The sequence below is a fragment of the Arvicola amphibius genome, chromosome 3, assembly GCF_903992535.2.
Source record: "Arvicola amphibius chromosome 3, mArvAmp1.2, whole genome shotgun sequence".
Classification (NCBI taxonomy): Eukaryota; Metazoa; Chordata; class Mammalia; order Rodentia; family Cricetidae; genus Arvicola; species Arvicola amphibius.
The window spans coordinates 21,765,851-21,887,214 of NC_052049.1; the positions used below are offsets into that span (position 1 = coordinate 21,765,851).

The window sequence follows — 121,364 nt, forward strand, 5'->3', positions numbered from 1 at the left end:
AAATTTAGGTTAGAGCTGAGAAAGGGGAGTATCGTGAAAGAGGGTGATTGAAAATAATTACGTGACGGGAATGTCTGAATTTGTACCCTTTGATTTATGATCTGACAGACATAATATTTAAGGAAAACCTCGGATTTCACAGCCTCAGTTGTGGGCTTGTGGGATGCTGATCTCAGCATAGAGAGCAAACTCTAAAGACTCAGACAACCACAAGGGCGGGGAAGTGATGCGGCTGATGCTTCTTAATGAGAAAAGCCTTCCTTTACAGAAACCTGAATTGACGAGCGGTGGTTCGTGGTATATATTCATAGCCACCGTTGTTTGAAATTGGTGAATGGACTCTGTAGACATTCTTTTTAAAAACATAATTTAGTTTATTATTCTCTTTCTCCCTCTGCACACGAGTGTGTGTGTGCGCGCGCGCAGGTGCATGTGCCACAGCATGCATGCAGGGTCAGAGGACGACAACTTTCAGGAATTAGCCCTTTCTTATCATTGTCGATCCTGGGGATCAATACCACACTATCAGGTTTGCAAAGCAAAGCTTTAACCCACTGAGACATCTCACTGGCTCCATAGTCTTCTCAGAATACCAGATTTTATTATATTCCTTTGTTACTCAGAAATACAGTTTCATCAAAATATTTTATTTTATTTTTTTAAATTCACAACAAAAAAATCTGAAAATAATTATTTTGGGACTTAAATGAGCTAAAATTCCTCTGGAAGGGAGGAAAGTGAGCAAATCACTAAGAAATGTTTAAAAAACTAAAAAGTGAGGAAGGATGCGTTCTCATCGGTCTGTGAATTGGACGTTAAAGCTCTAGTAATTAGGACAGTATGGCACACGCCTCAACAAACACCCGTGGAGCAGAGTGGTGAGTCGAGACCGTCCCGTGTGTATTAGGGAATTCACACATGGACGTGTCATAGCTCGACGCAAGCACCAGCGACAGAACCATGAGTAGGCGTTACCGAAATAATTAGCCCTAAAACTTTGTGGGGTGGGCGTACCCAGTTCAATACCATCTGAAAGCCTACAGAGAAAAAAAAATTCCAGAGGGAGGCTAAACATGAGGCAGTCTGTAGAAGTAGTCGCAGGAGATAGGCGTGTATTTTATTTTCTAGGGCTGGGCAGTCTTCTAAAGTGAGCCTGTAAAGGCAGGGAGCATGAAGGAAGCAAAATCACACTCAGCTGTAAATGCAGGGTAGTGCACATGTCAAATGGGGATGCCTGGGGGTGGTGGGAGGGACGGCTCCTGTTGGACTCGGTATACTCACCTCACACGAACGTTTTTAAAGAGTGGTTCTCAGGCTGTGTGGTTTTCCAGTGTGCTCGCCACCATGTGTTGGCTCTGGCAAACACACACGTAAGTTACAGCAGCGACAGCTCTTTTAAAATATGTGTCTTAAAAAAAAAAAAAAGGATTTCCATTCGCAAACTGCAAAAGCCCCATAGCAAAATGCTTCTGTGAAATTCTCTTTAAGTTTTAGAATGAGTTGCTTCTTTATTGCGGATACTCTGAATTTGTTTGTCATTTCTAATGACCGCCCAGTGTAAAAGGTAAAAGGATTCCATTCTGTTTTAAAATGAGCAGTAGCCGCTGGCTTACAGAATGCTTCAAAGTTTTCTGTATTCCAGGGAGAATGTGGGACGCAGCACAGACCAGGGGACCAAGAACTCCCCTTGAGGCATTCATGGCCTTGATTAGCATGGCGCAGGAATAAAACCCACTGGCAGCTAATCATCAGGGCTGGGCACCAGGTATGCAGCAGAGGCACTGGCTCCACTGGAGTCAGGTAGCGTTAGCACAGGAGCCCAACCGTGGTGCAGAAGCTTGTGGAACTCCCACGGAGCCCGTGCTTCAGCATGGGTTGGCTCATGTGGGGTCAGTCCTGCAGGAGGCCACCTCACAAAGGTGGTTTGCTTGGCGGGTGCCTGGCTTTTCCTGGCACTACCATGGAGTTGCCGCTCTCTGCCATGTGGTCCAGGGCCCTCCACCGGTTCTCAGCTGCCCAGCGTTTCATCCACTCCATGTGGGCTCTCATTCCTCCCTTTCCCCATGAGGATGTTTATTGATGTTTGCCTCCATATGTGCGTCCATAGGCTGGGATGAAGTCCCATCAACTGTTCTTAGGTGATGCTACTTTCTGCCCTCTGCTTTCTGTCTAACATCTCACCGTCTCTGTCACCCATTTCAGATGGAGCAGCCAAGGCAGAGAGAAACCTAACCTGTTTCCATGGGTTCTGTTGTTTTCCTACTCGGTGTTTACGTATTTCTGCTTGGTGGTGGTGGTGATTTTCTTCCTTCCTTTGGCCGATGTTGAACAGTTTATTCTTTTCATAGTTCCTTAAAGTTTTGTTATTTGAGATCTTTCTTTTTCTGAACTGGCATTATCACAGGAATCTCACTGCTAAAACGTGTGTGTGTGTGTGTGTGTGTGTGTGTGTGTGTGTGTGTGTGGATAAGTTGAGGTCCACACTTAATTTCTCTTAAGATATTTTCTGATTGTCCTTTTGAATTTTTTGTCTTTTTTTTTTTTTTAATGTCCACGCACTTGTGAATTTTCCAGTTTTCTTCTTTGTCAACATCTGGTCTCACCCCAGATGTTGGAAATGTGGTTGGAAAAGATACTTGATATGATTTTAATCTTCACAAATGTGTCAGTACTTGTTCTGTAGCCTGACACTTGTTTCTGGAGAATGGTCCCCGTGTTCTCGGGGAATGGGCATGCTGGAGAAGGGGGTGTTTGTGTAGCTCACTTGGTTCGTTTGGCCCATAGTGGTGGTCAGCTCTGACTGTTGTTGGAACAGCACGTGAAGCACTCTGCTGCAAAGCTGTTGGTATCCCCCTTCAGATCTGTTAATATGTATACAGTAGGTGTTCCAGTATTGGGGGAAACATAAGAGAAAAGAGCAATGAAACTTGGAATTGTTTTTAATAGTGAATATTTAACAAGACTAGAAAAAGACAGAAAAGAAAGCCACCAGATGGTGTGGTGGCTCATGCATTTAACCCCAGCACTCAGGAGGCAGAGGCAGGTGAATCTCTGAGTTCAAGGCCAGCTTGGTCTCCGAAGTGAGTTCCAGGTCAGTCAGGGGTACATAGTTAAGCCCTATCTCAGGGGTGGGAGTAGGAAGAGAGGGAGATTCAGGAAAAAAAGAGAGAGAGATAAAAGATTCTACCAAAAAAGACTGAATGAAAGAGGAGCCATGGTCATTATCCCATATAAATAGAAATAATACAGAAATAAAGAAGGTATCAAGAGTCTATGAACAAGGCCAGGCTGGAGAGCTGGTTTAGCAGTTAAGAGGACTGGCTGCTTTACCAGGAATCAGGGTTCAATTCCCAGCACCTGTATTGTGACTTACACCCATCCTTAACTCCACTTCCAGGGGATCCAGGGCCCTTTTCTGGCCTCATCTGGTACCAGGCACACAAACAGTCTGCATACATACATGCAGGCAAAACACTCAAAAATAAATGTGTTTTTTAAGAGTTTAAGAACAATTCTGTTAACAAATAGGAAATTAAGTCGGTGTGGAAAGTGATGTCCATGTTCTTCTATTCATGATAGCTTGACTCCTTACAGCCAAGATAAGGAATCACACCCAGGTGTCTAACAGCGGATAAAGTCAATGTGGTATGTTTGTATACAATGGAATACTACTCAGCCTTTAAAAAGTAGTTAAACATGTCATTTATGACATGGATGAACTTGGAGGACACTATTATAAATTAAACCAGACACAGAAAAACAAATAGCTCATGACCTTAATTTTATGTGGAATTAAAAAAAATAAAAAAGTTGAATTCAAAGCTGCAGAGAGTAAAATGGGATTGCAAGGACTGGTAGAGAAAAAGTTGGAAAGACATTGATGGAAAAAAAATTTCTGTTGGACAGAAATAATAAATTCTAGAGACCTATTTTACGCCACCACGAGTACCACTGATGTATTTATAGGTGGAAATTGCCCAGGTAATAGATCTTAAACGTCTACTGCTACAAAGGTTCTGACTCAGTGGACTACTTCATCGGCATGGTTTTTCTCACATCACAGAATCACAGTGTTTATATAATTTCAATAGTTTTTACTTATCATGCCTTAATAAATTTGAACTAACAAATGGAAATCACACAAGCAAAGGAAGGCAAAAGCAATTAACTTTCCCATGACTCAATGAGTAAACAAGAGGACACACAGTCAAACCCCAGCCTGCCAGTTTCACAACCTGCCTTCTGTCCATTTGGCTAGCTGGATCTCACCTGCCCACTCTCCAGGAAATATGGCAATACTTCCCATCATACAGAGAAAATTCTCCAAACTCCTTCTGTCAAGGTTCAGCAAGTTCCTGAAGCTGCAGCTTTCTCATCTTCTAGTATCCCCTCCATGAGTGTCTCTCTGGACCAGGTACACAGACAGACTCCCCAGAGTCTCTTCCTCTTTCAGTGTTCCACCCATAGACACAGCTATCTGGTCTACCTCACAGATTTCAGGGGCTGGATAATGATATTGTTAATAGTGACACTTCCACGGCCAAGAGGTAGGCTTTCCCAACTTCGCTGCTCCTCAGCCACCTCCCCTGTGTGCTTGGCGGTGGGGAGGAGGCGGGGGAATCCTTGATGCCTCCTGACTCTGATCCAGAAGCAATCAGGAATCACTTAGTGAGCCTGACTCTAGGCAGCTGGCACCACCTCAGACTCCCACCCTTGGGTAAGCAGTGCTGGGAAGTAACCAGGGGTTGACAAAGACCTTCCAGACATTTGTGATCTTATTCAAGGTGATAATGTGTCACATCTTTATTGTGTGAATGAAAACCAGAAACTAAAATTATGGCTTAAAGAAAGATTTTCTTTTGACACAGAGTGGTTTGGGAAGCAAGGACTGAATGAGTGAGAGCCGATGGTCTAAGATACTGACCCCCCCCCATCAGATGGTCAGCTCTGTCCTCCATGGGGGTTTCTCTCAATGTGTGATCTTAAATGACCCCATCCACTGAGAAACATTTTTATCTCATGAGCACATGGGGGATCACTGGTTAGACAGGAAGCAGAAGAAATGCCCATGATTGAAGTTATTGAGGAGCATAATAATGATGTCCCTCTGTCTCTCTCAAGATTCCCCACACCATCCTACACCAAGGCAGACAAGGGAGTGTGCATGCCTAATACTATTGTGTAGGAAATAGAGACGGGAAAATCAGAAGTTCAGAAACTCAAGGCTAGCCTAGGCTAGCTCGTGAGTGGGTGAGCAACCTGGGCTACATGAGACCCTGTCTCAAACAGTGCCTCTAAAGATTTAAGTTAGACTCGCCTGATTAAAATTTTGCACTGCAGGCCATTGAGAGGGCTCAGCGGATAAAGGCACTGGCTGCCAAGTCTGACAATCTTAGTACACTTGCTGGGACCCGTAGGGGAAGGAGAGAACTGTTGCCCGTAGGTTGTCTGCTGACCTGTGCATATGCCCACACAGTCATGCACATACACTAAATCCAGAAAAGGAAATGTAAGTTAAATAGTCTATATCACAGCCATCTCTTCTTCTGTTCAGTGCTGCTGGTTGTCAAAATGGAGACGGCACCCCTGTGCAATACTGAGATTCCCCCTTCCCTGATGAGGAAATGCTTGGGCACTGCCAGGGGGTGCCTGAACCCACAGGCGGCACCAAAGCCTGGCCATGCAATGGGCACATACACATGTAATACTTTTTCTGTCACACACACTTCTGCTCTTCCAGTGCGGGGGAATGACAGCAGAAGTAACACAGCTGTCTCATTCTGTCTTTGTAGTTACGGGGACAAAAGATTCCCTCTTAGTTAGGATCTTAATCATATTTTTCTTTCTTTGAAGTGAGAATATTTTTTGTTTGTTTTGTTTTCGAGACAGGGTTTCTCTGTGTAGCCTTAGCTGTCCTGGAACTCACTCTGTAGACCAGGCTGGCCTTGAACTCAGAGATCCACCTCCCTCTGCCTCCCAAGTTCTGGGATTAAAGTCATGTGCCACCACCATCCAGCTGAGAATGTTCACTTTTTAAATCTAAGAATGCATGCTGCAGCTTTTGTTTGGAACTGCTGAATTTTCAGCCACTCCTTGGACACTTTGGAGACGTCATGTTTAAATTAAGTGCCGTTCAGACAAAGCCCTGCAGTAACTGAGGTGGCTAAGCAACCACTGGGTGGGGAGCATATATTGGGTAGGTACACCAGACAAAGGAGGGATCTGAATCCTGAGCAGGACAGAGCAGGGTGCCTAGAGATTGTGTTACTCGGAACAGTGGACAGGTAAAAACAAGCTGTTTGTTTCCAAGAATTTTCCATTGAGAATTTTCAGACTGCAGCTGAATGTGAGTAGCTGAACCTGTGGAAAGAGAAATCTCAGCTAAGGGAGGACTGCTATGTTGTCTGAGCCGGGGCTACACATCACAGCTGGGAACCTTCTCTCTCATCTTGTCATTTAGACATTAAACATGATCATTTTCAAAACAAACCCCCAAATCTTACATAATTAAAATTCAAAAATTCCTAACATGGAAGAAGTAAGACAACAGGCTTTGGATCCTCTGCCAGTCTTAGTGTTAACACCTAAATAATCTTTTTTTCTTTTATAAAATGCACACATCTAATATGTTCGAATGATGTATATTAAAGTTCCAGTCTATGCATTGTCTTTGCCCTCGTGGAATAATCCCAACTACCTGAAGCAGTGTGCATCATTCAGGAAAGGGGGGAATTGTCTTGATGTTTTAAAAGGGTTAAATCCAAGTTGAAAACATCTTCATAGAGTAATATATTTAAAATGGTTTTGTTTCCATATAAAATGTGATGGAATTGTCTTAAGCAGGTCCTAGAAGGTGTACACCTTGTTGCACAAGCCCCAGATCACAAAGTTTGGAAGACTAAAGAGGAGACCTTGTTCACATCTGGAGAAGTCATGCATTGAATGAAAGCTTCTCTCTGGGTACAGGATCTGGTTCTTCTAGAAGTTCTGAGGGAGCATCCTCCTCCTGCCCCTATGCCTACTGGTTGGAGGCAGTCTCTGTGCTGGGGTAACAAATGCTCATTCCAATCTCCCCTTCTTTTCCCTCTCTGTGGCTCCTTTAAGGGCACTCTTTGCATTGAGCGAGAGTCCACCCTAATCTCATATGATCTCATGTCGATCCTTAACTACAACTCCAGGAACTCGGTTTCCAAGTCATATTCTTTTTTAAAAATGATAGTTATTAGAAATAATGGGTTTTATCATGACACTTTCATACATGCATACCAGGTATACCCTTCAGTCATGTTTACTCCATTCATATTTCCTTGTCTTGTTCCCCATTCCTGCTGGCCCCACCCTGCCCTCTAGTAATGCTCCATTCTATTTTCACTCCCCCCATACACAAAAAGGTCGACATATGATATATTTTTCTCTCTGGGTCTGGCTTATTTTTGTTTAACACAGTAACATCCACTTCCATCCATTTTCCTGTAAAGTATTCGTTTCATTCTTGTTTATGGCTAAAATCATACTCCACTGTAGACTACACCACACTCTCTTTACCTGTTTACTGATGGACACCTGGGGCTGATTCCATAAGTTGGCTCTAGTGGGTAGTGGTGTGATGGGGCTCACAAGCCTGCACCTGCTTGTGCCCGTGAAGCCGTGCCTTCCGCAAGCAGATGTGCTCGCTATCCATGCCAGCATGGTTTTCTTCCGGAGCTGGATTGTCACATGTCTGCAGCTGTGGTCTCTGAACACGTAGTGTACTGTCTGTCCATTGTAGTACACTGAAGCATTTAATACGAAAACAACTGAGTTTTGGAAAACCCTGGGAAAGGCCCTTTTGGGAGACAGGTGAATCACTCGAGGCAGGGTTATCATTCAAGTGTTTGTAACAAGGGAAATAGCAGAACAGTTGTTCTGCCTATAGGTCAGAGGTAGACAGACACCAGCAGAGTCCCCACTGCTACACACACATAGGATAAATTCACATCTGACTAGTTTGTGGCCGTTGCCACTGCCACTGTTAGTGTAAGCTGCTCCCATGTTATAAAACACAAAGAGGCCAGTTCATCTAGTGTCCTGCCCGCGAAAGCTGACCTCCCAGACTCCACCTTGAGTTCTGGGTCAATTCTAAAACATCTAGGACCAACCTCAGAGTTCAAGTGAGGCCAGAACACTTGTGGTTGCTCTGAAAGTTAGGGAACCAACCTCTGGCCAGATGGACATGGAAGCAAAACCAAAGGCCACTGTTAGTCGCTCTCATCTCTCTCTGGCAAAGAGCAAAGCCTGGGACTAGCTATCCTCTGTGCTGTTGTCTGCACTGACCACCCACTGATGTGTGCGCACACCACCCTGTCATTCTGAGCACAGTGACCAGGATTCATGAGGCCTTACGACTTCTGGACTTTAAGCATATTGTCAAGGTTGCATTTGCCTCTTTAAGACTCTAGGCTTGCAACCCACTTGACACTATCTGCCCGGGTGAGCTTTATTTCTCCAGACACCCCTTTCCTGAGACGTAGTTAATCTCCTTTGCCCAGTTCTTACTATCAAATCTTCTGGAAGGTTCCCACCTGTACAGAAATAGCAGACAACTTGTTGACTTGTAATTATCTAGCACATTTCTAAGGGGAAGGGTTGTTTATTGGCATTTAATGTGCTAGGCTAGAATGCAGCCATCCTGTTCATCGTCCAGTTTAGTAGTCTAACGTCCCCATTGCTAAACACTATGAAGTTGGTCTCTAGGTTAAGGTCTTGCTCAAGGACCCAAGTGACATTGCTGAGAACCGAGCCAAGGGCCATCTTGCTCCAGATGTTTTATTTAAACGAATTCTCATAACGTCAACATTTTCTGTGGTTCTGGGGATCGAATCTGGGGTTTCATATATGCTGGGTAAGCTATTTACCATGTGGTTGTAGTCCCAGCTTCTCCAGCTCTGTCGGAGTATAGTCCAGTCACAAGCAGCCCTTTGCTCTTGGTTTTTTCTGGCTACGAAGCAGTGAAGGAAATTTTTGTGAATGGCATTGATCCAACTTCTCAAAAACGCCTCTGCTAACTGCTGAGGTTGCAGGGGGAAGGAACCTTTATACAGTGTTGGAAACCAGGAGGCAGGGGGTTCTCTTCATGCCCAGCTATCCTACTCCTGGGAATCTACCCGCGGGAGGAAACTGTACATGCACATTCTTTGCAGCACCATTGACAATAGGCTGATGCAGCAGCCTGTGCAGAGAGCATGGTGCATATTCACAGTGGAATATCAGACATAACGAAAAATGGATTGTGACATTTTCAGGAAAATGGATAGAACTGAAGACCGTCATAGCACACAAAGTACACCAAACACGAGTGTTGTCTGTTTTCACTGAAACATGGCATCTGTTTGTTTTTTTTTTTATTTTAAACAAATCAGAAAGTAGTAGTTGGGATATTAAAACAGGATTAGGGTATATGAGGGTGGGATGTAAGATAGGGTAGTTGGAAGGGGAAATACAGTCAAACACAATAATGCATGTATATATAGAAATGTCACTGTGAGACCCATCCATATATAAATCATATATACACTAATTTTGTTAAGTAATAGACTAGTTTTACTTTCTGAATTTTTACATTTTCCAAACTTTTCTTTTTTATTCTTTGCAGTTACTGTACATGTGTACAGTTTATCTTAACTTTATCTACTACCCCCAACTCCTTCCCACCCAGCAGTTAAGAGGACTTGCTGCTCTCCCAGAGGACCTGAGTTAAATTCCCATCACCCATATAGTGACTCACAGCCATCTGTAAGTTCCAGAGGCTCCAATACCCTCTTTCAGCCTACATGGGCCTTAGGTACACATGTGGTATAGACATACATACAAGCAAATTATCCATGCACATAAAATAAGTCTTTAAAATACAACCCACTGAGTCCAGTCCATTCCGGGCTACTCATAAGTCTCTGAGTGTGGGATATGGGCAGCCAGCAGTAGCCACCCTCTGAAGATACGTGACTCTTCCTCCCACAGAATCCGTCTGCTGCCAACAGCTCCTGGGTTAAGAGTGGACTCGTTATAAGTTTTAGAAAGCCACCTTACTGGCTGCTTCTGTGCTCAGATTAGCTGAGTCCTTCTCTCATACTCTTGCTTTCCAATTCCTGCTTTGGGGAAGCTGCCCTGTGATTCTGATTACAACACGCGGGTTCTCCAGGAAGCTGGTGCTGATTGGCTGGAGGTAAGGGTGTGAACTGTTAGTGAGAACAAACCCTGAGAAGAAAGAAGCAGGGCAGATGGAGGAGGGGAGCCAGTATGCCTGATCTGACCTGAGGTCTCTCAGCCCAGTGAGAGACAAAGATGGCACGGGCCAGGAGGTGGCACAGGACTGACAAAAGACCCATGCCCCACTTTACCCAGTCATTGGCCAAGAATTACCAGAGTAATGTCGACCTGAGGAGTTCACCGCCAGAGGTCGTGGCCCATGCTGGTCATCAGCATGCTCCCACCTGAAAGAGACCTACGTGGTGCAGCTCTATGAGTCACATAGCCTGGGAATTTGCCTGTCCCTTCTTAGCCCATCTTTTGTGACAACATGCTATCATCCATGTGAATCCACAAGAGGCAGTAGCTATGGAGTAAAAGACCACATTCCCTCACTAGAGGGGAGAATTCCTGACAGCAATGTGTCCCTGGCAGAGGCCAGCATTCCAGAGGTGTCTTGAATTCGCCATTTTGCTCCACCTCTGCTGACCAGAATGGCTCCTTAGTGCTTTGATTTTTTTAAATAAGTTGAACAAACATCACCTCCATTTTTCCTGCATCCTTAGAGACTAATGCAAGCTCATTACTCAGAGATGAAATGAAGAAGTTGGCCACTTCCGCCCACACCCTAAGGAACTACTTTATCTCCTCCCTGCCAAGCGGGCCTGCCTGAAAATGCCCCTTGCTTCCCCTCCAGCCCTTGTTTATGGGTGTGAGACATAGTTGGGGTGTTTACTTACCACTGAAATGGAATTCCTGGTGATGCGTCGAGGCCTCTGCCTGTTAGAAGTTGGCAGCCCTCTTCCTGTTTTCAAACCTGATATGTACATATTTCAAACAAGCGTCGCCATGAATCCCAAGTTTGTTTCCAGTTTCTTTGGAATACCACCTAGGATTTGAATCCTGGCTCAATGGCCCTGTTAATCTTACCAAGCTTTGGCTTTCTTGCGTTGGAAAAGTGAGTCATGGTTTTTACCTGATGTGTCATCTTAGGATGACCTGAGGTTCTGTGTTCATAGATGGAACATGGCATGCAGTTTGCTGCTAACCAGTACTGGTCCCTGCCCCCTGTTTCTATGGAATGTACTATGGAGCACTTCTAATGCCAACAGTTAAAAACAAGCTTTGCATCTTTAACATTTGTCCCCGCACATCCTGCCATTTTCTTTCTTCTTTGTGTTTCACATGCACTTACTTTAAAAATCCTGATAAAGAGGGAAAATGCAAAGGCATTTATCTGAACCGGAGGCCTCCAGGAGCGCACACTGTCAGAACTCAGTTCCAGCTCCTCGGTGGATGCCCAGAGTTTACCATCGCTCTCCCCACAGCTGGAAAGGCGTGTTTTGTCTATTTTTCTAGGCCAGAGTTCTGTTGACTTGGCTTTCTTGTCATCAGAGGCCCCTAAACCAGCAAGAGTCCTAATGGATTGCAAAGATGGATGGCCCACAGGGAAAGGATCCTGCATTTCTTCCAGCTTCATAGTAGCACCCTTTACCCCAGGGAGGAGGATTACAAGCTGGCAGTCCATCTGCATGAGCCTTAGTAGATTATGGGTCCTGTCAGCCTAGTTGTGCCTGCCAGAGAAGAAATAAAAAAGGAAAAGGAAGGTTCTATATGTGTAGAAAGGATTTAGAATTAGGCGGGACATCGGCCAGAACATGTAGGTGGGGAGAGTGGCCTTGCTCTTTCTTTTAGTATCTTTTCTGACTTCAAAACAGTGAAAGCTATTCTAGAAAGGAGCCCACAGTTTTGATGGAAGCTGTTTTGACATAAGTGAAAGCAGGCTTGGCACACACAGAGGGCAGACTCAGGCCAAACCCATGGAACGGACCCTGGAAGGATAGAGGCAAGCTGGAGAAATTGTTTCAAGATGGGTCTGGATCCACTTGAAAGTCGGGGAGCCAGAGGGTGCAGACATTTCGTCAATGTCTGAATTAGCATGTGAGAAGCCTCGTATGGCCCCTGAGACACACGGGCTTGTGCAGTTGCATCTTCTCTCAGTTAGCCCTGAGGAAGGGAGAGGGACACTGTGGACATCTGCTGGTTGTGCATCGTCGGCTGTGGCTGGTTTGGGGACAGCAGAGAAGAGAGGGGAAGTATGTATGGCCTTCCATCCCAGGGCTTCCAGAAGCTTTACTGTAGGAGGGATTTGGGAGATGCGGCAGGGGAGTATGGGACTCGTCCTCACCATTGGGGGATGGGATGGGAGGTGGCTCTATGCCAGAATATAAATTAGATGTTCTCTCTTAAAAATTTAGTTATCCGGGGATTGATAGAAGGGAAGATAGGGGCAACATCCTTTGTGGAAGGAAAGCTTAGGAACTAGCATAGGATGTAACCCCTCAGGACTGCAGGCTGCATGAGACCCTTTGAGGAAAGCAGTCTTCATGGGAGCTCACGAATGTGCTAGAATGTACTAGAATGGGCCAGGCTTCCATTTCTCTCTTGAGAAGTTGACTGGAGTCACGGATACACCCGGTTTCTGAGTTAGAATTAGCTGGAGAGGTCGGGAAATCAACCCCATTTCTTTGAGATGTAAACGACCGAGACAAAGGCCAGTGAAGACCTTGACGCATGGAAATCAAGATGATTTTCTCATCTGCCTCATCAAAGGACTTGCCCACTTTCTTCTAGTTGTTTCTCGGCAGTGCCCCCACCCCACCCCTTTATTTCTAGAAGATCTTCCAAGGGAATATAAAGAGCACATAGTCCGCTTCAGTGTGGAAGGGATGGCAGAATTGTCTCAGAGGTTGTTGCAGGAGACAGAGCTGACACAGTAAAGATGATTACATTCAGTGCTGAGAGACAGAAATGTCTCAAGACTGTCCGCAAGACTGACACCCCGGGTTTAATCAGGATGCTGTAAACATTGCATATTGCCTAGACTCTGGATACACATTGGTTTGCATTTCTAGTCACTGGTGCCCTTAAGATGTTGCACTTTTATAAGCCTGGTGTTAGGAACAAAACCAATTATCAACCAGCTATTCTGTGCCGCCTTCTGCTGTCAGTGAAGAACTATGGTTTTGCCCAACTGGTGGGACACTGGTGAGCCTGCAGGAGGCTCATGAATGACGACAAAAGAGAGGAGGCTTCCGGGTCAAGGATGACAGACAGTTCACTGTCCACGGGAATAATAGTACACAAATTCTTAGTCTATTGGTAGCCAGTCTCGTTTATTGATGTTTGTGGTACTCGTGGTCTCTCGCCAGTTTCAGAAATGACTCACAATTTTTAATTGTGCACCGTTTTCAGCAGCATGAGGGACTCTTGAGCAATCCCGCTCTGCTTCACCCAGGATGGGTACCATCCCTTCGTCCAGGGTGACCATGCTGTCTCTACTGCCAACTTGCTAGTCATTTAGCTGACTTGGTTAGTAGGTCAACTGTCATGCTAACCAATTGAGTGTGCTCAGATAACCCCTGTTTTCCTTAATTGTAACCGAAAAGCACCAGACCAGAATTAATGACAATTCAGAGGTGCCAAAGAGAAGCCTTATGTGAAAGCCTGAAAATATGTACGTAGAGAAAACAACAGTCTGTAGAGTGGGTACTGTCTCTTCATCGAGCATCCCTGGGGAGGTCTTGGAATACATTCTCCATAGATAAATCTAGATCACCGTAGCCAGAGTATTGGCGCATCTCCACCATCTCCCCAAGCCCTAGTTCCCCATGGGTAGCACACACCCCCACCCATAGCTAACACATAATTTTTACTTATTAAATGTGTGATGCTGACAGATTTTCTTAGAGAAAGTTGTGGAATTGGTGAGTCTTGTCCCTCAAACTCAAGCTGTCTGGGAGACAGCACCTAAGGCAGGCTCCCACAGCCAACTGGGTCCTGTCCCCTCTGTGGATCCGTCTGAACTTGCCTCCCTCTGTTTCCCAGCCAAATCTTCCCTGGGACATTAATCTCCATGTATTTAACATTTCCTTCCAACCCACATTTCTTCAAAACGCCTAAACAACCTCGGAGTCCAAATACCCATAAGATGACAGACCAACCTCCATTACTTCTCAGGAGAAAGACAACCATGGACAAAAACAGTTGATCTCCATTTGTCCAAGGTTAGAGTAGCTGTTAGAGCCTAATCTGGTGAGTGTGTGCCTGTTTGTGTGTGTGCGTGCGTGTGTTTGTGTGTGTGTGTACGCGCATATGTGTGCACGCATATGTGTAAGCTCATAGTCACCAAATATCTAACATGATTTTCGAAGGCACCTGGAGATTGTTCCTTTTGATAGTACAATCATCAAAATGTCCCGATTATATCACTATCTCCAGGCTCTTGGACAGGAGATGGTTGGACAATGTGTGACTTTGGACTTCCAGTTTCTACCTGAATTTGCCCTTTTCTTACCCTGTACTTCCTTATATTTATTGTTGAAACTTCAGGCACCTTTATTAAAGTGTCTGCTCTCCGACCTGACCCCTCATTCCACAGTCCCAGCCACCAGAGAGCGTAGACTCCAGAAGAGAACAGGGTGTCGGGGACAGAGATCTTCCAAACTTCAGTCTGGGTAAGACACCTGTGTGGGACAGGGAATGAGCAGAGGACTACAGAAAAAGAATAAAAATGGAAAGTTCTAGAATCAGAACCTTGGTCCAAGGGGAACAGAGATGTGCTGCTCTTAAAGCACCCATGTCAAGAGGGCCCAACTGCCCATAACTCCATCTCCAGGGGGTGTCTGGTGCCCTCTTCTGCCCTCCACTGGCACCTGCAGCCACACACCTGCACAGACACGCTCACATACAGATACACACCTGCACAGACACGCTCACATACAGATGCACACCTGCACAGACACGCTCACACACAGATGCACACATACACACCTGCACGGACATGCTCACATACAGATGCACACGTACACACATACACAGACACGCTCACATACAGATGCACACGTACACACATGCACAGACATGCTCACATACAGATGCACACGTACACACCTGCACAGACACACACACACAGATGCACACGTACACACCTGCACAGACACACTCACACACAGATACACACATACACACCTGCACAGACACGCTCACGTACAGATGCACACGTACACACATGCATAGACACGCTCACGTACAGATGCACATGTACACACATGCATAGACATGCTCACATACAGATGCATACGTACACACTCACTTTCTTTGTTGTTTTTGTTTTTTAAGACAGGGTTTCTTTATGTAACACTCTCTGTCCTGAACTATCTCTGTAGACCAGGCTGGACTCAAACTCACAGAGATCTGCCTGCCTCTGCCTCCTAAGTGCTGAGATTAAAGGTGTGCACCAGCACCAACCAGCTACACACAATAAAATCAAATAAAATATAATAAATCCTCATTATCAGATATGTTAGCCTTCATTTTAAAGTCATCCTAGGAAAGTTAAAGTAGAATTTTAATTGAATTCATAATTTTGTTTGCCAAAGGAAAAATCTAAATTTGGGGAGTAGAGAATCAAGACACTATCATAGAGAAGTGCCTGGAAAACCGTAGGCCTTTTTGTGGAGAGGAAATCTATTTCAGACACCACTCATTGTGTCCAGTTCATCCTTTCTCAGCTCCAGCACCACAGTGTGTTCCTCGCAAAGCTCGGGCCGAGGCTGGTCGCCCCTCCCGGCCCTGCTTGATGTCTGGTAGAAGGGGCTTGAATTGTGAGTGTATTCAGGCCTCTGTCGCTGACTGTTTATTCTCATGGGACTGGACAGGTTACCTCCAGAGCTGACTGCTATAAACTGCCCCGTCCCTTGCTGTCCCCCCAACCCTGCTTCCTGGATGCAATCACTTGCCCTTCTTCCTTCTGCCCTGAGTTAAAGCAGCTCAAGGCCCCTGTGAGACGTGCCCACCCAAACTAACTCCCCAGCCTTTAGTGTCCTAAGCCAAGATAAACCCCTTTCTTTGAGGAATAGCCAGGGCTCAGAGTTCTGTTCAAACAGCCCAAAGCCAAGACCCGCTGATTTGGAAGTTCAGTGTAAGGTTTCTAAGGCTGGAGGTGGAAAGATAGCTAGGTCGGTAAAGGACTGCTGCACAGCCAGGAGGACATCAGTACAAGGCAAAGAAAATTGTCAGGCATGGTGACACACACTGTGTAATCCCAGGGCCGGGCAGAGAGGCCTCACTGCCCACCCAGCCTTCACGGTAAGGACCAAGCTGGTGAGACATCTTGTGTTGGGGGGGAGAAGGCTGGACAGCACCTGAGGAAGGACACCCAAGGTTGTCTGTCCTTGGTCCTTCATGTCCTTCACATGCACACAAACACATGCGTACACAACTCCACATGCACACACATGCACACCTACGCAGGCACACAACACCTCTAATGCTAGTTAAGAATTCTACTAAACATACAAGGGGCTTAAGTGCATGAATTACGGGAAAGTGTTGGAGAGACTAGGTAAGTCGTTTGGATGCATAGACCAAGAATACGGGTCTGATAGATGCAGAGTGACTTAAGAATTCTAAGGAAATGACTCCCGAGCAAAAGTGTCTTTCTCACTGGCTTATTATGGGGGCCATAATTAAATTAATTACTCATTGTCTTTGATATGACCTTGTGAGATCCAGAGTCCAGGAAGGGATAAAACAAACCGTCTCATAGTTCCTGTACAGTGTCAAAGTGCTATTTATTGCCAGGAAGCCAGAAGAAAGCAGAGATGGGGCAAAACTGGAGATAAACTATTTTTGGCTTTGTAGTTTTGCCCAGCGTGGACCCTGTAGACAAGTCAAATGTCGTCTCCGTAAGGGGCACCTTCCAAGGTTCTTGGAGCACCCACGAGATCCATTAGAACACGTATGGAGAACAATACTATAGGCCTTGTACTTCAAAACAATGGGGCGGCCTTTTTGGTGCTAGAGAAAATATCTGTGTATAGAGCATCTATCCCACATACACACACGAGAAGAGTGAGTGTGTGTGTGTGTGTGTGTGAGAGAGAGAGAGAGAGAGGGGGGGGGGGAGGGAGGGAGAGAGAGGGAGGGAGAGAGAGAGAGAGTCTATGGGAAAGAGAGAGTGCATATCCCCAGTCCCATGGCACTGATCTGACTATTTGGTGTGGAGATCCTTCCGACTGGACTAGAGCATATTCCTAGCAATCCAGTCACTACGTCTTCCCTTTCTGTCACCAGCATGTTGCTGACATGGAAGCTCACGGTGAGATGACAGGGAAGATGGCCCGCCCTCCTTTCCACATGCTGACTGCTCAGCTTTCCCATCTGATTTTTCCTGGTGACAAAAATCACAGAAGGGCATCTTAATGTCTGCTTACCCACAATCCTCTTCTTAGGAGTCAGCACTGCCTGGGGAGAAAAGCAGGTGGCTTTGTGCGCTTCTGAAGCCTCTTTCTCTTCTCGCTTACTGAGGATGGAGGCCACATAGCCTCCGGACCTTCTTTTTTTGTTTTGTCTGTCTTGTTTTTGTATGCGTAGGAAGGCCAGAAGCAGGTTGGGTGTATGAAGTTGCTGACACTCTGTTTGGGAACCGGTGATGTGTAGGAGGTTCCCAGCGATATAGGCATTTCCCCAGGATCTTTGGGGAGTCTGTACATATCTATCTTCTTGGGGAGTGGCGGGTCCAGCGTGTCTTCACTTCCTGACTTTGAGGAAGTCTTTACTGTAGCTCTAATGATCTGAGATCCTGAATACCAACAGTCCCTTACTTCCTTTCTCCGTAGTCTTGAAGCTCTGGGGTAGATACTGCATTGCACTTTGCATGCATTCTCTCAGTTCTATTGCCTTCATGTCTTCTTATGTGCCGAAAGAAAGGTGACTAGCTATGACCCTCCTTCTCTCTTTCGGGGGTCCCTACTCCTCCAACTGTCCTGGTTGGTGGTTTCCGATATCTTTTTTTGTCCTTGTCCGATGTCTTTTTCTCCTCTAAATGTGATGCCCTGGAAAGGCAGTCCATGGATGCTATGAGAAGCCCAAACTAGAGCCAATATCAAGAAAAACCCACACGTGGCTGCCAGTGCTTCCTTAGCAAGCAACACGTGAATGCCACGTCCATGTTCAGCGTTGGGCCTGTTCTTAGCGCATCTGCTGCTGGCAGTTCTTACCGAACTGAAGAGTTCCTTCTCAGTCTAAAATCAGAACTCATACTCTCTCCAGCCTGTTTTATATCTTTTTTTCAATCTATTTTATTTTTGATGTGTATCAGTGTTCTTTCCATCTGTATGTATGTGGGCCCTATACATGCCTTGTGCCTTGAGAAGTCAGAACATCATTGGCTTCCCTGGAACTGGAGCTGCAGATGGTTGTGGGCACCAGCTGGTGCTGGGAACTGAACCCAGTCCTTCTGCACAACCAACAAGTGCTCTTGACCACCGAGCTATCTCTCCAGCCAGCCCCCCCTTATCTGTTCTTTTCTTTGGGGATTGTATCCCCATCAGCTGCACACAGATGGGAGTGCTGTGTAACTCCAGTGCAAGAGATTGTTACATAGTGGAGGATATCTTTTGGTTCAGTCTCTTTGCCTGCTTAAATATGCATAATCATGTATATCTGCAGGATATAAAGTGGGATTTTCAAATACACATCATAATGATCGGATCAAGGTAACTGGCACCCGTCACCTCCAGGATTGGTCTTTTCTTTTGGAACGCTCAAAACCCTCTCCTGGCTACTTTGGAAACATACAACTAAATGTTGTCAACTATGGTTGCCCTGTTATGCTAAGGAATAGTAGACTTTACTTCTCCTACAAGAATTTTCTTTTTATTGACTTTTTATTTTTATGTGCACCGGTGCTTTGCCTGCATGTGTGTGTGTGTGAGGGTGTCAGATCCCCATAATGGGAGTTAGAGTTGTGAGCTGCCGTGTAGGTCCTAGATTGAACCTGGGTCCTCCGAGAGCAGCCAGTGCTCTTAACTGCAGAGCCATCTCTCCAGCCTCCAAGAATATTTTTTTCTTTTTTTAGGGACTGGAGGTAGAGCCCAGAGGTAGAGTGCTTGCCTAGCACACACGAGGCACTGGATTCATTCATCAGCACTGCAAAACAAACAACATAAAAAGAATCTTAGTTTTTAAATACTATGTTGGGATTTACTCTGTTGTAGAAAAACCCAGCTTAGGCTCTTGATTCTAGGAGAGATAAATTAGAAGTTTCTAGTCTGTGAGATCTTCTGTTTGCTTGAGTTATTGGGGATAATTTCCGTATCAGCAATGGGATATGGTAAGGTATAGTGCCTCAGTCCCCTGGCCAGGAGTTCGGTCACCAGGTCCTAGCTGGATGCTGGCACTGTGTCCAGGAAGGGCTGGCATCTAACTGCGCGTGTCTGTGTGTTACAGTTACCTGGCTGAACAGTGCTGGAATGGCGGCTTCATCTACCTGATCATGCTGCGGCGCTTCAAGCACAAAGCCCACCTGACTTACAATGGCAATGGCGGCAATAGCTCGGAACCCGGAGAGACACCTACCTTGGAGCTGGGTGACCAAACTTCCAAAAAGGGGAAAAGAACAAGAAAGTTTGGGGTCATTTCCAGACCCCCTATCAACAAGGCCCCTGAAGAACCCAAGAGCAGCAGCAGCTGTGATGTGACCGATGACCCCAATTCTGAGTTAGAGAACAGCACAGACCCCGAACTCGGAAACGGCCATGCCTTTGAGCTAGAGAGTGGCCCGCATTCTCTCAAGGATGCGGCTGGACCCCATCTGGAGAGCTCAGAAGGGGACAGAGGGGCAGAACTCAAAATTCCAAATACAGAAGCTCCTCTGGACACCAGCAATGACAAACGCCGTTCCTCAAAGACTGGCAAGACAGACTTCCAGTCAAGTGACTGCCTGGCTCGGGTAAGGTGCAGTTGGAGCCTTGAATCTGATCTCTTTTGTTTTTTTCTCCTTTTTTTCTGAACATACATGCATGCGTGCATGCATACATGCCTGCCTGTCTGTCTGTCCATCTTTTGGTATGTGGTTACATGTGCACATATGAGTACGTGTGAGGAGGCTACACGAACATACACATACATGTACACATAGAACACATGTGGAGGCCACATGTACACATATGAACACATGTGGAGGCTGCGTGTACACACATGTACACATATGAACAAGTGTGTGGGGCTACATGTACATATATGTGCACATATGAACGCGTGTGTGGAGGCTAGAGGACAATGAAAGGTATCAGTCCTCAGGTGCCCTCCACCTTGTGACTTTCAGCAGCCTGAATCTCACCAGACAGGTTAAGCTGAGTGGACGACAAGCCCTGGAATCCACCTAACTCCCATTCTCCAACATGCTACCATGTCCCGATTTTTATATGGATTTCGGGCATTGAAATTGTGTCCTCATGCTTGTAAGGCAAGCGTTTACTGTTATTATATTATATATACTATATAATGTAGTATATGTTATAACAAGCAGTTATTTCCTTGGTCCTAGAATCTGAAGTTTAACATAAATATTGTTGAAATTGCTTTTCAACTTTTTTTAAAAAAAAAAATAGACCTAAGATAGCCTTGTACTTAGAAGGCAACAAACTCATCGAGATAAATGATCAGAGCCTTACCAACAACAGAAGTTCAAGTTGTCTTATCCCACTTAAGGAGCCGGTGAAGTGATCCTAAGTGGAAAATTGAAGCCTTGTGTGCTAACATCTGAGCCTGAGGCCCGGATAAAGCATTGCGCTTCCTGGTTATCCATCACGACTGTCACAGAGAAATTGCTACTTCAAGGCCAAAGATTCCTGGTGGCAGATGATAATGCGAGTGTCCCAGGCTCAGCGTGATACAGGAAGGGCGGCCGGCATGGGGAAGCATCTGCATTTATTTTTAACAGTTCAAAGCCGGCGCTATTTTTATGAGATCATGTTATTACACTGGTAAATTCCAGGGACACACAAGCATCTTACCGAAATCTCATCTGAGTGCATTCTCTGTCACTGCTGAGATCAGTCCTTACAGAAGCGAGAACGGGACTGGGGTGGGTGAACTTCCATCTCAGGTTGTCTCCACGGGGGTCCTTTCTTAGGAGTTACATTTCTGTGGGGCGGACATGCCTGTGACATGAACCCTCTTGGCAGAGGGTGCTATGGAAGCGATAGTTTCCTGAGTAGGTGCTGACTGGCTGCTCTGACTGGGAAAACACCTGGGGGGGGGGTGAAAGACGTGGAAAAGAGGTGTGGAAGAGTTGTGTTTAGGTGCTGAGGAAACGAGCCCTGGGAGCAAATGGGATTCATATGGCTGTTTGGTGCAGTTACTTCTATAGTTTTGTTATGATTCTGCACGAGATTAGACCTTAGCAGGTGGGTCCAAACCACCAAACACGCCATGCACACAGTTTACGTAGGGAATTTTATTGGGGGAAGGGAAGGAAATGAGGAAAGAGAAAGGGAAGGGGGAGAGAGAGACAGAAAAATGCAGAGAAAGAGAGGAAGAGAAGGAACAGAGAAAAGTAGGCAGAGTTCTGCCTTTTAAAGGGACAGGGTACTGCCTGCCCTGCATGTGGGGTGACTGCCAGGTCCCCCAGGGGGCGGGGCCAGGCGTGCCTGGATGCTAAGGCAGGATTCAGAACAAATGACCACTCTCTCATCCACAGAAAGCCTTGGACAGAGGCAGCATTCCCTGTGGCCGGATGGAGGAACAGATGAGAAAAAACCGTCAATGCTTCTGTTCATTTTATGGGGCTCCCCTAAGAGGTCTAGAGATTAAACAAGAATATAAAATATGCCACCCCAGCACTAAGAGCACTAGTGTTCTGGATGCTCTCACTCAATGGTCTTTTCCCCCATGGGGATTAGACTGTGTCTCCACAGAGTGCCAATGATGAAAACTTCCAGGTGGATCGTGTTGGCTTCCTGGATCGTTTCAAGGGTCTGGGTGCCAAAGGAGGTTGAATTTCAGTCTTTTAAAAAAAATGGTTTTAATGTCCTGGACAGGATGGGAATAATTGGGGATGATTTGTAAAGAAGAAAAATGAAAAAAAAAAAACACCAAACTTATAGAAAATCTCCCATCCCCACTCACTTTAATTGAGAGAGAGAGAGAGAGAGAGAGAGAGAGAGATTAAATTGAATTTCTGGATTAGACTGTGAAGACTCCGTATGCCACAGTCTCTCTTGCCTGCTTTTGGAGCTCAAGGTAAAATGACCCAGAAGGTTTAAAGACTTAAAAAAAAAAAATCTTTTCAAAATGCAAATTCTAGCCGGGCGATGGTGGCGCACGCCTTTAATCCCAGCACTCAGGAGGCAGAGGAAGGTGGATCTCTGTGAGTTCGAGACCAGCCTGGTCTACAAGAGCTAGCTCCAGGACAGGCTCTAAAACTGCAGAGAAACCCTGTCTCGAAAAACCTAAATAAATAAATAAATAAATAAATAAACAAACAAACAAACACGCAAACTCAAAATGCAAATTCTAATCTATTACTATTAGGAACATTTTTTAAAATTACATTTTGCACATTTTTATTTGCGGTGGGAGCTATGCCTGCCACTACGCACGGTCAAGGACAGAGGGCAGTTTCAAGGAGATAGTTCGTTCCTCCCACCATGTCGTGGTCCAGGCCTGAACTCAGGTTGTCAGTGCCTTTACCCACTGCACCATCATCCCCTCAGCCATATGGGACAATTGTTCAAAGCCACATTTTTTTTCTAGAAGGAAAGATCTGTCATCTGCAATTGGGGATTTTTCTACGGTTTCATAATGCACAGACTGACAGTTGACTCCGGTCAGACTGTGGACGTTGGAAAGTGAGAATGGGCTTCAGGGATTTTGCTACCACCCACCAACCCAGAAGTTTCTTTGCTGGAGCATTTGCTGATGAGTTCTTTACTCAAAGCTCCCCGAATCCACATCAGCAACCCTTGGCACATAGCCCTTCGTGAAGACTGACTGGGTTCTTGGGCTGCAGCGAGTGGGTTTTTTATTTTTCCTCCAGCACAGTTGAGACCAAGGTCATGCTAAAATGGAATTTCCAGAAAATAGCTACTTACCTCTTAAGTCTTTGGGGAGGGGAATTCCATTCCGTCTTGAATAATAGGAGCGTTGACATGTCAGTGTAATTCCGTTTCTGCTTTACTAATGATTTAATACATCCATGGAGACTTAATAAGTTACAGGAAAGGCCTACAGTGCCCGGTCAGACCATTTTGTTTGGCAGGTTCTTCTTTTTTATAGACTTATTTATTCTAAGAAAATACTACATTAAAATAAATCCCAAGTCATTGCTTTCCCACTCTGTGCTCTCTTAGCAGAGCAATAGGAAATTCATTTCCTTTTAACAATTTTGTTTTGCTTTTGGAAACAGGACTTGTTACCCACCTCTGGGTAGCCTGGTACTACATAGCTCAGGCTGGCCATGAACTCCTAAGACCTGCCTCAGCATCTCCAGTGCTGAGGTGACAGGGACCCACCATGCCCTGCTGCAAATACTTTCCTTTTAAAACAAAAGATATTTTCATGTGTATCTGTGTGAGCCTGTGTGAGTTGTATATCACGTGCATGCAGGAGCCCTCAGAGGCCGGAAGAGGGTGTTGAGATCCCCTGTAGCTATGTGGGTGCCAGGAACCAAACCCAGTTTCTTTGTAAGAGCACTAAGCATCCTTAACTGCTCAGTCACTTCTCCAGCAACCAAATATTTTATTTTAAAAATTGATATGATTATACCGGGCAGTGGTGGCTCACTCCTTTAATCCCAGCATTCGGGAGGCAGAGGTGGGTGGATCTTCGAGTTTGAGGCCAGCCTGATCTACAGAGCAAGTTGCAGGACAGTCAAGGCTACACAACAAAACTGTCTCAAAAAAAAAAAACAAACAAATACATAAATACTAAAATTGGTATGTTTATATAAAATTGTAACTCAAATAATACATATATAAACAGATTATTCTTTTTAAAATGAAAACCTTGGGCCTGTCTTCTAAAATACAAGAATACCCAAGTACAAATAAGTTCAGGATAACTTTACAGAGCCACGCCATTCAAGAAGATAGTTGCCTATGTCTGTTTACCTAGAATGGGTCTTTGTAAAATGCAAAAATGCATACATCCAGAGGCAGGGAGATGGAAATTCTCCCAGGCCAGCCAGTTTGCCCATGACTATTGTGAGTGTCTGTGGGCACAGTGAGTTATAATGTGTGACCCCAGTAATCATTATTTACTCTATACAGTGTCAGCCCTTCTCCTTTAATGTGGGAGCTCAGGCAGGTGCCCCAGAGTTGCATCTGCAGGAAAGGGTGGGCCATCACCCATATGGCCACTGATGTGCACTGACCAAGGACAGCCTAAAGAAGATCCTCTTAGGGAGCCCCCAGTATCACTGGGGAGCCTGTTATCCTTTTGTAGTCCTCTCTCAAAAGCCCCGGTCTGAATCTTCTCCTTTCTCCTCCTCCTACTTTACACCAACTGCCTGCAGTATGACCCCAGAGCAGATATTTCAGCTTCTGCCTGAGATTCAATGCAAGCCTTTCCTGAACCATGAGATCCACCCCAGCGTTCCAGTCTGGCTTGGTCTGAACCAAGCTCAGGTGACGGCTTGTTCTGATTTGTTTGGGACGTCCCTGTTGGTCACTGAACAGACTAGGGAAGCCCTCTTGGTAAAGTCTACTGAGATGCTGCCCTCCCTCCCTTCCACCATGTCCACCCCGTTGCCAAGTCCTGTCAGCACTGGTTTCCTTGACGTCCTCACAGCCCAGCTACTTTATATCCCCACTGCCAGGGCTCATGAGTTCTGGAGGTGTCAAATGTCGTCTCCTACATACGACCCCTCGGCCACTCTCCTCCCAGTCACCCACTGTATGCTTGAGAGACCTTTCTGAAGAGAAAACCAAGTTGCTCATTATCACACGTGTGCATGTATACACCTACACATGAGATATATAGTTAAGCCCTTTGGGTGAGTTCATAGCAATGTCCAAATATATACATATATCATTCAAGGCTCTTATTCTCTGATTCCATACTTAACTTTATGCCTCAGACTCGTTGTTTTTGTGAGCATGTATGTATATGTATATATATAACTAGATTTTATAATATAATTATATATTATATTACATATACTATAACATACATTATAATAGCTCATGTGTTATAATATATTAATTATATTTATATATTATAAAATATATGATACAATATAACATTGCATTATTAACATTGTGTTATATGGATACATAAAATATAATGTATAAATATATATGACATATATTTACTGGATTTTAAAAAATATGATAAAGGATTTACATATATATAGCCAACTGAAGAAGTGAGGTCCAATGTTCCACCCCCCAACACAAGAGTTTCTGTTCCGGTGGGAGCAGGCGCACCTAGTCCTAGGGCATGGACGCAAGCATTCCCCAAGCCAGAGACACTTCAAGGCCCACACACAAGATCTTCACCTTGCACAGAGGCTTCACCTTGAAAGTGTGCATCTTTGTCGACTCAAGCTTCCAACCCTCCCTAGAGGATGGGTGTGACTGGAAATTCCAAGCTCCTGGCCCCGCAGTTTTCCTAGGGCCAGGCCTGTGCCAGAACTATCCAGGGCTTCTTAGTGCGCCTTGCCACCACCAGTCTGGCTAGGATTTTCAATGGAGGTGTTGGCTTTCAAGCCATTATAGATGCTGTACTCTGCCAGATGTCTCTTCCTCCTTCCTCTGGCTCTTAGTTTCCACCTTCCTGGGACATCAAGCATCCACATGCATCCCTGCAAGAGACCTCTGTGGCCTTCTGGCAACCTGCTTTTCATCAGACCACTTCACCCTGGGCTCCTGCATTGTCCCACCGCCTGCCCATTGGCACATGACAATTCACCATATCCCAGTGACTGTTTAGGTTGTGGTATCCCCATGTTTCTATTTACTTCTGAAGGATGGAGAGTTATATGTCTTCCTGTCTCCAGTTCTAGCTCAGGGCCTTGTACACAAAGTGCTCTGTATATCCTGATGTAAGGGGAGGCCGCTCGTTCATTCCTGGCCATCCAGACCCAAATAATCACACAGAAGCTATATAAATTACAACACTATTTGGCCCATGTCTCAGGCATATTTCTAGCTAGCTCTTACATCTTAAATTAACCCATTTATATTTTATATTTTACCACAAAGGTCATGGTTTGTTGTTATCTCTTACTTCTTGGGCAGCTACATGGCATTTGCCTCCTTTGGCAACTACATTGCATCTTCTTGACTCTGCCTACTCTCTATATATAACTCTGTTCAGATTTCCTGCCTGGCTTTGCTCTGCTAAGTCATTGGCTGAAACCAATGGTAATAAAACATATTCATAGCATACAGAGGGGAATCCCACATCATTCTTGTTAAAGAAGATGCCCAGGGACACCAAGATAAGATGGAACCATGGTTTCTAGCCCCAGTTCCACATCTCTGTGACCTCCAAAGCTTCCTTGGCTTTTCTCTGGGCTGTTTTCTTGCCTTTACGCTGAACACTGTGGTCTGATGACTAAGGGACTTTAAGCCCTGACACTGTGATCACACATTTTTTATTTCTTACTGATCATCCTAAATAAGAAGGGGATAAACAAATGGTCTCAGAATAGGTTTGCAGTGCGGGCCAAGACATTAACTGCAGTGAAATTCTGTTTCGATGATGTGTCTTCTCACATTTGGGGCAAAGATGCTGTTGTAAAAGGCTATTTTGGCTTCCAGTAGAAATGAGGCCATTTAAATGCTGCATGGGAGCTCTCTAATGTGTCGCCCTGTTTTAGTAAATAATCCCCATGCTGGCTTCAGCGAAAGCACGGCATGTGTGAACTCACACAGTAGTCGTGGGTCACAGGAAAGGCTAGCGCTCTGACATTAGGACAGAAGTCCACAGCAGCCTGTTTTTCATTGTTTGGCTTTTTTCTCCATGAACTCAGAGCATCATTGCCCTTTAAGTCATTGTAATAGAAAACTAATAGCCAAGCCATCTGTCTAGACAGGGCCTGTCTTGGAATTCAGTTGTCTCTACAGCTAGGTCTGTGTCCACGTGCTGATTATTGGCAAACACACAGGTCTCCCTTCTGGAAGAACCTCTTAATGTTTATCTTGGTGGTGCCCAGAGAACCATAGGATTGTGGATAAGCACTCTAGATGGTTAATTCCTCTACACTTATGGAATATTCTGTTCTAGTTGCTAGCAATTCCATTTGGTAAGTAAGCTAAACCAGATTTCCGTCTCAGTGGCATTTATAGTGTAGAAGGAGCTATAAGCAATAAAGATATGTATAGAATACCAGATAATGACAAGTACCATTAGTCAACTAAACCAAGGGGAAGAGGGAGATGGTAGGGCCTGTCACCCACTGGGATAGTTGATATCAGGTGTCGCAAAGACAAGCTCCCTGAAGACAAGCTCCCTGAAGAGGTGGTATGTGAGCTGAGGTGTATCATGGAAAAACAGCCTACAAGAAGGTCTCAGAAGAATCAGCAAAAGCAGCTGCCAACAGCAGGGGCAATAGGATATTCCAGGAATGCGAAAGGGCCCTAGGAGAGGACCCAGGTTAGACCGGGCTAGCTTATAAAGGTGTTCTGTACAATCCAGAGGATGATCTATGATGACCACAGTCCTTTTCACTGAGCAAGCTGATAAAGCATATAGCCAGCCCGAGTCAAAGAGCACATAGCAAATTAGATAGAGAGCTAACAAAACATCATTAAACTGTGAACTCGGAACATCCAGCAAAAATCAGATGGAGAAGCCCCTTTAAAGCAGCCAGCTGGAGTTCCCAATAGAGAGAATGCCAAGGAGATTATTGGCCCCTCCAGTGAGACTTCCAAGAACAAGAATAAATGGCAACATATAGAGATAACGCCATCAAATCTGGAGTTCACAGTGTCCAGCAGAAACTGACTAGGGACATTGAGACCCTTGGCTGGGGTCTTGACTGAACTTTCTCTTCATGATGGAGCTTCTAATGGCTGACCTTCCAGCTTCCCCTTCCTACTGTAGGCAATTATACCCCATGGGTAGACAACATAAATGTTTTCTTTGGAATTGGTTCATCTTCTAGCTATCCTCAAGGACACAGTTTTCACCCTTGTGCTGTTTTGCCTTCCCGGTTATGGCGTTAGGGTAGTCATCCCATCCCCAGACAAGGTACCATAGAAGACACTCTGAGACGAACTTGGCTCTGAAATAGGGTGGTACAAGCCCCCTTCAAGAACAAGCTCCTCAACAGGCTCAAACAACCCATGACAGTTTACCAATGTAAAGTGCCCTATGGAAGGTGGGTGCCCAACACAGTGTTGTTCCCACAACAGGGACTTGTTCCCAGGCCATGGCTAGGTTAAGCCCTGGAGGAGTATGAGCAGGGAGTATCATGACCTGGATCCCTGCAGAACAGATTGGTAAATGAAGAGACTTGAGGCAGGCTTGTCACTCCAACCAGAGACACTGGTGGCTTTGGGAAGAGGTGGGGGATGTGAGAAGGTAGGTATGGGATCTATTTTGGAAGTAGGGCCCTACAGATCTCTCATGCGGTTCGGATGTGGGAAATGATGAAGATCACACATGGAGTTGGTGCTGACATGTCCTCTGCATCTCAGGCAGATGGATGGCCCTTTCCTCCTGAGCCAGGAAATCTAGGCGTAGGAGGGGAGGAGTCTGGCTTTGACCCTGCTGAGGTCTGAATTGGATACCAGAGTGCAGCTGTAAGCAAGGAGTTGGAAATAGTGTGATGTTTGTTTAAGGGAGCCTGTCCTGGAACTAGATCTGTAGACCAGGATGACCTCGAACTCACAGAGATCCACCTGCCCTCTGCCTCCTGAGTGCTGGGATTAAAGGCATGCACCACCACCACCTGGCAAAGAAGTCTGGTTTTATCTAGACTAGTTGAAGTGGTTTATAACTTGTGAAGCATTTATGTATGTGTGTGTGTGTGTGTGTGTGTGTGTAGGCAGGCACTTGTGCCACACTATGCATGTGGAGGTCAGATGACCACTTCTGGGGAGGGAGTCCTTGCCTCCTCGTTGCTTTGAGGCGGGGTTTCTCTTGTCTCTGCACTGACTACTTCAGGTTGACTGGCACATGAGCCTCCAGCTGAGTCTCCTACTTCTGCCTCTCACCTCACCCCAAGAGTCCTGGAATTGCACATGCATGCCTCCATGTCTGGTTTCTTAAACATGGGTTCCAGGGATCCAACACTGGGCTTACGTAGCAAGCCCTTTCACCTGCTGGGCCACCCCTGACCCTCTGGTGTGTTTTCATCTAGCTGTGTGTGTTGGGTTCAGGAGCTTATAGAGCACATGAGTGTTCTTCATAAAACTGTCAGAGAACATATTTAGGCCCCTATTCAATCTCTGTGGACACAGATTCATATGCTTGTTTTTTTTTAAAACATGGGTCCTACCTTTTAAAGCATTTTAAAATGAGGAACAAGTCTAGTATCATCCGTTCTGTGAACCATACCTACATAATTCTCCTAATGCAAGGACAAGATAGGAAAAAGATGTGAACTAATAATGGGTAGATACATATTTTTACTACTCTGGGCTAAAGCCAAATGCGTTTTCTTCTGAGTTCATTACTCCAGTAATGGGCCCCATTGCTTTGAAAGGAGAGCCACAGATTGCCTTGGCTGGGGGAGAAGGAACAGTGTCTGCTAGAACTTGAGGGTGGGGAGTGGGGGAAGGAAAGCCACTGTTTACTCTAGAGCCCAGGGAGGCCACCAAGAGGGCTGTTTGGATGTTGGCCTGGGAGACACAGCTGACCAGCATAGAAGCTGACCAGCGCCTCCTGAATCAGTTCTTCCCAACGATGTGTGCTAGGACATGGGGCCTCCTGTGTTGGAGCTATTGCAAGCTGCTACCTTGGCAGTTGCTCTGGTTCCCCAGGATGACTTTTGGAAACAGTGGGGCTGTGAGAGAGGTGGAGGCCAAAGAGAGTGTTTCTGAATGGAGAAGAGGAAGGTGTTCCAGAGGTCAGAGGCAGCAAACCAAAACTGTGACATTCAGAGCAAGGCGATTGGATGGGACGGGGCCCGTTGACAAGTTCATGAACTACGGTGGTAAGCCGGTGACTTCTGAAGTTGCATTTGGCCAGACAGGCTGCATTTGCCTGTGGTCAGCGGATGGAGGACACAGCTGGCACCACCGCACTGCTGGAATGGCGGCGCCCCACCGAGCAGCACCGTACACAAGTGCAGGGCCCACCAGGTCTCTGCCCTGCTGCACATCAGTGGGTGTTCAACGTCTGGGTCTTTTACTATTCATGCAGTCTCTTTTCAGTTTCTGACAGTGTGTATTTCAGGTTTTCTGAATGCTTCACATTCTTTCTGTTTTGTAAGCAGCTCTCGTGGGCAGGTTGCCTGCTTCCTGGGGGGAGAGGGGGGTGAGAGCTTTGTTTGTACAGGATCCTAGTGGTTCCACGGAACTCCTTCGTGATGGATTACAAAGGCAGATGCTGGGGAGTGTGCTGTGACTCATGACATAACACTAGTGCTGGTGATGATGATGATGATAGTAATGATGATGATAATAATAATAATAATAATAAAAATACAGAGCTGAGCCTAAACTTTAAGAAATGCTTTTAAAGGTGTTAATAGTCTAGAGAGATTGTGCAGTGGTTAAGAGGACCATAGTTCAGTTTCCAGAACCCACATCAGGCAGTTTACAACAGCCTGGCACTCAGTCCAGGGGGGTTGATGCCTTCTTCTGGTCTCTGTGGGCACTCACATACATGTACACACAGACACACACACACAGACTTTGAACCTTTTTTAAGATTTTATGATTTAATTTCTCTGAACATTGCAGTCTCTCAAAGAATGTAAACATTTTGTAGGAAGCATGTTCACACCTTTAGCATGAAGCAGGAATTCCAGCGGAGAATAAACCAAAGCTAAAAAGCTCCAAGCAACAAGAGGGCTTAAGGTATCAGCCTTGGATAAAGGACAGATTTTGATACGGGTTCAAGCACGCTGTCATGATTAAGTAGCATGCAAATCAATGCTGTCAACTGCCCTGTTGACGAACATTCAGTATTAAATTCATGAATTTTCTGCCTGGGTTTCTCATGTATGTGTTTTAAAGAAGTGTAAGCTTCAGTTTTATTTGTTCTTACAGGGTTGGTTGTTTTTACATGATTGGTTAAGTGATTCTGATCTGAACATCAAAAATCCAAAATACTCTTAAAATCCAAAAGCTACTGCGACACCATAAGTGAGCAGTTTCACCTTGTGATCTTTGTGTGATGGGTCACACAGTCAAGATGACAAGTCTTACCAAAAATATGAAATGATATTACCTTTAGTCTACACAAGGTATTTATGAAGCAAAGGAATTTCGTGTTTAACTTTGGACTCCAACCCCAAATGTCTCATTATGCATGTGTAAATATTCCAAAATGCAAAGCAGTCTGAAGGCCTTTTGGTCCCACGCATCTCTGATGAGGGATGGACACCAAGGAGTTTAGGGTTCCCTGCCAACATCTGTCATGCATCTGTCTGCTCAGTCTTACCAGTTTCCATGGATGTTTCATTGAACACCGAATGACAAACCTTGAAAAATTAATAATGACTCTCACCTTAGAGGCAAGGAAAGTTATTTACGTATTGGGTGGCAGGGAATCCTGCAAACTACTTGAGGTTTCCTGGTACCCAAGTCTGAGCTGAGCTCTTGCCCTCCCACCTTCCTGCACATCTTGGCAGCTGTACAGAAGTAAAAGGACCGCAGAGTAAACCATTGTTTGTAGACACGGTGGCACCTGCGTCCTAAGTGGAAGATGTGTTACCCACAGGACACCTGATGGGGGATGTATAATGTCAGAGCCAGTAAGTGGGATGGCTACTTAACCAGTTCACTGAAATTAAAGATTCGATACGTGGCTGCCACCACACATTTTCAAACACTCCATGGTCACATATGGACCATGACTCCCTACAGAAAGACACGGACAGAACATTTTTATTATTCTAGAAAGTTCTATGGGACAGCACTGACAGCCAGACTTTTTGGGTGAGCCAGCGGAGGCCTTTTCTTCTGAGCTGACTTGTGCTGTCTGGTGGCAAGCGATAGGTGCTTGGCCCGATGTGACAGGGCCACTTCCCATGTCAGGGCTGTGTGTCTGTCAACGTCCTTCACACATGCTCCCTTTTTCTTCCAAGGAGGAAGTTGGCCGGATATGGAAGATGGAGCTGCTCAAAGAATCAGATGGGCTGGGAATTCAGGTTAGTGGAGGCCGAGGATCAAAGCGCTCACCTCACGCTATCGTTGTCACCCAAGTGAAGGAAGGAGGTGCCGCTCACAGGTGACTAGATAACTCTCCCCCATCCCTCTGCCTCTCTCCTCCCTCCTCCCCCTTCCCTCCGGTGCCCGGTGCTTGTGCCTTTCGCTTGATCGCTTGATCAAAGCTCTGGTAATTACAGTTCGCAAACATACGTGGGAGCTCAGGAGGGAAACAGACAAGAGCGGCTCTAACAGAACACATCTCTGAGCATAGGAAGCGGCTCGTTAGGGAGGGTGCTTCAGGATATTTTAAACCGTGGAGCAGATTTGGTTTCTCTGCACTCCCTTTTAGATTACTTGCTCAGCCTAACCCTTGGAACGCTGGCAGTCACTGTGGTAACATGTGGTGATTTATCAAGAAAATGCCACTGAAGTCCCATGAGTCTATGACTGATGACTCAGGAAAGTGGTACTGGCTCAAAATGTGGCCACCATGCAAATGTTCCAGATCTGTCAGAGTTTCTCTCTCTCTCTCTCTCTCCTCTCCTCTCCTCTCTCCTCTCTCTCTCTCCTCCTCTCTCCTCTCTCTCTCTCTCTCTCTCTCTCTCTCTCACACACACACACACACACACACGTCTTGCACTCACATGTCTCTATTGCACACGAGGAAGGGGAAAGAGAAATGTGAATCTTCCACATGTAACTTAAAAGGTCCTTAAAAGTGTGTTTTTTTTTTTTAATCTGAACAAATTGTGTGCCGTATGAGAGGAACGATATTTAGCTGGAGCGCATATGAAAACCGTTATCTGAGTGTGAGGACCATAGTCATCCTCAAATGTCAAGCATGGTCTTTGCCCTGCTATGGCTTCCATTCGTGTGGGGGATCTACTGTTTACAAGGCATGGTAGGGTCTGGACATAGGTTGCCATGCCTACGCGGGTATACGGTAAGAAAACAAAAAGAATTGTGCTAATAGGAAGGTGATTACTGTCTTTTATCTAGTCTGGGATTTCTTCAGGCAAGCTAGCCGGATTCTAAGAGGGACATGACAGGTCAGAGCCGTATCAGCGTTCCCAAGACTGAGAGGGGAACTCTGTCTCGAGGTATAGTTGAAGGACCTAGAGTTATACAGACTGAATCACAGAAAACCAGCAGGCTGCTTCTTGCTCTTCAGCCTCACATAGCAGGATGCTAAAAACTCCTCTAGCTGCCGATTCGCTACCACTGTCAGTTATCCAAGTGACAGTGTTATTAAGAGATTAGGACCTCGGATGGTCTTAACCCAGATGAGCATCATTAAACTCCCTGAACGGCGTTCCTGATATACCATAAGGAACTCTTAGCAGCTCGCTGTTTTCCCATTAATGCTATGTCTGGTTGATCTGGCAGGTTGACAATTGGGAAATTCCTGTGCTCAGAGAGAAGCTTTCTGTGGGAGACGCTCTTGTCGCTTTCCCCTCCGGGCTATGGCTAAATCAGTCCCATTGCTTCCTTTTCCCTCTTAGCCTGGAGTGGTGTGTGTCTCTTCTCTGCTGTATTTGACGCATTAGTGGGGCTTTCTAATTAGTAACAGGAGAGGAGAGAAATGGAATTAAAGGGCAGGATAAGGAGAGGAATGGGCTGGGACGTTTTGGTGATGGTGTGAATAAGTAAACCAGGACCGTTGTTGTATTGTCTTTGCCAGGACCTCCTCCCCCCATAGGATCAGTCCCCTACCCATGCACCTCCTTGAGATTTCGAAGTGTCTCTCTCCCTCGTGACTTTCCCATTCCCTCTCTTTCACTGTGCTGAATAACCAGTGGGGTCCTAAGCATTGCTCCACTTTATGGATTTTTGAAGACAGAAGCCAGAGGCTGTTGGAAGTCCCTTGTGCCTTCTGTCTTTTATTAAAGCCTACACTCATAAAAAAGGATTATTATGTGTGCTGTAGAGGAAGGAGACAGCAAGAGAGGTGCTGTTGAAGGCAGAAAGCGGGAGGTAAAGATGAGAGGGGAAACGTTGTTGGATTCATTGGGAGAAAGCACAAAAGAGCTGGGTGGACCTGGGAAGGTTCAAGGCGTGTGCAGGTTTCCCAGCAGCACCTGGGTGGTGGTGGTGGTGGTGGTGAACCTTGAGGGGAAGGTGGACCCCTAAGCCATGGTCTCTTCCTCAATGGACCTTCTGTCTGAGTGTCAGGCTCCTTTTCGGTCACGGAAACCAGACTATCACCAACTCAGTGGAATCCACTGTAGAAGTCTGCCCGTTATTCTAGAGCTGTGTGCACTAAGGGTCATGGCCTACCCTGAGGAGACATTCCGGTGACAGCAGAGTCTCCTGTCAGCCAGTGAGGAGGAAGCCCCCAGAGTGAGCCCCAATTTAAGTGAAAACAGTTTTTACAACCACAGGAATGGGCCAAGTCTCAAACCTGTAACAAGAGCAAACTCAACAGTTTATTGTTGTGATCAGTCCTCCTACTTATGTAGTTTCTCTGTGGAGTCCCGGGGGGTGGGGAATAAGCCTTGAAAAACTTGATCTTCAAGCTTCTGTAGCTCTACTGGTGGGGTAGGGAGGTACTGACATTCACCATGTAGCATCAGCCTCCGGTTTCCCAGAAGGATTCCTGCCTCGGTCTGATGGGGGGGCCATAGACCTGTGAAGGGCTTCAGGTAGGCTTAGCGTGTCTTGGCACAGTCTACACTCAGCTTAGCAATAGCCCCGAGCTGATGACAGAAAGGATTAGGGAAGGAATGACTTGACTCTCCTAAAACCCAAGGGTCTTAGTTGCTTTATCGCCATAATCATCCAAATGAGGTGTCGTTGACGGCGATGTCAGATAGGCTGAGCCTAAGTGAGTGGATTACTAAGCGACCATCAAGAATGCTGGAGATTTTCACTTCTTTCCCCGGGAGTCTGGATGCTAAAGTTAAAGCATTCCCACCCCAAACCATCTTCCTCCTTCCACCCCGTCTCAATTGTCCCTGCTCATGACTCTGCCTAGCTCCTAGAACATGACCCTTCTCCAGCCCAGAATGTCTTGACAAGGGGTTTTCTCCCCTCTCCATTTTCTCAGGGATGGCAGGCTGTCCTTAGGAGACGAGCTACTGGTGATCAATGGTCACTTACTGGTCGGGCTCTCCCACGAGGAAGCTGTGGCCATTCTGCGCTCAGCCACTGGGATGGTCCAGCTGGTGGTGGCCAGCAAGGTAGGTAGCTTTTGTCGTTCTTAGTTATTTACAATGGTGGTATGAAGTTGGGTGTGAGCTTTTCCCATGAGACACACTTGTGTGCATGCTTACAGCTTACCTTGGGCTACACAGTAGCCTTGATTCCCAGAATAAGCACATGTGAAGGCTCTTAACTGAAGTATGCTCTATTATTCAAGTTATAAAAGACGGCTGTTGTTAGAAAAGCCATAACAGAACCAAGGAGAAGGTATGGAATAGGAGGTGTGGAAGCATGGGGAGTAGGGAAGGAGGAGACTGGATGTCACTGTAATGAAATGGCTGAAATAAATAATTCAAAGAAGAAGATGAATGATTTGGGCCCATGGCTTTAGTCTAGGGTCAGCTGGATCCACTGCTGGGCCTATGACCAGGTAGGAATATCCTGGCAGAAAAGTGTGGTGGGCAGAGGAAAGCTGCCCACCCCACAGCAGTCAGGAAGCAAAGACACTGAGACGTGAAGAGACCTCCCAAGGCGCGCGCGCGCGCGCGCGCACACACACACACACACACACACACACACACACACACACTCACACTCACACCAGTGACCCACTTAGTCCAACCGGCCCCATCCTTCAGTTTCCTGGTACTCCAATTACAAATTCATCAGTGGGCTTGTCCATTGTTCAAGTGAGAATCCTAACATCTGACACGTCCCTAAGCCCCACTCTGATCATTGGGCCAAGGACCACGCCTTCAGCACAACTGGGGCTGGGGTGGGGGATAGGGAATGGTGAACACTTCACATCCAAACCAGAGCAGAAAGGAATGCATCTTCTAAAGCTGGAATGACGGACACATCAGGGCTGTTCATAGGCAGCACAGGGGGCCCTGGTTCAGTCACCCTTCCAGAGTTAGAGCTGGAGGAAGCAATGGGCCTCATTTATCCGGCCCCGTCCATCTTTTCTTCTTCCCCACTGTATGGATAAGACAGTGACATAGATCATCCACGGTGGCGGCCATCTTGCAGAGGTCATATTGCCGTCAGTCGTGCCAAGCACATAGCCCGCTGTCTACCCCATTCTGCTGCCGCCTCTCCCTCCTGGGTTTCACTGTCTTCATGGGATCATGAAACCCCCTGGTTGGAGCCTCATTCACCTGTGTTTGCTAATGTGTTGGCTATGTCATGGGCTCCCAGCATCTGCATTCAGCCCCGGAGAAAGGCTGCTGATGCTACAAGATTGCGGAGGACAGGAGACAGTACCTGCTCTCATTTCTGCTGTGTCCTCTGGTCGTCCTCTTGAGACCATTAAAGACCATTAAAGCCGTATGACTCAGGAGTGAGTATGGTGGAGCCACACGGCTGCTTCTGCCACTGATTGGCTGACCAGGAGACTCTGTGTGAGGTCATACACATCTTGCCTCTGTACAGATGCTGTTGCCAATACTTCTAATTCCTTTTCCAGCTTCCCCATTTTTACTTGGGGCTTGGAATCTGTAGGTTTCCATATATTTTTCCTTCTTAGATTACAAGATCTTTTGCCAGTTTGAGGAGGGAAATTGGTTCTCCATGTCCATGAATCTCCATCCATAGGTTCAACCAACCTTGCGTGGAGAGTACTTCCAATAACAATTGCATCTTTACCAAACAGACTCCCCCTCCCATCATTGTTCCTTAAACAATACAGTAGCTATTTAAAGAGTATTTATATTGTCTTGACAACCTGAGAATGATTTAAAGTGTACCAAAAAAATGTATACAGGTTTTATACAAATACTATACCATTTTGTCAGAGGGATTTGTGTACCCTTGGACCTGGTGTCTGCGGGAAGTCTCTCACAGGTAACAAAGGACAAATATATAGATGAAATAAATAGCTTGGGGTTTCATTTTGAGCTATCTGAAAAAAACTGCCTTCCTTTCTATCCCAGACCTCCGACTAGAACTTTAGGTTTGCAAGGATTGAAGAAGGCTGTAAGCCCCAGAGACAGAGCTGACCCATTCTTCCCTATAGGCCTTTCCTCCCTCCAGAGGTGCCATGAGCCCTGGGAACTTCTCTTGAATCTTTGACACCCAGCGGGCTATAGGTGTCCCTTGCTAAGGGCAAGGAAGCACAGCAGTCCTGAGGGTTTCCTGTCCCCCTGCTGACCACTCCTCACTGGGAGAGGAAGTTCTTCAGGGGAAGCAGAGACCACCTCCTCTCTTTGCCGAGCAGATCAGGAGTTTGAAAGCAGCGCTGGGTCTTGTTCACACTCCTGTGTTCACAGTAAACCTGTTTCATTGGCACAGCCACCCCTGGCTAGGGAGCAGCTCAAGTGTGGGTTTCTGCCCAGGACTGTGCCTTGTACCGTCTGTCTTAGTAGGAGTTTCTTTTGCTGTGAAGAGACACCATGGCCACAGCAACTCTTATAAAGGAACAGCATTTAATTGGGGTGGCTTACGTTTTTAGAGGTTCAGTCCATTATCATCATAGTGGGAACATGGTAGCATGCAAGCAAGCGTGGTGCTGGCGAAGGAGCTGAGAGTCCTACATCTCGACCCACAGGAAGTGGTCTGAGTGTCACACTGACGAAGCTTGTGAAAAGGGGACCTCAGAACCCATCCACACAGGGACACACTTCCTTCAGCAAAGCCAAACCTAAGAGTGCCACGCTCTATGAGCTTCTGAGGACCGATTCAAGATACCACATCACAGAACCTCATTCCTGTGCTGTCTGCTTTCACCTGTTAAGTTTGAAAGGGGATGGGGCGGGGTGTCTTTCCTATGCTAAACAGTAATCCACAAACAGAGAAAACGGGAGACAAAGATAAAAATGGCCCACCGCTGGCTGGCCGGGAGCGTCCACACATCTTAGCTCTGCCCAGAGCTATGCTGTTGCCGTGTGAGGAACAGCCCCAGGATCTCAGAGATGGCTCCCAGTGATGCCATACTCTCCACCCTATCCTGTACCTTAAAATAAGAAAGACAGCGCATATAATGGTTGCCAGATACTAAAATCATCTCACTAGACTCTAAGCCAGTCCCTTGAGGCAGATGTGTGTTCTTTCTATTCAAAGGTTTCCATTTAATTCCCAGTAGCCATTTAACTTCCCCGAGGCCCCACGGCAGTAGACAAAAGCCGGTTTTCTGCCAAGTCCAGTGCACTGTGAAATGTCTGCTGCTTCTATATGCACAGCTGCCCCAGAGGTAAAGACTATATAAAAATAACAGCACAGTGTCAGAAGAAGATTGCATGCTCCTCGCAGAGGCTATGCTTCCCAGGACATGTGCTGGGGTCCTTGGAGGACTGGGCAACCTTCAGAAACCCATTCTCAGTCTGTGGGCTCCTGGGTACCTGACCCGGACCTCAGAGGGAACTCCTTTCAGTCAGTACCACGTGTCCTGTTTACCCTCAGGCCGGCAGCTGTCCAGCCTGCTGCTGCTTCTTAACCTTGCCCCCAGCTGTCTGGAAGGAAGGAAGAGGAGCATCCCACTTCAGTCTCCTTCCCACCCCCTACCCTCGCATCCAACCGTTCTTCCTCTTTATCCGGCCAGAAGAGGACAGCCAGGGCCTTTGTTTTGTCTTCATACCTGGGGTATGAAAGATCAGGGGGTTTCCAATTTCTGACTATAAACAATAAAAAAAATGTAAAATATTATTCTTTGAGAGCTAAGGAGCTTGTCACAAAACTTGAAGGTATGTCTACACTGCAAAGTCAGATTCGCTCATGCCCTGGCTAGTATTTTGTCAACTTGATGTAAGTCAGGTCCTCTGGGAAAAAGGCAGATTCAGGCAGGGAAATAGAAATGCCTCCTTAAGGTTGACCCATAGGCAAGTCTGTGCAGACATTTCCTGGTTGATGGTTGACATCCTGGGGCCCAGCACACTGTGGGGAGGTCACCGCTGAGCAGGCACCCTTGAGCATGCCCTGGAAGTGGCATTCTGCTACGGCCTTTGCTTCAGGTCCTGAGACCTCTAAGTCCTTGCCTGGAGCTCTAACTTCCCTTTGTGATAGACACTGATGAGGACGGCGAAGCCAAATAAACCCTTTCTTCCCCAATTTGTTTAGTCCTTTTTGTTTTTGCCTTTTTTTAAAGAAAAGAAAAACAGATTCTCTATACATAGCCCTGACTGCCCAAAACTCACTCTGTAGATCAGGCTGACCTCACACTCACAGAGATCTCTGTCTCTGCCTCCCTGGTGCTGGGATTAAAGGCATGCACCACCACACCAGGCTTTTAGTCCATTTTCCTTATTACAGCAATAAAAAGGTAAAACCAAGACAGGCAGGGTGATTTTGATACTTTTTATTTATTTACCCCCCCCCCCCCGTGTGTGTGTGTGTGTGTGTGTGTGTGTGTGTGAGAGAGAGAGAGAGAGAGAGAGAGAGAGAGAGAGAGAGAGAGAGAGAAAGAAAGATAGAGAGAGAGACATGTGGAGGTCAAGGACAACTTGTGGGAATCGGTTCTCTCCTTCCACCACATGAGCTCCTGGGACTTGAACTTTGGTCGTCAAAGCTTCAACAAGTGCCCTTACTGAGCCATCTCACCAGCCCAGTTTTGATATTATTCCTTTTAAGATTTATTGTATTATAAAGTGTGTGCACATGTATTCAGGTACCCAAAGAGGCCAGAGGCATCACATCTGGAATTACAGACAGTAGTAAGCCACCTATGTGGGTGCTGGAACCAGACGTGGATACCCTGAAAGAGCAGTATGTCTTCTAAGTCACTGAGCTCGCTCTCCAGCCCGGATTTGACATTCTTAGTGGCGTCATGCAGCCAGAAAGTTCTTTCGTGCTCTTTTATTTTTACTCATGGTTTTAATGGGCAATAAACTGCTTATTAAATCTTACATAGAAAGCACAGAGATGATCATGCTTTGCCCATGCTGCCAGTAGTACCGTCCACTGTTGTCCTTCGAGCTAGAAACGTGTGTGTGTGTGTGTGTGCGCGCGCATCCATATTTTCTTTTCAGAGACAGAGCGCATCTTGGAGGCCATCTCACTGGGGCTTACATGCCAGCTCCACCCTGAGAAAAGCTGCGTGTTCAGGGCAAGTCATTACATGTTTAAATCCCGGTTTTCCTCCTGCACAGCGAGAATCGGGAGCTGCTTCTGAGGATAATCTCAAAGGAGGCTGGGAAGCCCTGGGCAGTGCAGCTCCTCGGGAGCAGTGGAGAAGCAGAAGCGACTGCCTTCCTCTTTGTCATATAAAAGCACATGTAGTCTGTAGTTACACATGCGGCCATGTTCCACATGCTTTTAATCAGTCTGTTCACTGGGTAGCATCCTGTGAGAACCTTTACCAGAAGTGCATCTTGGCAACATGAGGCCATGACATAGTCTGTCACGTGGCTGCTCTGTGATTTACTGGTTAGAACCTTCTTTTTTTTTTAATTCTTTCTCGTGGGTGGTCCAACAGAGCAGACAACATGGAAGAGAAATGGATTCAAGTTTCGCCCGGTAACTTCACTTCCTCAGATACAGACAGTGCAGGGTTCACAATTACTGGTGTAAAATGATGATTGTGGATGTCCTTCCCATGGCTCAGGGTTGGAAATGACATCGAGCTGGTGATGCCAGATTACTAAAAATGTGTAGTGTCTATCACAACTTGTTTGAGCTCCTGTTCTCCAGTCTGTAGAGAGGCAAGCAATTTGATGGTTCAAACTCTGGTATGTTCTCCTTCCTGTAGAAGTGACTAAGATAAAGAGATGAGGAAAGAATAGTATCATCTTTCCGTGGCCTGGCTCTTCCGCCCTGCCATCCCTGGCCTTGCTGTCTGGTAACCTTGCTAGGAAGTATGCCAGGCTCTTGGTTGCTCCTGGGTGTCGCGACCATCCCACCAGCATCCCACGCCTGCTCTGCCACCTCTGTGCAGGAGCAGAGGGCACCTCTTGGAGTCTAAACATAATGGAGACTGACTCCATGTACTAGTATTGGTCTTGACAATTTCTTCAGGGGCTGCTTTCATTGAAAAAGCATCATTGTGTCTCAGGTTGGCATTTTGAGTCTGTAACAGGATGTCTTTACTGAGCATGTGCGAGTAAGATAGACAGTAGGTCAGGGGAAAGGATCTTGTTGGCATTGGAGCTTTGGGTTAGGCCTGAGGGCTCAGCGATGCGTAGAAATGGTACTTGGAAGCAGGAGGCATACAGGGGAGAAAGACAAGTGGAATTAGATAGATGTTTGCAGAGGCTGAAAAGAAACAGCCAAAGATGCTGGAGAAGACAGGGTGGATTAGTGGTATCTGTCAATCAAAACCAGGGCCTCAACCATCAGGCTGCATCACCAGCCCTCAGCCCTCCAGTCTTAGCAGGGGCTAACAGATTGCCTCCGGAGATGGCCTGATGGTGCAAATCAATGCCCCCACTCTTCCGAGTAGGCCACCGTCATGAGTGGTCCGGAGAGAGGGTGGCAGGCAATACCAGGAGGATTTGAGATGATCTGAGTGGAATATGAGACTAGAGGAAGGGAAGGAGGAGGCCTGGAGCACTAGGCGGAGACCGCGGACCTGCTCGCGAGAGGACTTCACTCGTCTAAAGAGCAGCAAGGGAGGCTCGTGGGAGCACTGACCTTAGAAACCCGGAGTCTTTAGGAACAGCGAAGCTGTTTTGGCTTTCAATCATGTCACCACCCCGACATGGATGGTGACCCCCCCCCCACATGCTCTCTGGGTCGGAGCTTGTGGCTGGCCTCGGTCATGTTGACTTCCCTCAGCAGCTGGTACCCGGGGGTAATTCCTGGGCCTTTCGTGTGTCCTCTTAGGAGAGCTCAGCGGAGGATCTCCTGAGGCTAACGTCGAAGAGCCTGCCTGACCTGACTAGCTCAGTGGAGGACGTGTCCTCCTGGACTGACAACGAAGACCAGGAGGCAGACGGGGAAGATGAAGAGGGGACAGGCTCGGCTACTGTCCGAGGCACGGTAAGTGAGCCTCTGGCTGTTCCCAGCGCTAGGATGACGCTTTGCTGAAGACTGCGTGCGTGACGGAATCGGAGAAAAACGCGGCGCCTTCCTTTTCTGTTCTTCTCAGAATGTTCTGGAAATGTCTGGAAGGGAGATGCGTTTCATTTAAGAAAATTGAAACCGGAAACCACAGGCTGTTGAGTTGTGTGTGTCTATCGGCCTCTAGAAAGCGGTCTCATGCGTAAGGAAACACCCTTGCTACTTCTCAAGGGTGCTTCGAAACAACCAAAGGCTTAAATACAAACTTCCAGATTTCTTCTTGAAAGTGACAGAAACCACGCAGACAAATTAGTGTAGAATACATCTTTGAATTTTAAGCTGGCCAGGTCACCCACATAGCTTACAATGCTTCCGTACACGCAGGAACTGCTCGGTTACCACGGAGCACGCACAGGAAGGCATCCTGCGACAAGGAAGCAATGTGGATTCCTGATCTCTCTCTCTCAAATGTGAAGAGTGCGCCTTTAGTCTAAGTCCTTACTGCTCTTGAGACAGGCTTCTTTCTGCCATTTAGACCCCGGGACTTCTCTCTCTGGGCCCTGAACTTAGGTAGCATGAGCATTGGGTGAGCATTGGAAAATGAGCTCTGTTGATCGTGAGGCCTTCAGAAGAAAAACAAATAAACAAAGCCTACATTTTTTTTTGCATTGTTACTAGAAAAATGCCGTTCCTTTTGAGGGGAGAAAAAAAAAAGTTGCATTTTCCTCAAGAAGAACTTTCTCAGAAAGCCCACCCATGCAAGCGGGCAAACCTATCCTAAAGGACCGGGGTTGAGGGGGCAGGTTAAATGACGCTGTGGCTGTTCCTTCCTCTACATCGCATGGTGTCATTCAGTGGCCTTCCTTGGCTTTCAGCAAGAGTGGAAAATGAACTAATTTCCACAGCCTCCGCATCCCTCTGCCTGCCTGTCTGACCGCTCTTTGCCCCAGACTCATCATTAATTCTAAGCAACTGCGCTCTGCCTTACTGTAGCTCCTCATGGTGGCTCCCTGTGTTCCTGCCCCAGGACCTTTGCTGGTGCTCTTCCATCCGTGGAAGCCTCCGTGTATAGCTGAGTCAGGCTCCTCTCCTAGACCTCGTGATCTGAATTCCTCAGAGGGACTGAGAGCACATCTGTCGTCTCTATTGACCGCGGCTTCTATACCCTCCCCCTTCCCCCTTTCCCCTATCCCCATACCCGGCTTACACTGGTCGTGCATGCGAGCATCCCCATGAGCTGCTGGCCCCAGACTGTTTGGCAAAGATCTGTTGTGATGTGTTTCTTCTGAGCAGTTATCAGCTGCATGAGGCAAGGGATCGTGACTGGCCGGGCGTATCAGTAGACCCTGCATCTGGTTTTTGAGCTCTAAAACATTGAAGTCTTAGAAGGGAAGCTGGGGTGTGGCTCTTGTTGGTAGAGTGCTTGCCTGTCATGTGTGAAGCCCTGGATTGGATCACCATCAGCGTATTAACCAGGCATAGTGGTAAACACCTCTAATCTCAGCACTTGGGTCAGAAGTTCAAGGTCATCCTTGGCTATATAGTGAGTCTGAGGCTAGCCTGGGCTACACGAGACCTTTCTCAAAAACAAAGTAAGTTGCAATGCAGTACAAGGGGAAGTCCTAACACCACTGGCTGCTCCATGGCATAGCACCCCAGGAGGCTGAGTTTTCCAGAACACACCAGAACACACATTCATAGAAATCCTGCCATTTGCTACTCTGTGTAGGAAAGAAAAGGAAAACGGGATCTACCTAGATTTATCCACCGTCAGTTGTGTGTTTGACCCCAGCACAGCAGTCTCAGCACAATTGGTGTCATTGGCTGTGGGCTTGGGGGATAAGTCTGGAGCCTGAGCAGCCCACACCTCGTCTCTGATCAGTGCACCCTACCCTTCAAGGCCAGACTTCTCCTGTCTGTGCCCCCCTTCTTAAGTCTTCTTCAGCTGTACACGGACAGCAGTCTCCCCAATTTCTTGTCTCCATAGTGTATGAGGAACAGCATGTGTGACTGTCCAGCTGGCACACTTCCCAACCCTAGCCCTCCCTGGCCCACAGCCTAGACAGGAGCCCCTGCTCAGCAGATACCTAGGGGTCAGATTCATTGGGGTCCAGTGGACTCACAGTCTAGGGACCAAGAGGGCTGGTAACTCAGCACACACCACCTTCGGATACAGTCCCAGCCTCAGCGCTCATAGTAGTTCAGATGGGGGGAGAGGGGGTCACAGTCATTTTGATTCCCTAAAATTTCCTAGCTTGTATTCCCTTGCAAAAATCTCCAAGTAATTATTTGTGAATTTTTTATACTAAATAGTGCCATGCTAAATGACCCATTACTTATATTCAATATATTGTTACATGTTTTTGAATTTATATGTAACATCACAATATTCATAAAAGTAATTTTCTAAATGTATTATGATTTAAATCATTGCATGTCATTTATATGGGTTTTTCTGATTATCAAAATAGCATTTCATTTGACCCAAAAACAAAAGAGGGCATAGCCATGTTGATCAAAGAGTGCGCCCTTTACATTCTGCTAAAATCTATATTGATTTTCATTGACGATATACAAACATGTTTATGAAATGACTGTGGTCTCACATATCTAGTAGTGGGCACCCCGTGTCACTAAAGGGTCTGCTAAAGCATTGCAGATGGCAAATATTTAAAAAACATGAGCACGTCATACCCAATTCATATTTCTCCTATGCATATTTAATTTAGTTTTAAAGATAGGGTCTCACTCTGTAAATTCTCCCTGTAGACCTCCAGGCTGCCCTGAAACTCACAGGGATCCTCCTGCCTCCACCTCTGAGTGCTGGGATTAAGGCATGTGCCCCCATACCCAGCTCTATGTTTGGTTTTTAAGACAGTGAAGAAAGCTGTATATTTACTACTCTATTTCTGTATATGTATGATTCCTCCTTAAGTAGCTTATAGCAGATATGCTAAATCACAGGGTGTTATAAGGAGGCCACTTGTTTGTTTCTGGGCTGCCCGACAGCTCAGACCTGAAATAATCACACAAAAACTGTATTATTTAAATCAGTGCTTGGCCTATTACTTAAGCATATTACTAGCTAGCTCTTACATGAACCCATCTCCATTATTTTATATTTTACCATGAGGTTCGTGGCCTACTGTCAAGGTTTCAGCACGTCTGTCTCTGGCAGCTCCATGGCTTCTCCTTGACTCTGCCTCCTTTCTCCCAGCATTCATTTTAGTTTTCCCTGCCTACCTAAGTTCTGCCGTATCAACAGGCCAAGGCAGTTTCTTTATTAACCAGTGGTATTCACAGCATAGAGGGGAATCCCACAACAATAGGGTTTTCCAAGGAGGTTACACAACTAAACACACACATATAATAATAATATATTAATAAAAATTACTAAGCCTTCATGGAGAGCGGAACTCTTGGGTATACTGCGATTTGGGGGAGGAAAGCAGGCACTAAAGAGAATCAGGAAGACTTGGCCTTGAGGTGCTGCACCTCTGCCCTCCTTGTGAGTTATCTAAGCTCCATTGTTCGTCAAAGACCAAAGTCATCCAGGACTCCCACCCCATTAGGAGCATCCCCAGTCATCTCTCTATCTGTGTGCTGAGCCCAACTCCCCTCGTACTTGTTACCTTGTTGTTTAGTTTATCTACTTCTGACTCTGGGGAAGGAAAGAAATTTAACTTTTGATTTTTTTTTTTTTTTTTTTATTTTTAAGCCACAAGGAGAGATCCTGGAGCTTCCTCTGTTCAGTGAGGTACCTTGTAGTCAACACTTCCTTAGTACTTATTTTTTTGGTTATCAAGCTGTCTGCTCTCAAGATATCTGTGATGGTTCTCAGTGGGGTCCCCACACCAGCAGCATGAGCATGCACTGGGAACCTTCTAGAAATACCCATCCCAGGGGTCCATTGCTAAACACGCATTCCACCACTAAGCCACACCCAGCCTCCCAGGGATCTGTTTAAAATCCCATTGATTGTGCCGGGCGGTGGTGGCGCACGCCTTTAATCCCAGCACTCGGGAGGCAGAGGCAGGCGGATCTCTGTGAGTTCGAGACCAGCCTGGTCTACAAGAGCTAGTTCCAGGACAGGCTCCAAAGCTACAGAGAAACCCTGTCTCGAAAAACCAAAAAAAAAAAAAAAAAAAAAAAATCCCATTGACTAAGGTTTCAGACATGATGACACACCCTTGTTGCCATGACTACTATTACACTCTGCCCAAGTGTAAATAATTGCAGCTCACCTGGAAAAAGAGGTCATCTTGAAGTGAGGTCCAGGCTTAAGCCCTCCCATAGAGTGACTCTTTCTGGAAACAAGAGAGAAAGAAGAGAATCGTCAGCGTGACAGGCTGTGACAGATGGCGACTCAAGCAATGGAGAGTTTGTCTCCGTTTTTATATTTTTTAATTTAAAAAAATTTAATGGAAGTAACCTCTGTCATGTGCAGTTGTCTCAAGCTCAGCTGGGATGGTTCAGTCTTTCAGTCAGAAAACCTGGATCTGGCTTCCCTTGGCATCACGGGAGTCAGTTCTGGGATGACAAGTTTGGAAGCTCTTAGAGATCGCTGGGGAGATCAGAGCTTGGGGAGAATAAAGGATCTCACCTAGAATAAAGAGCGAAGAGCAAGGCTGGACCTTACCACCCTGTGAGTCAGGCTCAGGCATCTGATTCTTTTCATTAGGGGAGCAGCTGTAAAGGTGAGACCCTAAAATTCTGTGCTCTCTGTAGCTGTTTCTCTGCCAAGAAAGAAGTGGGTGTCTTGTATTCATTTGGACATCTGGTGAGGTGTCTGCTCTAAGTGTCCTAGATATGTCTGGACATTAGGAACTCAATGGAGCATCTAAAAGTGTTGTTCCTGATTGACTTAGGTTGCCCTAGCTAGGAAACTATTTTATCTTTGGGACCTGAGTTATAGTTGTTTTTGGTTTTTTATTTGTTTGTTTTTGGTGAATCTGGAATCTCAAAAGCATGATGAGTACCATGAGGATGAGACTGAGCTTAAATAGGCATGTTATCGTACTAGAAATCAGATCTTCACAAAGTCTGGGAATGCAGAAAAGCCCACTCCAGGCTCCCTGGGTTCCATAAGAGATTGTTCTCTCCCTACAGCCTCAAGGTCATGCTAGGACTGGGTTCTCCTATGGGCAGCAGCAGGAGGTGTTCTGGTCCCAGAATCCCCCTTAAACACATGACCTCTGCAGTCAATGCTTAGCAGCTCCCTTTCTGATCTTCCTGGGCAACAACTTCCTACTTCTATTGCTTTGGGACTCACTTCTTCCAGGAAGTCTTCCAAGACATAACACCTGCCTGGGACCCTGGCGTGTTGTGTGTCTGTGTTATCCTTCATGACCCGTAATGCGGTTTATCATGACACGCTTACTCATGCATGGGACAGTTGTCTTAATGTCATTGTCCCTCTTTCGTGGCCGACCCAGGAAGGAACTGTGCCAGGTTTGCCACTTGTCCATCCTTGTGTAGAGAGGACCTAGACAGGTAGAGAGATGGCAGACAGGAGGCCAGTTCCACTTGGTAGCTGGAGTTCCCCCAATACCCTCTAGAGACCTCTAACCAAAGGACTGGTCAGCTCCACTGACTTTGCCATCTTCTCCACCCTCCTATGAATTTAGAATGGGCATGGTTCAATGAACATTTGTTTGGGTCCTGAGACTGGAAGCCCATCTGCTTCCCTATTCTGGGAATTTCTGCTTGGACGAAGCATGTAGGGGGGGGGGGGAAATGGGAATTGTGTAAGCATCCCTTCATTTAAAAGAGTTGGTGTCTTCATAACAAATAAGTAGACCCCATTTCTCCTGCTTCTTTAAGAGTAGAGGAAAAGCAGGTGGGCAAGTTAGGACTTGATGCTTAACACGCTAACGGTAGTGACATAGCATTGAGCAGCCCAACAGAAATGGGTGGCGTCCAAGCAAGGTGTGGATGAAGAGGCTAGTCAAAGGTCGCAGGGGCCTAAGCCCCCAGCTGCAGAGGACACAGGTTCTGGGAAAGAGAACGGTAACATGGTGCACCTCTGAGGAACTTGGAGATACGCTGGGCTCATGTAGGTTAGAAATCCTTGATGAGAGAGGCCGGCCGCTGTGCACCCACAGATATCCAGCTTGCCGCCCTCTGCCCCACCCTCATTCACCTCTTCTCACCTCCACCTCCCCACAGCTAAGGCAGCCAATCGGGAACACAGAGAAGCCAGGAGAAAAGGTTAGCAATTGCTCACACACTCTACCAATGGAGGACGAACTGACGGACGTGCAAGGGCCACACAGAGCACCGCTGCCCTTGTGGGGAGAGAGGGTGTGGATTGCGGGAGGGAGGGTGGATTTGAAAGGTCTGAGAGTTCCAGGGCCTAGGAGTCTGGGCTTCCTAAAGCTCCCATGTGACTGACACGCAGCAGAATTGTAGAAAGCAGAAGGAACAGGGATCTACTGAACACCCAGTAGAGTGGCAGGAGACTCCCTCCCTACCACACCCTCACCCCCACCCCTCCCTGTGCAGGACACAGCCTCGAGGAAAGATTTTAGACCCCTCTCCTTCCTGCAGTGTAGGAGTTAGGGCGTAGAGGTGTTTGCCGTGCACGTGGGAAAGTTGGAAGTCTCAAGTCCTTTGGGACACACACTTACACATCATGTTCTTGCTGCCTTTACATATACCTGTTCCTCAGATAGACTGGCAGTGTGCTTGTGGGAAGTGTTGAGCCAGCTCCAACATGGGTGGATGCACACCTACCTGGATTGCATGTTTTTCTCTATGAACTATACCACCTTTCCTCTCTATCCTGGACTTTCCTAGGCAGGCCTCCGCTTAGTTCATACTTTAAGTAGCTCTTTCTCTGGTACAGGGCAAAGATAAAAGGCTGGGTGGAACTCAGTGCACTGTGCAGAACTGCCAAAGCCAGAGAAATGAAAGAAGGCTACCATTAACACTGGCCTAAGAAAATAAGATTTAAATTTGGGGGTGGTTTTGGTTTGGGTTGGTTTCGTACTTAAGGAGATGAAGTGATTAGCGGAGGAGAACAGAGATAAGAATAATTATTTGCCCAGGATGAATTGCTCAGAAAGCTGCTGATGTTTGGATTAGGCTTATTCTTGTAGCAACATTTGCAGGGGCTTGCTGCAACTCGCTACCTGGCTCCGTGCCTCCTTCTCGTCTATGTACTTTGCAGTTCTCAGGGAAGTAAACAGCCGGTGCTATTTGTATAGAAGAAGTGAGTGCTGTACCCTATATATAGGGGCTTATAATGCAGGAGTCTCCAAAGGGAAGTAGATGCACCTGAAGTGAGGCCCCCCCTCTTTCTAGGGTGCATGGGGGAAATGTTAGGGTGTTTAGATATGTGGACTGCATTTCACTTAGTATATTTTTATTTTTGTGGGGTTTTTTTGAGTTTTGTTTTGATGTTTTTGTCTTTTGAGACAGGCCTTACAACATAGCCCTGCCTGACCTGGAACTGTAGATCAGGCTAGACTTGAATTCATTCCTACCCTGCTTCCCAAGTCCTAGAATTAAAGGCATGCACGACTACACCCAACCCTCATTTTATATCTTGAAAATTTTTATTACATTCTATTTGGTGTGTGTATGTGTGTGTGTATACACATTTTGGGGGGAAATACTGTTAAAGAAAATTCCATCTGTATGCAGTCAGCTTTAGGACTTGAAAGAGTCCTTCAAATTTCAGTAAAGACAATATAATGGGCCACTAGAACGTGTAATATAGATATCTCATATAATAATCTATAATGTAACATAATGGGACACTAGAGCATTAATAAAGTATCCTTGCCCTTCTGTTAATTTCTTTGTGAAAATTATATTGTAAAAGTCATATGATTTTTATCACTTTAGATAAATGGCTTTCTGCCTTTGCATGGTCTAATACATTGTTAAAGACACCTTCACGCTCATCATTTATTACACACCTTTGCAGCCTCAGCACCACTCCCTGCTCTCTGAGTTTGGATCTGCTGAATTTAAGCCCTCTGGAAACTGAAGTCTTTGGTCCATACATAGTAGAGTAAAGGGGGTACAGGGAGTACAAGAAAGAGGACAGCTCTGAAATAGAAGACGTAGGTGAAAGAAAGGGATAGCAAGCCTCATTTGAGCTTTAAGAACCCCTTGGAATGTATTTGTTTTTTCAAACTGCTCATGGATGTAATACTGGCATAATCTAACCTCAGCCCAGGCAGGCAGTCCCTTCCCAGCCTCCCTTCCAGTTACTGTGATGGTTTTTAAGAAAGTGGGTATCTTGGGCCAGCAAGATGGCTCAGTGAGTAAAGGCCCTTGGTGCCAAGCTTGAGGGCTGGCGTTCAGTCCTGGCACCCCCACAGTGGACAGGAAGAAGTGACTCCGTGCAAGCTGCCCTCCAATCCGCACACATGTGCTGTGGCCCAAGCATCGCACACACAGGCTTACATGTAATAAAAATATTCGTGAAGTGTCAGCATCGCCTTTGATGGCTCTTAGATGTGTTTGATACATGAGATGCGGATGCTGGAAACACACGTCTACCCAAAAGCTTCCCTGTGCACCGGAAGGCAGAATTTCTTGATTTTTTTTTTTCCCATTCTGGCTGCATCTTATGCAACATGGTAGCACAGAGCCTGGGGAATCCAAACAAAGCAAAATAGAAAAGGTCAGAAGTTCTGCTGTGGAATTCAGGGCAGAGATTTCTCAAAGGAACAAAGATGCTCAGGACCAATAGAGTTCCCCCACCCTACGCCCTGGTGGACTGTGTGCTTGTCTTTTGTCTGCTGCTCATTGGCTTGTTTTTCTTGCCTTGCTGTTTACATAAGTGGTACTTTAGCTCCCTGGGTGACATTTGCAGAGAAAGACCGTGATTCTTGTTCCTTACTTTACTAAGTGCTCCTCCTCCCGTGTCTTGCCTGCCAAGACTCTACGTTCTTCATTCTTTGGAGATCTTTTTTGTCACTCTTGCCTCCATTACCTCTGTTTTCTCTGGTTGCTGATTTTGAGTGTTTCTTGGCTGTTAGCAGTCTGAGTCAGAAAGTCAGCTGATCCACGACTTGTCAGTAAGCCTCTCTCTCTCTCTCTCTCTCTCTCTCTCTCTCTCTCTCTCTCTCTCTCTCTCTCTCTCTCTCTCTCTCTCTCCCTCGTGTGTGTGCGTGTGTGTGATATTTGAAATTATTTCCCCTTGAAATATATGTCTACTTAATATTTGCCTCCCTGGGCCGACATCTCTAATTCTTTGTAACATTCCTCCCACCCCGACTGTGCCCAGCCACAGTTTATCACGTGGCTTCACAGGTGCCCACAGCCAAGCCATCGTATGAGTCACCCTGCTCTGCAGCCAGCTCTGCATCTCCATCCACACAGTGAGCGTTTTCTGGTGTGCTTCTCTCCTCTTACAGCATTTTTTATATTCCAGCATGAATTACTGTTGTTATTTATGTACATTTTGCATTCCCACTTCTGCACAATAAATATTGACCTCAGGGAGATGACAACTTCTTTCTTCTTCTTTCTTCCTCCTTCTTCTTCCTCCTCCTCCTTCTTCCTTCTTCTTCTTCTTCTTCTTCTTCTTCTTCTTCTTCTTCTTCTTCTTCTTCTTCTTCTTCTTCCTTCTTCTCCTTCTTCTCCTTCTTCTCCTTCTTCTCCTTCTTCTCCTTCTTCTCCTTCTCCTTCTCCTCCTTCTCCTCCTCCTTCTCCTCCTTCTCCTTCTCCTTCTCCTCCTTCTCCTTCTTCGCTTTCCTCTTCCTCCTCCTTCTCCTCCTCCCTCTTCCTTTTCTTCTTCCTCCTTTGCTTTCCTCTTCCTCTTCCCCCTCCCCCTCCTCCTTCAAGACAGATTCTCCCTATGAAGCTCTGACTGTCCTGGAACTCACTCTGTAGACCAGGCTGCCTCAGACTCACAGAGATCCACCTGCCTCTGCCTCCTGAGTGCTGGGATTAAAGGCACGTGCCACTACTCCCAGCATGACAGCTATAACTTTTTCAAGGTGGATGGAATAGTATTTGATTATTTCATGGGATTCCCACAAAATCACCCACAGAAATGGGTGGCATTCTAGTGTAAAAAACATAACCCACACTGTTCAAAGACCAACAAGAAGTTGACGGAGCCAAATACTCAGACTGGGCCTTTAGTCCAGTCTAAGAATAGGACTCCTTTTGTAACAGTTGTACTCATAGGTGGCTTTGCAGTTGAGTGGCAGGTGTAGTTTCTGTAGCAGAATTCTTGGGCAGTGAGAGAGAGGGAAGGCTTGGAGGCAGACAGGTAGATGTGGAGGCCTTTGCTGGTCTTGCTGAGAAGGAGCTAGAGCCTGTGCAGAAGAAGGGGCGAAGAAACGGGAAAGAAACTGGCAAGGAGTAGAAGGGGTCAGTGAAGCAGAGCCAGCCTGTCATGTGAGTGGCTGGGTTCTTGCAGCAGGGGCCCCTGGTGGTGGGGCAGGGTTGGTGAGGATGACGTTTCCTGCCTTTGGGTGAAGCTGTTTCTGAAGGCCGGGCTCCTCCTGAGTTGGATTATAATGGGGTTCTGTTCACCTTTGACTGCTGTCAAGGCCTCTTTCTCATCGGCTGTCCCCTGTCCTAGAGTCACTGCTCTCAACTGCTCTATACTCACAGCCTGGGACCCCAGAGAATCCTCTGCCCACCCACACACCTGAGAAATCCAGGCCCACAAGCTGCCTCTCCTTCCTCTGTCCCCAAGCCATTTTCTCCCCTTTCGTCACCACCAGAGCCCACACAAGAGACCACAGACAGAGCTTTCTGTTCCTTCCAGGCAGCCTGCTTGTTCCTAAAGCCCTGATCTGGAACCAACGCTAATGACACTGACCAGCCCCTTATGTGTAGCAAGTGGTCCCTTTCAACTCGCAAAGACTTTGCTAGTTCACATGAGTCTCTTATTGATGCCACTTTAAAATGGTATTTTAGATAAAAAGCGTGCAGTGTAGGTAAGTCTGTGACCTTCTCAGCCATCTCTACATGTCGGCTCCTTCCTCTGCATGCTGTGAGCAGGTTTCCTGCAAATGGCCACCTTTCTTCCCAGCTTTAAGTGGAGAGATGGGGGAGGAGAGGGGAGGGGAGTGTGACTGTGTAGATGTAGAGTCAACAGCTAGGAAGGCCACGGGCCTGAAGTTTCCAGCTTTGACCACAAGTCTCTATTCCCCAGCTTTGACTTTGTATTGTCAAAGCAGCCACAGGCAGTAAGTCCAATGGACATGTCAGTGCTCCCCGTACTGAGGAATCCGGTGTTGAGTATGTAAACCTCCGGCAGGAGTTTGTGGAACCCTGCTGTGGGTGATAGGTGGTAGGCCAGGTCCCAGTTTCTCCTGTTTCCTCACAGGCTCCACACAACACATCTACAATTTCTTCTCGGATTCTTAAAGACATGCCCTTAGGACAACAGGTCAAGTCGTGTAAACTCAGGGACTCCCAGAAACAAAGAATCCAAAGTGTAACTCCCCACAGGTCAGTAAGGCCCTAAAGGTATTATGCGGGCCCCTAACAGTGAGCCAGAGTCGGACCACAATGAAGCCCTTCTCTCTGCCTAAGCCTCCTGGATTGCGTGCCCACTCAGAATAGGCTTTGTATAGTATCACAGTCCACGGGAGACTGTGAGGTTTGTATAAGTGTGTTCAGGTGAGGTGTGTATAGGAGTGTGTTCAGATGGGGTGTGAATAGGGGTGTGTTCAGGTGGGGTGTGTATAGGAGTGTGTTCAGGTGGGTGTGTATAGTAGTGTGTATAGGAGTGTGTTCAGGAGGGTGTGTATAGGAGTGTGTATAGGAGTGTGTTCAGGTGGGGTGTGTATAGGAGTGTGTTCAGGTGGGGTGTGTATAGGGGTGTGTATAGGAGTGTGCTTCTGTAAATGGACACTGCTCCGCTAGAGACCTTGCACATCTCATCTGCGACATTTCTACCAGGCCTGCTGCCTGTCCCGCTCACATGTCATTTGCTAATATATTCATTTTTTATTTATTTACTTACTTTTGCTGGGTTGTGGGTTGAATCCAGAGCCCATGTTCTGCCTAGCTTATGTCTTTTTTCTTTTCTTTTTAAATCATGCTTTTGACTCTCTTGAATTTTACCTGTATGCGTTCACACACACACACACACACACACACACACACACACACACGTTCTCACTGCTCTGTCGCTCTGGGTTTAGGGTGAAGCTATCATGGTTGTGCTGCCACTATGGGAGCTGTCCACCAGCTCCTGCTGAGGAGTCACCCTTAGGACCCCCTTTCACCTCCCACACCATAAACCTAGAAAAGAGTTCCAGACCCCCAGGCTTTTCACCCACAAGGCTACAGGAACACGGCAAGCCACCAGCAAAGCTTCTTGACCGAGAATGCCAGTGTGCTTGTGTGCCACCGTTGGAGGAAACGTGCCAGTCCCTCTGCCATCAACACACTCAGATTTGTGCTTAAAAATTGTGAAAGTCTGTGAGGGTACTGTCCACCTTAAGGGGATCACCCAGGGGCTAATGACTGTTGGCATTCCCAGGGTTTCAAAGGTGACGTCTTTACCAAAGCTTTCTATGTGACCAAGAAACTTACTGAATTTGTATGCATAAAACCATGTAAATAACCCCCAACACAGTCCTTTCAGCCCATTCAGATTTGCTGGGGGCAGGGTGATGAATGGGCAGAAACTGGAAACAGGCCCCTACAGAACAAGGGCAATATTATCTCCCTTGCAGAGCCCCAGCTTGGATGTCCCCGTGGACCTCAGCTATAGCCCTTCCCCCGCTGCATCTGAGGGCCTCTGAGCTGTGCACACACTCTCTGCTCCGAATGGACTAGAGCACACAGGGATGACAAATTGGTCTCTCCACATTTGCTGTTTTTCTCCTCAGTCCCCAGCTATTCTCTCAGATGGAAAGTGATGGTCTAGCAGAGGGGTAGAGTCATTTATAATTTCTGCAGGCAAGTCACAGGCTCCTTGCCACTCAGTCCTGATTAAATTGTGTGCGGGAGCACACACTGTTGCTCTGATTTCCTCTGTATGAATGCTTATTCATCTTCAGCGCTGGCCTCTCTGATGGCCATCTGGTTCTCTTTTGGTCACTCACACATCTGCCCCAGAGATTTGGAAAATGGGCTTCATTTAGAAGCCTTAACCCATCTTCCTGTGACTGAAGCATGAAAGGGAAATCACGTTGTTCTATCCCGTGGATCCTGACCAGTGGGTGAACCAACCCAGCTTCCCCTGGGATCTAAAGCTGAGATGTCTTCTGTCACATCTGTAGATTCCCCCCTCCCCTTTTTTTTTCAAGTGATAGGAACAGTGAAAACCCTAGTGTGAACTAGGAGTGACCATTTCTCCCGAGGTTTTCCTTGGGACCAGATATGCTTGTGCAATGGAAAAGCTGGAGATAAAAGCCATGCTGTTTGTTTGTGAGGCCTCTGGAGCCAGCTGAGGAAAACAGACAATGTTTAGGCGCCAAACGCTGGATGAGTCACAGTGTGTTTGAGGCGACCTCATCAGGGCTGCAAGCAGCATCTCCAGAACATGGCTAAGTAATAGACTTTAGCTTGGGCCCAAGGGGCCGATTCCTGGGGAACACTGAGCTTCCTCTGCTCCCACAGATGAAACCTTGGTGCCATGGTTTGTCTTGTTCAAAGTGACGCTTTTTTTGGCAGTTCCACCACAAGAGAAAATGTCCGTGGAATAATGATGCTCACGTGGATGCTGACAAACCTAAATCCCCTTTGCAGACTGTGATCCAGAGGCTAAGAATCCGCTGAAAGTGGTTGTCATCTAAATTTAAATTTCCTTGACCTCTGAGTTATGAAACAAAAAAAAAATAAAACATAAAGATGCTTAATGGCTTTCTTTGGTCCCTCCTACATCTTATTTTTTTCCATCCTAGCTGATGAGATTCTTGATGTTGCATACAGAAGATTGGTTTTCCAACATCTGTAGATTAGACTGCTTCTCACTGAAACACTCAAACAGGGTTCTTCCGTTCCAACAAGATTGGATTTGTAGTCTCACGTGTTCTTTACTTTTCATTTGCGAAAAATGTAAATGAGCCAGAGTGTCATGGACCTATAACTGCATCACGTTATTAACCCACTACCCTTGACATTAAAAAAGGAGGGGGGCAAAGTCTAACCTATAGATAGTGTTTGTTCCAGATAAAAATCTTTTTTTAATTTTTCTTTATTTTTTTAAAAAAAAAAAAAAAGAAAACACAGCCTGGTCTACAAGAGCTAGTTCCAGGACAGGCTCTAAAGCCGCAGAGAAACCCTGTCTCGAAAAAACAAAACAAAAAAAAAGAAAACAAACTTTTTTCATTATACATACCAATCCAAGTTCCCACTCCCTCCCCTCCTCCTATTCCCTCCACACATCCTCCCACCCCACCCCCATCCAATCCTCAGAGGGTAAGGCACATTGCTTTGGGGAAGGTTCAAGGCCCTCGCTACTATATCTAGGCTGAGCAAGGTTTCCATCCAAAGAGAATTAGGTTCCCAAAAAGCCAGTACAAGCAGTAAGGATAAATCCTGGTGCCACTACCAGTGGCCCCTCAGTCTGCCCCAGCCAGGCAACTGTCAGCCACATTCAGAGGGACTAGTTTGGTCCTATGCTTGTCCCTTCCCAGTCCCGCAGGAGTTTGTGAGCTCCCATTAGCTCAGGTAGAATGTGTCAGTGGGTGAACCCATCATGGTCTTGACCTCTTTGCTCATATTCTCACTCTTCCCACTCTTCAACTGGACTTTGGGAGCTTAGTCCAGTTCTCTGATGCAGATTTCTGTCTCTGTTTCCATCAGTAGCTAGATGCAGGTTCTATAGTGATATTTAAGATATTCATCAGTCTGACTACAGGGCAAAGTCAGTTCGGGCACCCTCTCCTCTATTGCTTAGGGTCTTAGCTGGGGTCATCTTTGTGGATTCCTGGGAATTTCTCTTGAGCCAGGTTTCTTGTTAACCCCATAATGGCTCCCTCAATCAAAATATCTCTCCCTTGCTCTCAACTCTGTTTTTCCTCCATCTCAACTATCCCGTTCCCTCAAGTTCTCCTTACCCCTCCCCTTCTCACCTCCTCTTCCCCTCCAGAAAAAAAAAATCATGTTCCTGGGACTTTAATTTTTTTTTTTTTCAGGAGAGTTTCAAGGAGTTAAAAAAAAATCAGTTTGAAAGTGTCTTCTGCAGAAAACATGCAGTTTCAGGTCAGAAGCAATTTTGACTGTCACTGAAGCTACCACAGCTAGGCTTTGGCTTTCTCTGGTCTCAGGTGTAGGATTCAGTCCCAGGTCAGGGCTGTCTGGTTGGGTCACTTCTCTCCCCTCTTTAAGTCCCGTGGTGCAGGAATGGATACACCGCAGACTTGCACCACAGCTGAGAAACCCTGACCACAGGCAACTACAGTCTTTCATGATGGGCTTTGAAGCAAGCCTGACTAGCCTTGGCTCAAGAGAGCGACATTGTATTTCTTTTACTTCATAGTAAACAAGCCTACATCTCTCTCCTGGGACACTATCTCCCATGTCAAGTCTGTTCACCCAGGATAAAACCCAATCTATGTTTCTCTTGCAAGAATGCAAAAGACCAGTGGAGAATTATGTTCCAATTGGTTATAACCGAAGCTTGGTAACAGCATTAAAGAAAATTCGAGGATGAAAGTATATCAGGGGTGAAGGGAGGGGTGGCAAGATGGCTCAGCAGTTAAGTGCACCCACTACTCCTTCAGAGGACCTGGGTTCAGTTCCCAGCTCCCACAGCGGGGCTAACAGCCATCTGTAACTCCAGTTTCAAGGGATCCATTGCCCTCTTCCTGCCTTGGAGGGTACCAGGCATGCATGTGGTACTCATCCTATTTGCAGACAAAACATTCACCCATAAGATCAAAATAAATACTCTTTAAATGACAATGTTCTTGGCTTCTCTGAAGTTTGCCAGCTGTCTGGAGCTTGTAGCCCTGGGGAATCTTCCTCCCAAGGGAGGCTGGCTGGAATCAACCTGGTCCTGCATGAGAGGCTTTTAGTATGAATCGGAAAGCTCCTGTATTTGCCTTTTACCCTTTGAAACCAAATCATCCGTTTCCTGGTGTCCTGAATCAAGTGTGGATTGTGCCTCTGACAAATCCTCCATGTTCCAAGAAGCAGGGACTTTTAGTTTGGGGCCACATTTTTCAAGTTCACTGCCACTTGGCCTAGAATTCATGAGGCTGAAGATGGAAGTGTCTCCTCTCCACCCCACCCACGTTTGCTCAACTGGGGGATGTGTTCTGCATAGTCCTGAGCCAGACCTGCTCTGATGGTCCCTGGGTGCCTGCCCTCGGGCCTCTGTCACCTGCTTCTTGAGATTCATCTTGCCTCGGATTTAAATGTTGCAGGGTTAAACAGAATCGCTTCCCGCTGTACATTTTTGGTCAGTAATTGGCGACCTCTGGCGTTTCATATCCTTCCCCTTTGAATTTCTTACCTCCGGCTCCACTCAACTTCTTCGCAGTTCTACTGTGCCCAAGTGCAGATGTCTTCTCAAATATTCCTTCTGTCCCTTTGACTTTTGGCGCCAATGTTTTGTTGCCAAAATACTAGTCTAGATTCTATCCTGTAGGACCTACTGCTATGGTAAAGTGGCCGTTGTTCAAATGCATTTTGTACATTGCTATCAGTTGAGAGTCTGCCACTGCCCAGGAAATCATCCCTGTTCACCAACATTGAGTTCTTTGACTTCTTCCTTTCCAGTTTAGATCCCCTTACTCTCTAGTTGTCTTATTGCTCTAGCTAGAACCTCAAATACTCTATTGAATAGGTATAGACAGCCTTGTCTGTTCCTGATTTTAGTAGAATTGCTTTGAGTTTCTCTCTATTTGGGTTCAGGTTGGGCTGCCCAGATCTCCTTGGGAAGGGGAAATAGAAGAGATTTCGTGAATGGGGCAGGTGGGGATGGGAGCATGAGTGATCCAGTTGGGGGGGGGGGGCAGGACGGAAGGGAAGAAGACTACTGAAGATGGGGGATGGGCATTTGGGGGTCAGGTGAAAACTAGACTACAGGGAATCTCCCAGGAATCTATCAGGATGACCCCAGCTAAGACTCCTAGAAATAATGAATGCATAGCCTGAACTGGCCATCCCCTGTGACCGAATTGGTGCCTAGCACAATTGTCCTGAGAGAGGCTATATCCAGCCAATGATGGAAACAGATGCAGACCCACAGCCAAACATTAGATGGAGTTCGTGGACTCCTGCAGAAGAGGGGGAGAAAAGATTGTAGGAGCCAGAGGGGTCAAGGACACCACAAGAAATTCCACAGAACCAACTAACCTGGGCTAGAGACTGAACCAACAACCAGGGAACCTGCATTGGACTGACCTAGGCCCCTCTGCATGTATGTTACAGTTGTGTGAGCTTGGTCCTTTTGTGGGACTCCTAACAGTGGGAGCAGGGGCTATCTCTGACCCTTTACTGGCTCTGTGACCCTACTCCTCATATTGGGTCACCTTGCCCAGCCTTAATACATGGGAGGTGCTTAGTCTTACCGCAACTTGATATGCTGTTTTGTTAATACTCATGGGAGTCCTGCTATAAACGGAGGGGGAGCTTTTCTTTTGTTCTGACTGCCCAGTCCCAAATAATCACACAAAAGCATTAATTACAGCATGCTTGGCCTATAGCTCAGGCTTATTACTAACTAGCTCTTACAACTTAAGTTTCTATTAATCTACATTCTGCCGCGTGACTTCCTGACTTTACCTGTTCTCTAGTACCTCTTGCTTCTCTGGTGACTGGTGACACCTGAGAAGCTTCTATGTTCCTCCTCTCTGTCTCACAGTGAACTGGGAGGGGGCATAGGAGAACGGAGGACCCTGCAACCTGGTCCAGCTTCCTTCCATGCTGCTGCCATTTGATGTTGGGCAGTGGGATATTCCAGGGGCCCTGCATTGCTTCCTTAAGCCTGGATCTTTCGGGACTGTGGGAGCTATCCTGTGACTTTGATGGTCACAAAGTGTATCTTACTCACTCCTTGTCCTTAGGAATCTCCCTCAGAATCGACTCAAGGTGGATACCTGCAACCATCATTCCGCCCTCCACACCTGGACCTGGCTGAGCCTTCCCTTCATGGTCATTGCCAGGGATCCTTTGTGAGCAACTTGAGCTGTGGGGGTTTTCTGTGCAAAATGGGTTTGCTGCTCAGCTTTCTCTAGTTCTTATTTAGGATTCAGCATAGATCAGATCGTTTCCATCCCATCTGATTGCTTATTGGCTTCCAGAATATTCCTATTCATTCATATTCCTTCTCTTTCCCTCCCCCTCATTACCCTTTTCTCGACTGGTTAGTGTGGTTTTAGGAGGGAAGCCTGCCTCCGCAAAGCAGAAATCCACATAGTAGATTTAATCCTCCCCTGCAGCCCCATATTTCAGATGGGGACGCTGCCTGGAGCTCAGGACATGAATTACGAATAAAGACACAAGCAGGATGGGTGTCTTACAGCTGGGGCCTCTGCCCACCTCCCTGCCTGCAAAACCCAAAGCTAAAGCTCCTTCTTCACCGAGAGAGGATTTCACAGGCTGTAGGCACATGAGGCTCTGCCACGGGGTCTACAGAGGTCTGTTAGATTCCGAGAGTGTAACAGCCTGGCCTTGTGCTAACTGGAACTGCCGGACTGAATGGAGAACTTCCAGAAGAACTTCCTGCCAATTTTACTTCCAGCACAGCTACAAATGTCATTTCCAGAGTGGGCTCCTTTGTTCTGCGAATTTGGAGCAGGGAATACGCCCAGCCAAAGGATTCTCATAAACGTGGGCATTTCCACACAATAGCACAGGACTAAGGGAGGGCCCATTGTAGTCAAAATGATACTTTGTACACCGCTTCCTGCTAGAACATGGAGCTAATGTGTCTCCAAAGCCCACTTCCTGTTCTTTGAGTTCCAAGCCCAATGTGACAAACAAATTTTCTGTTAAGGGAGGAAGTGGTCCTATTCCAATTCAGAATCCTTTTGCTTTGGTTTAAATAAAGCCTGTGTTGGAAACTTATCCAGCTGTGTGGTGTTGGCTATTTACCATGAACCAGGCCTTCAGAAGGGCAAGTTTGGCCCTTTGGTCTTTTGCCATGGGCGTACACAAAGCACCTCAACCAGGTATTGGTTCCTCAACATTGGATTCCCCAGCATCCAAAATAACAAGAAATGGAACTCTATAACTGAGGAGGACATTGAATTCGTAATCCCCCTGCCTCCACCTGGGAAGTGCTGGAGTTGCAGGTGTGTACCACCATGCCCAGCTAGGTTTTCCTTATACAGTCCTGTAGTGTACTGTTATGGCAACACGAAATGGAGTAACATTCCTATGCTAACACTTCTGACTTAAGTCTTCATTCCTGCCTTGATCTCAGCCGCGTGTCCTTTAAAGTGCTTTGCGGTGTATCTAGATCATTCACGTTTTATCCACTGTTGACTGAAAGACTTCTTTGGCATCGGCAATCTCACAACTTGTAAGTCACAGAAACTAGATATCATTTCATTCTTTGTTGCATTGGGAGATTGAAGGGGGAAGCACTGTTCTTGAAGGCTTTGGTTGACTGTCTCTACTTTGAAATCTCGCCCTCAGCTCCTGCAAATGCATCCTTGATTCTGTTGCTGTGTTGGATTGATGGAGACCAGAAGAAAGGCATTCCTCACTCCAGAAACAGGGCCTCGGTGGGGAGGTGGAGGGTCCTTTCTTGATCTAAGCATCTCTGGCCAGTTTGGTCCTGGCCCCCACCCATTCAATAGCCCCAAAGCCACATTGACTTGCAAGCAGAGTTCACCTTTTTCTTTAGGCAAGCCACAAGCATCACCCTGCTCTGAGAATGGTTGTTCACAATGGAGATTCTGCCTCTTTCCGTGCCATTGTTCATCTCTCTGAATGATTCCTGTTTGCATGGTTCTTTTTACTGGGTTTACATCGAGGTCAAGGTTTGAGGTTGGCAAAGGCATCCATTCCTCTGGAAAACCTATAAAGCAACCCTCAGGATTCCCTCCATAATCTAACCCTGGACACCAGCCAGGCCCTGACATTGTAAACTCTGTGTTTATTATGACAGGATTCGTTTCCTTCCCAGTGCCCCTTCCAAACTTCTGCTCATCTCTTTGTCCTCTCATCCTATGCTCCTCATTCTTATCTGAAAAGATACTTGAACCTTAAGAAGGGAATTTTCAAACATATATATATATATATATATATATATATATATATATTTGATATACATAACCACCTCATAAAAGACAAGTAGCTTTAATTTTTTGTAATTTATATACCCAATTAGATAGACATATGCCCCTTGCAACTCTGTGTGCATAAATAGCATGAGCTCATCTATTTTAATATGAGGCTTTTCCCCCCTCTAGAACCTCACAGGAAAATAAAATTCTAAGGGGGAGAGTATTATTTGATATAGTTAATACGTTTTCAATTTATCCCTTGAATGTGATGGGGGCTGTAAATGTTCATGTGCATGTGTGTACATGTACATACAGGCAGGCGTGCACATGTGTGCATGCTTGCAGAGGCCAGAGATTGACACTGGCTGTCTTCCTCAACAGGGCAAAAGAGCTCCACCTTCTTTTTAGGATTTTATTTACAAGTCTGCTGAGTAGTTTCTTGAGCCCATTCAACTTATTTCTTAAGACACACCAGAAGCTCCAGAGACCTGCTTCTCTCAGCACAAACCCATCCCCACCCCCACCCTCATCATTCCCAGCCCCTCCTGCCCTTTCTGCTGGAGTTCAACTTAGGCCACCACTCTCTGCTCTTTCCTTGGGTTCTGGGGATCTAAACATAAGGCCTCAGACTTTCATGAAGGGCACTTTATTGACTGAGCCATCTCCTCAGTACCCCTGGCCCACCAAATTTTAACAAATGCTTCCAAACACCCAAGTCTCCTGCTTCAATCTACTAGTGTACTTTTGAGCATGGTTAGCTTCACTGGAATGCCTGACAGCCTGACCTTTGGGGTGATCTTTTCTGAATCGCTTTCTGGAAGCTGATGTGAAACGTGACCTACAGACATTTGGCCTGACTGACACTTCCACGGAACCTGGACAGTTCAGGATGAGGAGTGTGGCTCATGAAGCGTGGGGCGGGTTGAAGGAAATACACTCATGACATGTTAGCCCCTGGTGTGGGTTACATATGCAGTGGCGAGCCCCCAGAAGATTTACAGAGTGACATGGTACTGCCGCAAATGCTGATGCCAACATTAGCCTGTGCCACTAGATGTGAGCCCCCTCTCGGCATAGCCTATGCAGTTCAATCTGGTACATAGTACCTGATAATAAAGGACTGTATTCCTCATTGTCGTATTTTCTATACTACACATTTTTATCCTCAACAGTTGCTTATCTTACAAGGTGAATATAAAATGTTGTGCCTGGCACTGGGCTCATTGACTGTCAGGAGCACCCCACCCCCACCCCTAGTGGTGGGCCTAGGTCATCTAGGTCTCACACTATACTGTTCGTTATTTCCCTACGGCCAAATTGTCTTAAACCACATTTCCAGAACATATCCCTGACTGTCACTGATACAAGTTGAAGTCTAAAAACAGGTTTGGATTTCTGGTTTGATGTCTCTCTGTGGCAACCTGCCTCCTACGAAAAGCTCAGAGTTACAAGCCAGGAGACCTAGACTCTCAATCTAGCCTTGCCTCTAGCTAGCCTGGGGTGATCTTGACCAGGGTAAAATGGGAGTGGAAACAGCCCCAGAGGTCCTTTCCTTCAGGTTTGAAACCTTGCCGCCTCTGAGGGGGAACTTGCCAGCTTGTGGCACTCTGGTTATCTGAAGGGTGGGGTTGTCACTGTGAGCCATTTCTCTCACGTGACATCGGTATTGCTGCTTCTCCAGCCTGACTGAGATAACTCCTTGGAGGCCCGGCCTCTCCCTTCAGCTCTGTGCTCTGCCTTCTAGATGCCCGACTCAGAAGAATCCCAGGATGTAGGCAGCTCTGAGGAATCCAAGGGGAGCTTGGAAAGTCCCAAACAAGGCAACAATAAGATGAAGCTTAAGAGCCGTCTTTCAGGTAAGTGGCAACACCCTCCACACCCTGCCTGTGGAGAATGAGAGAAGCTTGCAGTCTCGGGAACAGGGAAGCGAACCCATTTAACAGGATGAACACTTTGGGGAGAGCCCTCAGCTTGTCACGTATCCCAGACTGGCCTGGACTCCAGTCCTCCTGCCTCATCCTCCTACGTGGAACGTTAACAGGTTTACACCTGGGGAGATGAGCCCTTCATCTCCTTTAAATCTCAGAACTGTCTCCTCCAGTGAGGCATGCCCTGTCAGAGCAGCCCCGTTAAGCCTAGCTGCCCACATGATGGTTTCGTCTTAGCCCTTACGAAGTGCGTGTCAGCATGTGTGTGTTGTCTGTTGAAACTTCAATTTCCTGAATGTTTAGCTCATTTACCTTAATGAGGTTTCAGATGACCCTCTCTGCGCCAATGCTCAGGAGCCCCATAGTCTCAGCATGCACCTGCCCCGCCCCCCGCCCCCGCCCCGCAGAAACAACTCTCAGCCCACTTGAACAAGGGGCAGAAGGATTTTATCTCACATCCCATTTGCATCTCAGCTAAGCAGGAGAAATGACGGAAGAGAATTGCAACTTTACGAACTGATGGCTTCCATATTCGACGTGTACTGTGTACTTCCCTACATGGCCTGGGGGAGACAGCAGAAGATACATATGACTTTCATGGGTCCTAGGCACTTTTGCCTTGTTGGATATTTTTTTTCCATCAAAAAATAAATTTCATGACTGTGTTCCCATGCAGATATATGCTGGGGACTGGGGAGATGGCTCAGTGGGTCAAGTATTTGTTAACCAAGCTGCAAGACCTGAGTTCAGATCCTCAGTACCCACGTAAAAGCCAGGTTTGGCCCATGTCTGTAATCCCAGCACTGGGACTAGGGTAGGGCCGAGACAGGTGAATCTCTGGGGGGCTCACTGGCTGGCCGCAAGCTGTGGGTTTAGTGGGGGACCCTAGCTCAAAACACAGACGTAAGGAGTAAAAAGGAAGAAACCTGCCATCAGCCTCCAGTCTTCACAAGCCAACGCAGACCCAAGAGCAGCTGCAGGCACACATGAAACACCACACACAAACATAAGGGTGTAGACAGCAGACCCCCTGCCTGGCTCCATATGCACACGCATACGCCATATTCATGTGCATTCTGTCACACACAGGAATGTAATAAGTAAAGGTAACAATGATAGAGGAAGGGACCTCATGCCACCTCTGGGCTCGAGACACACTGCATGGACTTGCAGAGTTCCATACACATGTGCATATAACACACACTAACATACAAGATATGTAATGAATTCATTACTGTCGACTAATTACCATCGCTCTCAACTTTTCCTACATTTAACAATGCACTAGAGCATTTTTAGGGTCTCCAAATGTGACATGGGCTCCTGGCACAGTGCTTACTGGCGTAGTAGGTGACTTGGCTCCAGCCACCCACCCACAGACATTGGGAAAGGGAGGTAGAACTTAGCTTTGGGCCCTTAGCAGTTGGTAGCCTGACATCCTTAGGCTGTTTTTTGTTTGTTTGTGTTTGGTTTTTTTTTTTTGGATTTTCAAGACAGGGTTTCTCTGTGGCTTTGGAGCCTGTCCTGGAACTAGCTCTTCTTGCCCATGCTGGCCTTGAACTCACAGAGGTCCAGCCTGCCTGCCAGTCACATGGTCCCTGAGTGCTGGGATTAAAGGCGTGAGCCACCACCACCTGGCCCCTTAGGCTGTTTTTAAACCTCCTTCAACTTCCTTTCCAACAGCTGTCCAAAAGAGCTGATACCCTGACTTTGAAAGATTAGGTTGTTTTGCCATGTATTTATTTATTGCTGCAGGGGTGTGTGTGTGTGTGTGTGTGTGTAGACTTGTGCATGCTGTGGCCATCAGGATTGCACAATCAGTACCCCCAGGTCTTATTTTTAAGTCTCACGAAATCACCCAGCCCAACGCATAGTGTGTTAATATCCCCTGTCCCATCATTTTCTTCTGCACCCAGATCCCTGGCACAGAAAGGGACAATGCTGCCAGCCCAGACAATGCCCCCCCCATCATCTCTCTGCTGCATTTATTCTCAGGGAAGATAAATAGCGTGGGACCATAAAGTACATCCTGCTAAAAGTTCTAGTCACCAAAATTAGTTATTTTATTGATAATTGGGAATAACTATGCAGCATCATGTTAGGTTGACTTTTGGCAGAAAGATATGGCATTGGGTAGAAGGCTGTCACCTAGAGGCAACAAGCAGCCCTTGCCCCCACAGCTGAGAGAGACCCCTTTAAATCCTGTGTGTACAAGGGCGGAGAGGAGGCAGTGGTCAGCTTGGCAGAGTTTATCACCACTGTAATCAATCCCCAGGGAGGCTCTCTGAGTTCTCAGGAGACACAAGGATCTTTGAAACCGCTGCAGTTACATTCCTTATTTTATAGATGAGATCAGAGCAACTAAGGAAGTCCCAAAGGTCATTGGATTGAAGCCAGGAAAAAGGACCTACATTCCAGTCAGTTCTTCCCACCACTGGCTTCCTGGGGACAGTGAAAAGAATTCTGTCCCCTACCATGTCGAAGGGTTTCTAGATTCGGATGGGAGTGGGGGTGTAGCTTGAAGACCTTCCAGATGTGCCCATATTGTCAGTTTGGAGCTAGCCTTGCCTTTAGCTGATAGCCGGTCCAGGGCTGTTCACTGTTTGCCGCAGGGAGTTTCACCTTCTTCTCAAGCCATCCAAACCTATAGGGAAATGTGGAATAGGGGAGGAAGCTTGTGTACGCATCATTTGGAACTGGGTTCAGTTTCTAACTCTGCACCCAAGACAAGTGACCTGGGCCCAGTGACTTCTTCATCTGGGAAAGGAGGATTACACTGTGAACTGGTTCTCTCAGTAGATGTGAGAGCCTTCCATGCGCCCCCCCCCCCTTTTGGAAGACTGATGAGAGAATGTGGTTGGTACTGCCACTCCAAGGTGTGACAGCCATGGTCCCTTCCCTCAGAAGCACCCGTTCATTGATTTCATTGTTGGGGTCATGAGTATAATGATCATTTTCATTTTCATTCTTATTGTTCTTGCCTCTTTCCTTCTCAAGAGGGAAACAAGAGTTTGAATGGCCTCAGACAGGAAGGCCTTCGTGAGAACTCTTAGTCCCCCGGGAAGGCAACCCACATGTACACATAGCGGTGGCCTGGATAAGACACACATACGCGCGGCAGAGTGGCTGAGAGTCCCTCTGGATTGTGGTGTTCGTGGAGGCCTTCGGAATCAGCAGGATAAAGGAAGGCTGAGACCTGGGTAAAAGACTGGAGACCAGGAGGAGAGGAATGGGAGATTATCCAGGCAATGGGGGGGGGGGGAATGAAAGACAATTTGGGCAACTGTTTTTAGTCCTCTTCTCATTTGAAAGGCCCAATATCGTCTGGTGCAATGATGAATCAGTCCGGTGAAGCTTGGCAAGAGTGCATAGGGGAAGAACGGCAGGCTGTGAGGTGGGAAGTGATGGTGTTGTGTAAAGTTGTATAAACTCGTGACACTTCTATCCTGGTTCCAGAAATGAGAGAGGAGCACATCCCTGACAGCCATCAGGAGAGAGCATATTCACGGGGGAGGTGGGATCTGTAAGCCTGGCAGCTTCATCTGGGGACGTGCTAAAGAAACTGGGGACCTGGGCTCTGACGGTACTGTGGACTGCTTCCCTTGAAACACATTTGCATGTGGGAGTTTGTTTATTTTTAATATGAATGTTTGTGTGCCTGTGTCTGGGCCTAAGGAGGTGAGAAAGGCATGGGCTCTCTGAAGCTGGAGTTCAGGCATCTGTGAGCTGCTTGATGTGGGTGCTGGGAACGGAGCTCTGGTTCTCTGTGAGGACAGTAGGTGCTCTTGGCCATGGAGCCATTTCTCCAGCCCCACACAGGAGGTTTTAATGCCATGGGATCCTCACTTGTCTGTCTTCCAGATCTGGGTGTTTGTTTCGTATTCTCGAATGAGTCACTGCGGTGTTCATACATCAGGGTATTATCAGTGGAAGCTACCGTGTGTGGTTTCTCTCCTGTCAATGACAAGCGCCTCCCTGTCAACCCAGAAGGAATTTGCTTCTACTAAATCTTTTTCAGATGAGTAAGCATGCCAAGAAAGATTAATCTGGCCCATGAATTATAAAGTTATGAATTATTTAAGTATGTGTATGAGGTTCTAGCCATTTCCATGAAGGCTTTGCCTAGTCTGGCTCCAAAATGACTAAAGCAACATTATCCGTCATCCCACAGAACGTTTTTCTAATATGCTAGCCCAAGTTTTCCTTCCTGCCTACCTCTTTTCTTGCCAGCAGGGGTCTCCTTTAACTTCAGTACTTTTGATTTATCCATGTTAACCTCTTAAGTTTGCGATCTTTTTAAATGCAAAATTTTCCTTGGTTGCAAAAGGATTTCAGATGTTTGAAAACCTCCTTCACAAAGTTAATACTTAGCTTTTGAAAAGCTAAGCCCTAAGTGACATCCATTAGCTGTTATCACCACCATATCATTATTCAAAACTCAACATGAGGTGCGCGCGCGCGCACACACACACACACATACACACACACACAAAATTATTGCAAAGGTTTCCTAAATAGGATCTGAAAGCATCAATTATAAAAGTAAAAGCTGGTTTGTATCCCTGCTTGCAAAATTACAGTTTGGTCCACAATGGGCAACACACATGACTGTGGTCCCATATAATTATACCGCATAGTGCTATTATGGCCACCCATGATGGCTAGTTTTAATTGTCATCTTGACACAATCGGGGAATCAACTGGAGGGATTCCAAATGAATGATTGTCTAGATAAGGTTGCTCTGTGGGTATGCCTGTGAGAGATTTGCTTTATTGGGTTAACTCAGGTGGGATGACCCATCCAGAATGGGGTGGGTACCATTGTATGAGTGGGCCCTGGACTGGAATGGGCGAGCTGAGTGCTAGCAATCATGTAGTTGTTGCTCTCTGCTTCCTCACGGGATGTGATATGACGAAACTCCTCCCTGTGTTTTCCCCGCCATGATCAACTACAACCCGGAGCTGTGAGCTAAAACAGACCTTTTCCCTCTATACTCTCAGGGTATTTTATAAAGCAACTAAATTTAGACTCTGTGATATCTAAAATGATATAAAAGAAACTATGACCCATCTTATTTTGTGTAAACACACTACACTCCTCAAAACACCCTGTCATTAAGCCATAAATGGCTACATCATACTGTTAAAATTATGACTTTTTATTTGCCAGAAAATACCATTAAGACAATGTAAGGCACAGATGTGGAGAAAATATTTATAACTCATAGATCCCACAAAGGATTCATCATCTCACACATTATAATAAAAAAAAACTTACTAAGAAATCAGTAAGGAAATCTAAACAAATGGACAGAAGATATAAACACTTTACAAAAAGGATCAGCAGATGCTGTATACACAGAAGTGTGAGCCTGTCAGTCATCAGTGGAATGAAGATTGAAAGCCCTAGTAAGATCCCATTGTGCACCCAGGGGAACAACTGACATTAAAGACAGATAGGGAGCAGGATGGCATGAGGAAGACAGAGTTCATCCTGCAGGAAAGAATACTTGAGGAAGGAAGAATGCCAGGAGCCAGCACCTCCACATTGACACGGCACTGGGAAGACCTTACCTTCACAATAGCTGTAGTCTTGATTCTTAATCAGGAGTCCCACAGATACATACCTTTCTATGCTTTCTGCATTTCTAATGGGCTGTTTAAGAAACAGTAATGTGTGGGCAGCAATGTACTGTGTGTACAACACACACACACACACACACACGTTACTACTGTTTCACATCTCAAGCTGGAAACAGGCCAGCGTCCCTCAACAACAGGACGCATAAAGTATAGTGTGTTTGTGCAATGAAATGTTACACAGAGCGGAAATGAACAAACTGTTGGCACATAAACAGCACGGTTGTGTCTCACTAAGTCTGTGAGTAAAGGTTCCTACCCATAATGCTAATGACCTGAGTTCCAGTCCTAGGAGCCGCATAGTAGAGGGAGAGAATGGACTCCTGCAAGTTGTCCTCTGATGGCACATGTACCCCTACATGCATACATACACAAAATAAAAAATAGAATAAATGTTAAGAGCAAGGAGCTCTATACACAGACGTGCATATTCTTTCATATAGAGTTCAAAAACAGACAGAGGTGATCAGGGATGCTTAGATCACTGGTCTAAAGATCACATTACCAATGGATGAGGAGCAACCAGTAACCTGAGGGGGCTTCTCAGATTCTGGATTGTGTCTCTTGATCAGTGTGTTAGAGGTCGTGTGAAATTTCATTCATGTACATTTGTGTACATTTAAGTTATGCTTAATAAGCATGAATAAAAACAGAAAGCCGTTGCTAAGCCAGGCATAGTTGTACGTGCCAGTTATTTCAGCGCTCAGAGGTTAGAAGTCACATAGCACTAGAGAATTCTGAATTCCAAGCCAGCTTGGCCACATAGCAAGACCTACATCAACTGTATATCTCAAAAAAAAAAAAAATCAGTATCGTATGTGGAGTAAAAGCACCCACCTAGCAGTGAAGCCAGGGCATCTGTGAAGAGATTCTCCGCCATTGCTAGGAGACCACCTGCCAATGGTCCCCTCACCAGTTTCTTGCTGTTGCCGCCACCCCTGCATCTGACTTGGTGCACACATTGCTCCTTAGGCTGATGCAGAACCTGGGTATAGGCCTGGGCAGACTTGGTCCTTCATGCATCTTCAACCCCAGACCTTCAGAAGCCACACGGTGATTGCAAACGCCGTGTTCCGGCCTATTGGTTCCGCTAACGCTCTTCTCAAGCCTTACCAAGCCCCGCCTCCAATTTGTTGTTGTTGTTGCAGGAGGTGTCCACCGCCTAGAGTCTGTTGAAGAATATAATGAACTGATGGTACGCAATGGGGACCCCCGGATCAGGATGCTGGAGGTCTCTCGAGATGGCCGGAAGCACTCTCTTCCCCAGCTGCTGGATTCTACTGGGACATCACAGGTTAATCCCAGGCTTTGGGGCCTCTGGGTCACTCATAGTCACCATTACTTGGTTAGAGATGAAAACATAGATTTGGAAACCCTGTGTCTCCGTGATTGTGTGTGTGTGTGTCAGTGTGTGAGTGAATACATTTTATTTCTTTCCAAAGATCTCTATGGACCCCTGTTCAGAAGAGTTGCCTACTGATACGGGCCTAGAGAGACAGAGCGAGAGCCACGGAGAGAATATGAGGTCTACCCAGAAAGATTAGAAGGAAGCCAGCTCCAGGGTTGAAGAAAGTGGGGAAATATCTCTTAATAGATCTCAGCATCTTGGTTCTCTTCATGCTGTGTGTTTTGGAACTAAGAGTTGCTCTCGACTGCCAGGAGACAATGGCGTCTCAGAGTCTGTGGCAAACCACCATTGCTTATTTAATAGGAACCTCCTATGTCAGAATAACAACTCTGTTGGTGGCGTGAGCACATGCGCCTATACCTTGCCTGGGGTCCCACCTGCTGCAGAGGACTAGAGTAGGCGGTTAGCATGACAGAAGCCTGTTCCCGTCAAGAACTCTGACTCTCCAGCCCTGACTAAAAATTCCTCCTCAGTTATCTTGTCCCTGGCCCGCTGGACGCTAGATGACAGGCTCACAACCAACTTGGAAAGAGGTTCAGTCTCCGGGAAACTTGGGGGTTCTTTGGGTTCTAGTACTATGAGTCAAACAGAAAATCACTAGCATTTTTCCCCTGGATCTATCAGAAAAACAGGACTGGAAGAGGAGGTTCCAGCAGTGAAGTCTCTGATATCACACTTGGGGACTCCTAGGTGATAGGAGTCTAAGGGTCTTGGACCCTGACTTCTAGTGTGTTAGGACCACTCTGCAGTGGAACAACTGAACCTCAAAATGGCTCACAAACACCCATCTAGCCAGGCCCTGGGAGTCAGGAAGCTCGTGCTTGGGTAGACAGTCTTACCAGAGAGCTTTCCCTTCTTCAGTTTGTCCTTTCTCTTATCTTCGGCCCTCTTCTCTTTCTCCCAGGTTTCACACACACACACACACACACACACACACACACACACACACACCATTATTTCCTCCGCCAAAAGGTGCTGCCCAGTATAGCGTTATCCAGTAAAACTTTGGGCATAGGTATAAGTGGTTTGCGCCTGTAGTATCCAAGATGGCAGCTACGTGTGTCTCAGCCTAGGAATGCACTGGTGGAGTTGAGGAGTGCATTTTAATCTTAGTGAGCCTTAATTCAAACCTATAGCCACTGGTGGCCGGTGGGCAGTGCATTATGAGACAGCACAGGTGCACACAGGGCAGAGCGACTCCTTGAGCTCTCAAATGGCCACATGAAGCACACAGGCCTCTGGCTTCTGCTTGTTTCCAAGAGAGGGAGCATGAAGCAGGGCTGAAGACTGGTGATCAGAGAAAGGGGTCCCCAAGGGGCTCCTGCGTGAACCCCTGTGTTCAAAGGTTGGCCAGCTTTAGGCTGTGTCTGGCATGCTCTGCAGTGGTTTCAGTAAATGGGTGGTAACACTGCCAAGCCCACATCATTTATTTAATGAGACCAAGTCTGGGCGGCCCATGTTACTGGCAGATACTCTGTCAAAGATCACAGTATAAACTCTTCCAAGCCACCAGGGAATGCAAACTACCCCTGGCAGGAGGGAACATCTCATTCCTCCATATGAATGAAGCAGATACAAATCAAGTATAAAAACTATTTTGCGGTGGCTCTCCTCTCAATGATATTTTTCTACCTGTGCTATGATAGCTGCCCCCACAGAAGACATTATTCTAAGAGTGAGTAGCTCGCTGTAGCAGGAGCTACTTAATCTCCTGATCATGTTATCAGAATGCACTCTGCTGATACATGTGGTTAGCATGGCTGAGGGCACGAAAGGGGGATTGAGGTTGGAGCTGCTGGCCAGAAGGGGAAAGTGTGGCTTATGGGAAAGTATTTGATTTTTCCAAATACGAGGGATTAGGGCCGAAAGGCTGCCGTTTCTCAGCAGGGCATTTTATGTGGAAAAACAGTTGTCTGGGTCTGTGGTTGGCAGTTTATAAGAAACATGGGCTTGCTGAGTTTCTGAATGAGTAAATTAAGCTTACGATGGTGAGATACATTTTAAACTTGGGGCTGGGGAGGGAGAGATTTTCAAAAAGAGCCCAACCCCAGGATGGTCATCTTTGTTCTCCTGACTCCATTCCAGGAGGATCTGTGGCATACGGTTAAAGTATGTGACACAGGTGCTTGGGGTCACTAAGCATCCCTTTGTGATGGGTAGGTATGGCAGGGCACGGCAAAGGGAGGTCCTGCTCCAGTAGTATTTAAACTTGCCTTAAGCCAGTGGACCACAGACTGACCAGTGGGAATCGCTAACTCGAAAGACAGCTGAGATTTTCAAAGTCTCTTTGTATGCCCGAGCCCGCAGCAGGGTAAGTGAAAATATCTGGTGTTGCCTTGCACTGGCTTTCAGGAATACCACATCGTGAAGAAGTCTACCCGCTCTCTGAGCACCACCCACGTGGAATCTCCGTGGAGGCTCATTCGGCCGTCCGTTATCTCCATCATCGGGCTGTACAAAGAAAAAGGCAAGGTGAGCTCTTTTCTGCCAACTCTTACCCTCCAGGTGAGGGGTAGCGTGCTCCTTAAGTAGCCTGTTTGCATGTTTAGTTTGGTTTTTTTTAAAAAAAACATTAAAAAAATTAACATTTGTAAAGGGATGGCATAACTTCCCTGTCATTCCTTCCTGTGACCCTCACAGTGAGAGGCGGGCACACCCTCCTTGCCCAGTTGATGCAGGGAGTTGCCAGCCCCTCAAGAGACACTAGGGTGGAAAGCAAGGACGGAAAGAATGATCTTCCAATCTTTTTGGTTCTGTTCCCAAATCTTTTCCCCATTGTAAGAAATATACCCCCAGTACCCTTAGAGAATGCCCCCTGAGAATATCATTTTGAGTGATATTCATGGCTTTGCCATTAGGTAAATGTACAAACAACTTGATACTATATAAATGTTGAAACACCTACTTTGACAGCATACAAAATGGAAAGACTGAAACAGATATGACGACTGCAAGGTATGGAAGGGCTTGAAGAGCCGTTTGCTCATCAGTGGGAAACTCTGATCCTTGGAGTCAAAGACTATCAAGTATTAGAAACTTCAGATGGTCAACGTAGATCCCTCCCTTTATACGACTGGCCTAGTATACTACAACTAAAGCTGAGGAGGGAAATAGTGAAGGAAAACTTGAAATTGGTCTCCTACCTAAACCCCAAACCTGAGTAGAGACGATACCTCGGTCAAATACTATACAGAGGGAAAGGTTTTTGCGGTTAAATTCTGTAGAGTCATCCCAGACTCTTGTCCACTTTGAACTGTCCACTTTGAACACAGGGCCTTGGCTTTAGCATTGCTGGAGGCCGAGACTGCATTCGAGGCCAGATGGGGATTTTTGTCAAGACCATTTTCCCAAACGGATCAGCCGCGGAGGATGGCAGACTCAAAGAAGGTAAGCGAGAGTCTCTTGGTGATCTGTAGTGATAGCCTGAGCCCTTGAGAGTCTGTCCCCTTGCAAGGTGTGACTGGATGTCATGGCAGCTGAGGTCATGGTCTTGAGAGTAGGACCTGACCTGAATCCAGCACCTCCTCATCAGGGTCTTGGGCAGACCACGTAACCCAAGCTTCACTCTCCTGGGCTACTTGGAGCAAACTTGGAACATTAATATCTACCTTGAAGTGTTTTTTGTGGGGGGGTGAAAACAGATTGAATATGGGAAGTAGCTTGATGTTTCTGTTGCAGACCGAAGGTTTTAACCATGGTTACACCGTTAAATACTGGTCCTTGCTCGGGTTTTCTGCCTTAAATATTCCTGAGAATTTGACAGTCCAGTCTTACCTTAGCACTGATGGGAACACAGACTTTAGTAGCTTTTTAATGTCTTGCTATTGGAATCGATACTTTGTAGCTGGCTCCTAATTGAACACCTTCTGGTTCTCCACGGCATCTACCGTGTTATCAGACATAAATACAACAGGCAAGAGACTTTGGGTGTAGATTAAAGTATCACCAAGATTTTCAGTTACACCTTCCAAATAAGGTTTCCAAACCTTTAATTATACCTTGTAATTTTTTTTTTGGTCCTTTAAGCATTTACAAAGTGTATCTATGTATTTAAGTTCATTCACTAACTGTATTACAAACCCGTAGAGCAGGTATTTTGGAGTGAGTCTTTTGTAGGCGAGGAAACTGGCTCTCAGAAATGTTCAGTAACTAGAAACCTGCTCCTCTCACCGTGGCTGTGTAGACCACACTGGCCTCTAACTTGCAAAGATCTGCCAGCCTCGGCCTTGTGTGTGCTAGAATTAAATGCATGCATCCCCACACCCAGTCATAGTGTTTCTTATATATAGTAAAGAGATTCTTCTCATTGTGTATGTTTGCATAACTTACAAAATATTTATCTGGATTAAGATGCTTATGTAATTTCATGAAGCCAGTAAAATGTGAACATAACTGTGTAGCACTGACCAAGGCAAGAAGCCTCTTTTCCCCTCCCTTCTAATATGCATCTATTTTATCTTTAAGTTACATGTATTTATTTTAGTGTATATATGTGTATGTACAGTTGGGCCACAGTTCATATGCGGATGTCAGAGTTAGGGGTCAGTTCTCCATTCCCACAATGTGTGTGTTCCAGGACTCGAACTCGTGTCGTTAGGCTTGGCCGCAAGCCCCCTTTAACCATGGAGCCATCTCACTGGCCCAGTATATGCCTTTCCTGGGGTGATTATGTCAGGATATTTCTAGTTATCTTTAGAAATGATTTGACTGTCCAATTCTGTTGACTCGAAGTAGAGTGGCCGCAAGTTTACTTCTGTTTTAAAAACGGGAAGAGGGAATCAGTGTGTCCTGGTTTTAGGCAGAGCTTGTAGGAGACTTCATGTAACAGTATGATTTGACCAGGCATAATACTTCTTGGGCAACATATTTATCTCTTTCTCTCTGAGGAAAAGTTAGCCCCCAGGTGCTCTTGGGATCTGGTTTCAGAGCAGTGTAAAAGTCTAGCCGAGGTGGCTTAGAATGGATGTGCCATGTGTTCATTTGGTTGAAATTCATCCTGTGAGGTTGGTCAAATGAAGCAAAATGGGGCGGAGTGGGGGGGGGGAATCAATCATTATGAAAGGTTAATAGTGGATGATTCTTCTACATATTATGTTTTCATATGTGTTCATTTCTTTCTCTTTTTTTTGTTTTTTTTTTTTTTGTTTTGTTTTTTCGAGACAGGGTTTCCCTGTAGTTTCTAGAGCCTGTCCTGGATCTAGCTCTTGTAGACCAGGCTGGCCTCGAACTCAGAGATCCTCCTGCCTCTGCCTCCCGAGTGCTGGGATTAAAGGCGTGCGCCACCACCACCCAGCTCATGTGTTAATTTATGAGAAATGTTAAGTCACTTGGGCTGGACTTCCAGCCGTTGAGTGATATGCCTTAAAAGCTCTCCTGTAAATTCTATGTGCATGAGTAACCATTTCGGTGTTCCTGTCCTGCGCCCCGTGTAGGTACACACTCCAGTCATAACTGAACAGTTGGTGAGGCCAGGCTGTTCTTAAAGGGGGAGCATTTCACTTATTGTGTGGCTTGTGCAGTTGTGTTGAAGAGACCGCATGGGATGCTGCTGCATTTCTATGCCTCATCCAGCGGCTTCCCATGCGCACGGCGTGCTCTGAGATTGGCTGTCTGCAGCGAACATGTGTGGTTTTCTGCTGTTTGAAACTGTCTTGTCATACAGAGCCTCTCTCCCCTCCTGCACTGCCAGGCAGAGTCTGTCTGCTTTTTCTGAGGCATCTTTATGTTTGATGAGCTGTTATTCCAAAACCCAGCCCATGTCACAGGAGCGCAAATGAGAACCAAGTTCTCAGAAGCCAATAGGATGTCCGTGTCCCCTGACATTCCCAGAAGGCACTGTGAGCAGCGTGGAACATGACCTGACTACAGGTTGTCACAGTGTTGGAGATGATAAGTTACTGGCATCAGGGAGAAGCACGTGGACATTGCACACACACACTGCTCACAACCTAGCACACCCCTGCAGTCATTGGCATCAGCCTGCAGTGATCTCTGAGGCAGAAACCTCTTCTAGTCTTGCCAGCCTGAAGATGGAGCCTGGGACCTGCCCCGATAAGGCCAGATATCCAGACTATTTCTGGAAGTGGGGCTATCAATTCTCAGTCATATCTAAGCGAGATTTTCTCTCTACTGTTAATTGAAACCCTATTCTTGGTCATGTTGAGTCTCTGCACTTTGACAGCTTGTCTTTCTGCAGACAGGAGCGTGGCTTCCCAAGCATGCCTGTGTTCAGGCTTCCTTCAGTAGGCTTATGTTTTTTAAATAAGACTGTTCAAAACCTGAAACTGCAGCTCAGTCTCTGAGAATAAGATATATCTTGTCAGAGTTGCCAATGGTTAACAATCAGGTCTTTCCACAGTGGGTTTTGCTTTTGGTGGTGGTGGTTGGTTACTTTGTTGGTTGCTTGATATTTTATTCTTGCTTTGTGTTTGCATGTGTTCTTTTTGTTGATTGATTGGTTAGCTTGCTTTGGGATTTTAGTTTGTTCTGTTTTTGGTGATGGTAGTGGGTGTTGGTTGGTTGGTTGGTTGTCAGGCATTTTTGGTCATGTTTTAGTTCAGACAGTCTTATTTGGTAACCCAGGCTGACTTTGAATTCACTTTGTTACCCCAGCTAGCCTTGATCCTCCTGCCTCAGCCTATCCAAATCTAGGAATCCAAGTGTGCCCTACCAAATCCAGCCCCAAAGTTGTTTAAGTATTGATTATAGAATTATTGCTGATTAATATGAGTATATTTAAATTTGTATTTATTTTTCCATTTAGGGGACATCCCTAGGAGCTAAAGTTAGTTAAAATGGATCAGAACCGTAAGAGTTATGTTTGTAGGGTATGCCACTGTTGGTCAAGCCAAGCAGAGTCCAGTAAATTAGAGCTTAATGTATTTCCTCATGTTTGGTCACCAGGAGATGAAATCCTAGATGTCAATGGCATACCAATAAAGGGCTTGACGTTTCAAGAGGCCATTCACACCTTCAAGGTAAGGTGTCCCCTTAGGTCTCCTTTGTTGTCTTCCTTTCCTCCCTTCTTCCCCTATGGGTTTTGCCATCTGACGGTTCCCTACCCGCCTGCTTGTTTTGCAGCAAATCCGAAGTGGGTTGTTCGTCCTCACGGTGCGCACGAAGTTGCTCAGCCCCAGTCTCACCCCATGCTCCACTCCCACACACATGAGCAGGTCGAGCTCCCCAAGCTTCAACAACAGCGGGGGACCCCCAGCGGGAGGAGGCCCTGAGGAAGGTGGTTCTTCATCCTTGGGGCGGAAGGCTCCTGGGCCCAAAGACAGGATTGTCATGGAGGTCACACTCAACAAAGGTACCACAGTGGCACCTTACGCCCTGGCTTTCTCCTCCACAGCAATCTGGGATCTGCTTTTACTTTCATTCTTTAAATCAGGCCTTTGGAACCGCCTGCTGTAGGGTGTCTAAGTGGCCCCGGGTCATCACAAGGAGAGACGTTGAATCATTTTACAAAAGAGAGGCGAAATTGCTGGCCGCGGTCTTTAAAGTTCTCCCCAGATGAATGAATCTCCATTTGTCAAGGACTTGTGCTAAAATGAGTAGTCCAGCCTTCTAAAATCGTAAAGAAAGACAAGAATAAGTCAACACCAGTAACTCCAAGTCCCAGGTTCTCAGCAGATCCGAATGCTTTTTCTCATTTCTTCCCTCCTTGACTAGGACTTACTGTAGAAGGATAATCAACAATTATAACCAAGAAATTAGCTGACAGTCAAAAAAGTCTAAAAGGTTTCATATTCAGGCTTAAAAATATTAGTCATTCTCCAGCTATTTCCAGACGGATTTGAGGAAGTCCCTTAGACTAAGCAGAGAGTAGAGCCTGAGATAACACGAGAAGCAGGATTTATATTCTCCGTCTAGACCAAACCAAGAGCGTATTGGTCTGGATACCTCTTAACTCTGTAAACTATTTGCACGTTTTCTGGTGACTGTGTAACATTCGCTCCTGTTGTCTTTGCCTCTCCCAGAGCCGAGAGTTGGATTGGGCATTGGAGCCTGCTGCTTGGCCTTGGAAAACAGCCCCCCGGGCATCTACATCCACAGCCTTGCCCCTGGGTCTGTGGCCAAGATGGAAAGCAACCTGAGGTTCGTGACATCCCTGGCATATAAGACCCCATATACAGTCCTGGTATGGTCTTGAGCTGTGAAGACACACGTTATTTGCTTCAACACAGACAGGGACAGAGAGAGACAGATAGCCCGGGCTGGCTTTGAACTTACTATATAGCCAAGGACGACCTTAAACTTCTGATTTCCCGCCTCTACCTCCCTAATGCTAAGATTATAGGTGCCCATCTGTTCTACTTAATTTTTTCTGTGAAATTCAACATCTTTGACTTTCTAATAATCTAGCCAAGACTAATGTTAACATCTCCAAAGATGAAAACCTCATATAAATCAAATTTGGTTGAATCATAGGACTTTGAATCTTGGTTTCTGCGATTGTTTTAATTGTTAATTTGACACAATCCAGAATCACCTGAGAGTCTCCAAGAGGGATTGTCTAGACCAGCGTGGCCTGCGGGCATGTCTTCAGGAGATAGAATTACCTGAAAGTCTCAATGAGGGTTTGTCTAGACCAGCGTGGCCTGCGGGCATGTCTTCAGGGGAAGTCTGCCCACGGAGGGTGGCGCACCATTTTCTCGGAAAGGGATTCTAAATTGTAGAAGTGTGTGCCTTTGACTGTAGATATGACTAGCGGCTTCAGGTTCCTATGACTCGACGTCCACACAGTGATGGAGCACATCCTAGGGCTACGAGCTCCGCGAGCTCTTTGTCATGGGCTGCTTCTGTCCTGGTATTTTATCACAGCCATGAACTACAAAATGAAGACAGCTTTCCTACCCGCTCTGTGGTGTTTGGGCTAAAAGTTCAGTGTTAGAATTTTGCCGAAATAGAACTCTCGGCAGATCATCTGTGGCTATTTCAGTATACTCTCTCTCTCTCATTCATTTGTGCAAACGTCACTCTACAACCTGAAACTGCTAATATTGGTTCAAGTGACCGGATGCAGAAGAGCCCTGGAGTCATGTGTATGTGGGAGGTCTCCTTATAAAGGTTGGACTTTCTCAGTAGCTTTCCTCGCCATTTGAGTGAGGACGGCTACAGTCTGTCGTCTAAAGTGATGGACATCAAATTTCTTAACTCAGCTGAATGGTGCAGTCAGCATTCTATGCACACAAGAAATCGCAGTACTCTTTCCTACAGTAATTGCAGTGGTTGGTGCCCACTTAAATATCACAAAAATGTGCACACGTTATACAAAGCTCTCTGTGCAAACAGTATCACCTTTCTCTCCTCCCACCCAGCCCTCATAAGCATCTAAGTCCTTTGGCAGTAGAAGAATCATCAAAACAGCATTTGTTGATTGCCATTTTGGAGGCTGTGTTAATGGATTTTATTACATATTTCGTTAATCATCAGAGTGAATTTCCATATTGAAAAAACTTAGCAAATCATCCAAAGTACATTAAAGAAAATATACTTTTAGAACTCAAAGAAAAAAAACCCTTTAATGACATCCCAAGTTGATGTTTCTTTCTTGAATAGTTCCATATGCCTGGGGCGAGCCAAATGAACATTCCTCAACCCCCATGTAAAGAGTCTTTGTTCTCTCTTGCTGAGCACTCTCCCCATAATTCCAAGTCAAAATAGGCAACTTGTCGTAAATTTCTCATTTGTTCAAGTTTGAAATATTTTTACAAATTCTTAGGTAACCTTGGCGCTTCAGATATTTCTTCCTTTGACTATATTACAATAATCATTTCAAGATGGTAGGAAGAAAGACGAAACTGCTGGCGGTCAAGAGGCTATCATGTGATAACCACACAGACCTGAGCTGAGGGTGCCATGTCTGAGTGCTCTCTGGGAGCCTCCTTTTCAAAAGGAATACTTAAACCTCTATAAGCGTTATATAAACCACTTCGTGTGGGACCTCACATACAGTAGGTGCTCAGCCAGTGGTACCCTTCATCGTTGCCTTTTTATCAGTTTTATTCAAGTTTACTATTTCTGAGAGTGGCCTTGGCCAACTTAAAATGTGATGTTTATATGAACGTATTGCTTTTTTTTTTATAAAGATGAAAGAAGGCCATTTGCTTCTTTGAAGTATTTAGAAAAGATTTTATATTCTAAACCCCATCCTGAAAGAAAGCTGTGTTAGCTTTTAAAAATCTGACTGTTGCCACAATGTGTTGTTATGTCTCCCTCTCTAGCCGGGGTGACCAAATCCTGGAGGTGAACTCCGTGAATGTGCGCCATGCAGCCTTAAGCAAAGTGCACGCCATCTTGAGTAAATGCCCTCCAGGACCCGTTCGCCTGGTCATTGGCCGACACCCTAATCCAAAGGTGAGCTATCTGACCCTGCTTCGAGTATGCGGCGATGGTTTGGCTGCTTGTGCAGTCAATGACAGTGTTCATACCCGAGTCTCTCCGCTCCAGGGAGCGAGTTCACTCAGCCGGGGCTGGGGGTCAGCCTGTGACTGATGTACATGGGAAGGGAATCTTGGTTCTGGACATCATGGTCACTCTAGAAAGTTTTATTGGAAAATGTTGTTGAGGTTATTTGATGAATTTAAAATCTGAGCTCCTGAAAAGTAGCACTCTGGTAACCCCCATGGCTGGGTAGCTGCTGGTAAGATACTTCTTACCTACATCAGGAAAAACCTGAACATGCCAGACTAGGTCAGCTCTGTAACCCTGTGAGATTTGAGATATCTCAGGGGTGGAGAACCTGGGAAGATGCATCAGCGAATAAAGCAATTGTCATAATGTGAAATTCATCACCTAATGGTTCCTTGAGCTTCCTCTGGAGATCATAGTCTCCTGAAAAGGGGCTCTTAGCCTGACGTCCATGGCGTCTTATGAAGACTTCACAAATTATGGGAACCTTATCTGTGTTTGTGAGTGACAGTCAATCGCTTTTGTCAAACTTTGAGTCACCCATGCCCCCAAAGTCAACCGTTGTGTCAAGGTTCAAAGAACATTATATGAGATAACTGAACTATTTTAAAGGGATGTCCCCTCCTGACCTCCACAGTTGCTTCTGTCATTAAGATCTAAGAGCTCACTAACTTAAAAAAAGAACCGAAATAAGTTTTTTCAACTGTTTACCCATAGAGACTATTTGGTCATCTCCCCTCTGTTCAGTTGCTTTTGAATGTTTTAGGTAAACCATAGCTACCTCAGCAAGTTCAATTCAGCCCACCGTATAAAAATTACTTTTGCAGAATAGATTACTCAGTGTAAAAAATTAGTTTCCAAAGTTATGACCAGATTGTATTTAAACACAAAAGGCTCAAAACATTAGCTCTACCATGAGATGTGGTATCATTTTTATTATTATCCTGAGTGGTCCCAGGATAAGATGCTCCCGTGTGTCTTAGACATTTATGCCATTTTATGCCAATAAAGGCCACAGCTGCTGCTGCTGCTGCTGCTGCTCCTCCTCCTCCTCCTCTTCCTCCTCTTCCTCCTCCTCCTTCTGTTGTTGTTATTCTTGTGTTCTTGTTTTGTGTGTTTTCATGACACGATTTCTCTGTGTAGCTCTGGCTATCCTGGAACTCTCTCTGTGTAAACCAGGCTGGCCTTAAGCTCAGAGATCCACCTGTCTCTGCTTCCCAAATGCTGGGATTAAAGGCAGGCACCACCACCACTCCGCATCTGCATCTTCATGATGACGTCATTTTAAACACCAAATGACATTCGTTTGTAGTATTGGTCCTGCCCTGTGCAGGCAAGTGCTGACAAGCATGTCTTGGTTTGGGAGTGTGGTGGCAGTGATGATGTTGGGACAGAGATTCCTTTAGAATGATTCAATGCCCTGGTTTTTGCTGTTGTAGATTTGCTTGTTTTCTTCTTTCAGCTTGTTTTATCTACATGCATTTTCAGAAATGTCTTCCCTAATATATATTTTAAGGATTTTGGTTTAGAATCTGTTCTACTGGGTAAAACTCTTTCTGCTGCTGCCCTTGTGGCTCTCTGGGTTCATCTGGCACCATTTTGCTTTGTGAGCCCAGCAAGCGAGAGTGGCTGCCAGCTCGCTCCCCCACGTAGAGCCCAGCGCTCCCATCCTCTCTTCCCATGAGGTACACTGTCCATCATGTAGCTGACCTTAATGCCCAGCACCCCGGTGACATTAGAAATGTAAGCCGCTGGCCTCAAGGCAGAGCTGACTTCCAGCATTGCGTGGGTGGTGATTTGTTCAGAGTCTGCTTCATCTCAGCCCAAAAGCCATTTTGCCACCACGACCCATATGAAAACACTATATTTCAGGGAAAAACCTAATCGTCCATATGGACGGGTGGTCTGAGACCCCCATTGAACACACAAATGGATTCCTTTTCCCAGTCACAATGAAATGGCCTGGGATAGACTGGCGATGTGTCCAGCAAAACCACAGTTGAGTGTTGGACCGGTTTTCATGTTTCTTCCTTGGTAAACATGATGTTCTTTGTTGTCACATGATACTGTATTTTTCTTCTGGTCGAGATTCTATCTTCGATTTAATGTATTTTCATACCACTAATTCAGCACTCCGTGCCAGGAGGACATTTTAATACAGAATATATGCGCTGCCATAGTTTTCGTGTGGTTCCAAAAGAAACACCGCAGCATTTTCTCCTCTCCTGTTTCTCATGATGTGTGGAGCAGTGGCTGCCCAGCTGGGATATTCAAACCTTCCAGGTCTAGACAGCTGAGATTTGGATTTGTTCCCATAGCAGCTTCCCGCTTACGCTGAGTAGAAAAAAGATGGGGCCAGGCAGGTAACAGAAATAAACCGGCTCTTCTCCCTCTCGGAGAAACAGTTGCAAATACTGAAAGTCTGTTTTCAAGACAAACACCGTCATTGATGCTGACATTTTCCCTGGCTCGTTTGTGCTGGTACATTATTTGTATGGTTATATTTTGCTTTGTGGCGGGGTGCATGTGTGGGCCAGCCCACATGCAGAAGTGTATTATTTTATTTCCTGTGAGCTTCACTCTATAAAGTATCACACAAAGGCTATGGTGTCATTATGATTCCTCTATTAGGGTAAGCCTGTATTTATTTACAAAGACAAATCCACATTCTTATCCAAATAGGATTTATGGTAAATATTATTTTAGTTTATAAAATTACCATCCAAAATTTAAAATATCCTTACCTTTGAAACAGAAACTAAGTTTTCTAGTTATCTTTTGAGATGGGATCGTAGTCCGGTATATCTCAAGCTTTATAAAGAAATTTCCCATGAGTGGTGACAGTTAAGGATAATGATTAGGGACCCAGGAAATGACTCAGTGGGTAAGATGCCTGGTACACAATCCCAAGGACCTGGCTTCAGAGTCCCACCATCCATGTAAAAAGCCAGGTAGCACACTGCGCCTCTGTGAACCCATTGCTGAGTGGGGGTGGGGCCAGATGGGCCCCTGGAATGAGGTCATTCAGCCTAGCCAATCATTGGGCCAACCTTTGATTGGACCTAGCCAATCATTGAGGTCCAGTGAAGAGATCTTATCTCAGATGAAGATGAAGTGATAGAGGGAGACGTGGTGTCAGCATCTGGTGTCAGCATCTGGCCTCCACATGTACACACATGTGCACACTCACAGGAAGTTTTTTCTTTTCTTTTTTTCTTTTCTTTCTTTTTTTGTGGTTTTCTGAGTCAAGGTTTCTCTGTGTAGCTCACTCTGTAGACAAGACTGGCCTCGAACTCAGATCTGCCTGTCTCTGCCTCCCATGTGCTGGGATTAAAAGCATGCACCACCACCGCCCAGCCCACAGAAATATTTTTAAATCAGAATAAACTGAAACTTTTCTAAAACTAAACTTTTCTAAAGAACAGGGTAGCAATGGAGAAAGATTCTCTGGAATCTGGAATGTATCACTGCATTAATAAATACAGAAAGAACAGAAAAAATACAAATATCATTTTTAAAAAAACTTCATAGTAATGATTATTTCAGCAAAAAAAAAAATAGTAAGTAATACTAAAGTCAAAAATGCCAAGATAAGATCTGGTACTTTGTACGCTAATTAAAACATTAATACTGTACATACAGATACTACCACATACATATGGGTTCAGGAACCTTCCATAGTCTCAAACTATTTCCATACAGATTACTCACTGATGACAAAACTTTCAGCAGAGAAGTCTGGCTCATCCCAGCATGGCTAAGATATAAGAGTCATCATATCCATTTGTGGGGTGCATGGCCCCTGAGTGACTGGAGAGGAAGCCATTTCTTAGCCTTTCTGAATAAACAAGCAGAATCTGAAGCTAAGAGAGAGGCAACTATCAGACAGATCCTAAGAGAATCTTCAGATTGCCCTAGACTCCTCTTGAACACCTGTGTCTTGAAAGACAAAAGACTCCATACAGGTTCAGATTTCAGAAGGCAGAATAACTTGGGAAGCAAAGCAGGCAGATCTCTGTGAGTTCAGGGCCAGCCTGGTCTATGTAGTAAGCTCCAGAACAGCCAGAGCTACATAGTGAGACCTGGTCTGGGGGCGGAGGAGGGGGGGAATGGCTGGAGACACAGGGCAGCTGGGTCCTGGATGGCCAGAACCAATCTCCCTACAAAGCAAAGGAACCTGGACACAAGGATTCATAGCAGTTCTGAGACAAGTTGAGTGACATGGTGCCAGAGTGCCAATCCTGGTCAATACTGTACACACTGAATGCAGGAGGAAGTTGGGAGGGAAGTCCTGGCCTCTGCACAGGCTGGTGTCACACACAGCTAGTTGCAGCCTATAGAGACTTTGGAGCAGGACTTCAGAAGAATGAGGTTAGAGCAACCACCAAAGCTAGAATACGAAATGTATGCTATACTACACTCAATAGCACCATCATTTCCACGTTGGTCAGAGCCTCGTGGTGATTGGATGGAGCCTCTTCGCTATCAGGAGATTCACAATTATGTACTTACGAGCAAAAGTTCATCATGTCTGCAACTTGCAGGTGACTTAGCAGCAGGAGAAGGAATACTTCAATGTGATGAGGTTAAAAGTTAATGGATTGAGGGGACTGGGGAGATGGTTCAGTGGTTTAAAGCACTGGTCACTCTCACAGAGAACCTGGGTTTGGTTCCAGCACATGCACAGCAGCTCACAGCTGTCTGTAACTCCAGTTCTAGGGGACCTGACGCCCTCTTCTGATTTGAGGGCACTAGGCACGCACATGGTGTACATGCACACATGCAGGCAAAACATCCATATGCACAAAATAAGTAAATTTTTAAAAAGAATAGTGATTTGGGCAAACAGTACAATCATCTTAGACTGTTCTTGGATATTGCATAGATTTTTGTTAGGTTTCTTAATTTACAGTTTTACTTTTGTGTAGGTGTATATGTATACATGCCAGGGTGCACATGTGGAAATCACAGGCCAGCTTTGTGACAGTTGATTGTTTCCTTCCACCATGCTGGTCCCAAGACTTGACCCCATGTCCTTAGGTTTGTGGAAGCCACCTTTGTCTGCTAAGCCATCTTGCCACCCCAAGGTTTTTTATTTTATATCTAGTCTTAATTTTTTCATTGCACTTATTTTTTTCATATGTGTGTGTGGACATGTGCACACCATGGTACTATGGAGGAGTCAGAACAACATCTGGAGTCGGTCATCTTCTGTCACAAGGGTCTTGGGGATTTGACTCAGGTCATCCTGACAACAAGCACCTGTATCTGCTGGCCTTACGTTCCTTCAGAAGGATGAGAACTAAGTGTTCTAGAGAGGGGTGGATATAGTAAATCTGGTAATCGTAGCATCCAGTGCAACTTGGGACAAGTCAGTGGATTTGTTGTGTATACACTGTTTGAAGCAACCCACCAACCAGCTGGACTTCCATGCTCCGAGTTACTGCTGCTAAGGCATTCCCAATCTCTGACCCTTTGGTCCCAACCACTGTTACTGGGGGGAGAATAATACAGCAAACATCTAACTTGTGTTTTCTGCTGAAAATCAGGTTTCCGAGCAGGAAATGGACAACGTGATAGCACGTAGTACTTACCAGGACAGCAAAGAAGCCAATTCCGCGCCTGCCTTAGGTATGCTCATGGCACATTTGCGATCACCATTGAGAAAAGGTTGCATAAATTCACCCACAGGCATTCCGCACACAGTAGCATAGGATTGTCTGTGATAACCAGGGCTGGCCACAGTTGCTGTCAGAGTCTACACTCTCTCTAGGTTCCTTCTTTTGATTTCTGCAGTTATTTAATGTATTTCATTAAAGACCTAATCATGCATGCTGCTTACATGACTTCCAAATAATCTGAAAAAGTAAGTTAACAGCTATTCATGAATCTTGTTTGAAATACACAGAGGAGATTGAACACCAAAATATGAGTACTTTGATAATACAGAGTTGTTATCCATTCAAATGCTGAGGTTTCTTTATACAGATTTAAGTTTCAATACAAACTGCCTCCAGTTTGCTGTTGGAGGCAGCAAAAATTCTCAAGTTTTTCTCCTTCTGTGGAAATTTTCAGGTAGGGAAGGAGGGCAATCCTCCTTGGCATGTCTTACTAACTTAAAGCATTTCTTATTAACACTTAAACCTGTATCGAATTTTAAAACAGTTTCCTTAGTGTGGAGACCTAGGAGGATTGTACAGACGTTGCCTGATTGACTAGAGACGGCTCTGACATTTAGATTGATGCCCTGGAGGAAAAGCAACTCAGAGATATGAGTTACTGGATGTTAAAAAAAAAAAAAAAAAAAAAAGGAATGGGATTTGGGACAACCGTGAAATCCCCAATGATTTGCATCCATAATTAATATATTTAAAGTAGACTAAGTCATAATAGGCTCTTTATCCAGCCCGCACACTGGGTTCTCTTATCCCAACACTTCTACTTGATCACTTAGCAAAGGTCTTTTTTTTTTTTTTTTGAAGCCAGAATTCTCATGCCCTAAATCTCTTTTGCCTGTGACATGTCATTTAAAGTCTACAGGCTGAGCTCTTCGCCCTTCAGCTAAAACGTTAAGATGGACATCCAACCATGTCTCTAGTCCTTTCTGGAGTTTCCTGGGTGGGGTTCATTGGTTCATTCACCCTGCTGGCCATGCGCCAAGTGTCGCTGAATACTGAGCAGACACCAGGAGCGGTGTGCAGGCAATACCACTGCCCAGTGGGCTTGCTGAGTAGTGGGAAAGAGGAGCTGCAAAGATCCACTCCCCATTAAACTGTCCGGTATGCACAGACATTGAGGTGTGAGCCAAATGAGACCCTCGGTGATGTCACAGAGCAGGAGGAATCATAGCCAGGGTCCTGCAGCGTGAGCAGAGTCTTGAGTGATGGAGGGAGGTGGGGTGGAAGGAGGTAGACAGGTACCCAGGTAGACTAGATGTGGGGGAGGCTACCCAGGTAGGCTATGCGTGCATTTACCTATGCATGGAACTCATTAGTGACACTCAGGCAAAGGATAGTTTTAAGTATAATTGCCCCCACCTCTGCTTTTTGGTGAAATGTCTGAGCCTGCTTGTAACTTAAGATTGATCAGATTAATGATTTTCCAAATCCCTCCCATACAGGTACCCCCTTGAAGAGTCCATCTCTTGCCAAAAAGGTGAGTCAAAATGCACTTGGGGACCACAAACTGTTTTTTTTTTTTTTTTAAAGAGGCTTCCCAGTCAAGTCCCAGACCCCAGCACTTATTTCTGCAAATGAATCTTTTGGCCACTTTGTACAAGAAAGTGGCAACCGCACCACTTTGAAAACCAGAGCCCCAAGGTGTGGTTCTCTTGTTAAGTATTCACCCAAGAAAGGGCAGAGTCAAAGTCCCCTAACATTTCTAAATCTGCTGGGATTTGGGAGAGCCTGAAGCTTTTGGGACACTGGGGCGTTCCTCGGTCCCACTAGATCAGGATTCACACTGGGAAATCACCCGTCCTGCCCCGCCCCGCCCCACCCCACCTCACCACCGGGTGTTCCATCAGTTGGCTGGGTCATATGGCTTAGTTTTTTCATTCTCCTTTCCTATCCCTTCTTGCACTGGTTTGGTTTTGGTTTTGCTAAGAGGATTAATAAACTACTGTTGTGGGATGCGGGAGAGATGGCTCAGCGGTTGAGATCCCTGACTGCTTTGCCAGAGGACCTGGGTTCAGTTCCCATGGACCCACATAGCAGCCCACAGCTTTCTCTAACTCCAGTTCCGAGACCCTCACACAGACATACGTGCAAGCAAAATACCAATGCACATAAAATAAAAATAAATACATAAATCAGTTTTTTAAAAAAACAAAAAAAAAAACCTTTTGTGGTTTTTCTGGTCATTGCTAAAAAGTGCCCCTCTCCATCAAAAAGCATTATCGGCCCACGCATTGATGTATTGATTGTCGCTTTAGTCACCCTACAGTAAATGGAGATTGGCCATTGCTATCACAGCTAGTCCCAGTGATCAGAGATTGGCTCTGGTGTATCTCCCTAGACTCCAGCATGTTCTTTTCCCAACAGGACTCACTCCTCTCTGAAGCCGAACTCTCCCAGTACTTTGTCCACGACGGGCAGGGCTCCTTGTCAGACTTCGTGGTGGCTGGCTCTGAGGACGAGGACCACCCTGGAAGTGGCTGTGGCACCTCAGATGATGGCAGCCTGCTTCTTGGACCCTCTGGTGAGCAGGGAAGCTTGAGGGAACCAGGGACTCAGTAGTGCAGTAAGCAGCTGCCAGTTCCCCCAGCTCTACTAGGGGTCTTGCCCAGGACAGCAAGGAGAGAGAGCTGGAAACAGTGCATGCACCTGGCTGAGCAGAGGCTGCCTCTGCTCTCAGCAGTGGTGACCAGCTGTCCAAGGCACAGTGAGTGGCTCGACGCATTCTAGCGCCAGGGGTGAAGGTGACTTATCCAGGTCCCCTTCACGTGCTATTTACAGCGTGTCGTCTTGAGTTTCATGGCACACACACACACGAAGATATGCATGTGTGTATAGGTATCGATATGTGTATCTATGTGTATAAAAATGAGGCTGGCAGAATTTTTAAAAAAAAGCAGTAGACTGGCTGCCCTTGCTGTTTGAACCACAAGAAGCCATGTTGTTTACATGGAATTCCAGGGGCCGGAGGCTGTGCCTGGCACGTGTAAATTCAGAAGTGCTTAGGGACAGCAAGAGGACTGAGTTTGTTTGTGACTGGACAAAGCAGTCTTTACTCTTGATCAACAGGGTGCGCTTAGAAGAGCAAACACTGGGTTTTATTTCTTTAAGGTGATAAAGTCAGGCCTAATCGGAAACCTGTTTTTGTCTGACTCTTCTCTCTCCTTCCACTGCAGTTCACAAGGAGACAGGGAAAGCCAGGGCCAACAGCCTTGTGACACTTGGAAGCCAGAGGACTTCTGGGCTCTTACACAAGCAGGTAACCGTCGCCAGGCAAGCCAGTCTCCCTGGAAGCCCACAGGTCCTCAGGAATCCCCTCCTCCGCCAGAGAAGGATACGCGGCTATGACGGCAATGACGCCAGCGACGAAGAAGACTTTGATGGTGAAGGGGACTGCGTTTCACTCCCAGGAGTCCTCCCAGACCCCAGCAGGCCTCTGGTAGATGACGACACTAGGCCCACCTTGACAACCTCTTCCAAAAGCATTGATACAAGTAAGCAAGAGGACCGACCCCAGAAACCACTGGTCAGCAAGGCCTGCTCCGTGCCTCTCCTTGGCAGTGTATTGGACCTAGAGCACAGCATCCCTGATGGAATGGTGGGTAGTCCACCTAAGGCATCCAGCCTGCCAGGCTCTGTGGAAGCCACCAAGGGTGGGCCTGGAGGCTCTGGGAGAAAGGAACTCTCAGGGTCAAAAAGCTCCCCGAAGCTGGAATACAGAGTCCCCGTAGACACCCAGAGCTCAAGGAGCCCAGAAAATGCCACATCCCCACCACAGAAGAACGGAAATCTGGTGTCCAGACACAAGCCTGTGGCTAGGATCAGCCCGCACTACAAGAGGTCTGATCACCTTGAGGCCCCCAGTGGAACAGCCAATGGACCATGTGGTCAAGACCCGAAAGTCCAGGCTCCAACCAGGAAAGATGCTGTCGCTGGCCATCAGCCAAGCGGAGCCGCAGAGAAGGTAAATGAATGGCTTTTCTGTTAAGTCTGAATGTTGCGCGAATGACTGCCGAGGGCCTTGTAAGGCGCAGGGCACGCCGGGTGAGTGTGGTGATAGCCGGACTATCTTTCGACAGTCATGAAATGGGTGCCCATTACTAAGGTGGCAGGCTGTCAGTCATGAGATGACTCAGCCAAAGATCTGTGCTCCCTGCCGCGCAGGGCACAGGGCCAGCAGTGACGATGGGAAGGTATTGCAGAGCGGGGCGGGGCGGGGGGTGTATTAAAGCTGTGAGCCTGGGGCCAACTCCACTGACCAATTGACACGAGTTGAATGATAGCATGGGCAAGGCTTTGGGCCTTCTCGGGCCTTGATTCTCTGGGCCGGGAGACAGGGGGTTGCTTTCTGCCTTGGTTGGCTGATGGGAATGGCCAGCAGATGTTAACTGTCATTGTGTCCAGCTGATGAGGTCAGGAGGGACCCTCGATTGCTTTCAAGACCCCTACGAGGGAGTGAGTGTGACCAGAGCCACAGAGCCCTTTCACGTCATGTGAAGCCAGGCATGGCAGCACGAGCCTGCAATGCTAGCACTCAGGAGGTGGAAGCAGGTGGATTGGCGAGCTGGAGGCTAGCTCTGGATACATAACTAACTAAGCCCTGTCTCAGAACAAAAGAAAGAAAGAAACTAAGAAACTGTCTCACAAAATAGTAGTGTCTATCTACCACAATGACGGAGATTAATTAGCATAACTAATTGCTCGTATGTTCATTATCATTTCATTGTTCACTTAATTTTTGCAGTATATCTCTTTGCTAGCAAAGAGGAAAAAAGAAATTGTTCAGTCTCTGAGCGAAGACTGAGATGATTTTTTTTTTTTTTTTTTTTTTTTTTTGGTTTTTCGAGACAGGGTTTCCCTGTAGTTACTAGAGCCTGTCCTGGAACTAGCTCTTGTAGACCAGGCTGGCCTCGAACTCAGAGATCCGCCTGCCTCTGCCTCCCGAGTGCTGGGATTAAAGGCGTGCGCCACCACCGCCCGGCTTCTGAGATGATTTTTAAGGCCTTATTAACGAATATAGTTTGTGATTTAAAGTGGATGTGTAAATAAACCGAGAAAATACAAAGTCATAAAATTTGTATGCAGTAGAAGTCTTTTTTTTTCCCTTAACCTTATGCATTCATAATTTCTCCTCTCCTCAAAAATTCTATTTATTGAGCCTGGAGAGAGAGCTCAGCAGTTAAGAGCACTGGCTGCTCTTCTAGAGGGGTTGAGTTCAATTCCCAGCAACCACATGGTAGCTCACAACCATCTATAATAGGTTCTGGTGCCCTCTTCTGGCCTGCAGGTGTATATGCGAGGCACTCAGATATTATATATATATATATATGTATATGTATTTACCGCTAAGCAGCACATGTTTTATGATACATGCCGTTAGTGGGTGTGTTCTTTCCTTTTATAAAATACCATCTAGATGGGAGGTGTAGCTCAGGGGCACAGTGCTGGCCCCGTACGTATGCACATGCACAGCCCTGGATTTGATCACCAGTACCCTATCCATCCCCACACGCCGCTCACCATTAAGACCACCGTAGAAGGCCAGATCAGGATTTTTATTCATAATTACTGATATCTACTAAAAACAGTTCTTACCAAATATAGTGTCACATGTCTGTCAGGTTAGCAGTTCTGACTAGACAGGGCTACAGATGAGGTCGTTAGTTAACACGAGCACACAGTTATACACCAAGGTGGGGGCTTATATATATTCTTAATTGTATTTAATGTGTGCAAATTCCGCCTCTGTCTCTCTCTCTCTTTCTCTCTCTCTCTCTCTCTCTCTCTCTCTCTCTCTCTCTCTCTCTCTCACACATGTGCCATGCTGCTAGTGTAGCAATCAGAGGCCAACTCGAAGGACTCCTCTTCTTTATGTAGACCCCGGGGATCAAACTGAGTTGGTCAGGCTTAGAGGCAAGTGCTCTTACCCACTGAGCCATCCCAGCCCACGATTTTCTAATTTTGAAATAGTTACAGTAAGAACTTTTGAGTGGTTGGAGAGATGGCTCGGTGGTTAAACACACTGGGTACTCTTCCAGAGAAGCCAGGTTCAATCCCTAGCATCCGCTCACAACCTTATATAACTTCAGTTTCAGAGGATCCGATGCCCTCCAAGGGCATGAGGTGCACAGTCGTACATTCTGGCAAACACTCATACACACAGAATAAAAATAAATAAAACCTTTAAATGGGGAGGGAGGTGGCGGTGGTGGCAAACACCTTTAATCCCAACACCCAGGAGGGAGAGGCAGGCAGATCTCTTGAGTTCAAAGCTAGCCTAATCTACAGAGCAAGTTCCAGGACATCCAGAGCTACAGGGAGAAACCCTGTCTCGAAAAACCAAAAATAAATAAATAATGTTTTTAAAATTGGAATGGGGGGTGGCTTTTGAGCGATATTTTTATGTTACTTTTCTCATAAAAATTTTGATTCTAAAATATGACTTTACGAAAAAGGAAGGAGAATGTCTCACTCACCGTAAGACATCCTCAGATATGAAGCCGGTGTCTTCTCTTTCAGTGTTCCCATTGTTTCTATTCAGCACCTTTTAAAAGATTTTGTGATGTGATGGTTGTTGGTATGTATGCGTGCGTGTGTGTGTGTGTGTGTGTGTGTGTGTGTGTGTGTGTGTGTGTGTAGGTACGCACTCCCATGGGTTTATACATAGGTCAGGGAGAGCATCAGGTTTCCTCTCTATCACTGCCTCTTATTCCCTTGAGACTGAGTCTTTCACTAAACTGGTGCATGCTGATTTCCAGCTAAGGAGACAGCTAATGAGTGCCAGTGACCCAACCCGCAACGCTGGGGCTACCGGCAGGCACGCCTCACCTTCCAGCACGCACGCTGGGATCTGAACTTAGACCCTCATGTGTGTGCAGCAAGCGCTCTTAGTGAGCCTTCTCCCTGGTCCTAGTGAGAACTCTTTTATGTAACAGAAAATGAGCTGTTTTAAGATACGCAGTTGCGGGACCCTTTCCACACCATCTTCTGTCCAGCTACCACTCTTCTGCTTCCGTGTCTCCGTTCTCCCTCACCAGTAACCAGAAACTTAGCTAAGTTAAACACTGCGCTTCCCTCAGCCAATGACTGACACCTTACAGAATGAGTTTTAACAGGAGTTATACCTTCGGACTGACATCCCTCCCTTTCTGCTACCACTTTTGGGCCATTTTATAATGCACCAACTCAGTGGGTTAATTTCGAATAAATATGATTGGGCTTGTTTGGAGTTTTAAATTTGTTTTTGTGTTGAGCATTCCACAGAAGAAAGGAAGATAAAGTAATTGACACTTGGCCTAAGGGAAGTCTTGAAATATCTCATACCGGTTTCATTTCTCCCAATTTGTCCTCTCTACCTCGCTATCAAACTTAGGAATTGATTTCACAGTCTTGGCTATCCTTACAAAATGTTAGAAGGTACCTCCCACCTATAGAAACCTTACCTGCTGTTCTTATAGCTATTCTCATCTTTTCTTTAAAACTTTTGAGATTTGGCAAGACTTTTCATCCCCTCTTGAAAGATGAAAAATTCGAGGCTTAGGGACGAGACTCCAGAGCCTGGATCTACCAGCTCCCAGCCCCGTCTTCCGGCTCCCAAACCGATTCTCCTCTACTGTCTTTGGATGCAGAAACCCTGAAAAGCTATTAACGTGGCTTCTGCTTCTCATTGTGCCAGGAACTTCGGGGAAATCCCACCCCGGGGGACAGATATGTCCCCACCAACTGTGGAGCAGCCAGTAGCCCATGCCACCCAAACACTGGACCCCCCACAGAGAGCCTGCAGGGCGGTGCACCAGAGTGCGAACCACACCCTGAGACTGGTAAGACTGTTAATGTTGGTTCCATTGAGGGACAGGGACGCATCCTGAGAAAAGGGTTGCAAGGAGATAATTTTGAGGAGGGAAGCAAAACCGCTGAGGGAAATCAATATTTAGGTGTCGACTTCATGGGATCGCCGTCCTTGATCACTGTGCTCACCCACTCCGTGTGCGTCCCACGTCGAGCGCTTCCGTGTTCGGTCTTCGTTTTGTGACAAGGATGAGACAAAAGAAAAGGGATTCACCCCCCTTCCCGAATCTCTCTAGTCTGCTTGTATGAAATCAAGGGCACTGAGAAACGGCAGTAAAAGCCTCCACGAAGAAAAGTAAGACGTAAATAAATAATAATGCAGGAAAACTGCCTAAGCATCATGGGAGATGGACTGACTGCATGAAAGTGGAAATCATGACCAATTACATCTTCAGGGTTTTTTTGTTTTGTTTTGTTTTGTTTTTTTGTCAAGCTCAATTAAGTGACTTCCTTAAAGGGGAATCTTTCTAGTGGCTGGTAATTACCGTAATGACCGGATAGCCACTGAAGTGTTGGTGGTCTGTAGTAATAGAAAAATTAGGTAGCTCCCTTGCCAATCAAGGCAGTCCCATAAAATTTTGATTATGTTTTATTTAGTGTGTATATTTGTGTGTGTGTACGTGTGTGTGTGTGTGTGTGTGTGTGCTCGTACGTCAAGGTCACAGGTCTGAAGGTTGACATCAAGTGCCTTTACCCGCTGAGCCATCACCGGCTCAGGGATGTCCTACAAATTTCAAATTTGGAACTTGTGGGCTCCCTGCTTCAGTCAGTCCTGGGTGCTCGAATCACAGGCTTATGCTACCGTACCTATTGTCTACCTACACACTGCTGACTACTCACAGAAAACACGCAGACCCACACGTGTGCGCACATGCACTGCACACATGCATGCACACACATACACACACGTGCACACACACGTGCAAACACGTGCACACATGCGCACACACTCATACACAGCACATACACACACACACACACACACACACACACACATGCACGTGCACTCAGTCGCTCCTCCTTCCTCAGTGATAATTTGGTTACCATGGTTTCTGCTCCACCTTTCAGGTCTAGTTCACAATCACCCACTATTGAATGAATGCTGAATGGCCAATTTTCATTAGCAATCTGACTCTACTGCTAAGCGTGTTAACTTAAATGGGGTTCCATTTGCAGAAGATGAAGTTACACGGAGGCAGTTCAGGATGTCACCTTTCAAAATAGCCTTCATTTGAGACCAGTGCCCGTGTACATCCTAAGGGTGCACGTTCTGTAGAACGATTGCCTGAATGTTCTCCTGGGAAGCCTACATTGCCCTCCGAATTGAAGAAGCAAGAGACCACTTTTCTTTTATGGCCAAAACCAATCTCCTCCTAATTTGAGGCAGTGCAGAAAATCTATCCACCCAAGGAATTATTCTAGACAGGCTAATTTTCCTGGTCCTCAGGGGTTTGTGCCTTGAGGAGGTGTGTATACAGGCAAGCTCTTTGGGCCAGAGAGGCATTTAGTCTCCCAGCCCCAGAGTCAAAGAAAAGACATCTGCTCTGTGTTCCCTAGCACTGTCCCACCTGTTCGGCTGTGCTTCCAACCCTCTGCAGGTGTCTGTCTGTCCTCTCTGGAGTTTACACCAGTTATAAGCCTTAGAGAAAGGAGGAGCCAGTAAATACAAGTGTCAGGAACTGATGATGTTTAATATGTAACGATACACGTGCAAGGTTTAATTAACAAATAAACCGTGAATCTTACCAAGCTGCTTATCATTGAAGTCTCACGTGCAAGGAGCCTGAGAGGGTTGGTGCATGATGCTCTGGCGCCCTCTAGGGCTCTGGCGGTATACCTGAAATGTTTGATGCTCTGGCGCCCTCTAGGGTTCTGGAGGTATACCTGAAATGTTTGCCCTGCATATTAAGTTACCTGACTCCTACGATTTTTAAGTGTTCTGTCTTTTTTAGTTATTTTCATTCTCAAAGGGACCTTGACTATTGAGCATGGCCCTTCTTTCTTCTAATTTTATCAAAAAAATAAATGCTTTCCAATGTACAGAAAAAATATTCTTCAAAATGTAACTTTTTTTTGAAGGGAAAGATCCTAAAACACATAATTGATAAAAAAAAAAAAAAAAGAACGAACGCTTTACCTTAAAAAAAAAAAAACCTAGTTTTTGAGACCATGAAATGGCTCGTCAGGTGAAGATGCTTGCTGGCAATCCTGAAGACTTGAATTCAACCATGGGGACCCATATGGTAGGAGAGGACTACTGATCTCTACAGGGTGTAGGATGTCCTCTGACCTCCACACATGTGCCATAGCACCAAGTGCCCGCACTTATACACATAATAAATAGATAAATAGTCCTGATTCTTAGGACATGTTTAAAAAATGATACAAGGCAAGAAACATACGACATCATACACAGGCCAGGTCCGAATCCAAGCACTGATAGAAGCAGGGACTCCTAACAAGTCACACAAATCCTCCGTTGCCTGCCTCGTGCGCTGGATCCTGGGGCATCTGTGAGGTTTCTCCGTGTACCCTGTACTAAGAAAGCTCTGTCTAGTAAAGCAGTATGCATTATGTGTATGCGCGTATGTGATTTTCCTAAGGGAAAAAAAATCACATCTGAATGTATGTGCCGAGCATGTGTTAGGCATTTGGTAAGGTGTGTACAGGCACACGCGGTTTTCCTGAGATGGCTTTCAAAAAGGAAGCAAGACTGATTTGTCCTTGTACGTAGGAACACGCCACCTGACAATAGCTATGCTGGTCCTGAGGGCTGACCTACAGCCCAGGCAGCCATGACTGGTTCTCTTTGTTGGCCTCTCTTAAAACAGGAGCAGGGCCCAAAACTTCCAAGGACTCAGCAGAGCTGCTGAGAGAAAAATCTCCGAGAGGTGTGGGGATCATAGACGCCCTATTTGTTGCTAGCTCTATAATGAAATGCAGGTCTCTTTCTTGTATAAATTAGGAAGTTGTTTACCCAACTGAGAAGATGGAGACACCCCAGAGGAGATCTCCATCGCTCTTCCTCTGTGTGTCCAGTTGGTCCTGTTGGTCCTATTGTGTGTACAACAGGTACAGGATCAATCACAGTCCTGTGGCACAGCTTTTCTCGGTGTGGTACCTAACAGTTCTTAGCCTCAGGCGCCTAGGGAAAGCAATGATCAAGCAGCTACCGTGGTGACAGAGTTCCTGCATGGAAGGGGAGGCATGGCAGGTTACGCTGAGCCCTGGTGACACAACAGCACTGTAGTCTGCTCTAGGAGGCAGCTGTACCTGCATCCCAGAAGGCTTCCACCCTGGGGATGTGCCCATCGGGGGATATCTGGTGGGGGTTCCAAATGAAGCATTGAAAGGCAGTCCAAGGGTTACCTGCAGATAACGTCACCTCCCGCAGAGGAGCTGGGGCTAAGGCTCCATTAATACAGTGCTCTCACAGATGCATGAAGCCCTGGGCTGGATCCCAGCATCACAATTAGTTGTGGTGGCTTTTACTTCTATAATCTGAGAGGAGGGTCGGGAACTCAAGGTCGTCCTCTGATAGTGAGTTCAAGGTTAGCCTGGGGTACACGAGAACCTGTCTCAAAGTAAAAAATAAATATGCAAACCTCTGAAGAAACACACTTTGCAGCAACTCAGCTCACTAACAAAAACTGTGCAGCCATGTGCCTCTTAGTGAATGTTTAGTCAGCGAATCTGAAACTGTTAAGTGTCCTTTGACAGCCAGAGACTTGGCTCATGGGTTAGACCCCTGAGCCTACATACGAAACGAGAAAGCATTCCCTTTACACGCTGTCCTCTGACCTACACACACACACACACACACACACACACCACGATAAATGTTCTTTTCAAAATGGCCTGAGTCCCTTCCTCTTGTCACACTGCCATTCCTTCCCCCACCCACCCACCCACCCCTGTGTTTGGTGTCAGCAGAAGTAAAGATGTTACACTTGAGAGTTCACAAGCACAGGAATGGTGCTTGGCCACCTGAGTTCAAATCCCCAGTACTTACGTGGTAGAAGGGAGAGAAGCAACTCCTACAAGCCGTTCCTCTGACTTCCACATGTAATGCAGTATGGTCTACACACACACACACACACACACACACACAATAAATGTAATTTTGAAAAGAAAATTTTAAATTGAGACTGGGCTACATCAGTGCTACCCACCTTAATCCCAGTGCTCAGGAGACAAACAGATGGATCTCTCTGAGTGTGAAGCCAGCCTGGCTAGCCATGGCCTCACAGTGAAACCCTGTCTTAAAGAAAATCCAGAGCTGGGAATAGAGTTCAGTGGGGGAGTGATTGCTTGGCATGTTCAAGCCTCTAGGTTCAAATGCTCAGTACCACCAAACAGGGAAAGAAACATTGTAGTTAAAATTCTATCATTCGGTATGTAGCAGAACTAGTTGGGAAAGTACCTACCTAGCCTGTGTGTATCCAAGGCCCTGGATTTGATCCCCAGTGCCCCGTAATCTGAGCACAGAGGTGCAAACCTGTAATCAACATTCGGTGGGGTCAGTAACAAGACCAGAAGTTCAAGGCCAACCTGAGCCTGTCTTTGTCTCAAAAACAAACAAAACCAACCAATAGCAGGGCGTTGTTGGCACACACCTTTAATTCTTGTACTCTAGAAGCAGAAACTGGCAGATCTCTGAGTCTATACAGCCTGGTCTATACAGACAAACCCTTTCTCAAAAAAACCACCTGATGATTTCATAGACAAGACGTGAGAGGAACTTAACATTTGGGAGGACACTTCTCAAATCAAGACTTTGCGTGGCTCTGAGCCTGTTTCCCCACTGCGAGATGATACATGCCAAAGTGAGATTCGCCCAAGAGAGTGCCCACTGCAGGGCTTTCCAAGGGGACACCTCCAGGACAGGGCAGCTCTCAGAACTGCTCTGGGACTTGACTTCCGGCTGTCCCCTATCCCCACACCTCAGAGCTCCGTGTTTTGTACCTGTCTGCTTTCAACCTGTTTTCCTCCTCACCATTTGGGTCAAACTATCCCTCATGACCCCTCTTCAAGCTCCCCCACTGCTGAGGTTTCCTGGACAAGCTGGCTTTCAGGTCTCCTGCTTCTCCAAGCCATGGCAAAGGCAGAACTAGAGCCCTGTGTCAATGGGAACCCTAGCTGGAGCATTCTGTCATTCCCATTAGCTCCATTTCCTTGCTAAAAAGCAAGCCCTCTGAGTGTGCAGGCACAGGCCTGTCATGGAGGCTGAGTCAGAAGGGTCCACAGGGCTCCACAGAGAGACCATCTCAAAAGGCAAAAAGAAAAGGTAAGTCTCTTGAGTTTGGAGGTTTAACTGTTGGTGCGATCTGAGGCTCATGATCAGACAGGTGCGGGAATGGGACGAGACTTGAAGCCTCTGCCCAGTCTAGGCCAAAGCTAAGGAATAAGACCAACTGCCTCTATCTCCCCAAAGCTGCTGCCGGCAGAGGTGCTTGGGTCAAGAAATCTAAGCAGGGGATTTCTGGTGTCTCCTGTCTGAAAGCAAACAAAGAGAAACGGGCAAGTTTAAATGTCCGTCCTGCCTGTTTGAGTTATTTTAAGGCCATTAGAGCAGGGTGATGGTTGTTGGCTGTGAGAACTCTGCAATTTGAGAGACGAAAAGACCAGAAGGTTTACAGGTAGGCCGTGGAATGTCTGAGAAACAATACTGAAATTATTTATACTTTTTAAAAACCTCTAGAAGGTTTCTGTTTGCTTACACTTTCCCTTTCGCCCTATACAGGACGGGATGGTTCCTCAGTCCCCCCACCCCCAGGGAAGAGAAGGGAAGTTCATCCTGTCTCCAGCGAGACCTCCACCATCACCGAGCAAGTTGGCCAGCCTTTGTCTCCCAGGACCACGGAGCCTGAGTCCCAGGACGTATCTAAAGTGAAACCAGACAGCGAGCAGAACGCGTCTCCCAGAGAGAAGGCCTTGGCTCCTCCTGACTTCAGCAGGACCTGGGCTGCACCTGGGGACAGCTCTCCCAGCACCAGGAGAGCAGCTGTCCCCATGAGCGCAGGAACAACACTAGCCACTACCATCCCCCATCTCTCCCTTGTGTCCCAAGAAAGGAGTCGAGGTCCCAGCAAGGCCTTGGACACAACGGGACTCTGCATACCTAGAAGCTGGAAGGATGGTCCTCAACTCGAAGATACAGCTTGTATGTCTGGGAAGACGTCACATGCCAGCCCCTCTCTGCCACTGACTCCTGACAGGACCCTGTCAGGGAACAGAGAAAGCCCTGTGACAGACAACTTCATCAGGGAGGCCTCTGAGGCAAGGTCACAGTTCTCCCAGAAAGCAGACTTCGGGGCTCACCTGGGCATTTTTGAGGACCAGTCACAAGAAGGAGCTGGGGATAGCACTTCCCACCATGCCCAGGCAGTCAGAAGTGACCAGACATCCTCCCCAAGGAAGACTGAGGGCGCAGGCCCTCCCCCGCCCCCACAGTGGGTGTCCCAGCCTTCTGTTTTGGATTCCATCCATCCTGACAAACATTTTGCTGTGAACAAGAACTTTTTAAACAACTACTCTAGAAATTTTAGCAGCTTCCATGAAGACAGTATCTCCATCTCGGGCCCGGGGAACAGTACGGAGCCATCACTCTCGTCCATGTACGGCGATGCTGAAGACTCCTCTTCTGACCCTGAGTCTCTTGCCGAAGTGTCACAAGCAGCCGCCAGGAACAGCTGGTCACCTCCCCATTCTCGTGGGTCCTCTCATCAGGAAGGAACTAGTGAGTCTGAGGAAGAGCAGGTAGAAATTTGCTCCACAAATGGCTGCCCCGAGAACCCGGGGACTGCCCATCCCCCCGCCCAGGCTGCACTCTGCCGAATTCTGCCACTCCAGCACAGCACTCTGAGTGAGCAGGCAGCGGGGGACGCCTGTGCGAGAGTCTGCTCCTTGCCAGGGACTCCACACACCTCCATCTCAAGCTCTTCCCAGCCGTTTTCCTTCCTGGATGTAAGCTCTCAGGAGCATGAGACGCGGGCGGGCATCAATGCCCCACAGAGCCGCAGGCCCTCACGCACAGACGAAATCGCGGGAGACAGCCAGCCTTCAGAAATGGCCAGCCATGGTCACAACCTGCCATTTGCACTTAGGAACTCGAATGTGGAAAATGGCTTGGAATGTGACCTGCTGGGTGAAGGAACCCCAGACGAAGAAGCCACGGCCGCTAGCGTGGTGCACGGTGTCTACGCCCTGGGTGCCGGGGGCCCAAAGAATGGAGAGACTGTTTTGGAAGACCTACACACTGCCAAGTGTCACAACCCGGACGACTTACTACAGAAACCAAAAACGATCTCCAGGAAGCCCATCATGGCCTGGTTTAAGGAAATAAATAAAAATAGCCAGGGTACACATTCGCAAAGCAAATCTGAGACGGAACAGTCCTCGACGCAGGCTACAAGTCCTGGCTCCAAAGCCCAGACAGTGAGCACCAGCCACAGCAAGGGGGTGGCTGTGCCTAAGGGTTTTCCTCCAGTGCACAAGAGCGAGGAAAATACGGACCTCCCCAGGAAAAGTCCAGTGGAAACACTAAATAACTGTCAGAAACCCAAGTACGGCCCTAAGCTGAGGAGACTGAGTGGCAAAGGGAAAGGTGGTTCTGAGGCCCCCGTGGCCAGTTCTGTCAAGGCCAGCGGAACTGACCACAGGAAGACCTTGGTTTCACCCCAGGCCTCCCATGCAATGTTTTCTAAGGCGGTGTCACACCGGCTCCACATAGCTGACCAAGAGCCTAACGACACCGCCAAGCCTCCCCAGTGCATGCCTGAGGGCAAGCCACCCCTGGCTCCCTCTGGGCCACCAAGGACCTCAGCTTCAGACACGGGCATCAGAACCTTTGCTTTACCCCTGACCTCCCCCAAGACTCTCCCTGAGCAAAGTGCAAGCAGTCGGCTCCACATGGCTATCTACTCAGAATCTGCCACAAGTTGTCCTGCCGCCTCCAGGTTCCCAGGGTGCGGAGCAGAGGGCAAAGTGTCCCATGGTGACTCCGAGTCAGTGAGTCCCACAGCACCAAGGATCAGACAGAGCAGGCTGCTCACACCCAGCCCAGTGGACTTGGTGGTGTCAGAAGCAGCCCAGCCCGGGGGGATCATTGAGAACGGAAGTGAAAATATCACTAGGGATCCTGTAGAAGGAACAAACCAGCTGAAAATAGTTGATATTTCTTCTGAAAGAACGCCAAAGAATGCGTGTGGTGACAAGCCACCCGATGGTGACAGACAGGGAGGGCTCTTGACCCAGAGCAGCTGTAGGGAGAAGAGTGGACTCAGTCCCCGGCAGTCAGCAGGGTCAGCCCCAAAGTATCCGCCCTCACCTCCCTCTCAGGCCTCCCAGGTGGAGCGGGAAATGTGCTGGCCCTTCGGCATGACCAAACCAGCCTCCTCCCCGCAGCTACCTGCTAAGATGTCAGATTCCTCCCACAGCAGAGCAAGCCAGATACCAGCCTCCCTAGGGGTGCCCAAGAATGGTATTCTCATGGGCCCCGTGGGAGAGGAGCACCCCTACTTCACACCGAGGCCAGCCACCAGGACTTACTCCATGCCAGCCCAGTTCTCAAGCCACTTTGGACGAGAAGGTCCTTCCCCACATAGCCCAAGCCGCTCGCCTCAGGATCCCCAGGTCCCTGTGATGAGTATGGGTCTCTCTGAGACAAAGGCAGCCAAAGGCGCGACTAATGGACAGGGTACATACAGTGTGAAGCCTCTGCTGGGAACATCAAAGAACCTGCCACCTATGGATGGAGGGGACGCCAGCACAGTCCCTGAGGTGAGCTGTCTGGTCCAAGACAAGGTCAAAGCCACCAGGAGGCATTACTACTATGAGCAGAACTGGCCCCATGAATCTACCTCGTTTTTCTCTGTGAAGCAGAGGATCAAGTCTTTTGAGAACCTGGCCAATTCTGACCGGCCCGCAGCCAAATCTACCACATCCCCGTTCTTATCTGTGAGCTCCAAGCCTCCCATCAGCAGGCGGTCATCTGGCAGCATCACTTCAGGGAGCCTCAGCCAGCCCAGCGACGTGACAGCAAGGTCACTGAGGCGAAGCCTGAGTTCCTGCAGTGAGAGCCAGAGCGAAGCCAGCAGCCTTCTTCCGCAGATGACCAAGTCCCCGTCCAGCATGACGCTGACTATCTCCAGGCAGAATCCACCAGAGACTTGCAGCAAGGGCCTCAGTTCAGACCCAAAGAAATCACTCGTCCCTGTGGGAATTCCCACCTCAACAGGGACCCCAGCCTCCTCACCCACGAAGAGGAACAAGTCCTCAGTACGTCACACCCAGCCTTCCCCTGTCTCCCGATCCAAGCTCCAGGAGCTGAGAGCCTTGAGCATGCCAGACCTGGACAAGCTGTGCGGTGGCGAGGACTACTCCGCCGCCCCGAGTGCCGGGCTCTTCAGAACCCAGCTGGAAATCATCCCCAGAAGGTCCCTCGGTTCCCCCGCTACTTCTCCAGCTGGCTCCCCAGCTAGAGGTCATCCAGGCCTCGACAGAGCAGCCTCCCTTGCATGTCCTGTGAATGGCAGGACCAGAATCTTCCCAGGAGGAAGCCTTCCAGTCAGTGACCCCGCGGTACCCACTGGAGTCAGGGAAGGAAATGAACCTGCGCGGATCCTACCTTCTGGGAGAAGCTGGTCAATGACGTGAGTATCTAACCTCCCCTCTTTCTTAAGCCAGCCTATTTCCATTGAGAATGCTTGTAGATTAATTTAGACAGTTTGCAAAGGTGCTAAGGGGAGCCCCATGCCACCTCTCCCCACTCTTCCTAATCAACACTTTACACAACTCTAGTTCATTAGTGGGAAGTAAAGACTTAACCCCAAACAACCAGCCATATGCACAAAGCCTTACAGGCTTCAGATTTGGCTGAATCGATTCCACAATGTTCTTTTCTATTCCAGAATCCAATCCAGGCCATGTTGCATTTTCTTTTTCTTTTTCTTTTTTTTTTTTTTTTTTTGTTTTGTTTTTGTTTTTTTGAAATGAAGTTTTTCTGTGTGACAGCTCTGACTGTCCTGACTTGCTCTGTAGACCAGGCTAGCCTCTACCTCACAGAAATCCATCTGCCTCTGCCTCCCAAGTGGCGATTAAAGGCGTGCGCCACCACCACCCAACTACAGAGCATTTATCAGTCCTAGAAGCACAAAAAGCCCCAGAAGCCACCTGTGCCCGCCAATGTGTGGTGACTTCAAGGACATGAGTAACAAGAGAGGAGGTAGGGGGGAAGCAGGCTATGCCTCAGGGAATTCTGGGCCTCTAGAAGCATCTGGAAACTGCTATGTGGAAACTCTGGCCATTTTAAAATGTTTCACTAGGGCTTCTGATTTCTAAACATGTCAGAACTGTCTGCTAGACTCCTGCTCTGGTCCCTTCACATCCTAGAGGGGTCCCCAAACTCACTTGTTACACTGTCCGGGAAGGATATTCAAGCTGGCTTTGCAGGAGGATTCTGTGGTTACTCTGGGGCGGGAGGCCACAGCATAGCAGGAAGTCCTCAGGAAATGGACAGGTTGTTTTCCTTTTTAACCTTCAAATGTGTTTTTCACTTAGTTTGGATCAACTCCTTGCCTCAGCGGGGGACCAGCAGAAATTACAGGCTGTTTTATCATCAGTGGGGTCAAAATCCACCATTTTCACTCTCATTCAGGAAGCGAAGGCACAATCAGAGGTGAGTGGACACCGCAACAGCAGGGCAGTGCTGCTGGGGCCATGGGGGGCGGATGCTGGGCTCAGTCTGTTTGCCGCGCTGGAGGGGCCGGCCCTTGCTGCGATGGAGGTGTCCCCTGCAGCACTGTTCGGCAGCCTTTCCACCCCATGGACGAGTTTGCAGGGGAGATGCTGAACCACTGTGTATTTCTGGGTACCTCCGTCCTTTCCAGTGTGGCCATAAACTAGGAAAGGGAGCCACCTGCTGGCAAAAGGCTCACACTGCTACAGCCTCACTTGGGCCCCGTGTGACAGTGAGGAGTAATGAAAGACAGCCTGAGTTCCCACCTAGAGCTCCTCTTGCGGTAGTAAGAAATTGAACCCGGATGGGTGAATATGTGTAGAGAAAAAAGGCAAATAGAAATAACTGATAACATACTGGGTTACTAATGGCATCTGCAAACACGAAGGCAATTACCCACCCTGCCACCTGGCACCATCTGGGGTTTCTCAGTTAAGGGGCAGGCAGCCGTACCATCTAATGGGCCAGGATGGGGAGGAGATGGGAAAGGGAAGGGGGGTAACCGGAAACAAATACCTGTTAGTTCCCTCTCCATTCAGATTCTCAGCCAATTGGTTCAGGTACATACAGTCGAGACCCTTGGTGGGATGGGACAGCTTTAGCCATCATCTTCCTACCTCCCTCACTGGCAGGCATGTGTCACCCTCCAGTCTTACTCTGAGACATTGTCTCATTCCTGCCAGGGTGTCTTTGTTCCACAGGTGTTGTAACAGATACAGTGCACAAGGACACAAGAAAGCCTCAACCAGACAGGGACATAAGATGCATTCTCAGAAGGCAGAGGCAAAGCGGTGCTTTGGGTGCAGACCCAACGCCAGGCCCCACTATTGGTCTGACACCCTGAACAAGAGTGCAGTGTGGTGTAGAGGACCATTGCTGGCTCATCAAAATGTTCCTGTCCCTCTTTCCCTTCCCATCTCTGCCAGTGGCACTTCTCTGCTTTTCCAACAGAGCATGGCACGCAGGGGCTAACACCAGAAATGTCCAAACCAATATCCTGGGGCCTTCTGGTGGTCCGTGAACAATTAGAGAGGCCAAAATTCCAGGTTGCTTTCCTGGCTACCACACACTCAAGCTTTGGTGGGAGGACGCTGTTTATCTGGCTTCCCAATGCTGTCCCAAGTTTCTCAGGCAAAATCTGCCCTGACCAGCAGTTACTAGTAGAGTTGTTTCTCCAAATACCCCTGCAAAAAATACTTTAAATAAACAAAAGTTTTGATGACAGCATGCCCATTTTAAGGTGCACTGTCCCTGCTCTAGGAAGAGTGTCTGTGTCCCAGCATCAGACTACCATCCAGAAACTGTGCAAAGACCAGTCACTAAGCCACGTGTGTGCAGCTTTGTTTGCTGAGAAAGCCTAGAGGTCAAGGTCACCTTCCTATGCACTGGTCTAGGTTGGCTGAAGGTGCCCAAGTCTTCAGGACTTACCAATAGAACTAAACACTCATCCATCAGATTTCCTAATCAACTGAACCCACGAGTGGTTTTCGGCTCCCTTTTTGCCCAGTCCTCAAAGTTCGTTAGCTTGAGACTATCTTAAAGCGTTGGTGATTACGTCATGAAAAACCAAGCACTGTAGAGCTTTAAAATGTTAATGGATCATGTCTAAAATGGGGGTGAAGTCAAATTTCAAAATACTTAGTCCACTTATATGTAATCTATCTCAAGATAATCTTTTGATTGATGTTTGAAGCAAGGCAATCTAATGTTATTTAACCCTAGAGCACTAAGATGTTATAATCTCGTGTAGTTGACAATTCTCACCTACTTTGTCATACGACTACTGGCTTATCAATTGCACCTGCAATTCAATAACCAAATATGGGAACACTAGGGTATAAAGCACGGCTACAGTGGACCTTTTTCCTGCCTCTTGGTACTTATCTTGAAGCCCAGGTTTGCTAATAATTGTGGACTTGGGGAGTGTGGCTCCCGTGGTAGGGTGCCTGTACAGCTGGGTACAAGGAACACACAGTAAACTGTCTTGTTTCTCCTCACCAGAACAATGAAGACACTTGCTTCATAGTCTTGAATAAAAAAGAAGGCTCAGGTCTTGGATTCAGTGTGGCAGGAGGGGCAGACGTGGAGCCAAAATCGGTCATGGTAAGCAGTCATGTTACAAGGCTCTTGGAATATTCCCCAGTAAGCAGCAGAATTTGATTAGAACACAAGTTCCCGTCAGAGATCTCCGAGTTTTGGTCCCTTCTACCATCATGAAAACGGGAGCATGGGAATGTGGGGCCCAGGGCAACCTGGCCACACATAATGGGGCCCAGGCTCACTACTGCCCTGGCAGGCAACACCAGGTTCCAGGAGAAGCAATAAACTGACACCACCCAGGGAGGGCCAGCATCTAAAGGGTAGGACCTGACATTCCAACCATTGGCCAAGATTAGATAAGACTGCCAGATGTCCCTGAGCCCAGGACTCACCTATTCCCCTTCTGCCAAGACCCCAGACCAATGTCAGCCAATCAGGGTCCTGAACCCTAGAAATCCCCTCACCCCATCCTCTACTATGATAAACGGCTTGGCACTCTCTGCTCTCAACCGCTGAGTCTGACGGATGGAGAGTCCAAGCTTAAGCTTAAATAAAGGCTCTTTGCTTTTACGTATGAGTACAGACTCCGTGGTGGTTTCGGGGGACCCCGAGGTCTGGGCTCAACAGGAGAAAATAGTGCGTAGTGTTTCCAGTGTTTTTACCCAAAGCTAACTTGATATGTAGGTCAAATGCAATATATGTCAGCGTAATGCTGCTATATTGTAGCAATTTATGGTTACGCAATAGAAAGGAGTCAAGTGCCCCATACTAGCAAATTGTAACCTTCTGTAGCACTTGGTGACCTTGAGGCCATTTTTACTGGACAAGCCCAGGTCTTATCCCTGTGAACACCTTGGTCTCGCTGCTACAAAGATTTGTAATTCCACCCTGCTCACTGATAAAGTGAGGACTTTTTGAATAGAAAGCCTGGCGCGAGAAAGCTCCTCGACTGGATTTGCAGCTACCCTCTCTCACTATCAGTTTTGTCTTTTCCCTTCTGTCCTAGGTCCACAGGGTGTTTTCTCAGGGCGTGGCTTCTCAGGAAGGGACCCTGAGCCGGGGTGATTTCCTTCTCTCCATCAATGGCACTTCCTTGGCTGGCTTAGCCCACAGTGAGGTCGCGAAGGTTCTACACCAGGCCCAGCTACACAAACACACCCTCATGATCATCAAGAAAGGGAATGAGCAACCTACGCCCTCTCTCAGGCAGGAGCCTCCCTCTGGTGGAAAGGGTCCACTCCCCAGAAAGACCTTGCCACTGGAGCCGGGAGCTGGTAAGTCTCTGATAGTGAGCTGGGTGTGTACTGCTGGCTGATAGAGCAGACTGTTCCAGGACTAGACTGTACTAGAAGATAAAATAGCGGCCCTCATAACAGGGAATTCAGTGTGGCTTCAGGACAGATTTCTGAACACGGTGAATCCTCGAGAAACAGCAGTTGGCACTGTCTCCTGTTTTTAGCGGACTATAAGGAGATGAAGGGGTAAGCATGTTTCTGTGTTTGAAAATAGGGACTGTTGCCTTTATGTGCCCAGAGCTTAGGAGAGGCTCAGAACAAGCCTCCCTGGCACCATCCACACTACTAGCTGTTTCAAGCCCAGGTTCCCCAGCCGTCAGAGAAGCCCCACTGACTCCCTCAGCATCCTCTCCCACTGTCAGTCTAGAGGGCAGGTAGCCCCCAGTTCAAGGCAGGCAGGCCTTTGTTTCTTCTTAGCATCCATCCTGAGAGAGAGGTTGACCAAATTTCTCTGCTCAATTTGGCCTTGATGTGGCATGAGCTATTCGTAAAGCCTTTTTGGAAATGCTCTAAGTTTGATTCTGTTAAATACATAAACAATCCTGTCCAGATGCTTCTGCAGAACATGCTGTCCTCAGTATTCCAGTCCTGCGTGGTCACCTATACTCAGAGCTGCGATCCTACCCAGTCCAGGGAGACACCAGTCACGGCCGTGCTCACCCCTGTCCAGGCAGGCACCATCTAAATCGCTTGGCGCATTCAGTGGGAATTCCGTTTATCCAAGGAAACACTGAGCACTCCATCCCGATGGCTTCCAGAATGTGAGCCATGTTGAGTTCAGTTACAGATGACTGTCCCGCTGTCACTGAAATCCAAGATTCCTGGGGCATGTCTGTGCATCTAGCCTGAACCAGACTGCAGTGTTCCGAAGCTGAAGCACCTTGGGGGTTTCCACTTATTGCTATTTCTGTATTGAATTGCAACCTTCCTCCACTCTGCAGTTAGCCCGTGCCAGACTGATAGGCCCATATCAGAGAGATGCCTATCTGGACAGGGGAGGCACCCGACAGCTGCTGAAAACCCTGATGACCAGAAACTCCCCTGCTCTACTGAACCATGAATTCTGGGGAGCAGGGACCAGGCATGAGTACATCTACAATGCTGTAGGTGATTCCAGAGATTCATTGGGTGATTCCAGGAGACAGCCCAAGGTGGTACCCATTCTGAAAGCCTCCTTTCCTCCTTTTAACAGCAAGTCACCCATTATAAAATTATACCACTCGCAGTGGTGCATGCCTTTAATCTCAGTACTTGGAAGGCAGAGGTAGGCAGATCTCTGAGTTCAAGGCCAGCCTGGTCTGCAGAGGAAGTTTCAGGGAAATCATGACTATAGAGAGAGACCCTGTCTCAAAAACAAGCAAAAAACAAACATAAATACCACTCCCAGTATTGGCAAATTAGGTCATGCAGATTGGTTTTACACTGCAATAAGAAACTGACAGGTCTGTCTAACTGTAATCCTAAGGTTTATATTAGGGAAGCAGCTTCATCCATTCGTGGTCCCTCTACCGCCTTCCAAGCAGCTGAGAACACCTTTCCATTCAACTCCTCAGTACAGACTTAAGGGAGCTAAAAGGCAAGTGTACAGTTCCTATTCAGTCCCCAGCCTGGCCCTTCCAAACAAGCCATAGAGTTCATATCACCATGGAAACGTCCCCCGTCCCCCAGCCCCATGCCCCAACAAGAGCCAGATGCCAATGAAGGATGCCAGTGTGAGGGAGGCAACCACACCCCAGGGATGCTGGGCTTCCTCTCATAGAGGTACAAAGGGCACAGGGCAAGGAAGGAAGCCCTACCCAGTTCCAGGGAGCTTCCCAATTATGCCAGTCTCTCTCATGAGCGGGGCACTCCCATGCCTCTGCTTTCAATAGCAGATGGTGACATTCTGTTGCTATGGTAGCCAGGGTTGGCAGGAAATCGAATTTGATTCACTGAGTGTGACTTCCATCCTCACCGGGATGTGTGCTACCAGAATGCGAGACTTGCCAAGAGTGGTTTGTCTCCTGGGCATTTCTGCCCGGGAGACAGCATTCTCTGCACTTGCGGGATACAAGAAAGCAGAGGATGTGAATCCAGTAGGACAGCCAGGCAGGGAGCTCCCTCCTGGGGGGTCAGCCTGATGCTGGGATCAAAGATGGTACACAATTACACAATTCCCAGCAGACAAGACTCGGAGTGACCAGAGTCCACGGTGCCTGTGGCAGGCAATGCATTTTGGGGGGCTTCAGACAGGTGGCATGTTGAGCAGTCTTACATGACAAATGTCCTTCCCACAGGGAGAAATGGAGCTGCTCATGAGGCTCTGTGTGTGGAAGTGCTGAAAACCTCAGCGGGGCTGGGGCTGAGTCTGGATGGAGGGAAGTCATCCGTGTCTGGAGATGGGCCCCTGCTAATTAAAAGGGTGTACAAAGGTAAAGTATATCTCCATGGAAACCCATCCCTTCTGTGGGAGGACCGAACTGCTTCCAAAGCCTGTGGTGCTTTCTTTCTATAATGAGTTGTATTGTGCGTGTATTAAAACTCCCAAGGCCCCAGGTAGGTGCCGCGATGAGCATTATCATCAGCCAGCAAGAGCACCGAATATCAACCAAGAATCCAGTGAGTTCAAATACTAGACTGCAAGAAAAGGTGGTGGGGGGGGGGGGATAAAAGGTGTTTAATAGTTTCTTCATCAACTTGAAATTCTCATTTTATGACCTTGGGAAATTATTTGGGCTGGGGAGATTCTATTGTTATTGTTTTTTGCACATGTGTGTATGATATGCATGTTTATGTGTGTACGCATGTGAAGGCCCACAGCTATCAAGTATCTTCCTCAATTGCCTCCACTTTATTTACTGAGACAGTCTCTGGCGACCCCTGTGCTCACCAGCTGAGATCTGCCTTCAGAGTGCTGGGATTACAGGTGATTCACACACATGCCCACCTCTTCTGTGGGTTCTGGAAATCTAAACTCTGGCCCTCACACCTGCGTTCATTCTAAACAATCAGAAGTTATATAATGGTATAGCTCATATCAGCACATATACACAAATAGACCAGAAATTCACTTATAGTTAGAAGATACAAGGATGCGATCAAGTCATGAGACTGGTTGTTCTTAACATTGGTTGGTTTGGTGTATGTCTTTGAAAGAACAAAAAGCAGACAGGGTCTCACTATGTAGCCCCTGGCTGGCCTGGAACTCAGAGATCCACCTGCTTCTGCCTCCCTGATCTGCTTTGATAGTTTCTGAACTTGTGATCTCCTGAAACCTCTCACCATTCCAGACACACAGTATTGGTATGAGCTGTGCTTTAAAAAATAAAATAAAGCCGGGCGGTGGTGGCGCACGCCTTTAATCCCAGCACTCGGGAGGCAGAGGCAGGCGGATCTCTGTGAGTTCGAGGCCAGCCTGGTCTACAAGAGCTAGTTCCAGGACAGGCTCCAAAAAAGCTGCAGAGAAACCCTGTCTCGAAAAACCAAAAAAAAAAAAAAAAAAAAGAAAAAAAGAAAAGAAAATAGGTAGCTAGCTGGGTGGTGGTGACACAGACCTGTGAATATCTTGAGTTCGAGGCCAACCTAGTCTACAGAAAGAATTGCCGGACAGCCGAAGCTACACAGAGAAATATTGTCTTGAAAAAACAAAAAGGAAAAAAATAACAAAATAGGAAGGAGAGGAAGATGGCCAAAACTACCAGCTTGTACAACCCCCAGAAGCCACAGGACAAAAATAAGCAGGGCATGTTGGCCCAAGCTGTTGGGCTGCTCCTTTCTAGAATTTCTCAGCGGATGCAGAACTTCCATGCTCTGGTCACAAGGCCATCCCTGTTCCTTCCCTGAACCTGTCACATTTTGTCCTAGCTCTGTTCTCAGTCACAGTCAAATACATATGAACAATGAATGTCTCACATCTTAGGAGAATAGTTGTAAAACATCTCCAGCTGGGTATAGTGGCTCATGGCTGCAGCCCCAGCACTCAGGAGGCAGGAGCAGCTGTGGCAAGTCTGAGGCCAGCCTAGACTATATACAGGGAATTGTAGCAAGACCATGTCTAAAAACAAAACAAAATCAACTTAAGTCCCTGGTGGTGAGCCGCCCTGTGGGGCCCAGAAATTCGCAGTCAGAACTGAAGCTTACCAGCCATGAAGGACAAGAGCTGAGCACCTGTTTCTGTAGGCACCTAGTGATGGGAATGACTGGGGCTTGTGCCCCAACAGTGAACTTAGAAGCAAGACTGCTTGATAGCTCACAATAGCATGCAAGACAGGCTGTCTCTGTTTATGGTCCCACACGCATGCAGAAAACAGGCGTGAATCTGGAGTCAGCCTGTTGTATGTACTACAGAAGCCTAGCAGTGCAAGGCTAGTGGAAACCCCCATGCTCATCCACTCATTAAACTGACAGAGCAGAAGGAAGCAGGAAGCCAGTGGCCTGTAGGAGTACTCACAGGCAACAGCTCCCAGGGAAGAGGACAAGGTGCACCAGGGCATCTGCTGCCAGCAAAGCTCACATTGAGAGCCCATTAGAAACTAAGGGCGGGGCAGCAGCTGGGCAGTCCCTGAAGTCTACATCTGCTGGCACCTTGAGCTTGGCCCTCCCCATCTTTAAAACCATCTCTGGCTTTCCCGTCTTCTGAAGCTTCCACCAGAAAACAGTGACTGATCATTACATTCAGTCTGCCGGTGCCTTAAGCCCAAGTGAGAGAGAGTGTTCTATATACTGCCCTCCTGGATTCCTGTCACCACAGATGCCTCGCTGAGTCCCAGCTATAGACAAAGCAGTGAAGGGCATACAGGATGGGACTAAAACATACCGTGGGCCATCTCCCAGAGAACCTCGCCAGCCCGACAGATGGGCATTTGTCTCTAGTCCTTTCTGTTGCCGGCTGTATCATCAGTTTATGGTGTGGGTGGGTGTGTGTCCGTGTGTGCACATCACTATCCACGTGCAGAGGCCACAAGATGATGCTGGAAACCCTGAAGCTCCTCTTTCTGTGGGTATAAGCCACCAGACATGGGTCCTGGAAAGTAAACTTGGGTCTGAATTTAGGGCCTCTGGAAAGGCAACAGCAAGATGCTTAACTGCTGAGACAGCTCTCGGGCACTTTTTTGGAACATTTTATGATGGAGGTTAGAGCACAACTTTCTCAGTCCGTCACCTTTACCTACTGAGCCATCTTGCCAGCCCTAAAGACCTAAAATGGCTCTCAGAAATATGTATCTGCTCAGTCTTTTGAGACCTGAAATTTCTAAGAAAGTCAACTTTTTTTCCTCTCATCCTTCAGTTTTCTCTTTCAATGGTGACATTTCTTCCTCAGCGTGATTTAGCTATTCCATAGCAGGGAGGAAATGGAGGCGAGTTTAAGATTGTCTTCTGAAAGCCCCTAAGTGTGCTCTAACTTCCACAAAGCTGTGGAATGTAGAAATGTGGGGAGGTGGGGAGCTCTGCATGGAGGTGAGCCATCGGATAAGCTAGCACCACAGTCCCACGACCTGAAGAGCAGGTCGTCAACCACTGGTACTCAGAGCCTGACGCTGACACAGCCCCAGCAGAGATTCTGGGTAATCGTGAGCTGGTCAGATGTTGATGGTTTAGTTCTTGGCTTCCTTTGCCAACTCTGTTACTGGTTTGTTTGTTTTTAAAGAGATTTTACTGTTTGAGTACACAAAAGACTTTCTGCCAGTATTGCAGAGGCTGCGAATGATTCATATTGGAGTGGGAAGTCCTACTTAGTCTTATAACATGCTGGCTGGTAAATGCCACTCTATTCTAAATGTTACTCTCTATCCAAATCAGGCAGATTTTAGCATCCTTATCCTTTCTGTGTAGCTTTGGAGCCTGTCCTGGAACTCACTCTGTAGAGCAGGCTGGCCTCAAACTCAGAGATCCTCCTGCCTCTGCCACCCAAGTGCTAGAATTAAAGGCGTGCACCACCACCCAGCATGACTCCTTTCTTAATTAAAGGGCAGATAACCTTGAGAACAAAGGCAAGATTTTTGGACTTAAGGATTTGTGCAAAATCATGAGTCCCTCAGGATCACACCAATTTGTGACCCTTCTTGGCCAGTTCATAAATCTGTTCCTTCGTGTAGTTAGACATCAACTTCAGCCAGGTGGAGATGCACCCTTCCCTGGACCCTGCATGTGACCCATGATGGTGGTGTCCTGGTAACAAAAAAAGTGATGTGTGGTTCTTTAGTCTGGATACTCCATTTGAGTAAATCCGTTATCTTCCCTTTGCCAGTTGTAGGCTTGTTTATATGGGGACAAATGTGCTCCACGGTTACTTTATATTAACTCCCTGGTGGGGGGGATAGCGCCCTCTCCTAAGACTACAGGAACATCATCTTTCCCATTTAAACTTTTAGATGCCTCTTTTTAAGGATGCAGGTGCTAACAGTTTCTTTTGCATTTGTTCTGGCAGGTGGTGCGGCGGAACAAGCCGGAACCATAGAAGCTGGCGATGAAATCCTTGCTATTAATGGGAAGCCTTTGGTTGGGCTGGTGCACTTTGATGCCTGGAATATTATGAAGTCTGTTCCAGAAGGGCCTGTGCAGCTAGTGATTAGAAAGCACAGGAATCCGTGAGTCTTAGCCAGAACCCCCTCCCCCAGACTCACTTCTTTTAGCAAATCAGAATGAGTTCTTTTAAGGATGGATGGGCTCTTGAATCAACACACAGCTTACACAGATATCCACGACTGTACTTTTACATGAAGCCTGGACCACCAAGGCTGGGGAGTGTCATTTCGTTCAGTGCCTGCCCCTGCCCCCCCCCCACATTTGCAGTGGATCAAGAGCTCATCTCTTCTTCTAGAACACCTAGCTACACCTTTGCATCCTTCTTGCCACCTCTCCCAGCATCAGTCCTGGTGAGTGGGGACAAGAAGGGTAACACAAATGCCCCAGCTAAAATGATGTATGTATGTAGATTTATATAATTTTCTAAGTAAATGACATAGTGCTTTTAGGTACATACATGCAGTGGAAGGCAGAGCTATGGGTCTATGTATGTTACCCTGAAAAAAGAGAGACTTAAAAGAAAATGAATTTATGACCTAATTGTTAGGCAAAGCTCAGGAATTATGCAACAGTGAAAAAGATGACGATTTTAAAAAGTGCTATTTTTTAATGAACATAATGTATGATGTGGACTGGGAAGTTCTGGTCATTTTCTGTTTCTGAGAGTGTAAGTCATAAGGCTGTTACAGAGTGACAGTTCCGATGAATTGCAATAAATAGCTGAGAACGTCCCTGCTCGGGAGGAGGGAGTTCTAGCCTGAAAGCACCTTGCATCTAGTTTTCAGACTTGAGTGTATGTTTGAATTCAAGACTGGTCAACACAAGAGCAGGCAAAATAGTGTGTTTCTGTGCCCACACACGCACACCACCTTAAAGGCAGTTGAGAGTTTAATCCTTCATCTTGCAAATGTAGTCAGTCTGTGGTCCAAACGGAGGAGTTTCTTCTGTGCATCCTCTATGGAGATTTCCCTGTTGGTTTTGTTCCTTTCTCCCACCAGACCTAAAGCAGCACAGAGTTTGTGGTCCGGCTCTCTTCCCTAACAGAGCTCTGCAACAGCTCAACTTTTTTGCTATTTTGATTTTTACCATTTTGCAAATTTTGCTCTTGCCAAAACTGGGGTCCCGCAGACCATTCTGACTCAAGGTTTATGAAACACCTCTGGCTGCTTTGAGCCTCTCCGGAGCCCTCCCTCCTCACAAAGCTGGCTTTCTGCCTCTGCGTTGACCCGATTTTCTGAAATCCCAAAGCCTCACCAGCTTCACTTACCAAACAAGGAGGAAAATGGGAAACCAGGGTGAGTCCCTCTCAAGGAAAAGGACTGTACAGTGCTTGCCATCCGATCCTCAGGGGGTGCCACCCAGTGCTGGGTCCTGAGGGTCTGGGTGGAAACATGCATTTGTCAACAATCCCACAGGCATGATGCTACGATTCTGTTTCTTTAACCACAGCTGGGTCTAGGGGGAAAAAAATCACTGAGGTGCTGAGCTGTTGCCTTTGTACATCATGTTTTCCTGAGCCCATCCCTGCTGGCCATCTGTAGAGTACACCCAGAGGGTCCTCAGATGGGCACAAAATAACCGGCTCATTTTCAGCAGGTTACACAAAGAGTTAGCTAGAAAAGCCTGATTTAGCATCTACTTTTCATTACAGTTACAAGTAGGATACTTTAAGATGTCAGTGCAAGGTGCATGCTAAGTTGTTAGTCTCTGGGGTCAGTTTCAGCTTTCTTACTTGAATGATAATTTGAAGTCAGCACGATAAACTTTTTTTTCTTTTTGCCTCCACTCCTTTACAGTCATGCCTATTAATTAATAAGTCAAGTCCAGTCCTTTGTGATCAAGATAGAACTTTCTAGAGCGATGGAATGGTCTGAGTGTTCCCAGAGCTCCTAGCTTTATTATTATACAAGGAGGACCTCTGGCTTACCACACTGTACATCACCAGGCATCTGGCTGGCTAACAGTGGGAAGGTAAGGGACGAAGCCAATGCTAGCCTGTCTTCGACCCTGAGCTAGAAAGCTATTTATCTGTCTTCAGTGTTCAAGGCATGACTAGTACTGCTAATTAGTCTAATAAAGCCCCACACTTCCTGCGTGAACACTAATGGTATTGTTCTAAACCTGTTTGTTTTTTTTTTTAAAGTGGTCAGTCATTCACAGTGAACTATGAGGGTAAATGTGTCAGACATAAATCGTAGTTGTAAGAAAATACTATGACGGCTCAAGTAGGTGGGGTTTCATTTCTGCCCTCCCTCACATTGCATTGCATTGTACGGTTGACTTAATTGGCACCACGCCTGTTGTACATTATACATTATTCTTTATTTATGTAAAATAAAATGCCTTATATATTAAAGAGTAAGTGCAATAATATGAAATGGCCTGTACATTTAAAAAATGTTGCCGCCAGTTATGTAAATCCACATCTCTGTAAACAATTTTTTAAGTAATTTTCAAAAAATAAACACTGCTTACTACTTGATTTTGCCTCATTATTACGCAATGAGTAATACCAAGTATTTGAAAATGTGCCATTACCTTATTATCACCTACACTGGTAAAAGATACAGAGGCAGGGGGCCTTGGTTAGCTGCGCGTTTGCATGGCTACACACAGAATCCAGCCTCAATGCAGCGCACCTCTAACATCTGTTTACATCTGTATCTGGCTGGCTCTGTAACAAATTCCTGGTCACTTCTTCCCACTCCATCTTGTCTCTAACTATCCTTGTAACTGCTTCTTTCTCCCCTTCAAGCCCAACCCATGCACGCTTCCTCACACAACATACTAGCCCCCACAGGCTTAGGACCCTTGCTGCACTGGCCTGTCTGCCAGTCCTGGAGCCTTCCAAATGGCCAGAATCCTGGCATCTATGTCTGTTACTACAGACAACTCCCAAACTCACAAGGGAAAATCCACCCTAAAACTTCCTTATTTCCAACTTTCAGTAGACCTTCTTCGCTACTCAGTAATTGTTTGCGCTTCCCCTCTCACTGTTCAGAAAAGCATTCTTTCCTAAGAGGAGCCCTATCTTGCCCTCAGACTTTCATAGGGTGAAATAAAAACCATCTTTATTGACGCTCTGCAGCTTTAAGAAACATCCTACAGAAGAGGTGAGAACACAATCTCAGAATAAGGTTCTGGTTGCCTTAGCAGAGAGAAGCCCAATGAAATAAACAGAGGAACTCTGGCTGTGATACAATATGGAAATAAACACCAGCCTGTTTTATGAATTTGGAAAATTGTATCAACATATATAGTAAGATCCAAGACCAAACTAATGAGCAATGATACAGGACACTTTTCTCTTAATAGGACACAGGTGGCAGGAAGTGAGGGCTCTAAAAAAAAAAAAAGCCACCAAAACCCTTCATTTGGAGAAAGGTCTAGACTAGAAACAGAACAAGCTCAATTGGAATCCTCGACATGCCTCAGGGCAATGCGGGGAGGAGGGGAGGACCTGAAGAAGGGGATAACAGGCAAGGCACCAGGTAAGATCCTGCAACAGAAAGCCCAGAAAGGCTACAGCCACCATCAATCCACGTGGGCTGTTCCTGATCCCACCTCCCCAGACCAGGTAATAGACATACTCCGCTCTTGGCCTAAGGGATGTACTACACAGAATACACTGCTGTCGAGGCTTGGACACGCTGGCCTGCCTAGAACTAATTTTAGTATATTAGGCAATCTGAATGTATGAGTGGTATGGAAAACATAAGCAAAACGGACACAACCGATAAACATTTACAAGTTCACTTTGACTCACAGCTCCAAGACGGCTTGTTCCATGGTCCTTAGGTCTGTGGCAGCGCATACACCATGGCCAAAGGTGACTGTCTACTACGTGGTAGCTAGGAACAAAAGATGAGAAAGGAAAGGCCCCCAAATTCTCTTCAGAGGTATGCCACCCTCCAAAAGGTTCCACCACCACCTCTCAACAGGGCCACACGGGCAGCCAAACCTTCAGGATATGAGCCTCTGAGACTGGAACCAGCTGAGTGTGGTGCCAGGTAGTGGAGGCAAAGGGATCAAAGTTCAACCAGTCTGAGACACACAAGGTCCCGTCTCAAAGACCAAAATGGGTGTGCTAGTTCAGGTAAAAGACCAGAGTCCTCAGAACCACTCCAGAACAGAAAGGAGCTAGAGAAAAGGCACAGGGCCTACATCTCTATTTCACAAGAATTCATGTTGAAATAAGAATACAATGGACATTAAATCCTGTGCACAAATCATAAAAAGCAGGAAGAGCAAATACAATCCCTGCAGACAACAGGAGCACACATCCTATGCCCAGGAAAAGAACTGACTGCAAACCTCAAAATGCACTCGAATGCACTGAGAAAAGTAACACACACACACACAATATCAAAAGACACGACTGAATAACTATCAAAATAGAAAAGTTCCTAAGTTCAAGGTCTACTCGGGAGGCAGCCAGGTATAATGACAGCCTGTAACCCCAGTACTCAGGAGACAGAGGCAAGAGGATCACTCCAAGTCTAAGACTAAGACCAGCCCAGGCTACATGGTGACATCCTGTGTCAGAAACAACCGGGGAGGCTGAGCAGTGGTGGCACACATCTTTAATCTCAGCACTAAGGAGGCAGATGGATCTCTGAGTTCAAGGCCAGCCTGGTCTACTGAGTAGAATTCCAGGACAACCAGGTCTATACAGAGAAACCCTGTAACAAAATATAAAACAAAACAAAAACAACTGGAGAGCTGGCACAGTACAAAGTGCTTGTACTTAATCTGGCTTCTGAACCCATATTGTTTCAAACACGTAACCACAGTTCTAAGAGGTAGAAACAGGAGGGCCGCCTGTCCCAACCTAAGTAATGAGCTTCAGAGCAAGGAGACCAAAGGAGATAGATGTTCCTGTGGATGACAAACGTGCTCACATTAAAAAATAACAAACCTATACAGCTCAGAAAAAAAAAAAGAATCATTTAGAAGCACCCATTCCCAATGAATAAACAAAGCAAGGTCTTAAGAAGATAGAGGACAAAAAGAGGAGATGTCTAAAAACCAATACAAAACAGACAGTAAACCCACGGGAAAGTCACAAGCATACCTCACACCAGCCACACTGACAAGCTCCGGGTTCAAGCAGAACAGAGAAGGTGGAGAATGACTGAGGAACACCCTCCGTCAACCTGTCCTTGACACACGTGAGCACCTGCACACACAAATGCACATACCTACATGCAAAAATAGAAGATGCAAGGTAGGGCTGCAGAATACTAAAACCAACCTGCCTGAAATTGAGGAAAGGAAAAAGACTGTGACACCACTTATAAGAATTTATCACATATATCCAAAACCCCAAATATTCTGTAATAACT

At 46.7% G+C, this 121,364-nt stretch overlaps 1 protein-coding gene across 1 annotated transcript; it reads left to right on the top strand.

Annotated features, from left to right (window-relative positions):
- The first annotated feature begins 16,599 nt into the window (after nucleotides 1–16,599).
- On the top strand, nucleotides 16,600–118,345 carry Pdzd2 (PDZ domain containing 2). Its single transcript, XM_042054674.1, has 25 exons — nucleotides 16,600–16,630; nucleotides 17,662–17,716; nucleotides 19,519–20,020; nucleotides 32,279–32,421; nucleotides 35,389–35,521; nucleotides 42,234–42,389; nucleotides 64,275–64,386; nucleotides 71,247–71,392; nucleotides 73,859–73,978; nucleotides 74,779–74,893; nucleotides 78,410–78,483; nucleotides 78,587–78,815; nucleotides 79,486–79,603; nucleotides 81,733–81,865; nucleotides 87,469–87,550; nucleotides 89,040–89,074; nucleotides 89,962–90,118; nucleotides 90,771–91,558; nucleotides 95,270–95,414; nucleotides 101,186–105,095; nucleotides 106,003–106,120; nucleotides 108,182–108,283; nucleotides 109,227–109,494; nucleotides 111,792–111,926; nucleotides 115,922–118,345. Exons 1-25 carry the CDS (start codon nucleotides 16,600–16,602, stop codon nucleotides 116,083–116,085), a joined length of 7,971 nt encoding a protein of 2,656 aa, XP_041910608.1. The 3' UTR covers nucleotides 116,086–118,345.
- Nucleotides 118,346–121,364: the final 3,019 nt, after the last annotated feature.

Excerpts from the sequence above, each read along its gene's own strand:
- Pdzd2 (XM_042054674.1), top strand. The coding sequence starts at position 16,600 with ATGAATTACGGGAAAGTGTTGGAGAGACTAG. Across the intron at positions 73,979-74,778 it reads TGTACAAAGAAAAAGGCAAG|GGCCTTGGCTTTAGCATTGC; the intron begins GTGAGCTCTTTT and ends CTTTGAACACAG. Across the intron at positions 74,894-78,409 it reads GGATGGCAGACTCAAAGAAG|GAGATGAAATCCTAGATGTC; the intron begins GTAAGCGAGAGT and ends TTTGGTCACCAG.